Source organism: Liolophura sinensis, chromosome 8, assembly GCF_032854445.1.
Source record: "Liolophura sinensis isolate JHLJ2023 chromosome 8, CUHK_Ljap_v2, whole genome shotgun sequence".
NCBI classification, from domain to species: domain Eukaryota; kingdom Metazoa; phylum Mollusca; class Polyplacophora; order Chitonida; family Chitonidae; genus Liolophura; species Liolophura sinensis.
Window position 1 is genome coordinate 52,112,568 of NC_088302.1, and position 144,179 is coordinate 52,256,746.

Genomic DNA, 144,179 nt, shown 5'->3' on the forward strand with positions numbered 1-144,179 from the left:
TTTTCAACATGCAAGTCTTGCTGAAAACACAATGTATACCAGGACCTAGGTATATGTGCATTTTGGCAACATGTATAAAACTGTTACATTTGTAACGTTCTACAAACACAAATGCAACAAAGGCTAGGTTTCAAAACTTTTATACCCTTAGCACATGAATGCTATGAATGCATTTACTGACCATAATTTTCTGATGATGAAATGTAGGTCAGTCCAACCAATGAAAAGTTTTCAACAACATGAAGAGAGCTTGCTGCCGCGGCCAGAACTTTGAACAAGGTGAACTTTCGGACATGATAAGATGTGTGGAAGTTGTAATAGATCACTGCAAACATGAAGCGTGGAGCACAGTGCAAAGCTATACAAATCCTCCATATGTACACCTCTGGCCTAAAGTCCCCTATGGCAGCACTGATTGACGGCAGGTAATTTGGAACCTGGTAAGAGACAAATGCACCAATATTACAAATTTTATACAGATTCAAGTAAAAATGAATACAACATCTATAAAATTACATCAGAAAATAAATTCTGAACACCTTTAGTACACAGAGAAAGATTATGATAACACTGTTCTTTTTGTAAGTATTATGTTTAATTATCAAAAATTTAGCCCCAGAAAAGTGCAGTTTTGTTGGACAATAAATGCCATGAAATATCAGTTTTGCACTAGAGCTTACATTTTTTTCAGTAGGATATCGATCTACGTTCAAAATGAAGCTCAAAACATCTTTCCAAAATAACAGAACTCTCAAAATAAGGCATGAGCCAATCAGTCATGAGTAAAATTGATGTCATTTAGGTAAACTTAAGGCTTTTATGTCTCAAAACATAAAAGTATTCAGGGTATGCAGCACTTTATATTCGTAGCATTTATGCAGTCAGTGAAGTCTGCTAAAAAGAAGGAAATCATTTTGTGTTGATTCACAGATCTAGAAATGGCCAGAAATTTGTCAATCTTTCCAGGCAGATATTGACTTTTCTCACATTTATTCTTTAACAATGAATTTTGAAATATTAATTAAAATAAACCCAGGTGGAAAGTTAACTTAAGGTAACATAAAATATCTATTGTCAAAAATAAAATCAAGAAAATAAATGAATGTATGGTATGGCAGAGGTCTGACACTTACAGACCATTGAGGGTGAACAGTGAGCTGTATCACTGATGATAGACAGCAAATGACCTCATTTTCATATCGCATAAATATTTTCATGTCACTGTTATCATTTTATAATGTTTATTTACACCCTAAACATTTCAGTTAAGCCCTGACTACCCACTATGACTTAATGACCTAATATCTTGACCAAAGCAAGTAAGTAAAATACCACTTCCTGCAACAATTTTCCAATCGCATATCGTCATAGCCTGCTAAACGACCCTTATAACACCGTTCTTAGCTCACTAACAAATTCCAAAATCAAGGAAAAAAAACATAAGTCATCAACATTAAATCATTTATGGTAAATAAACACCAATGTTAATACTTCAGGCTTAAGTGAGTGAGTTCCATATATACTACAAGGATGTACTAGGGTGAATATACTGTACCTAACCTAAAATTTTGCCCAGGAATAAGTTTCTCATTTAGCTTGACTCGGAAAGTTCTGTTGATAATAGGAATGTGTTTCACAGTTTCCCTTCAAGGTAAGGTGATACCTTACCGAATAAAATGGAAGTTTCAGCTGCACTAGTAATATTCTCGGACCTTTATTGGACTTCATATCCATTTAGTAGGGCAATTTTTTAGGGCAAAATGCAGTACTATAATTCCCAGAATGAATTCATGATCCTCCTCAGTGTCACAAGGCAACTTGAGACATGATTTAGAAGTACTGGTATGGTCTACAAGAATTGGATATATTTATACTATTTTACAATGCAAACTTTCCAAAAATATATCTTGTATGATATATAGGCAAAGTAAACGTAAAGAATAAATGTAAGTTTACAGCAGCTTATAGATGTCACATAGAGCAGTTACCGCATTTACTGCCCAGATACGACGACATCAAACCAAACAGGAGAGTGGGGATAGTTAAAGGTTCGTGTGTGAAATTTATAGACTTCCCCGCTCTGACTACTTGAAGGTCTTGGGGACAATAAGCAGTGAAGGACACTCACATGGCCACTTGCTCAATCTAAAGGTCCATGACCACTTATATTTCATATGATGTACAAATCACATGTTGGACAGTTGTCAGTGACTTGCCAAAAATCGGTGGTTTTCTCCGGGCACTCCAGTTTTCACCATTCATAAAATTCACTGTTATCACGTAAGTGAAAAATTCTTGAGTATGGCGATTAAGTAGAGTATGGCACATATACCGATACTAAGATGGGAATATTTTTCCTCTCATATCGTCATGATTGACTGGCAAAGTGATGTCCCTAATACATTCACATCTGAGCTAGATTTATTGCTGAACTGAAAAAGATAGATAGGTGTACTTAAATTTCTGCTTAAATTTCAAAAATGCTGCATAAAGCTGGCTGGGCTTGTCGAGTGATACATATACGTGTCTACGATGGCAACAAATCAAGTTTTTGGCAATACCCAGCACACACCACCAATATCCCCAAAACCTTACAACCCCTCCCCCCAACCTGTGTAGAGGTTTTCCTACAAAGTCTACTCTATCCTTTCATGCAGAACTCACTGAATGAAAGCTTTTACATTGAAAGTAGGACAATGTTGTTAGCTTGGCCACTGGACCATATAGGCCTGCTACAATGAATTTAGATCTACTCCCACCCTCCTGTCCGCTGATATATTATTTTATGGATCATTGAAATTCTAAAGGTGCTTACATCGAGGTCTTGTCACAAAGCACTATCAGACAAACATCCGTATTATTAATGTTATATTGAGTAACCCTAGTTGTTGTTGTTGACTGTACTCCTACTCAGGTTCGGCGCGTGTCAATGAGTTATCACAACTCGCAGTATGTCCCCATAATGATCAACTGAGCGACAGCTACATATAGCTGTACATGTAATTCAAGTGTTCTCATAGTGTAGACGCGAGTTCAGGCAGGTTTTACAAGCTAAGCGGTTTTTCAGTGGAATTAGGCCTATCCTCATTTGTTTCGATAACATGCCGGATAACCCGAAAATCTGATACCATCCGTACCTTACAATGGGTTCGTGTGGTGCCCTCGAAATGAAACGCGAGCGACAACAATACACACAATAAAAATCCGCACAGTGGCAGTGATATGACAACAGCGAGGATATATTGCCATGGAATGTGAAAATAAACATTTTCCCGTTTTCTTATATCATTACAGCCCATATTTTCACCCAGATCGGCTGATGATTTCAGTACGGTTCAAGTGAGTGCGCAGGCGCGATCAATCATGAACCGTCTCCAAGCTTTCTGCCTCGCACAGCAGGTGACCAATACGACACGACGGAAGACGAAATGCGGGTTATTAGGATGTGTTATGTGGGCAAACACACGACAGATACCAAGATATGCACGATTCTGAACGATTTGTGCCATTTCTCTCCCGATTTTATAGCCTGGAAACATGAAGTCGTCTGCTTTTCGAAAACGAGACCTCCCGGCCTACGCCTGTATATCACACTAAATATATATATACACAATATTTCTAGTAAGTTAGGTTATCTTACGTAGTATAAAATCTGCATTTAAAAATAAATTTAACTAGGTTCACTTACAACAAAACACAAAAAGCATTATAGCTGCCAAAGCAGCCGTGGTGGAGTATAAGCCGAAATTTCTGATATATATGTATAGCCTATATATATATAAAACTGCTTGTGTAGGTCATATTGACGGTGATATATATATATATATATATATATATATATATATATATATATATATATATATATATATATATGGGGAGGTATGGGAGGTTGAAGACAACAGTCGAGGCTGACGAGAGGTGTGCTCGTTTAGAGACACTGCATGGACGCTCAGTCGATGTCACTGTTTCCCTCTCCAGATACTAATATTCACTGTACTGCAACCCATGAGATCCACGAGCTGCAAGCTTCAACATTTCTCGGTTCCTTAACTGCCTTGTGACAACAGGTAGAAACTATCCAGCAAAACACAAAAGGCCGGGAATCGGTTAGGGGGCATATATATACATAGGGGACACAGTTACTGCTTGTGTAGGTCATATTGAGGGTGATATTTCTTGGTTAGGGACTATCAATGTTCATTAGTGTCTGTTGCGGTAGACTTTCATGTTCATAGAACTGTCATTAGAATATTCATGCTAAATATATATATTGAATATTTATATATTGTATATTGAACTTGTCTGGTGCCAACCATTTCGCCGAAGAGTATGTGAGGGGTCACTATATGGTCGTATAAAATAGTCTTGCACAAATCTGGATAACATGTATGACCCCGTCCGACCTGACTGCAGCAACTGTTGTATGTATATTCATTATTTCCATGTTTGTGAATTCCTTTTATTCCTTGTATATATTCGTTCTGCGCAGTTTGTCCTGGAAATGGGATTCTTGTAATTCGCGGGCCCACCACACGTATAGGTAAATTCCTGTGTGGTTGTGGGGTATACTTGGTCCGACGGAGAAGGGACGGTTGGGTTGTGTGTGTGTGTGTGTGTGGGGGGGGGGGGGGGGGGGGGGGGGATGGGGGGTGGAGGTTGACTGGAGTGCAATTCTGCTACCTGCAGCCCTACAGCGGCATCATATAAACATACATGTGCCCTAAGCTAGTAACTGCTAGAATTTGTTTATTCTCTGGGTGCGCCGTATGATGAAATGGGATGTACCTTTCTTTGGGTGCGCCGTATGATGAAGTGGGATGTACCTTTCTCTGGGTGCGCCATATGATGAAGTTGGATGTACCTTCTCTGGGTGCGCCGTATGATGAAGTTGGACGTACCTTCTCTGGGTGCGCCGTATGATGAAGTGGGATGTTGGATGTACCTTCTCTGGGTGCGCCGTATGATGAAGTTGGATGTACCTTCTCTGGGTGCGCCGTATGATGAAGTGGGATGTACCTTCTCTGGGTGCGCCATATGATGAAGTGTTATGTACCTTTTCTGGATGCGCCGTATATCATGAACTGGGATGTACCTTCTCTGGTTGCGCCGTATATGATGAAGTTGGATGTACCTTCTAAGGGTGCGCCATATGATGAAGTGGGATGTACCTACTCTGGTTGCGCCGTATATGATGAAGTTGGATGTACCTTCTCTGGGTGCGCCGTATCATGAAGTGGGATGTATCTTCTCTGGGTGCGCCATATGATGAAGTGTGATGTACCTTCTCTCGGTGCGCCGTATGATGAAGTGTGATGTACCGTTTCTGGGTGCGCCGTATATGATGAAGTGGGATGTACACTTCTCTCGGTGCGCCGTATTTGATGAAATGTGATGTACCTTTTCTGGATGCGCCGTATGATGAAGTGGGAGGCTCCTTCTCTGGGACCTACATGCACCCTAAGGATTCCTTCGTCGTCATATGACTGAAAAATTGTTGAGTACGACGTTAAACCCCAAGCACTCACTCACTCACTCCTTCTCTGGGTGAGCCGTATGATGAAGTGTGATGTACCATTTCTGAATGCGCCGTATATGATGAAGTGGGATGTATATTCTCTGCGTGCGCCGTATGATGAAGTGGGATGTACCTTCTGTCGGTGCGCCGTATATGATGAAATGGGATGTACCTTCTCTGGGTGCGCCGTATGATGAAGTGTGATGTACCTTCTCTGGATGCGCCGTATGATGACGTGTGATGTACCTTCTCTGGATGCGCCGTATAATGAAGTGTGATGTACGTACTGCTCTATAGTTTCTTTGCTATGTGGAGTACGAGAAAGACTTTTTAACCATACGGTACCTTGAGAAATACTGATATTAAGATGCTGACAAAGTTCCAACTCCAACATACACGGATCAAAAGTTATCTATACCCGTCATATACATTCATGTATTTCATGATCTGACTTGTGTTTAATAATATATACAAACTTCATGCTCACGTGTATCCTCTTGAGGAAACAGGGTGTCGACCATTGCCAGTTGCCTGACAAACCATGTGACTTCAAGTCGCAGTCTGAATAGCACGTCCCTCAATGGCACATGAGTCGTCTCCTCAATAAATAATGATTTATTTATTTATTTATTTTCTTTGATTGGTGTTTTACACCGTACTCAAGAATATTTCACTTATACGACGGCGGCCAGGATTATGGTGGGAGGAAACCGGACAGAGCCCGGGGGAAACCCACCACCATCCGCAGGTTGCTAACAGACCTTCCCACTTACACTTTAATATAATGATCTAAGCCACTAAAGAACCATGTATGATTAACGCTTTTCTAATATCTTTTGGTACTGTGAAATACGGAGTTGAACTTGTGTATACAATGGACATTCTTAGTGTCTTCAATTCTTTGTTCTGATTGGCATACGAATGGGTAACATGTAATGAAAATATTTTCTGGAAAGGAATAAATCGATTATTTCACAATAACCCAGTCAGGTACATGGTTGCACGTTGTTTAATTGAAGAAAGCATGTCAATGCACTTTTATTTTTGAATTACTTTTGGACATCATTGTCTATGTATTTTCTGGAGAATGATTGCTTGACGTTACTCCTCGTGGGTTTATTTCTTTTACTTTCTCTAAATGTCTCTCATTCGTGCTCAAAGCCGTTTAAGAATGGATCAAGGTCAATATTTGAGTTGAATTACCTTAAAACTAGGGTATCGGTCATGATTGACTATATACGAAGATGAAATTTATTTTATATGTTTCCTATGACAACCTTATTATCACTAGACCTTGTATTATGTCGAAATGTAAGCGTGAAAACGATAGGATCGAGTAGCACATTCTGAAGTCATCTTTTGTTGCACAAATATCTTTAAGATCGAGGGCACGCTAAAAGCGAATAGTCTAACTGACTCTATGCACATTTTGTCGGTCATGGCTTAGGATGAAATGAACAATAACGCACCTGTACGACAATATCGAGCACAAATAAACTTAAGACCAAGAAATAGCTGGGGACGAACATATTGATTTTAGCCGACACAGAGCGTCCTAAATAGCTGGTATAGTAGACCACATCGAGAAAGTCTCCGTGAAACACAAATAACGCGTGTAAGAACGAGCAACAAGTATAGACACATTGATAGTTACATTGCAAAAGCATGAAGTTCGGTGGTGAGTGGGAACATAGGTAGTATACTTGAGGAGGGGAGTGTGAATGCATGGTTTTGTTCTTGGTAAAGAACGACATAAGATTTAACAGACCTTCCCACGTACGGCCGGAGAGGAAGCCAGCATGAGCTGGACTTGAACTCACATCGACCGCATTGGTGAGAGGCTCCTGCGTCATTACGCTGCGCTAGCGTGCTAACCAACTGAGCCAATCAAATAAATAAATAAATAAATAAATAAGCTATATAATTACCATCGGTGCTTTGCATGCATGTAACTTCGTTATACCATTTTAACAGAATTGTGTATTGTTATTGTAAGCTTAAGATGTTGAGATGAACAGTGTGTGTGGGCCCTATATGTGGCCATCATCATATTATCAAGTATAGGCCCTATGTGGCCATCATCTATCAGATCATCATGTATGGCCATAATAACACACGCTTAATTTTGTTGAACTCCTCAGGACTTGTTATAGATGTTGCATTTTAAACCATGCAATTTATTCGAGCTCTGATATAACTTAAGTCTTATATGGCCCATCAATCGGCAGATGGATTCAGTTTTCATAAGCACACATGTGCTTCCTTTTAAAAAAAACACTCTTAAAAATAATTTTACCTTTATCATACACCACCAAAATATGTATAAACATATCCGTTTTTAATAAACTTACGAGTAATATATGATATTTTCACTGAACACACAGGCTACATGTAGCCAGCTACCATATTCGATCTCTACAAATAATCTCACGAAGCCTTAAAAAATATGTCATTAGCTAACATTTTATTAATCCCTTCAAAGTGGTTTTTCAAAGCTTTAAACATAATTTGTTTGAAAATGATTTTTTAAATTTTTTGAAAATGTAAAGCTCATTAAAGAAGCTAAGACAATGTAGCACAGCATACGGTATCCCGTGCATGTATTTACATATATACGGCGTAAAACAGCAATCAAATAAATAAAATACATAGGCCTACATTGCTCTGATTAGAGACGATTTTCAGTGAGTTCGACGCAAGAAGCCTATTCTTTCAAAATCTCCAAAGTAAACATAGCAGTTTTCTCTTTCATTGATTCAGTTTATTTAATATGAAGAACACTGAAAATCCAAATACTGATTGGACCTCCCAAAACTTAACATTTCTTCAACGATATCACGTGCAAGCACCTGTATACATATATGACTGCAACTAAGGGGAGGCCACTCGTATGACGTTAACCGTTGCATTCTGGGAAAATATGTCTCATCCCAGTCTCTAGATCTCGACGGAGAAAAGAAAATGTGACAATGACAGATTTTTCAAAGCTAGATAAACTGACGAGACTATGAAAACAGACAGGGATAGATGACTGTCAACATGTAATATCAAACCGATTGACCCATTCGGCTACTGAGTTGTAATCTGTTGCTCATTCTTTTATTTTGACAAAACGTAAACAAACAAAATGGCAGCTGGGAAGCTTAGCGCTCAGGACAGAAAAGACTTGGATCGTTTCACCAAGTTTCTCATTTACAAAAGTTTACAAATCATTGTACAGTCAAGGCTTGGAGAAAAGGTGAAGACGACATCAAAGCCAATTTCCTCTGGAGCCGACTGGGTATGTCACTAGTTAAAACGTCAGCCATGATCATTTGTCCTGTAGATTTTTGTACTGGTTAGTAGTTATTATGAATTACTATCTCAATGGCAGAGACCACTGCGATACATCTATCAAATAAAGAAATCATTGACAGTCAGTCTTAGGAAACATATATGTGAATGACGCACAAATATGAGTAATAGCAGATACTGACAATAGCATAAACATTCAGAATGTCAACAGTTAAGGCTAACAAGATTAGTGCTCACAGTAGGGCCTATTGTTTACAATGCAAGATGTATACACTTGAAAGTGTGTGATTTTTGTTAACAACTGCGACCAGGGTTATGGGAGAAGGAGGACATCATCCTATCAGTTAGTCCCATGCATTGTATGTATTTTGTAGTCATAACTTTACAAGGAGTCTCCCAGTCTGTTGTAGTGAAAAGTACAAATCTCTCGACAACAAAAGCATGCACGCATAACATTGCTAAACTGTAATAAATAAGCCAAATAGCCAAGGCATCAATGCCATTTAGCCTCTTCTTTCATCATGAAGGAGTGCCGCTGCATGAATCAGATTGTTGTATGTCATTCACATACTTTCAAGTATAACAGACATATTATGTAGTCATATTGCACAGGACTACATGTCAGCATAGGTTTAGCCAGAGTGATGTCTCGGTGTCTTTGAGGTGCCCTGTACTGACAAGATTAACATGGAAGAAACAGGGAATGTAGGAGAAAATTGGAAATGAGATGTCCTGAATTTAAATTGTGGCTAAATCTCAGCTCTGTGGGGCTGTGATTATGTATACTATCGCAGCCCTGTCTTGATCCATGAGCTTACCTTGAACACCTCTGTACTTCTTGTGCTGGCTTCAATACACTACTGTTGGTTACCAAATAATGTGTCTGTCCATACTCATAGTTGTCTCAGCTGTCGATTCCAGATAGGTGTCCCCATGTATCATCTATAGTGATGTATGTGGAGGCCAACAGTAGTGTATTGAAGCCAGCACTAGAATTATAGATTTGTTCAAGGTAAGCTTATGGATCAAGACAGGGCTGTGATTACGTATATTATCACACCCCAGTCTTATAATATCAACTATACGGGTATGTTTAAGCAGGCTATAATGCACAATTAATACTAAAAACTAAGAACTGTAATATATAATAAAATGAAAACACATCTCATTTTAGGGCTTAAAATAATAGTTTTGTTTTGTTTCTTGACAAGAGTTCCAAAAATGAAAGAGGGCAAGACATAAAAATACAGCTTTAAAGCCAAACTTAAGATGATAAAGTTACTACACCTCCCTCCACACAAATCTTAAGTTCTTCAGAAGATTTATTTTGTTCATTACTTTGAAACTTTTGTGTGATTTTGTGTTTCAGTTCAATGTTGCCATTGTGGACATGGCAGAAGTTCAGGTGGAAGCCAAGAAGGCGTTGTCGGGTCAGGTGCTGAGCATGGGTCAGTATGTTTGTCTGGAGACCTCCCTGAAGACAGCAGAGGGTGACACTATGGTTCTGGAGACATGGTTTATTGAGATGTCAGACCAGAATGACCCAGGGGCGCGTATCTCCTACACAGTTTATAACCGAATGGGAATTGCCCTCAAATCTTTGTACACGGTGGCCAGAGCAACGCCAGCCTATAAACTCTCACGCAGACAAGGAGCAGATAACTATGTTATATGTTACCGAGTGTATTGCACAGAGCCTCAGTTCTTCCAACTGGGAGACGGTTATCAGACGGCAAAGGTTGGCTGTGTGCCTACTCCAGCCGGGACTATAACAATAAATGTTGCATATCGTGTAAAACTTTTAATATCTCCTCAGAAAAGTAGCAAAGAAGTTCCATTTGATGTGAAAGATGACCATTTTAAACCGGACACAAGCCCTAAAAGACCAACCACGCCCAAGCCTTGTCGATTGGGCTACAGAAGGTGAGCAAGATGATAACTATACCTACTGTGCTGTTCGGTGCCATGACTTGTGTTCTGTTGCAAATAACTCTTACGGGTGTGTGTAAATACCTTCAAAAGTGAGGAATATTAATGCCTTTTCACTGGCCATCTGGCCTCTATATTTTACACATGACATTCTGTGGGTCTTCGTTCCTGTGTGTAAATGTAATTTGAGCAGGCAGTGTTTCATACACACAGTGCTTTTGTTGTCATGATTAGTGGCCATGGTTACTAGATAGCTGATTTCTACAATTCCTCTTTTCCGGGCTATAACTCCCATGGATTTTGTGTGTACAGTGTTAATTTTGGTGGATGAATAGATATAGGGGGGACAACTTCTCACACCTCACATTTCTCCATACCTGTAGTTATATGGAGTTCACCTGAACTGTTAGTTGTTAATTTCCTAAACAAGGTATCGTTATCCAATATGTGAGTACATAAACTTTATTCCTCACTAAAAAGATAGTGTAAACTTAGCAGATCAGACTTCATTAGCCATTTATAAATCAGTTTTTATCCACAGAATGAGATGTCCCTTGAGTTTAACATGATGCTGAGTGAATAGGACATTCTCATAATTAGAACTGCAATATTGCCAAAGTGACGTTCAGCCATCGTCAGTCATTAATTTATCACAATTAGCAAAGGGTTTCCATCATTTCTGAAAAAAAGTTTGTTTGTTGATAAGCTGTGATAAATACAGGTGAGGTAGAAAAACAGTTTATGTTTAACTTGTATATTTCTTCTAGGGAATAAGAATTTTACGTCGGCACAATTTCAGTCTACTATTTAATAGTTAGTTGTTAGAGTATTGAAATCTTTTATGCCACACATTTGTGAACTATAGCACATGGACATGTGGTGCTTGGTTTTTATTTCTCAGGGAAAGCACTGCTGAGGAGGCATGTTGTCTTGATGGACAGGAAGTTTGTTCGACCACCTTTTCCACCAGCCCACCAGATTTTGCGAGGACAGCGTTCTTGGCCAATGGTAACATTCCTCAGTCTCAGCCTATCCAGATAAATAAGCGGCTTCCTAGTGACAGCAGACCAGACGAATTCAGACCTCAAAGGTATGACTCTCTCATGAATATCAAATGTCAGAGCAAAACTTCCACAACATAGCACTACATGATTAGCGCAGGGTGTTGAACAGACAGGCCCCCACACAGTACTTCATGGTACTTCTGTGCACCAACTCTATGGTACTGTGTGGTTGCCACTGAGTAGGCAGCATTGCTCTATTACAAGGTTCATGTCTACTTCACCATGCAGCAGTTGAGTGTGTGGTACTTCCATGAAACTTGCTTCACAGTACTGAGAAGCTGCCACACAGCACAGCTCTGGCTTAGGGCCTTTTTGAGCAGTATTGCATGATTTCAGCTTGTGAGGCACTCATCTGGAAGGTTACGGCTTTGTTGTAATTCTGTTTTTAATCTAACTAGATTGTGTTCATAGTTTTTAGGGAAAATGTAGTAGTTTTCTGGGATTTTGTCAAACAGAATACAATTTTTTTAGCTTTCTACAGTAAATCACATTAAGTTTAGCCGAAAAAATTTTAAAAGGTGCATCCCATGATTCCTTGTGCCTGGTTGTGATTCATGGTAGTTGAACACAGCCGGGGGTCAGTGGGGGTCTGAGCAGTGTGGTGACAGGATTGTACAGACCTGTGACAAGACCAACAAACACACTCACGCTTCACTGAACGTGCAACTGTTAACTCTAGTAGAATTGCTACACAGCTACCGCCAGAATGCACATCTCACACATGGTGTGCCAAGTGAGTTGTGCCAAAACGCTTTGGTGAAACAATGCATGGTCTGCAAAAGTATGTCATGCCAAAACAGGTGGATTGAGGTTAGACGTTGAACTGTTAACAAATAGGCCTACATTGATAAGCATGCAGGATTTTCAAAACATCACCGATACCCATATGCGTTTTAGAAGCTAATTTACAAATACAAATACAACACCTCACTGCTTCGAGTTAAGGCGATGATGACTGTTTTACACGTTTGTTGGAGTAAGAATCCATTTTCACGAAGTTTGCTTGAATCAGGACTCATGGTCACACCTTACCAGTGTAGGCCTTGATGACCTAACAATAACATTCCTTATGCTAATATCTCATATATCATCTCATATGACACCCCCAACTCAGACTGTGTGGAAGTAACCGACGGGGGAAATTTTCAATCATTTCCCGCAAGTTATTTCGCGGGTCAAAAACAAAACCTTTTCTTTCGATGACCGAGGGAACCAAAGGTCACTGGCTTGTTATGTGCAACCAACAACGTCTTAATGAGAGTCTAGATGAACTAGTGGGTGTATAATCACCCTTCTCTCTGTCCATGCCTTGGGAATCTACCCTATGTGGCAAGGACCAGCAGCCAGATCGTCACTGGAGATTAATGCACAGGTGGGGGCTGATCACTCTCCCGTCATCTCCTTCGGCAACTCAAATCGGCTTAACTCTATGGCTGGAAATTTTCGGCTAAACTCTACGTGCTTTACGGTATATATTATTTGTAGTGTTGTCCTGATGGGTGTAATGTAAGCATTTTGAAATCTCATAGTGTGTAAGGAAAGTGATTCTTGAATACAGTGTTAGATATCTAATTTACTATGTTCAGGTATTATTGATGTATACAATAAGTTGCCAGTAGTGTCCGTTAAAAAATGGAGACTAACTGACAACAAATGACACAGTTGAACAGTGTGATTGTATGTCAAATCTAACAGATTACCAGAGCACTGTGGTGACTGCCTGATCCCATTAAGTGTGTTTGGTTCCTCACTGGCTTAGAGGGTTAAAGCGTTGACTCGCTGTGACTATCCATAAACTGACCAATGAAGTAACATATTTACATCCACCTCTTGCTGTGTGCTGCATCTTAAAAAGTCTGGAGGTTTGTCAGTACTTAGCGAATGGAGGTGGTTTACTCTGGTCTGTTTGGTTTCCTCCACCCATAACAGTGAGTGCTGTCATGTAAGGGAATAAGTCTTGGGTTCAGTGTTAGACATGGGTAAAATAAATAAATAAAGTGCGCTCTACCTTTATGTTTCAGTACTCCAGAAAAGACCCATTCTTTCCCAAACCTACAAAGAGTGGGCGCATTTGCCCAGCAGAGGGCTACGCGGGACATCAGAACAGATTTAGAAGACGTGCCCTTCTGTAATCTACTGCAGCAGCAGCCTGGCCGTGTGGATACCCCACTACAGACATCAGGGGGCAAACTACAGACGAGCAAGAAGTCCCTGAGTGCAGACAACATGGACAACATTGGCACTTCCTCTGGGAGCGCAAGTGGCTCGAATAAGAGTGCAAGTAGTGTTAGCATGGCCTCAGCCCCTGAGGACTTTGTCATGGTGGAACTGGTAAGTGCAGCATGCAAAACCCTACCCTTAAAGTTCATCATTTACTTGCCAAAAGCTGGTGGTTTACTTCATGCAAGCACTCCAGTTTCTTTCACCCATTCAGCTGACTCCTGTTAGGATTAAATACACACTGGCCAAATAAATATTTATATTTATACTCAAGAATATTGCACTTACACCATGGCGGTCACCATTGTGGTGAAACTAGGCGAATCCTGGGGGAAACCCACGATCGCTTGCAGGTTACTGGCAGACCTTCCCATGTACGACTGGAGAGGATGAGCTGGACTTTAAACCCACAGCGACTGCATTGGTAGGAGGCTCTTAAGTCCCAAGTATCCTCTGCCATCACACTAATCACTTGACCCCGATCAAATTTTATTTATTTATTTGATTGGTGTTTTACGCCGTACCCAAGAATATTTCGTTTATATGACGGCGGCCAGCATTATGGAGGGTGGAAACCGGGCACAGCCCGGGGAAACCCACGAGCATCCGCAGGTTGCTGGCAGACCTTCCCACTTACGGCCGGAGAGGAAGCCAGCATGAGCTGGACTTGAACTCAAAGCGACCGCATTGGTGAGAGGCTCCTGAGTCATTACGCTGCGCTAGCACGCTAACGGACTGAGCCAAAGAGGACCCTCCCCCGACCAAATAAATAAGTAGTTAAATTTTTAAAAAGTGGTAAATAGGATCCATCATTTTTGTTGGAGCTATTTTTTTTTTTTTTTTTTATTATTTCATTGTTGCATTTTGTCAGGTATTGTGTGTATTGCAAAACAAGAAAAGAATCCCACTCAAAATTAATCTACTTGTACTCTTTCAGAAAACTCCATTTGCTGGGACAGACACGAACAGTGACTTGAACAAGTTTTACCGGGAGTGTCAGGGTGCTCCAACTCTGACGATGTTTGAAGAAGAAGGCGATGTGAATCAGACATTGAATGAGATAACAGACCAGCTGGCCAGGTTTGAATCCAGCATGAATGACTTTGACCTGTTTGTGTCATCTCTGCATGAATCGGAATGACAGAGAACATAAATATATAGTTCAATTAACTGTGAATATCAGCTGCTCCAGGCCTTTGTGTTTAACATGAGAAATCTCCAGTGTTATAGTCAAGGCTCTTTCCCCCGTCATTAATAGAGGACAGGTGTATTGAGGAGCCGATGCAAATTGTAATTAAACAGTAGAGGAAACTTTCCTATCATCTGCCAGAGGGAAGGTCTTCCTGTGTATATAGATCACATTGATGGTAATCTAATGTATTGTGTGATATTGCCCAAAAGGTGTATTTTGTGTGCAACATGTGAAATCTGAGCTCATCAGGGTACATGCCCTTTTACTGCCACACATTTTAGTTTGTTTGGAAAAATTGTTGGTGTGCCATATATCTTCCACGTATTTATCGTGAATTTTAAACTCTGTTAGAGGTGCCAGCTGAAGTTATCTTCAGCCGGTTGATGTTTGAACAGTCACAAATTTATGATCTGTGGCATGCAGGTTCTGTCCAGTGTCAAGAGTTAATACAAGGATAGTACATTCAGAGAAAATACTAAATGAATTCCTTGGTTGTCAGTGTGCTGTGAAGGACCAATGATCACTGTTAATCCTTTACCCATCCTAAAACTTTACCTGTTCTAGGTCAGATGAAATTTAGACATCTTCACGTGTAATTATGGAGATAAAATTAAAATTGTCTCCTTTGTCCAAATCTGGGCTTTTCAAAGATACTGTACTTTTATTGGCATAAATGTAACAAATTCCTGAAATGCGAATGACAAAAGCGCATGGTTGGAAATTACGCGTAAAGTATCTTAAACATCAATGGAATGAGTACATGTAAGTGCCGTCTGATCACATTTATGACCTCCTATGAGCCTTATTATTACTGAAATACTTTCTTGATGTAAGACTTTGTAAAAGTAGACTTTTTGATAGAGATACTTTGGTTTCTGTGGGTTTTTTTTTTCTTTCATGATAAAGATTGATAATCGATAGTTGGATGTCAGGTTGTCAGGGTTAATTTTCGAAAATGGTTGAAATTATATCAGATTTCTTGCTTTGTGAGTATATTTGTGGGAGTCATTTGAGTGGCCTTCAGTTTTCAAATTCTACTTTATCTTGAACTTTGACTGTAGAGAAAAACAAGAAAGTGTATTAAAGACAGTTTTGTTACATAGATATTGGTCATTATAATTAACCACTCTCTGTTTTTTTATCACATGTAGAATTCAAGGTCAGTTACACTAGAGCATGACTTCTGTCGATTTTTTCATGATTTTGTGTGTTTCCGACTTATCACAAATATTGCTGTCTATTTTGACCATAAATTGTGCATGTATTCTGAATGTACAAAATTAAAATTCAGAACACAAAAACTATTTTTGTATTGCTTGGTCAAAGCCTATACAATATCTCCGAGAATAAGTTGTACATATATTGATGTTGTAGAAATATATATGTACAGAAAATGAACTGTCCAGGTATAGTCAAGTGTTTTTGAAACGCCTCATTTTTGTTTTGCACAGCTGGAAATCATTTGTAATTGATAGTTATCTGGGCTGGAAATGAAATGTATGTCATATTACCTGAATGATTGGCATTCACAATGTACACAATGCATACTTGTGCATATACGTATTTCAGGTATATGTACTCAGCAACTGTGTAATACCTCTCGTGTATGCTTTCATCATTGTACTTGTGTAAAAATGTCTTCCTGCTACAAAATGCCTCTCACCAATGTGGTCACTTTGAGTTCAAGTCCAGCTCATGCTGGCTTCCTCTTCCTCTTGAGTACGGCGTAAAACACCAATCAAATAAATGAATATGATGCTGGCCAGCATTATGGTAGGAGCCTGGGGGAAACCCACAACCATCTGCAAGTTGCTGGAAGACCTTCCCACGTAAAAGCTTGGTATAGATTTGATCAACAATCAAATAATTGATTATAAATAAAGTATTGGGAATGTGTCATCTGGAATTTTTGATTTGCACAGAATGAAAATTCATGTTTATGTGAGTATGTAATGTTATTTTTCACCTGGTATGTATATATTTATATATATAAGTATGCAAGTGTCATATGTAAATTATTATTACAGTGTACATAATGGTATATATTTAAAATGTGTACCTGAGAATTCAATCAGTAAGATTGACAAATAAATGATACCTATAGAATTTTGTAGTTGCGCTCCAGCATATTGAGAATGGAGTCCCAGAAAAATCTGTTGTTTCTATTTTCAGTTTGTTAACAGCGTACAGTTTGTACACTTGTTGAATGAACACTACTTACAGGCCAAGTTTATGATACTGTATTTGACCTATAATTTGGCGTACAAAGTTTGCCTTTATTGTTCTGAGAGTTCTAGTGATATTAGAACTACAGTGTAGCACAGCACCAAAAATCATAGCTCATGACCCTTGCATGTGATTTAAAGGCAAAGAACACACTAGCATGAAATACATGTCAGATGATAGGCCATCAAATATTGTTTGGGAAATTAGCTTGATTTACTGTTTTTGTTTTTTTTCAGAATATTTTATTGACCTAGTGAAATACATTTAAAACGTTGGATTCTACTGTGGTCTTGTCTGACCACAATGGGATGAGTGATATCACTTTAGCTTTTTGCTACTTGACACACATAGATTGCATCATTCAGAATTTATGCTCATTTAGAGCTATGGATGCATTCAACAAATGGACCTTAAAACGACTCAAAAACGTTGCTGTGGCATAACTGATACCCTCTGGGTCCAACCAACCACCATGGAACCCTATGTTTTAAATGCATTTTTTGTTGGTTGGAAAAATTTTTTAAAAATGAATCAAGCTGTTTTCCTTGACATTGTTTAATGGTCTCTCGTCTGATAAATACTTTATGTTAGTGTTTTCTTTGTGCACTATTGGGGTGTACCCAGTTTCTTTGTGCCATTTGTGAGTCACTATTGTCCTCATCTGCTATTGGAGGGTTTGAACTCCTCCTACAACTAGTTACAGGAACTTGACTGTAGTGTCATTCTGGCAAAATTACTGATCAAAGATTTATATTTATAATGTTTTTATTCGTAACCAAAACACAGAAGCCAACTAAATGCATTATAAGTAAATTGTAGGTTTATTTCTGTGGTTTGCAACAAAATACAAGAGAAATGCAGGGATTGTTTTGTTTAATGTAAGGATATTTTGTAATATTTCTGTCCATGATCAGTTCATTATGAGTGCCAATATATGCATGAATGTGTTAAATACATGGTGATGAAATGTGGATATACTCATTAGCTACTGGTACATACATATAGCACAATATAAACAATATATACATGTAACACAGTGTCACATAGTGTTGTCATAGTATCAAGTACTACCCAGAAAATAAACATACTATTGAGCCAATTTTCCCGAGTTCATGCAGATTACAATTGCCTTATATTACATGCAGTTACATGGAGTTGTGGTCTGTTTATTAACAGGGCAAAATCAACATGTCTTTGGTAGAATATACTTGGACAAATGTGTTAAGTTTGCCAGCAATGCTACTAACAAGACCTGTCATGTTTAGTGTTTAGTAGTTGTTTTGCACATGACTGGTGCCAAAGTCACACATCACCTACTGGTTTCTTTATAAAATCAGCAAATGTTCTCATACATGTTTCAAATGTATGTTTAAGTTGAACAAACAGATACAGTGTTCACACCGTGAAAGATACATGTAAGAACACTTTCTGTATGCTGATGTCACCTTATGAAAAAGACCCATGTTTTATAAATACAAGTGCCACACAGCTAACAGGTTATTGTCAGCCAGGTAGCTTAATGTTATTGCTAATCCTGAAATACTGACATCAACATAATTATATGCACATGTTCAGGTATCAGCAGACTGACCATGCAGACTCAGCAAATGGAACAAGCTAATTATTATAAGTCCTGGGGCCAGTTTCAGGAAGCTTACTTAGTGTTAAGTTACCCTTAGCTAAACACACTATATCTCTGCAACATACATATACGTTGCCATGGTAATTAAGGGCTAACTTAGCTTAGTGAGCTTCATGAACCTGGGCAGGCTTATCCACCAATGATGTATTAAAAGGGCATGATTAATTAGGCATTAAAACTATTTAAGGCTGTGTATTTAATCATTTGAAAATTGTATTTGTTTTTGGTCTGTTTACCATTGCTTCAGCTGTTTGTACACAATAATTAAGCAATTTTGTGGCAATGTTGTGATTGTGCTGGCAATGTTGTGATCATGTTGGCAATGTTGTGATCATATTTATGTGGGTGGCTCTGAATGTCTCAAATGTGAACCCTCAGTGGCAGTCAATTCTGCCAGCATCATGTTTGAATTTTAATAAACAGTTGTATGATTACCCTATCGGAGTACCATAGTTTTCTGTAGGAGGGGAGAGGCTTTTCTAAGTGAAAAAAACGTTCCCAATATCACAGTTGGTAGAGGGTTCGCTTCGGGAATTGTATTTCACCCGAGACAGATGTACACACTCTGTACTAAAAACACCATCTAGATCAACTGCTGTTTTTTTGTTTAAGTCTCAAATAATGTTACTCAAACATTTTATCTATGTTTGCTTTAATTATATTGTTCCAGGAGTAGCAGCAAGCGACTTCAGACATAGCCTTGGACGTGAAATGCATAAATTCCTGTTCTCACTGTACAGATTAATGGAGATACACTTTTGTGACGCCCTGAAATTGGTCAACCACACAAACGTATCTTTGTCTCCAAAATCAAATTGAAAACCTGCATAAATTGCATTGAAAGATACTCTTTTATATGTGAGAAGGTTGAGGAATTAAGGTAAGCAGAATAGATGATATTCCTTGAATACACCATTCCATGAGTTCTGAAGCAACCACATAACATGACACAAGGATGCCAACTTGAAAAGACTGCACTGCAGCTTTTATTGACTAATTACACAGGACATCTATCACAATATGGTAACAAAAAGTCGCTTAAACCGTTTATGAATTGTATTATGTACAAAGTACTACTTTCTGTATTTACATACACATGAACTTTGTAACGACTGTAAAGTCAGGCCTAAACATCAGAAAACATCACTCCTATGACCAGAACCACAGATGTAGTATCATAGACTGTACATGTAAACCATAACTATTCCCATATATGTATATCTGACATATCTGAGTGACTGACCACTATGCTTATTGGATACTCACTGCTATATTATACTTCTTCATACACATCATCAATAATACATGCACATGTCTCATGGTATTTAATAAACTGAGATACAAACAGGTAACATTAACACTGAATTACAAAAATGTAAAATCTGAATGAACGTAGCTATACACCCCATTGGCAACATAGCAGCCATATAATGGTAACAAAGACTTTGACAACTATTCACTGACAAACTGTAACAAGACTGAATTTATGTAAATTATGGTTTACACAAATACTGCAATAACATGAGAATGTAGAACAAGGTCAGTTCCCTGATGAAATATAATGGCAAGACGAATATAACATAGGTGGGCTCAAGTTGATTTAATGAGAGAATTATTTAACACTAATTAAAAAAGCTGTAATTGTATTGACTGCAAGTAAGTTGTCCAAGGTCACCAAAAACTAAAAAACTTCAAAGTTTAAATTTTACGGTTGCAAATTGCAGTCTTTCTTCTGTACACGTAAAGCCTAAGGCTGTATTTCATGCTTATGTAAGCCTACAGGTTACATGAATACTGGTACAAGAAAATAAATGTAAATAAAGTATGCACTGGGGATACTCTCAGCACGTCACACATACACACTTGGCTTCTCAGTTAAAACCTCAAGACCTGAAAAGTGTTGTAATGCATGGAAAATGTTTTTGACAAATGGCTTAGAAAAATTGTTGAGATCAGTTAAAAGTTTTCATGAGACCTGTAATTTTTTCCAACTATTCCTTTACACTGGATGCATAAACCATTCCAATTTCTCACAACTGGTATCAACACATCAACATCATCCAGGTGAAGTACTTTTAATGAAATAACATTCCTTTACATCAGTTTTTTTTGCTTATCACACTAACATTACATGTACAGCTCTGACACTTAAAACTGCTTTGCTCAAAATATTGTTTTAAAAGCCCAAGGATTTGCATTGTCCAAAACATTTGTTTTGTCTCAATTCAGTAATAATTTGGTTAGGTTATTGAAGATGACTTTTTCTGAATCTGTTAACTAGAGTGTCCAACATGTTTTTGTGTCAATGATCCACATTGTTCGAAATGCTTTTTCCTGTTTCTACTTTTTTGTTGGTCCGCTCAATTTTTTTGTCTATAAACCTGGCATCCATCTCATCAGTCCATTATTCTTGAGTATTGGGTAAAACATCAATCAAATAAATAACAATTAGTGACAATAACTAATATGGATATGTAAACTACAAACTGAATGATCAATTTCATAAAATCTTTTCAATAGAATATTTTTCAGGTTAATTAATTAATGCTTCTATTAAGTTTACATGTGAACAATTGAACAAAAACCAATGATAACACTGAAAGGAATTGTTCACTTACTATCTACAGAAAGTATGCACATTTGTTTATCGTTAGCAAAGTATGTGAGACTTTAACATGTCTGAATACTTTTGTTCTATATTTGGAAATTAATTCGCAAAAAAAAAACTTCTGATTATTTGTATATACATATTGGTAACAAAAAGCTGTTTTAATGCCATCAAAATGCATGTTCAACACAGAAAAAGAACAGAAACCAATTCTAAAAAATCTGAAAGCTGTAAATGTCACTTGTATTAAAGCTTCCACATTGTAATAGTTGTATCTTTGAATATTTCTGAGACTTACTGAAAACCACCAGTACATCTTCCATTAAACACTTTTAGACTTTGCATGCGCCCGGTTTTTATTATACATGTTATTCACTATAGTATTTACAGCTGAAAATATAGATTACAAATTTACCTTTATACTATTGGCAAGGCTGAAATTATACTGATACTCTAAGATGCTTTCACTTGCATCGTTGATAAAAGCCTTTGATTAGGTTACACATGTTGCCATAACAACTAACAATACACAAATCAATAATATACTTATATAATATTGTCTGATAATTCCAGCCTGCTGAACTGCATTTGATCACACTGTTATTAAGGGGAAAACTTCAGACGAGTTTAGAGCTTTTTATCTTGATAAAACGATTGATCCAATCAACGTCTTGTAAAAGCACACAATAATTACTTGGAACTACACACTGCTCTCAATGTAGCCATATCTGCTGGCTGTTGTGGCAAAATTAGATATGAAAGTGTTCAATGTTGTGTAGAAGCCTGGCTAATTTGTTCTTCTACCTCAAGCTGGACATGTTATCAGTTATCAGTTGTACATGGGCTCTTCACATGAGGAATCTGTACACATGTATAAATGAACATCAAAATGTAACAAGCTTACAACTACGATCACAGAAACACCCTGAAAACACAGAACGACAGTCACAACACAATCATATTATCCCTGTAATAACCTGCCACAATTCCTTTCTGGTTTGTCAGAATCACTGGCATCAAAGTGACATACATAATGAGATACATGTGCTACCAACAATCAATATACCAGTACATCACATGAGAAATTAGCGAGTATTGACTGGAGCCATCAAATAGAACACCTGATAATGCTATGGTACAACATTAACATGCTCAACAGTCCCTACAGCTTGCTCACCACTCTCCACATTGCAAAATAGTTGACACCCAATCACTGCAAGCTCCAGTAACACCAGTTTTCCTGTAATCACAATACAGGCTATACTCAAAGCAAAATAACAGCCACTGACCTCACAACAGATTCACAATTACGATGCTTTGTAGATATTCCCAAAGTTTAACCACAACTGTTAGGTCACCTGGCATTAATAACATTTGAGCCACAAGTGTTAGGTCAAACATTGGTCACATTTGTCCAAGAACTGTAAGCTCACATGGTATTGTCTACAGTTCAGCTACAACTGAAAGCTCACCTGATATTGTCTACAGTTCAGCCACAACTGTAAGCTTACCTGATATTGTCCACAGTTCAGCCACAACTGTAAGCTCACCTGATATTGTCTACAGTTCAGCCACAACTATAAGCTTACCTGAAATTGTCTACAGTTCAGCCACAACTGTAAACTCACCTGATATTGTCTACAGTTCAGTCACAACTATAAGCTTACCTGGCATTGTCTACAGTTCAGCCGCAACTGTAAGCTCACCTGGCATTGTCTACAGTTCAGCCACAACTGTACGCTCACCTGATATTGTCTACAGTTCAGCCACAACTGTAAGCTCACCTGGCATTGTCTACAGTTCAGCCACAACTATAAGCTTACCTGAAATTGTCTACAGTTCAGCCACAACTGTTAACTCACCAAACATTGTCTACAGTTCAGCCACAACTGTAAGCTCACCTGGCATTGTCTACAGTTCAGCCACAACTATCAGCTTACCTGAAATTGTCTACAGTTCAGTCACAACTGTGAACTCCCCACACATTGTCTATAGTTCTGTCACAAATGTTAACTCACCAAACATTGTCTACAGTTCCGCCACCACTGTAAACTCACCTGGCACTGTCTACAGTGTGTCACCAGACACTGCTCACAGTTGAGCCACAATTTGTAGGCTCACCAGACACTGCTCACAGTTGAGCCACAACTGGGGGCTCACCAGCCACAAATGTATAAGCTCGCAATGTTTGGCCCAAGCACAGTATATTAGAAAATACATGTAATATCAGGCCAGATATACTGTGTAATGATTATAAATTGTAAAATGGAAATCTATGTACTCTATGGAACACACAACACATGTCTCTACCATGCAGAAATTTTAAAATATATAATGGTTGAGCATAAAGGTTCATGTACATGTTTAGAAAGAATCAACAGTTTTACACAAGTATACAGGTCATTAAAATATAGGCGTTACATAGGTATATATTGGATATTAAACTGTTGGAGGGGTTTTCCTACATATTCTACACAAACTGTAAATATCAAATGTATATGTACTTCAGGCTTACATTGAATCCTTCAGCTCACAACAACAACACATAAGGCAACAGACATGTTTCTAAATCAGTTGGATGGGTACACGTTAACGACTCCTCCTTCCACTGGAAGCTACTGAGTAACACAATGCATCATATCACCAAGACTTCACCCTCTATGGGTTAATGCCATCCAAGGCAAGAATATCTGGGCACTCAAGCTACTGAGAGATGCAGGAGATACAAATGTAACATGCACATGGTACAGTGTTTCTTACAGTATACATGTATGCAATCAGAAATCTTATCTGAATCAGTGGCCTGTTTCAGAATAATTGGCAGATTGAATTCAAATCATATACACGTACTTATCCTGGCCAAAACTTCTTGTTTTAGAATGGACTGACAGTGAGTATGGTGGCAATGCACTGGAGCATGAAGGCTTAGATTCTTAAATATATGAATTGTTAAAAATTTGTACCCACCAATATTAAAAATCTTTTTGAAAGTTTAAATTTGTGATAAAGATTGAATTTTGACAAAGTACTGATGAGGGTTGACATTTACTACAGACTTTCATTGTCTATCACCAAAGGTATTGCACAAGTTCTAAAACGTTTTGATTCAAATGCTTTGCATTCTATAGCGTACAATGACATTCTTCAGTTTCTTTAAAATGTAATATCAGAATAAGGGATGTATAAGAATACATATTTTCTTGACATCGAAGGACGTATTACCAATGCAAACACATATTCAGCAGATTCAAGGGTACATGTTATGCAGATTATTAAAGCAGAAAACATATACAAATATAAGCTTTAGTCAGTCATCATAAAGACATCAGAAAATGTGGGTTCGTTTCACATTTTGATACTGAAGCAGGATCACACACAATTTTCTGTTCGGGATTGAAATATCAGGTCTCATTTAAAACAAACTGCTTTTGCAAAATACCACAGATTTGAGAACATTCCTGATCCACAATATAAATGGTAAAACTTCAATAATAACACAATCATACTGGTCTAGGTATGCCATGTGTTTTATATACACAATGCACTTATATCATAATTATGTGAGGATCAATAGGTTAATAATTTTGGTCACATAAACTACACCTGAGGTGTAAGTTAAGGAAGTGTTGATGGAAAGGTGTCACATCATGTAGTCAATGCTTCACATGTGCATTTAGCTAGAAATGCCCAGCCCTCTTTCCAAATATCTGCATCTTAGTATTATTTTGCCAGATACATTGTCTGGGGCTTCTGAAAATTTGTTAACACTATAACTTATACTTATGCCTATTACAACTTAAAACAAAAGCTGGTTAGGGAAGAATTCTTGATAAGTACAGAATACTGTGCACAAATGTTATCAGATAGAGTAGTCTACCATTTTATGGTAACACTCGTCAAATTTTGATTATTCTTATATGTTAAAACAAAATCAACTGATATAAACAATCATATACACAAAAATTCAACAGGGTTATCATGCTACTTTTAAATCATAACAGCTTCAGTTTTTCAAAAAACGGTGCCCAGTAAATTTTAACCAACCTTTTAATACCAGCTCATTTAATGCAGCTGACCATTGCCATTAGGTGTCTGCTGAATAGATGAAAGAATGACTCCTTAAAGAGCTCTCAATGTCTAATACAGTAATACAAAACAACATATTTTAACTGATAAATAAATCTGATTAACCATGGGAGTGTGGAGCGAGTAACGATGTTGACCTACTGTTAGATGCAAAATGAGAACAGAGGGATTTGGCATTCCAGAGACAACTTGTAAGAGATGAGCTAAAACATAAATATACATCAATCTAAAAACCTAAGCCACATTCCTGTATCATGCTCTCTTCTTGTGGTCATTGTTGACGAGTTTCCCATTGGTGGTATGGCCCATATGACCACATCCAGCCACGATGCTCTTATCCTTGAACTCAAACGCTGCAGTAACATGGTAACCCATGTTGGTAAAGGCTATCCCATACTCACACAGTGAGAACCAGCTGAATGCTGTAACAGTAAAAATAATGCAGCTACATAAGCAACAGGGCAATATCTACAGCAGTTTTAGTTCTGGAAACCAAAACTGTTAGGCGCTCAAACTAACCAAGCTGTTTTGAAACTAACAAGTAATTTATTTGACATGGTGATCACTTACCAACCAAAAAAAACTTCTTACATTCACAGACATAAAAGCTCTGAGAGCATCATTGAGATTTGCACTTTACAAAATTAAATTTCTTTGAATGTGGGATCAGAACCTTCAATTTTTGTCCTAGATCTGGTCCTCAGTAACTAACAAAAATTAAGTGGGGAAAAGTTAAACATGGAGTAGGGTAACTGAATCCAGGTAAATCAGAATAAACACCTGTAACGGTCACTGATTGGCTATCAGTGGGGATACGTAACTCTAGGTTTAAGCTCTGGTTTTTATGTAAGCCATGCCTACAAATCATTTTAAAGCCTAGGTCTCACTCAGCGGCAAATCACTAACATTTCACAATAAGACATGTGGACCCGCATATAGCTCCGTTTTCATAAAATTTCATTAATTCACTTTTTTGCTGCTTTGAGGTACTGTAACCCAGAAAAGTCATGGGAAAAATGACAGACCTACAAGCGCAAAAGTGGCTCCTGATGCAAAATTACAATATGATTCTCAATAGCTTACCCCTTGGAAGACAGAGAACTCTGTGTTGGTAGAAAAAGATAAGCAGACCAACTGTTGACATCATGATAGCAATAAACAAGACCTTTTTCCACCAGTATGACCTTTGTTCCTGAAATAACAAGAAAACTATTGACTGCAGAATGTGACAGAATAAATATATGTATGTAACCATCGTAAAATATTTATTTATTTGATTGATATTTTACTCGATACTCAAGAATATTTCACTTATACGACTGAGGCCAGCATTATGGTGGCAGAAAACAAGGCAAAGCCTGTGGGAAACCCACGACCATCCGCAGGTTGCTGACAAACCTTCCATTTTATGACCATAGAGGAAGCCAGCATGAGCTGATATTGAACTCACATAGGCTGCATTGATGAGAGGTTAGAGAGTTATTATGTTGTGCTGGCATGCTAACCACTCAGCCACCATAAAATACCACAAAAGAATACTTCTTAAAAATCCACACTCATACACATGGAAGAGAATCTTTTCCATCAAAATCCATCAGATGAAATTTCTCCTACTATCTGATCTCCGTTCGTAAAATAATTAGTTTTGGCAATTTTGGTCAAGGATTAGATGCTTTGAAATTTCACATGAAATTAGCTGATAAGCTGAAAATTCTCATTCCTCTGTACAACAATCTGCTCTAATACAAATAATAAAATGTCTTTCTTCCCAGTGATTTTTGCTCCTGTTAAAGATAGTGTTAACGATAAGCTGATGAGATCTAAACTTACTATATCAGTCATCTGCCCTGGTCTGGACCATTTGAATAAGATTGTATTGAGTAGCATGTAACACAAAGAGGTCACCATGAAGACTACAAATATCTTCTCATGCACAGCTGAAACAAAAAAACAATACACATGAGGTTTACGTTGACAATGTGTCCCCTGTTAACATATATTTGGTGCAAATCTAGCACATCATCAAAAAAACAATGCAGAACAACATAGGTACATGCATATCAACTTATTCATTTATTTTCAGTTTTTCTCTCACCACAAACTGATTACAGATACCAGTATGGCTGAAATACTGAACAGTATTTAGTTTTGAGGTTTTGCCTGCTTCTTTCTATCTTTTGGTCAGAAATACATGTCAAATACACCATGTAAAAAACAAGGTTAACAATGACACAATACCACACTATTAATTCTTAAGAACAATCACAACTGCAGATTAAATGTAATTGTGGTTTTATACTTACGATAATTATCTCTGTTAGAAATATATGTCACAGCAACCAAACAGCTATTTTCCACAAGATTCAACCAGAAGTTCAGTCGCATCAATTTCAGATACAGCGGTTGGTTCTTTTCAGAGATGTAATGAATGTTCGTTTTATACATGTTGTAGTACATGACAGCTACAGCAAATCTGGGAGTGCAGTGAAGAGCAATACAGATTCTCCAAACATAACACTGTGGCTGCACACCAGTAACAGCACTGACAGATGGAATGAAGTTATCAACCTGCAAAGTGTAAGCAAAATAGCATAGATTAACAACTGTCATCACCGAATGGTTTTGTTTTATTTATTTATGTATTTGATTGGTGTTTAACGCCATAATCAAGACTATTTCACTTATATGACGGCGGCCAGCATTATGGTGGGAGGGGTTTCGTTTGAGTGTGGGGCGATGAACATTGAGACCAGCAAGCTATGCAGGAATGAATGCGAGGCCACCAAAATTGTAGTGAGCATATTTGTGGTGTCTATACATTCACAAAAGACACATAATAAGTGCCTGAGGTGTGAGGTAGCTGAGCTGGAGCTACTCCAAGAAAATTAAATGTAGGGATGTATGACTCCACTGTAGTGACAACAAAATATCGGAGCGGAGGTAGTGTCAAGTAGTGCTAGTTGCAAAGATGGCCAATGACAAAATCTTCAAAATCGCCATCACAAGAACGGCCACCAATTAAGAGATGTGACAAGATGCTGAAGTTACCAAACTTCTCGATCTGCAAATTAAGCCAGCACTGCCAGCAAGGTAGAACAGGCATATTGGGGAATGTCTACACAACAGAGTTATCACGAGTAAGTCTTCTGGAGGCAAAGCCCAAGACCCAACGTAGCTTGTAGGCTTACTTATATACTGCACATCTATTAGGCAAATTAATAACTACATGTAGTATAGTACCTACTATCTATGTTTAGGCTATTTACATAGAAGCTCAAAGAGTAAACAAAGAATTTGTCATGTATATATTTGTGTTGTTGCATGTGGTGAATTTCTCCATTACACGTACTGTCTTTTTGCGTATAATCTTGTAATTGGCTGTTCCATCAGTTCGATGCCCTCTTACAAAGAGGATAATTAACACGGGGCAAACTAAAAAAAATGTTAGTTTGACAACAAAAACAAATCACTGATCAGTATGAGATTTGTAGTACATGTATGACATGAATGAATTAAACCCAGTGAGCATATTCGTCTTATCGTAATTCAAAATCAGAATTTCTTGCAGGCTGTGAACCCATGTTAACTACATGTAACTGTAAACCACCTCTAATAAATCTACAATGTACCTATAGCCTTAATATGTCTTAAACTAATACTGGCTGATACTAAATTCATAAACTAAACCAAACAAAATGTAAAATGATGCTTAACTCCATCAGTGACTACTGTCCAAGTTTGTAGCTACTGGAAATATGTGACATTATTTGCATGTTAATATTCGTTTTATGATACAAAAGTTTTACATGTTGAATTAGTCCAATTAACCCCATCTCGGTTTCCTCCCATCATAATGGTGGACGCCGTCTAGTTGGTGAAATATTCTTCAGAGCAGCATAAAGCACCAATCAAATAAATAAATAATAAATCAAATACGGTAGTTCCATTAAATTAAACGTTTAGGTTTGTTTTCCTCAGCATTTAACTTACTTTAACATAACTTAATGTTCAATGTGCTGTGAATAAAATTGACGAACATGCTGCATATAGCCTCTAAAATAGTTTTTTGAGAGACTTGACTGATGGATAACACTAAACTATAAATCACAGTACAAATTTCAGGTAAGCCAGCTGGGGAGGTATGAAGCATGGTTTTCTCCAGGTTCTATCCGGTTTCCTTTACCCATAAAATTGACTGACAGCATATAAGTGAAAAATGTTCGTGTATGGCATATGAAACAACTGAATAAGTTATAAAAGAACTTAACAAGAGGTACCATACAAATTAGCTTTATGTGCATAATATATGGGTTAAACAGAAGTCTGAAGAGTTTGTAGTGAGGGTGCTGCATCTCTGACCATGTTGACAAAGTGGCATATACATCAGATACATAGATATATTCATCAGAAACATTTTATGATTTAAGGTATCCCCTGTACTATAACAATTATTTGCTTTTTCACTTCAAAATAAGTCATGTATATGGCTAATAACATTGAATTTAAAGAAAAAAACAAGTTTGTAAGAAAATAAAATACATGTATAAATAATGATTAGATAGTGAATTTAGAGATTAAAATGTCTTTCCTGAACCGCCATTCACCTCCTGCCTGAAATATATTTTCAGATGTCATTTACACTTGACAAAGTGCATGGCACCTTAACTGTATTATTTGTTGTAGGTCTACATGGACAAAGTCTTTGTATTTCTTTCCAATAACTGTTTTCTTACATATATATTTAAATTGTGTGTGACATACTTAAAAAAAGATTTGCTAATGAAATACAAGCTAGGTTCTTGAAAACACTTCACAGTAAAAGTGAAAAAACACCCAGTTCGGGTTTTGTATCTTTCTACCTCATACAATCACTGTACATACTGCTGTTTTTACCTCAGTGCAAAATAAAAACAGTATGAAAAGAGCAATGCGTGTGAATAATAAGTATTGAGTAAAGTATCTGACAAGTGTCAAGAGAACCCTTTTCATTCGAAAAAAATTACTTCCCACTGAGTCATGTGAAAAATCTGTTGAAGCTAGCACTACAGCATGTGTCAATCACTGATTTACGTGTGACTGCTAAAATACCTCAAGGCTGAACTTCATCGAGTATTTGTCTTCAGGCTCTTACGCCAACTACTGCAGGGAGTCACAGAGAAAGACTCTCTTAAGAGTAATGGTGATAATGGTAAATGAATGGTAATGAATAAAACTTGCACAATATCTATTGGCCTCCCTCCGCTCAGCTCGGCCTTAGGCCTCGCCTCATTACATTCAGTATTTACTGATATATGCACAGTAGGCTATCCATTTTGACTATGATACCAGTAAAGCATTAAACCTAAATAAACTGATATCAATGAAAACCTTCACAGTTCAATGAAAAAATTAAGTATATGGCCTTATGCCATTTTTGTGAAAGCCTGCAGTGGCACACATCATAATTTATTATCATGCACAACTCATTACCATACTTACGCTACACATAGTTTCATTTACTTCATCGGGCTTAAAGATGACAGACGTGATGAGACAATATAACAGTGAAAATAATGGTAACGACACTGTGACTACTGCCATCCGTACGAAAGGAATTCGCAACACGATTTCGTCAAAACTTTCATTTTTTGTCTTCCCCATGGTTACGGCTGCAGTAGAGTCCAGTCTTTGGCACATAAATTTTTGACGGTAAACCGTATAATTCCAGCGATTCGTTCACACACAGCACAGAAAATCAACAGCTAAATGACTGGTACATCAGTCATGAATTCACTTAAAGTCAGCGGATGAAAGATTTGTTGTTCTGCTTTAGAGAAAGTAAAATATTCAGGATACAAGTGTCAACAATATTCTACTTTCTCTCCGCCGGTATAAACAGGAAGTGAGCTAATGCGCGAAGATAAAGAAAAGTTAAACTTCACCATAAAACGAAGACAAGAATTTCTCACACTATTTTATCAGGATGTTCCTATTCAGAATATTGTTTGTAAAATAACGTTACATTTGTTTTATGCTTTAAAAAAATCAGAAAATAACAAATACATGAAAGTATGACTAATGTATTCATGTTCTCCAGTTTTATTGCAGATCCTGAAATTGAGTACAAATGGACAAAATGGCGACTGTAAGCAACCACACGTGCATTTGTTTTTTTAATATTTGGCGTCTATTCCCCATTTTGTTTAACGTTTATATGTGTTGTATTATTCAAAGTATGAAGTTTAATATTAATGTTTTTGGTTTGTTCATGTCAAAATAGTATGTTGATAACTGTCTTTGTCTGTTGGTTGGGCAATTCCTGGCTTCCATTCTGACAGGGAGCGGAGGGACTGACAGTCACCTATGAGCGCTACATCTTCTTGACTAGTACCAGTACTTGTAGATGTATTCTTATGGGCTATAACGTAGACTACCTATCGAATGTAGAATGAAAATGTCCAATCAAACGATCAGCTGCCTTTGGAAATGACTGTGTGTTTTATGACTGACCTGTTGGCCCATAGATATCCTTACGTGTATGTGTAGCTCAGGGTGGTTTTGAATTCGAGACCGCTGGCATCCAAGCACTTCACCTGCATGAGTCAGTGGTCGGCAGACAATGAGGCGAAAGGTGACATGGGAAGGAACAGTATTGGTCCATATTTGTTGAAAAACTTTAGATAATAACTGGAAATTATAGTGTGTTACTGTTAGATAACAGACAAATCTGTGAAGAGATTTAACTTAAATGGAAATAGATGAGAGCTCCATAAGTATACCTTCTTGCTGGTGATTTTCTCCATAAAACTGCTGTTGTCTTTAACACTGACCTAGAAATGAACAGAAAATTTCTTAAGGACTGGAATAACAGACTAAACAGGAATAAAGATCAGATTTGAGAGAGGTCAGGATAACGCAAACAACTGGGTAAATATTTATCAAGTCAGTTTTAGTCAAAAAGAGCACAAGAGGAGGAAGGACAGTAGTTTCTGTGTTATCGTCATATGTGTAGCTGTAGTGGCAATAATGTACCTATCACTCCTGCGAGTGGCGCGTAAGCGCCGGGAGAGTTACGATGTGTTACATGCTCTAAAATGTGGATCTTCTGTTTGATGAGAATTATCAATAAATATCTTAAAAAATAAGCCGTGTAGCGATCCCAAAGTAGCACAGAATATCCCTGGCTTAACATGAACTTACCGACACCAAAAAATTCCGCTGACTAGCTCTCCTTTTTGCTGCATGGCTTATTTTTGGAGATATTTACTGATGAATGTCCTCAATCAGTAGATCAACATTTTAGAGGTCATAACACATTCTTGCGGTGGTTACATGCCAGTCGGAAGAGAAGAGAGGTACATTATTGTAACTAGTGTAGTTGACCCTTCTCAAATGTGATCTATTTTTTCCATGGGATATATTGTTCTTATTTTTAGGTTGTCCCAAACATTACAGATTTTGTGGGCAGAGTTCAGTAGCCTTTCATCTGACATGCACTTCACATCAGTGCTTTCTTGGCCTTAAATGAAATTAAAAAATAAGTAGTGAACTGTAGAAGGGAGATAACTCTTCTTACCTACAAGGACCCATGGTGCTCTGTATAGGTTGTTTACATCTTAAATATGTAGGACATTAGGCTCTTGTAAGTTAATAATGTTCCAGAAAGGTCAAAATGCTTAGTGTAAACCCTTGCTGGCTCAGTCAGATCCTTGACCACTGAGGTTGCGTGTCCAAATCCAGCTCTAGCTACTTTGGCTGGGGTTTACGAGGTGATGTGCCTGGTGATGTACAGTAGTTTACACCAGACAGATTTGTGTGCTCCACACATAAACATGATGGCTGTCATTTACCTGAAAAGACCGGCCCTGATGGTTCGGTAAGGTGTCTGCATCGTGGGTGATGGATCCAGGGATAATCTTGGGTCTGGTCATATCTAAGGCTTTAAAAGAGGAAGTTGTTGCTTTCCTCGCTTGGCGTTCAGCATTAAAGGGATAGTGCAGTGACCCATATCAGTATAACGGCTTGGGGGGCTTACTTGCCTTCGGTAAGTCTCAGTGAAGCAGCACTAGATAAAACAGCTGTGGAAATCCGTCTTGCAACAAGGAGGTACGTTACACATACACATTACACATTGCACTCTAAGGACTTCTTCATCGTCATATGACTGAAAATTATTAAGTACGACGTTAAACCCCAAGCACTCGCTCACTCACTCTGACTGAAAAGTTCTTCAAAAAGGCGTTAAAAGCTGATCAAAGAAATGAATAAACGGTGTTTTATCTTGGGTACTTATGATAAATTTAAATCATACTTTGTATTTTTACAGAGCAGCATGAGAGATAAGCCAAAAGAAATAAATTTTGAGAGCATGGTTGTTGATGTGTGTTTCCATCCTATGAAAGATGTATTAGCAGCAGGCGGAATAGATGGCTATGTCACAATGTAAGTTGATGTCTTTGGGAAGTGAACTGTTCTGTTGAAGATGTTTTGTTTCTTATTTAAAATTATTTTATGACAAACCATCTAATAACAATCATTTTCAAAAATCAAAAAGCATTTTTATTGTTCCCTTTGCATCTCAGAATTGTGGAACATGAAATTTTTTTGTTTTGTAATGTTGAATGTTACGCAAATCAGGGAATGACTATCTACAAGTATGTGCTCAAATAACAGTTAACTGATGGTTAATACTCCTTCCCCATTCACTCTATTGCCATTGTGATACTGCACTTCAGGGAGCATGTTGTGGTTGTTATTACACTTCTCAGTTGCAGTTTCAATTTGCTGGGACACAAGAGGTCAGGGTTCAATCCTTAGATAAGGAATTTGTGTAAAGATGCGTGGTGTACCTTTATCTCTCCCCAGACATTCCTACTCCACATCAGACAACAACCGCACACTGATGACTCTACCTCATCACAAGAAAGCCTGCAGATGTGTGCGCTTTTCTCCAGATGGGGGCAAACTTTTCACTGCCTCAAAAGACAGATCCATAAAAACACTGGACCTCAATGCATGTTCAACAGAAAGGAATTTCACAAAAGCCCATGAGTAAGTAGCTAATGAATTGTGCAGTTCTAGTTAACATTGTGACAGAGCTTGTGTGATCTTACACCAAGTTTATACCAAATGACTCATGCCTATTCATAACACTAACCTGCTCAAGGTTTTCTCTTTGAGACATATCACTGAGACTAAGGACAGAATTGGGATATGGGTCAGTGCAGAGGACTTGTTTAGATTCCTCAGATCTTTGTGTCCTATGCCAGCTATGTTATAATGGATAAACTACAAGTCAACAGAAATTCAGTAAAATTTGTGTGCACCATTTTTTTTCTTCAATTTCACGTGTATTCTTAACTGTGGTGTCAAGATGCATGTCTGTGCACCTGAGTTGTATTTTTATCTTCTTTTGAAGTTAATAATGACATACTATCTGGAATCCTTCAGATCTGCCATATACTCTATGCTCATCATGGATGAAAACTTTTTTGCCACTGGAGATGATGATGGCACATTGAAGGTAACTTCTCACAAACTTCACCACTGTACTTTTTTACTGATTTACAATATATTTCTTTCTGTCTTGAATTCAGAGCTGTACATGTATAGGTTGCCATGAAAAACCCGAAAACACATGGGTGAATTTTCACATCCCAAATCTGCGTGCTGTAAGTAAGGATAATCGGGGTAATACCCAGTCATTTTCACTCAAATTGAGAGAGTCGGAATGTCATTAATCATCAAATAAGGGAGAGAAGCTCGTGCAACATGTGTTTCTGTTTGGGAGATTATGTACTGTATTGTGATAGAGTTGTTAGGAAAGGCCATTGTATAATCCAGTGTTCTAAACACACTTTACCTTAATAGGGAAAAAATAGTGAAAAGGTAAATGGGGCTATTTTCCTGAACAGTGTTTGAAGTTCTTTCATGTGACATATACAGCACTTAATTTTGTTGTCTTTGCTTTTAAAGATATAAAGGGGCCTCCGTGGCTCAGCTGGTTAACGCGCTAGCACAGCATAATGACCCAGAAGCCTCTCACCAATGCGGGTCGCTATGAGTTCAAATCCAGCTCTTGTAGGCTTCCTCAATGGCCTTACGTGGGAAGGTCTGCAGCAACCTGCAGGTGGCTGTGCCCGAATTCCTCCCACCATAATGCTGGCTGCCGTCGTATTAGTTAAATATTCTTGAGTACAGCGTAAAACATCAATCAGGTAAATGAATAAATAAATGAATAAATAAATCTGTCTAGAATGCAGGGTGTATGAAATTTTTTTATGTATGAAAGCTTGGACATCAGTAAACCTGCTGGTATGGTTTTGTTTTATTTTTTTATGTTAAAAATATAGAAGGCAAATATTTGTATTTTCGAAGCTGTATAAAAGTTATTTTTAAAAATTCTAAATTTTTAGATCTAATTTTTATTCCATTTTTTGATTTTTCAGTGTCGTCTTGCTTGTAAAACAAAAGATAAACAGTGTTGCCTGAAATGAATCTTGCCTGTAAAACAAAAGATAATCATTGTTGCCTGAAATGAATCTTGCCTGTAAAACACGAGATAATCAGTGTTGCCTGAAATGAATCTTGCCTGTAAAACAAAAGATAATCGGTGTTGCCTGAAATGAATCTTGCCTGTAAAACAAAAGACAATCGGTGTTGCCTGAAATGAATCTTGCCTGTAAAACAAAAGACAATCAGTGTTGCCTGAAATGAATCTTGCCTGTAAAACAAAAGACAATCGGTGTTGCCTGAAATGAATCTTGCCTGTAAAACAAAAGATAATCAGGGTTGCCTGAAATGAATCTGCTGTTTATGCAGTTTTATTTATGTTTCTCCTTGGGTCAGATATGGGATTTACGACAAGCAAACGCGGTTATGACAATGAGGGAGAACGAGGAATTCATCAGTGACATGGTTGTTGACAAAGACAGAAAGATTCTAGCGGTGACCAGGTAAGAGTTGTGAGTGTGTAATGATGAGTGATTTCACCCATGAACACGTATTAAATTTTTTCACCACAATAAGCTAAACATCGTTCTTGTTCTTGATTTCAGTGGTGATGGAACGCTAACAGCATTTAACGTCAGGAGAAGAAGAATGGAGCTTCAGTCGGAATTGTTTGACTCAGAAATGTTATCAATCACAAAGGTCAAGGTCAGTCAGTGTCATATTGCACAACACTTTTAGCTCGTCTTACGAAGTAAGGAGAGATATTGTGAGAGGGGGATCAGATGCTGCTGGTGTCGGTGGTTAAAGTTTTTGGCCAGTCTTGGGTCTTGCAATGGTCACCCATAGTACACAGATAGCCAGTCATCGGTATCAATTTGCACATCAAATACCAAGGAAGTCTTTTACCTCATAGCTTAAGATTTTGCTCAGCTATTTACAGGGTTGCAGTTGCCTCCAATAGAACATTAAGTTGTGTACTAACTCCCCACAGTGTCTTTTACCACCTGTCACATGTTAAAAGAAAAGTGACGTCACAAACCAAAACTAATGAGTCGAATCCCAGTTCAATATATTTACCTCCTACTTATTGCATCAGGCCAGTCACTAATAAGCTCATAAAAAATGTGGTCACCACTTACCTGGGGATAGATGACCCACCACCATCAAGTGGCCGCCTGGCTTTGAGTACCAGACCCAGCCCAGGCCGCTGCACAGAGTATAGATGATGATCCACACCTGTATACAAGAGTGGTCGGTTGATGTCCACTATTCAACAATATTCCACTATATTCCATGTCCACTATTCAACAATACAAACAGGGCTGAAATATGGTCATTGCAAATGCCCTATATATACCACAAAAAAACATGCGTCCCACCTCAAAGTTCTCAGGTGGCGCCCCCTGGTTACATAGGGAAGTGAGTAACGAGCGACGCAGGCCGTCAAGTTCATACAAGCCTGAAATCCTCAAACATGCAAAGGCCAGTTCATATTCAAATAAAATGGTGGGCTTGTGCCCTTGGTGAGACGGGCGGTTACGAACCCAATCTCATAGCAGGGATTATTTATAACATAAACTCTGCTGTACAAGTCTACAGTAGGAAAAATCACACTCGTGACCCCACCACAATGATTTCCATGTCCATTATATATGCAGTCACTGCTCTGCAATCCTTACTCATACGATGAACAGTCGTAGTTGTGACAGTATAATAATTTTGGTCCATCTTGTTGATTTAATGGTAAGATATTTGCATTATGTAAAAAAGAGGATAATATCTGTGCATGACAGTGTCAGTCATTATGCTCTTTTTTGGGGGGGGGGGGGGGGGGGGGGGTTAAATATTTGAATGTATCACTTGACTTGAACCTTATGCAGTTTTACAAACTGCTCGATCAGCCGATCTACCGATATTCTCCAATTGTCTTATTATTATTCTTTGCAATATTATCTAATTCTCTTGACGTGTTTTGGAAATTGTTTCCATCTTTGATTTTGCAAACCAAAATCAGAAATTGAGTTTTTGGGGGGGGAGCTAAATTGATTTTGAAAATATTTTACTAATTTTTTTCCCCACAATGAAATCCGCAGAGGGCAGAGTGAGGAAACAAGATTCATATTCGCCTTGTATAATGTGGCTGGGTGGAGTGTCATGTCTAGTGTCTTGGGCATGATACATTAGATGCGGCATTGACTCACCCTGCCACAGGAAGACACAGTACAGTGGACTCTCTCAACACCAACACTTTAATTAACCGACATCACGTCAAAACCCACAACATTTTGTGGTCCGTTTTCTGCTCCATTTGACAGTAATGTTAATTGCCTTCAGTAAACCGACTCTTGTCTATTCTGAACACCGACAGTGGTTTGTAGTACAAACATTTCCAGTGAGTGTTAATCTGTCTTGTCTAATCCGACGCAGTGTGTTGCACGACATCCGACAGAGTCCGAGTTTGGCTACATCTTGCCTGTTTGCCAGGTGACTGAAGATCAGTCATGTGAACTCTTGCCTACTTCAGCAGGTGGTGATCTCCTGATACCCCGTACTTTACCTCCTGCGAAGATCAGAGTTTAGTCACTCTGTGAGTGAAAGATGAGTCTTACACTTAGTAGATCAGTGACTGAATAAAAATGCCTCAAACAACAGTTGCCATCACAATTTTCCCTGCCATTGCCGTAACAACATTTGACCATGACCAGTAGACCAGTAAAGCATTGCCATGTGAAAATGAACTTGAGTGATAGAGATCAATTTTTTGTAATTATGCATATGTACTAAAGTAAAGATCAGCTTCTTTCCATAGTTTGTTGCTATGCATCACTGGGCTCTTTAACAAGTTTAATTAAACATATATGTATGTACAGTACACATGTTGTTGTTGTTGTAGACTACTTGCCCATATTTAATACACCGACATCTACTGTATATATACATAGACCTAATGACTCATCATTGACCTGTCATAACCAATAAATTGTTATTATGATGTAAAATCAATCAATCAATCAATGTACCCAGATTATTGGTTAGTGTATCATCATCATGTTCAATTTCAGGACGACTCAAAAGTAGTATGCGGGACTGGAGATGGAATCCTCAATATCTTCAACTGGGGGGAGTGGGGGAATATTTCTGACCGTTTCCCAGGACACCCCATGTCTGTGGACTGTTTGGTGACTGTGGGGAGGGATCTCATCTGTTCTGGCTCTATGGATGGAGTGATAAGGTAAGTCATCAGCCATGAGATTATAATTCTGGTCCCCATGTCTGTGGACTGTTTGGTGATGGTGGGGAGGGATCTCATCTGTTCTGGCTCTATGGATGGAGTGATAAGGTAAGTCATCAGCCATGAGATTATAATTCTGGTCCCCATGTCTGTGGACTGTTTGGTGACTGTGGGAAGGGATCTCATCTGTTCTGGCTCTATGGATGGAGTGATAAGGTAAGTCATCAGCCATGAGATTATAATTCTGGTCCCCATGTCTGTGGACTGTTTGGTGACTGTGGGAAGGGATCTCATCTGTTCTGGCTCTATGGATGGAGTGATAAGGTAAGTCATCAGCCATGAGATTATAATTCTGGTCCCCATGTCTGTGGACTGTTTGGTGACTGTGGGGAGGGATCTGATCTGTTCTGGCTCTATGGATGGAGTGATAAGGTAAGTCATCAGCCATGAGATTATAATTCTGGTCCCCATGTCTGTGGACTGTTTGGTGACTGTGGGGAGGGATCTGATCTGTTCTGGCTCTATGGATGGAGTGATAAGGTAAGTCATCAGCCATGAGATTATAATTCTGGTCCCCATGTCTGTGGACTGTTTGGTGACTGTGGGAAGGGATCTCATCTGTTCTGGCTCTATGGATGGAGTGATAAGGTAAGTCATCAGCCATGAGATTATAATTCTGGTCCCCATGTCTGTGGACTGTTTGGTGACTGTGGGAAGGGATCTGATCTGTTCTGGCTCTATGGATGGAGTGATAAGGTAAGTCATCAGCCATGAGATTATAATTCTGGTCCCCATGTCTGTGGACTGTTTGGTGACTGTGGGAAGGGATCTCATCTGTTCTGGCTCTATGGATGGAGTGATAAGGTAAGTCATCAGCCATGAGATTATAATTCTGGCCCCCATGTCTGTGGACTGTTTGGTGATGGTGGGGAGGGATCTGATCTGTTCTGGCTCCATGGATGGAGTGATAAGGTAAGTCATCAGCCATGAGGTTGTAATTCTGGTCCCCATGTCTGTGGACTGTTTGGTGATGGTGGGGAGGGATCTCATCTGTTCTGGCTCTATGGATGGAGTGATAAGGTAGGTCATCAGCCATGAGATAATAATTCTGGTCCCCATGTCTGTGGACTGTTTGGTGATGGTGGGACAGGATCTGATCTGTTCTGGCTCCATGGATGGAGTGATAAGGCAGGTCATCAGCCATGAGATTATAATTCTGGTCCCCATGTCTGTGGACTGTTTGGTGATGGTGGGACAGGATCTGATCTGTTCTGGCTCCATGGATGGAGTGATAAGGTAAGTCATCAGCCATGAGATTATCTGGTCCCCATGTCTGTTTGGTGATGGCAGGGCAGGATTTTTCATTATTTTCCTGGAGTCACTGAAGGTGATGGACCATAAGGTCTTCAACCTTTTCATCCACTAAAGGACTGTTTTCAGTGGAACTAATGCATCCAATTATTATGAAAATGATGGTAAAAATTATTTCTTTGTGTCATTATAGATGTAAGCTTCATAAATCTGTGCAAATTATTTCTCATCAGCCTGTAATTTTCTCATAATGTTTCAATTAGTGGTTGCAGAAGCGGTTGAAAACGTTTCAGAACTAGGGTATATACATGTATATGATATACTGCTGACGTTCTGTTTTAGAGAGGAGGCCTAGAAATATTTGCCATTAATTTCAAATCAGATGAAATTACTTTCTTTGTTCGTGGATGCTCTATTCATGGAACAGATTGCTGCATGGAGAGGTGGTTTTCATTATCACATTAACACATTAACAATGAAACATGTTGGTAATTTATATACATGTTGTACACAATTGTTCACATGTGTTCAATTTTAACATACATGTGTATGATGTACATGAATACATCCTTGGCTCCCTCATCCTTGATTTATAGTTTAATTTAAAGTACTAATATAATATAAGACATTTATAATATAATATATATTTATGATATAAGACAGACATCAGACAATGATATAAGACAATGAATAATGCTTAGCTCAGCTTTATTTCTTCCACTCTCTCCACTAGGGCAGTGAACATTGTACCAAACAGATTTGTTGGAGTTGTGGGAAAGCATGAAGAGTTTCCCATCGAAGGGTTGAGCGTCTCCCGTGACAACAAGCTCTTAGCCAGCTGTTCCCATGACAACACTATCAAATTCTGGAACATTGAGAACTTGGGCAAAGAGAAATTTGACAGCTCAAAGAAACCCAAGAAGGCAAGCAAGACAAAACTGTTGGGCTCTGAAGCTAAGAGTGACTTCTTTGCTGATCTGGCGGGGGAAGAGGCTAAGGCAGCTGACAAGCAGGATGTGGGAGGTCAGGATAATGAAGACTCAGGCAGTGACAGTTCAGATGATGAAGATGACGATGATGAAGACTCTGGTGGAGATGATGATGATGGAGATGATGGTGATGATGATAAATAAAAACTTGCCCTGCAGACTAATATGTATTTTTTCTGTACATGATGCATCAGTCAGTTTGATTCATAATTTGATAAATTCGTACAGCATTTCATGTCCAGCTGATGGTGGATTTACCTTCAAGATGTGAGGAATACCGCTGTATAGATTAACACTTGATGGATCAGAAAAATTTGTGTTTATTTATTTGTTTGGGGTTTTACACTGAAGACTTTTTCAGTCAGGTTTATGTGAAGGAAATGAAGTACAGTAGATAGAAACCACTGCCCTTGCCAATAACATTGTGTCTATGCCAGCGAGAGTTTGTTTAAACACATAACCTCATTGGTCAGGGATCAGTCTCGTCTGCAGAGTGGACGCGAGATGATGAGGAAAAATGCAAGCATTGATGTGAAGATAATACACAAAACATCACACCAATCCACAGTGAAAAAACACTGGGCAAATCATTCATTTGAAGGTTGTACAAAGATTGATGAACCAAACAATATTCGGGAGACCCAGGAAAAAACCCAGGTCGGGTCATGCCGAAGACTTGCTGCTGCCTCGCTTGCCGCTCAGCACCGAGACATAGAGCAAGGAAACATAACTGGTTGGCCCGGTGTCTGTATAATGTGACTGGGTGGGGTGTCATGTCTGGTGTCTTCGGCATGATACTTCAGTGGTGACAGCACTTTGAAGGCATGGACTCACCCTGCCACAAGAAGACGTGTAAGCATACCTAATGACTCCAGTCATCATATGGGTGATTCTTTCATTCCGTATTAAACATTGCGGCCAAGCCAGCGAGTGTGGGTTTAAACACATAACCTCATTGCTCAAGAATCAGGGAGGAAAAATATGAGCATAATTGTGAAGCATCACACCCAGCCACAGTACAAACTCTGGGCAAACCATTCATGTTAAGGTGGTGCAACGATTGGTCAGCCAAATAATATTGTTTCTTTGCTTAGGGGTTTAAAGCATTTATAAAGTAATGACATCTTGTGAACAGTTACCAACATGTTAGATGATGGAACGACACCTTTCTGACTGGTCTGTTTTCGCATGATGATCGAATATAACAGTAAATGGGAGTAAGCTGCCAAATACTTTATTTCTCCTGAAGTTTATCATTTTTCAAGGGGCACTTTTTACCTGATTCTGATTGATGAATCTGTCCTAGAGGGAGAGGGGCCTCCACTGTCAAGGTGGTTAGCTTGCAGGCTTGGCACAATGACCCTGGAGCCTCTTACAAATGCAGTCACTGTGAGTTCAAGTCCAACTCATGCTGTACGTGGGAAGCATGTTCGTGGGAAGATCTGCCAACAACCTGCAGATGGTCATGAGTTACTTGTCTCCACTGGCATTGAGGACAGATGGCTGTTTTCAAAATGCAACTGTCTTTTACAATGCTATTTTAATCATGCCATTGTAAGATTTATTTATTTGATTATTTTTATTATCTCAAAAGTATTTCGCTTGTACAACGACAAACATTACAGTGGCAGAAAAACTGGGCTCAAACCCACGGCTCTCCGCAGGTTGCTGCCATACCTTCCCACATACAACCTGAGAGGCAGACAGCATGAGCTGGGCACGAAATTAATACAGCGATGGCATCGAGTCAGGTGACAAGTCACATATCAGCACAAGACAAGTGGTCGCCAACGATCACACGGGCATCGCTGGCCGCGTATTGTTATCAAGGCTTCACAAGCAGCGAGTGCACTGGGATCTACAAATTCCCTTTCCGAGGCTGGGTTTGAACCTGCACCTCTTAAAATGTATATGTACATCGTTGGCTGGTTTCCTGCACCAGACATCAGATCGCGCTAATCGCTTCAGGCTTCAGGCACAGTATAAGTTACCGCACCAGATGACGTCACTATCCTCGGGTCATTGTGTCCGATATACAATCATTACTGTTCTATTTGTACGCATCTTTGTGACACCACGGTGGTGTACATTGTCACGTCACATTCTAGCGTTAACGCATGACAGCCCTTTTATACACCATACTTTGTTTATAGGTTTCCCCCGCTATGAATGTGTTACTATATATTATAACCAATCGCAGGACAGATAGCGCTGTAATGTGTTTGACGTCTCAAGCATGGCACGCAAAATACATCGGGGAACCTCACTAATGTACATCCACCCTCTGACAAAATGGATAAATTCTACTCGTGTTGTTTTTGAAGTAAGTGCCAACGACAAAGGCAAATAAGACATACTCCTTTCTTGTCGGATTGATAGTTTAATATAAAATTGTTGAAATGTTTCTGATAATTTCTAAAATAAATCATGACACTAACGAAAAAGTACAAAAAAAGATGTAAATCAGGAAGGTAGTAGCATGCAGAAATGGAAAAAATGACCAAAATTGGCTGCGAATTTCATAATATTGCACAAACTTCTAAACCGCAAGCTATAATATTGTACTTAAAAACCAACATCTAACAAAGAACAATTTTCACCCCAAAAACCATGCAAGCACACAATGCTAAAGCAGAGCTAACCATGAATAACTCCACAATTTCACTTCTACAAATCTGCATGCACCAATCAGTAAACTACCTTCCACGTGAAATTCAGCCAGGTTTTACACATTTCACAAGACTTATCACCACGCTTTTGGTCATGATGGTTATATAACTTTATCGAAGATTGATTTAAGTCACTTTGTTGGTGCTGTCATTAAGATCTTCATTCAAAAAATGTTAACACGTTTGTACATGAAAAATCTATACTTGTCCAGATAAGTGTCCCACATAACCTAGCTTTCACAGAATTAAATTTCTGTTAGCACAACATAAAATCAAGGACACAGAGAGATAATCAGGCGACATTTTCCTTGACTATGTAATGCACAATCAACAATTAAACACAGTATTCACCTATCAATCTTTGAAAGCATGAATGTACATCTGAGAGACAACATAATCACGCGTGTAACAACATACTCGTAGATACATGAACAGGTTTTCATATGAAAGCAAATCCTCTTTATCAATAATGTTAAGCATCTATATACACTGTAAAAAAAAAATTCTATTCTACAAGTATAACTTAATACACGTTTGCGTAAAATCAGAATGTACAAAAAAAATTGGCTGCCCCTTTGCACTAGCATTTAAGATGTTTAGGTTCTTCCGAGCACATGGCATAACTGTGCATTTTAGCTTTATGTATATGTAATGATATTATAACAAATTTTGAATGTAATTTTGCCATTATGATTTTAGCAACATGTCCATATACAATGTAGTAACGAAACTTTCTGAATAATCTTGTACATGCAAGTGGAAGCACTTCATCAGCTACCTGTTTGTGCAAAAATAACAGATATTTCCTGGGTTTATGCAATGTTACATGAATGTCTATAGTTCTTTGCTGTGACAACGTCTGATTTTGTACTACTGGTAATTAACATGAATACAGCGTAAACATATGTTACATCACAGGATGGCCAAGTAGCTTTGTCCATGCTGTATACAGGTACATCAAATAGGGATTGTCAAGTCTGCTTTTATACTATTAATGAATAGCCAGGAGTTTGCTCAGAGATTATCATTCAACTTTATAAATGGTACACCTAAAGGACAGATAGAGATGGTTCTGTAAACAACTTGAATACTAGGTGATACACGTATGATGAAGAAACATCAAGTACAGAACAAATCAGAATGAGGAAAAAATGTAATCTGGAAGATGAATTATTATTCACTGAATATTAGGGTCATATTTGTTAGGGCACTACTCTTAAAATGTACATGTGGGCTTCAGTTATAAAGCAAAACATACTACATGTGTCTGCCACTGCAAACACTTTCAGTACCAGGAGTTCATAAATGTAGTCGTTGCTCTGAGCAAAAAGTCAATATAATGACCAGCGAGTGCTTTATATATAGCCCAGTTGAATAACACACAGCGATTGGCCAGTTAAATTATTAGGTTTGAGGATGTCAAAGGAGAAACTGATTGGTTGGTCCAATCGCACAGCTGATGCCATTGATTGGTTAATGAGATTCCAACCAAGTTGCAGATCCTATTTGATTGGTGTACTAGTTAAATCATATGGTGGTTGCCAGTGATTGGTGGATAGGAGGCTGGAAACAGCGCACATGTTCCACTGGAAGGTTATCTGAGTCGCTAGACTTCAGGTACTTGTTGAGGACAGAGAAAATCTGGTTGTTGAGAATCTGGAACTTTCTGACTCTGTCCACCATTCTCTTCAGTTGCTATATCAAAATAAAAATATTTAATTCAGAAAAATCACTTTGGTTGTTTGACATAAAACTTGATCCCTAAACATGAAATGAAAATACGAATCAATGATTTTAGAAGAAATTAAAAAAATAAAAAAATGCATGGGTACACTTCAGATGAACTTGTTCTAATCAATGACACATAGTTCATTTATTTATTTCATAGGTGCTTGACATGGTACTCAGAAAATTTTCACTAGTACGACAGAAATCAGCTTTACTGGTTGAGGAAACTAGAGTATACGTTACGATGTAAATCGTGATTTCATTACAGTGAAATGTTAGGAATTTAGAATGTGTGAAAATTATTTGATTTATATATCTGATTGTTTTTTAATACCATACTCAATAAATTTTCACTGATATGATGGTGACCATTTTTCTTTCTAGCCAATTTTAGCAGAACATGTCATATTGGTGGAAGTCCAGCGAATTTCATGTCGCCAAGACAATTCAGAACACATCAAAAGTTTTTTCTTTTGGTCTTAATGATTAATGATTTTGTTATTAATGATTAACGAGTCTGTAAACAACTCACAATGCCCTTGACATTCTCGTCCTTCATGTCCACCCTGTTCACTCTGAGGATGTGGTAACAGAAGTCCTGCGTCTCAAAGCGTCTCTGTTGTCCCAACAGGATAATGAGGGCACACCCAGCCCAGTTCAGTCCTTCTCCATACAACTCCCTGAAGTAACAACAACACTGTATAATCAGATTCTGAACCGTTTTCCTCAGTTTCCATCAGGAATAAATACTTATCAACACAAAGCTTGTCAGCCCAATGTATGCATACACATGACTTAATTTTGCAACTGAGGACTGTCAGAAGTCAACTTGAATGCATAACTAAGTGACCATCATACACCAGGGCCCAGTTTCACAAAGATGTCGTACATGTATGATAATCACACATATAGGACAGTGGTATGGTATATACTGACGTGCAAAACATCATACAACAAATGTACTATAACAAAATTGTGAAAACTGGGCCCAGTAATGTTCCGTTGAAATATGAAATCTTCATTTTGACTCACTATTTTATGTTAGAAGAGAAAAAAAATCATATTTTCCCCCTTCTCTAACAAGCATATCTCTATGAAGTCAGGTAGTCTTCACAGAAGCTTGTGTGTAGCGAGGTAACATTTGCCTCATGTATTCACAGTTCTGGATATTATGATATAAGTGACAAACTGTGAGAAGATGATAAGAGATACTCTACAAATCTAGGCTTGATGTTCATTATAATGGATACAGTAAATTTCGAAATATTATCGAGGGGTGTTTTATGCATCTTCCCTAACAATGATCTCAAAAACTGAGGTCAAAATCAGCCATAAATCAGCCATCTGTCCATGTGAAACCAATAAGTTTGTTTATTAATTGTTTTTAAGCTTACTATTTACAACACATCACAGGACAGGGATAGAAGATAAAAAGGTCTGCTGTATGTATATGGTAGACATCTCATTTTTGGTTTTTGAAACACTTTAGCTATTTAGTTTACAGTTAAGAAATCTATGAAACATCCGGTATACATACTCTACAGTGAACTCATTTTCTCCCACAGGCATACAGTAAACAAACTGTACGGCACTCCACAGGCGATGGAACTCGGTACACTCATCAATATTCATGACACCGTTGGCAGGGGGTGTTCCCTGCCAGATACCGTCACCAAGGAACTCTTTTATCTTGGTGAGGACAATCTCAAACATGGACAGGCCACAGCACAGCCTTTCTCTGGTCAGCAAATCTCCCTCTCCAGCGATGTTGGCTTGCTGAAAAAAACAAAACATACAAAATACAATGTGACTGATCACACAGTAGCAAAAGAGAACCATTTGATTTCAAACAAGATCCAAAGCTGAACACTCTTTTCATCTTTCCTACTAAGTGTGTTGTGTGAGGAAAGAACAATTTACATCATACGGGCAGAATGAATAACAGTAGCAAAAACAGAACAGAAAAACCATCTAATTTTTTGGCAAAAACAGGAAAACTTTGGATGCCAGGGGCCTGTTCTACAAAGCAGTCACAAACTGCGCCTGGCGTAACTCCCATGCAAAGATGAGGGCATACATCATCATAGATATGCTTGATGCCACTCGGTAGTATTTCCCTGATCATCTGATGATATTTTGGACAAAAGTTTACCTTCTGTGTTCCCAGTTTAGTAATCATTGGGACGACCTGTAAAGCTGCATACTTGTTCTCTAGTCTCTTCATCATCACCTTCAGCTCCTGTTCCTTCTCTTTACGGTTATCTCCCTCTGCACAATAAACACATTGCATTACAATGGGGATATTTTCATCTCACAAATCGACAGTGTTTACTATAGCAATATGCCCAGGTTATCCTGACAAATATTAACAGATATACCCTTATGTTTACTACTGAGAGAGGTCCACCTCAGAGTTACCCAACACCAGTGTTCACTATAATTAGCCCACTACTCGTACACTTGCAGCAGGCTTCTAGCATTCCATTACAATTCTCCAACATTTAGCACTGTTGAATGGGTGTGGAATTAATACTACCTTCTGTGTGGCTATGGTGCTCAGTCTGAACTTAAGCATACTTTCAGCATTTTACAAACCACTTGCAGGCTAGGTTACCAATACAGAATGCCTAGTTTTTGCGTAAGACATTATAATGTACATGTATAACCTTCCTCTTTGAGATAAAGCATCAGAACACGGAATGTCCACTCTCTTCTACGGTGACCAATAACTACTCTTGTGCTCAATGATGAGGACAGTAATGACAAGAGAGCACGTTGTAGTGCAGCAGCTCACCTTTGATGTGTATAAAGGGTTTGGGGATGATGTTCTGGAATGGAGCTGCATGTTTCAGGTCACACACCTCTTCCTGACTCTGTAATTATAAGAGTAACAAGACTACCTCAGGTGCGTTTACAATTTCATGCATACACCATATCCTTCCAAACAACTTCAAGGTTTAAACAATGTCACGTTGTTTGAAGTAATACTCTATTTCCTCAACCTTTTCGCATATGAAAGAGCAACTTTCAGTGCAATTTATCTGCATTTTTAATTTGATTTTGGAGACAAAACTACATTGGTTAATTTGGCCAATTCCAGGGCTTTACAAAAAGTATTATCAGCCTGCACAGAATAATGTGCTCAGAATAGCTTGAGTAAGCACCTTGCAAATGTGACAAGGTTAAAGAATTACAGTAAAGTGTTGAGAATTTAATCAACTTGCTTTAGACATGTTGCCCTGAGACATTAGTAGTGGCTGGATGCTTCATAGTCAGAGGCAATATAGACTATCTGGAGACAGGAAGTGCAGTCTTTATCATGTAAACACTTCCTGAATTTCCACAAAGAACTATAAATTATCTTCTCCAGATCTCCAGACTTATCTATGCCAGACACATGTGCCAACATATTGTAGCGATTTGTTTTTATATATATATCTTCTTAACGATACAGATATCCCAGTTCCAAATCACACCATTTACTACAGGGGAAATCACAATATTGGTAGCGTGAAGCACCCAGTGTCGAACTCTGGAACAATATCTGTATACTGCTGGAGACGTTCGCTACTATGGATTCTTTTGAATGTCAGCTCGGTCAGTCCGTGTCATTCAGTAGTATGTTTGGGAAAATCACTAGTTAGCTCTGAACTTTGAATAACCAAGAAAAGTCCGAATTTTAAGTTTCAACAAACAGCAGCAACAGTTTTATTAAAATAGAGTGACAGGAGTATGTTGATATATATATAGGTAAAAGTGCCAGTACTGTGTACAAGCACAACATCTGTACTTCGGATGGTTCAGATAACTGTGTTAGGGATATCTCAGGGAGGTATTAAACCTAGTACTGCTGTGATAGTGGTATGTCCTACTGGTGTCATATAGACAATATGTCAGCCATGTGTGGGGACATTATCCGTAAATAATACTTTCAGGTCTTCTCTGGGAGTAACAGTTCCAGAATTGGTCCAGTAATAACTTGGGAAAACGAGTTTCAAATTCTGGGACTCGGTGTCTCACTGTGCCGAAACTGGGAATCCCAGTCCCACGATTGCTCAGGGGCACTTATGCACAAATTCTCCCAGTATAAATGTTTCAGCTCATACTTGGGAATTATAAAATTTTGGTCCAGAAAATCCCAGTGACAAACTATTGAGATATACTGTCTCAATCATGGTTGGGAATATCAGTCTCACAGCCTGGGAAAGTCAGTCCCACAGCCTGGGAACACTTGTGTCACAATTTGGAACTAGCAGTCCCACTGTCTCTAGGTATGCTCTAAAGCTGAAATCCCACTTCAGTGCTGACAACTTATCTAGCTACCACTTTACACTGCTTATATACATGTAAAATACCTGCCTTAGAAAGCTAACTAGGTGGAAATTTAGATGTTAACACGACGGTGGTCCGAGATCATCTGGGACTAAAAGTGGGAATTTGCCCAGTATTTATAGTCTACGCTCATAAATATTCATGAGTACCAAGGATGGTACTCAGAGCACTGATTGGCTAATACCAAAGTAACAACATCTGTGTATAGAAATACTATACATGTACATGCGTATCTAATGTCTTTCTTTTTCTTAATAATGGAAAGATGAACAATAACTTGTAGGTAGAAAGGAGATGAGCTTGTGGAGTGAAACTATTTACTTTCGCCCCTTTTGAAACTCTTCACTATGAGTTTAACACTAAAGGATGTCGTAAAGTAGACAACCTCGTCTAGCGGCAGTTCACCGTGAACGACGATCGTGCGCGGCGAAGCAACAACAACAACCACAAAAAATGATTTAGTGTCTTAAACTTGGTATAAAGGATGTTTTATGCCAAAATCATGCCACAGTCAGTGAGTACTAATGTTGTTTTAACTGGAAAGATGCCGTACGTGGTTTGTTACAGCAAAAATATGTCCAAAAGTAATGGAAACTCTACTCGAAGTTGTCACTTCAAAATATTAACAATGGCGGATGTTTCGCCAAACTTAAGGTCGCTAAAAAAAAACTGTTGTTTGCAACCTAGTCAAACAATATCTGATCACCAAGCTTGGAGAGAAACTCCTTCAACATGTCAGTGTATTATACGTGAAATATGGTGTTCTAATTAAGTCATCAAGTGTTAAAATTCTTCCGTTGGAAGGGACAGGGGTCCAGGGAAACTGTGTCCTTCAAAAGTTATATTAAGGCGCCAAAAACAACTTGCTCTCATGAGTCCCCAAAATATCCTGTCTCTATATGTTACAAAAAAAAAATATATATATTTCAAAATATTCCACAAAAATTCTAATTTAATTTAAGGACATGTCTAACCCATAAAAATTTACATTCTACCGGTAAAACCTGTGTCTACGTTATGGACAAGGCAGAAAATTAACCCCTAACCTACCATGCAATTATATGAAATAATATACTGTCTCTAGCAAAATCGCCACATCACCCCCTCCTACAAATAATGCTCGTCCCGAGCACTGCAGTGCTAGAGACAAAATATATCATGGAAAGGACATCGCACATGGTAACAGGTGAGTTATTATCACCTGTCAAAAATAATGTACCAGTATCATAATCATAAACCATATGTATATAATTGTGGAACAAGATACATTAGTACTGAAACTCACAATTATCAGTTCTAGATAACTGTATCTCAACAGTCCTTGGTAACCTGAAATGTTCAGATAATGTTCATAGTTCATGTATCTGTCCTGACTAGACCCTTGTCTCTATATACAAGCATGGGTATGGATTATGTAACTACAATTCTAAACTTTAATATGAATAGGGTAAGAACTAATAATGAAATTTCGATTTTGTGTCCTAAAATGTTCACTCTTCAAGGATTCTTCTGTTCCCACACAGCACACAGCAGAATGCCACCGGCGACTTGATAATCTCCTCCTTGACTGTGGTCACCTTACCTCCCTCATAGGTGGTGGTTTTCAGATGGTGTACATGGGCGTAATGCGGTTCTCCCTCCTCCCTTGGGGTGGTGATCGATGATATTGGTGTTCCCGCTGGCTCATTTGTGAGGGCACACTTAATCTGTCTCAACAGTCCACGGTTTATAAGTGGTTCCCTCATACAGTTTCAGTCGATCATAGTGGACTAGTTTCTTCTTAGCTCTGGGATGTTGTTGGACCCGGTATACTGTATCATCAAGTTTACCAATAAACTGATATGGCCCAGTCCAACGACATGCCAACTTTGGAGATAGCTTTTTGTGACGTGCACTATCGTACAGCCAAACAGCATCGCCTATTTTAAATGTCTTCCCTTTATTGCCGACGTTATAATTCCGCTTCTGACGCTCAACACTTCTCCATTGAACCTGTCGAGTCCTTTCATGTGCGATTTCCATGCGCTCACGCAGTTCAACAGCATAGTCTGTTCCCTCTGTTGCTGGCATCTGTGTTGGTCTGCCTGTGATCAAATCTAGAGGTAAATTTATTTCTCGTCCTAACATCATCATAGTTGGAGATTGCTGTGTTACGTCATGAAGTGATGATCTGTAAGACATCAGTGCAAAAGGCAGTTGCTTGTCCCAGTTACGTTGGTCCTTGTCTATCATCATATCCAGTCGATCTTCTAAGGTTCGATTAAAGCGTTCAACCATTCCGTTGGATTGAGGATGGTATGGTGTAGTACTGGTCTTCTGTATTCCAAGTAGATGACATACCTCTTGAATTATACTGGATTGAAAATTTGTCCCTAAGTCTGTATGTATTTGTTCAGGTACACCAAATCTACAAATAAATTCCTTCACTAGTTTATCTGCAATAGTTTCAGCTTCCTGGTTTCTAATTGCATAGGCCTCTACCCATTTGGTGAAGTAATCCTGTATGACTAGTATATACTGATTTCCCTTCTTGGTCTTTGGTAATGGACCCAGTACATCCATTGCTACTCGCTCCATTGGAACTCCAACTATATACTGTCTCAAGTTTGCCTTTGATTTCCCTCCTGAAGATTTCCTCGAATTACATTTGTCGCATTGTTTGCACCACAGTCGAATATCTTTACTCCAGCCATACCAATGATATCGTTGTCTTACTTTAGGGATAGTTTTTCCACAGCCTAAATGACCTGCTGTTTTAGAAGCATGTAATTCATGGAAAACTTCTTTTCTCAGTTCTGCTGGAAGAACTATCTGGTAGTGCCAGTCTAGTCCATCTTCTGTTTCCCACCTGCGATGTAGAACTCCACTGATTAGTACTAGCCTGTCCCACTGTGCCCAATAATACTTGGTTGTTCTACTTTGATCAGAAACTGTTGTCCAATTAGGTTGTTCTTGATTTTCTTCTTTCGCTTTTATTATCCATTTCAGATTACTGTCGCTTCGCTGCAGAATAGCAAGATTTTCATTCGACCACCTGTTCTCTGCTGATGTCTGATTCGTTGTCTGCAAAGATGTGGGTAATTCTACCTCGTTGGGTTCTCTGTTGGATTTCAGTTTACTTTGTTTTCGTGTTATTACTGCTGTGACATGGGTGCGCTTTGGACGGGTCTTATACCGCCTTTGTTTCTGCTGCTTGTACGTCCAATTCTTTGGAATCCATTTAATCTTTGTTACCACAGTTCCAACTGCCCCGGAATGCTCTGTTTGAACTTCAACATCTACTGGAGTAGCTGCTGACCCTGAAACTTGTTCAACAACATTCACAGATGCAACTGGGTATCCATGCTTATCACACCAGTTACATGGAATTCTGGATAAAGCATCAGCATTACCATGACGGTTACCAGGACGATGAACGATTTCAAAGTCATAGGTGCTGAGTAACCCCAACCATCTAGCCAACTGTCCTTCTGGTTCCTTGAAATTCATCATCCAACGTAATGCACTGTGATCTGTTCTGACTGTAAAATGACGACCATACAAGTAGTGTTGGAAATATTTCACAAAAGTAACAACAGCTAATAATTCTCGACGGGTGACACAATAATTCCTCTCTGACTTGCTTAGCGCTCTGCTGGCATATGCAATAACTTTTTCTTGGTCATCTTGTATTTGGGATATCACTGCACCTATCCCAAAATTACTAGCGTCTGTATCAAGTATAAAGTCTCCGTGAGAACTGGGAAATGCGAGTATGGGTGCACTGCACAACTTTTGTTGTAAAACCCAAAATGAAGTTTCACAGCCTTCAGACCAAATAAATTCTTTATTATTTTCTGTTAATTTGTGGAGTGGTTTGGAAATGGTCGCAAAATTTTGGATGAAACGTCTGTAGTAGGAGGCTAGACCCAAGAAACTCCTGACTTCAGTAACTGTAGTTGGTGTGGGCCAGTCCTTAATTGCTTGAACTTTCTGTGGTTCTGTGGAAACACTCTTAGCAGAAATGATATGACCCAAATAATTTACTTCATCTTGAAACAGGTGACACTTCTTTGGTTTAAGTTTGAGTCCCGCCTCTTTGAGACGTTGGAATACCTTCCGTAGATTGGTGATAGCTTCATCAAAAGTTTTACCAAATACAATGATGTCATCAATATAGATCAGACATATTTCCCATTGATACCCTGCCAGTACCAGTTCCATCAGACGTTCGAACGTGGATGGTCAATTGCATAAACCAAACGGCATAACTTTAAACTGCCATAACCCACTTCTAGTTATAAATGCTGTTTTCAGTTTAGCCTCATCGTCTAACTCAACCTGCCAGTATCCACTTGCAAGATCAAGCGTAGAGAAACATGTGGCTCCGTGTAATGAATCTAATGAATCATCAATTCTGGGTAAAGGATAAGCATCCTTCACTGTTACTTGGTTAAGGCGTCGAAAGTCAATACAGAAACGCAAAGTCCCATCTTTCTTGGTGACAAGAACAATTGGTGATGCCCAAGGACTGGAAGATCTTTCAATTATTCCTCTTTCCAGCATGTCCTGTATCTGTTTATCTGCTTCATCTTGTTTCTGCATTGGCAGTCTACGAGCTGGTTGACGTAAAGGTAATGCAGCTCCTGTATTAATACTGTGTTTGATTCCCTTTGCTCTACCCAAATCTGCATCAGACTTAGCAAAGATGTCTGCATAGGCCAGGAGTAGTGACTTCACTTTCATCTTGTCTTCAAGCTTCATATGTTTTGTACTTTCCTCGAACAAGTTGGTCACATGTTCAGGAATGTCTTCAGTGCTATTATCGTTTACATGTATGGTGTGTACAGTGTGTATTTCTTCATCACTCTGTTGCTTAAAGTTCTCTTGAGTTAATACCTGGTTAATGTTTATCACTGGACTCAGTTCGGCTATTGTTGTACCTTTGTATATAGTTTCCATTTCCACGCCCAAATTTATAATTGACACTGGAATTTTCTCTGTCTCAGTGTCCACTAATGTCCTCCCAACTAATAAATTTGTTTTCTTGGAAATTTTCTGTAGCGGTTCACATATTGCCCATTTTCCCACTAACTTCTGATCCTTGAATGGTTTTGTGGAAATGACAATCTGTTGACCAGGAGAAACAGTAACAGTTTTATCAATAACCAGCCAACAACAACTAGTTACATCTGACAACCTAGAGCATAAAAGCTGCTGTCCTTCACAGGTAATGCACCTCCTTCTCGGGTGAATTTCACAATCAAATTTAGTCAAGAAGTTCATCCCTATTATTCCCTCACACATAACATCAGCAATGATAACATCTATGTATGTGGGACTGGATAAAATCCTAATATCTAGTTGACACATCCCGAGCACCTTCAGTGGCTTATGATCTGCACCTTGTAATCTCAGGTTAGTGGGTACCAATTTCGGTCGTTCTATCTCCGGAATACTGCTATAGACTTGACTCGAAATTATTGTGACACAAGAACCGGTGTCCACAAGAAATGAAACCATGTTACTCCCTATAGATCCAGTAACAAACATCCCACTACCTAGATTCTCCATCCCTATCTCAAGTACCAGTTCTGAACTTGAAGACTTCGGATGATCCACAGATTTCATAGTGATGTTCAACCCTGATGACTTCTCTCTGCAAGTACTAAAATTTGTATTGTTTAACTTCTGTGAAGTTGATATCTGTTGTTGGGGCAGCCTGGAATTTACAACCGGTCCTCGCCCCTCTGGGTCGGTTGTCCCCCTTTTCCCGAGAAGTGTTGACGTTTCCCTTTGTTCAGAGGACATTCACGTCGGTAATGTCCATATCGGTGACACTGGAAGCATTCAACATCTCTCTTTGGCGATGACGGTTTTTCCCAAGACCGGTCATTATTGACAGACTTCTGTTTACATGACATCTCCTTGATTAATTTCTCCAAGGCTGAAATTCTCTTTCCCAAATCGGTATTATCTGCACTTGGTACCGCTGTAATTTCTCTCACATGTCGTCTACGTGGAATCTCGTCTCTGCGCTGAGCTTCTATCTTCCAGTATCCTTCAATCTCCAGAGCCAAAGTAATCGCTTGCTGTAAGGTACTGGGCTTTCCTTGCTGTACTAGCATCCTCATTTCGTAATCTTCAATGGCGTCAATAAAGTGGATCTTGGCAAGCCTTTCCTGGTGACAAGACGACATCCCTGGGTAAGCTAACGTTGACAGCTTCAAAATGGCTTGACCTAATTCTCGAAGGCCCTCTTTGTCTCTGCGACGTCTGCCCCTCAGTTCAGCCAGATACAGTTCAGCTTGATCTCGTCGACCAAAACGGTTTCCCAGAACTTCTACAAGATAATCAAAGTTCATTTGTTCATCATCAGTAAGTGTGCAGGCCAGTTGTCGAGCAGACCCTTTTAAATGTGTAAAGAGATAATCTGCTTGTTCTCTCTTCGTCCAACAGTTGACTCGGGAAATGGTATTAAATATTTTCAGGTACTCTTCCCAAGACGTTTCCCCGTTGTAAATTTCTGGTCTTAGTTGACGACGACTTGTATTTCTAGGCACATAAGCAGCGTCGCCAGATGCATACTCATGTGGAGATGATCTCGGAGCCTCATCATGGTCTCTGGTGTCCTCTCTCTGTGGTACTCGAAACGAAACTTCTTCATCGCTCCCGTCTGTTTCAACTGTCCTGTCTTCCTCCATTGTGAATAAGTTGCAGGTCCCTGACAACTGAACTTCAAATGAATCCCACCGCTGCCACCAAGTTGTAGCGATTTGTTTTTATATATATATCTTCTTAACGATACAGATATCCCAGTTCCAAATCACACCATTTACTACAGGGGAAATCACAATATTGGTAGCGTGAAGCACCCAGTGTCGAACTCTGGAACAATATCAGTATACTGCTGGAGACGTTCGCTACTATGGATTCTTTTGAATGTCAGCTCGGTCAGTCCGTGTCATTCAGTAGTATGTTTGGGAAAATCACTAGTTAGCTCTGAACTTTGAATAACCAAGAAAAGTCCGAATTTTAAGTTTCAACAAACAGCAGCAACAGTTTTATTAAAATAGAGTGACAGGAGTATGTTGATATATATATAGGTAAAAGTGCCAGTACTGTGTACACGCACAACATCTGTACTTCGGATGGTTCAGATAACTGTGTTAGGGATATCTCAGGGAGGTATTAAACCTAGTACTGCTGTGATAGTGGTATGTCCTACTGGTGTCATATAGACAATATGTCAGCCATGTGTGGGGACATTATCCGTAAATAATACTTTCAGGTCTTCTCTGGGAGTAACAGTTCCAGAATTGGTCCAGTAACAACTTGGGAAAACGAGTTTCAAATTCTGGGACTCGGTGTCTCACTGTGCCGAAACTGGGAATCCCAGTCCCACGATTGCTCAGGGGCACTTATGCACAAATTCTCCCAGTATAAATGTTTCAGCTCATACTTGGGAATTATAAAATTTTGGTCCAGAAAATCCCAGTGACAAACTATTGAGATATACTGTCTCAATCATGGTTGGGAATATCAGTCTCACAGCCTGGGAAAGTCAGTCCCACAGCCTGGGAACACTTGTGTCACAATTTGGAACTAGCAGTCCCACTGTCTCTAGGTATGCTCTAAAGCTGAAATCCCACTTCAGTGCTGACAACTTATCTAGCTACCACTTTACACTGCTTATATACATGTAAAATACCTGCCTTAGAAAGCTAACTAGGTGGAAATTTAGATGTTAACACGACGGTGGTCCGAGATCATCTGGGACTAAAAGTGGGAATTTGCCCAGTATTTATAGTCTACGCTCATAAATATTCATGAGTACCAAGGATGGTACTCAGAGCACTGATTGGCTAATACCAAAGTAACAACATCTGTGTATAGAAATACTATACATGTACATGCGTATCTAATGTCTTTCTTTTTCTTAATAATGGAAAGATGAACAATAACTTGTAGGTAGAAAGGAGATGAGCCTGTGGAGTGAAACTATTTACTTTCGCAAATACAAGTTAATGCCCCTTTTGAAACTCTTCACTATGAGTTTAACACTAAAGGATGTCGTAAAGTAGACAACCTCGTCTAGCGGCAGTTCACCGTGAACGACGATCGTGCGCGGCGAAGCAACAACAACAACCACAAAAAATGATTTAGTGTCTTAAACTTGGTATAAAGGATGTTTTATGCCAAAATCATGCCACAGTCAGTGAGTACTAATGTTGTTTTAACTGGAAAGATGCCGTACGTGGTTTGTTACAGCAAAAATATGTCCAAAAGTAATGGAAACTCTACTCGAAGTTGTCACTTCAAAATATTAACAATGGCGGATGTTTCGCCAAACTTAAGGTCGCTAAAAAAAAACTGTTGTTTGCAACCTAGTCAAACAATATCTGATCACCAAGCTTGGAGAGAAACTCCTTCAACATGTCAGTGTATTATACGTGAAATATGGTGTTCTAATTAAGTCATCAAGTGTTAAAATTCTTCCGTTGGAAGGGACAGGGGTCCAGGGAAACTGTGTCCTTCAAAAGTTATATTAAGGCGCCAAAATCAACTTGCTCTCATGAGTCCCCAAAATATCCTGTCTCTATATGTTACAAAAAAAAAATATATATATTTCAAAATATTCCACAAAAATTCTAATTTAATTTAAGGACATGTCTAACCCATAAAAATTTACATTCTACCGGTAAAACCTGTGTCTACGTTATGGACAAGGCAGAAAATTAACCCCTAACCTACCATGCAATTATATGAAATAATATACTGTCTCTAGCAAAATCGCCACAATATGCACAAGGGATCTTTCTCGATTTTATTCCTGATACAGGTATAATTCATCAATATCAAATCTAAAACACACAACAGTAATACCAGGTGTGAACCATGAACCTGATACAGATATAATTCATCAATATCAAATCTAAAACACACAACAGTAATATCAGGTGTGAACCATGAACCTGATGTTTCTGATTTCATCTGCACTGAGAACACAATGTTGCCTTCAGACGTATTGGTCCACCGCATTCTATATAGACCATCAGAGATTTGGCTGGCTTTTTCCTGTGTCAATATTGACTAAAATATCTGGATCTTGCTGGGCAGTAAGGAAATCTTGAGGTGTTATCTTTAGAAGATAACTGCAGATACGTTCTGCTGGCCATGTTTAGTTGTTAAGAACACACCCCCTTCCTGACGCATGCCCACCAGAACTGACATCCACCTTGAACAGACTACCAGTATTACTGTAATTCAACCTTTTCGCATGTTTGCAACATGTTTCTAAAGGCATTATTCTGTGTTGACTGATAAAATTATACTTTTAGTGAAGCTCTGACACTGGGCACTCCAACCGATGCAGTTTTGTCTCCAAAATCAATTTAGAAATGTCCATAAATTGCAAATGAAAGTTGCTCTTTCATGTGCATGAAGGTTGAGGAATTCAGGTTCTGTATTTACACATCACCACTTGTGTAGATAAGTTTGAAGGATCTCTGGTGATAGTCTACACCACAGTAGAATTGAGTCACCAACGTGGCTCCTCAAGTGTAAAGACAGCTGATCAATACAAGTGTAAACATCTTTCTGTAGTTACTGATGAAGTGCTTTATCCCTCTGCCAATGAGGGTATATTTTTGCTGGCAATTTTCTGTCTGTCTCTCCATCTCTCTGCAATTTTACAGAAAAAGTTATGCAGGGATTTGGATGAAATTTTGCGAACAGGCTGTCTTTGGTGAAGGGCCAATCCAGCAAGTTTTGGTGGTGATCTGAATCAGTGATTCTTCGTTACTGACAGACAGGACATAAATGCAGAGTATTGTCCTTTTGTCTGTCAAGCGAGACATTATACATTTACCTTTGGCAGAGGTCTGTGGTCTCAAATGAAAATGTTTTTACCAGATGTGCGCCTGTTTTGGCTACAGGTATCATAAAGATGACTAACAGGTTTACATGTCTGCATAAATTAAAGGTCCTTCCAAAACTTTAAAGTTCACTTAAATCATCTCTATGACAAGACCATAATAAGATAGGTCTGGCACTATTTGTCAACCATCTAATGGCGGTGCTAGGAATAGTAGCATATTACTAGTGATTTCCATTCCATTCCACCAAGAGCTTAGAGAGGCACTGGACATGAACATACACTGTATAATAAATGTGAAGCCGGTGTGCGGGGCTTGCCACATTAACCACTTTTCTGAGCTGGGAGTTGTCAGGCATACCTGTGAGTGTAGGAGTTACCTGTAATCAGTGAGTGGCATTATTCCCCACTCAGCCTTTTATCTGAGCACAGGTACACAAGCAATGTTTGGTGGTTGATAAGGCTAAGATACAAAGAGGGTCTACCCCCAGAGAGCCTAACAGTACTGTGAAGTGTGAAGTACCTGTTATCATCAAACCCCAATCACCTGTCTGCTACCCACATATGGGGCTTTCACAGGAAAACTGTTTGAACACTGGGCAACGCAAACCCCCTCAGACAGGTCAGCCCACCACTAGGGTATCAATCACGCTGATTCCTTCACACACCTGATATTTAATGGCACCGGACCTGAAGCCAACATCACTTAGACACAAAGACTGCATCTGTAAACCGTCTGACCAGTGTTCAGGTAACGTCAATTCTTTTCCTTTCTGTCTAGGTTACACTTACCTACAGAGCTACAATTGTTATTTAAATATGATAGTAAGAGGAATGTCCTGTACACTGGAGTCTGAATTTGTCTGTTTGCAGGGAAGAAGAAGAAGACCTCTGTGCAGTACTCCATCACTAACACCTGAGTTCTGATAGTTGGAGAAGTATACACAGGAGAAAAAGCACACTGGCAGAAACAGGTGATCATCATGTGACACGAAAAAGAGAAGCACTAATGAAGTGAATGTTTAGAGTAATTCTTCAGAGGAAGAGGATATGCGGAAAAACTCTGAAGACCTGTGTTTTCATGACGTCTAACTGATGTATTGGGTAAGAATTAATGGTGTGTGACTTTAAATTCTTTCTCATCACAACAATCCACATTAATACCTTAATGCATTAATGAATATGTGCCATGGTAGAACATCCATAGCTACAGTTGACATTAGTAATAAGATACCACACAGGACATCCTCCTAACCATGTGTGACATAAACTCCAGTGATATAGACTTCAGCCAGGCCGACAAGGCCTCAGTAGAATCTGCTATTAAATGGCTACACTTCTGCAAGACAGTGCACGTGAAGAGGTGTGACCTGACCCAACTGACACCGCCCCTGTCTAACCTGTCCTTACTGCTGAGCCAGGCCACATACGAGGACTGTATGTCGCCGCATGAGCTCACCATCTACTGTGTGTCTGTCATTCTCAGTGTGCTTATCCTGGCTGCTAACTCTGTCATCTTACTGGTGATCCGACTTAACCAGAAGCTCCATACCATCACAAACATCGCCATGGTCAGCCTCGCCATGTCCGACCTCCTCACAGGCCTCACCTTCATGTACTCCGCTATCTGGAATCTCCTTACCATGTCGGCTGGGTATCAGTTTGACTTCTACAAGATCCAGTACTACATCAGCATGCGTAGTAACTACTATCTCGTCCTCATGTTTGACGGACCAGGACTACTTTTTACCTGCCTGTTGTCCTCTGTGCTCAGTCTTGTTACCATAGCAACTGAAAGGTACGTGGCAATATTCTATCCTTACAAGTACCCACATCTTTTGACCAAACAGAGGATGTTTTTTGTGGTGGGTGTTGTCTGGGTTATCTCCCTAACAGTAGGCATTCTCCCTCTATGTGGCTGGAACAACTACAGTGGAGGTTACATGCTCGTGGATGTCATGTCTTATGATTACTTGGTCCTCTGGAGCACTATCTGTTTCCTCAGTGCTTTTGTCATCTTGTGCATTTATATTCGCATCTTCTTCGTCGCCCGGAAACACACACGTCAAATTGAGGCTGGCATTGGTACGATAAGTGCCACGTTTAGCACCAGCCACAGTGGGAACTCTCCAGCTGACAGCAGGGGGGATTCCGTCACAAGGCAGATTGCCACGACGATTAATGCCGTCAATGTGCGCCCACGCCACTCGTCCATCAAAGCTGTGAAAACCATCGCTATAATCCTGGGAAGTTTCTACATCTGCTGGATTCCGTTCCTCATCTACCTGTTGGTTGTACGTCACCTGGAGGACAATGTCATCATTTTCTGCTTGGCCGTAGTGACAGAGTTTAACTCACTGTTCAATCCTTTGGTTTATGGACTTAGAAACAAAGACATGAGGACAGGTATTGCAGCACTGCTAACCTGCTCCCATTGTGTCAAGAGATGAACAGTGAAATGAATGTCACCAAAAAAATGAAAGTGTCTGCTCTTAAAATATCCCAGCAATTCACTACATATGCAGACTACAAAACTGTGAAACTGGAAAAGTCGCTATAATGACTTTTTCATGATGTATGTGCTCCTATTATGACGCATATGATTCTACGTATTCCTCTTGTTAAGTAACATAATTCTAGCATAATTCCCCAGATATGTCGGTCTTTGTGCACATATTTGCTGAAAATTGTTGTCTACAACCACGGAGAATTTTGTACGGCATTAGCCAGGATTTAACATAACCACACCTGAACACTACTTGTACTTAAATCCTGTATATCTTAAAAGAAACAAATGAAGTAGTGCTAGCTGGATTTCTGAGGGCATAACATCACAATACTACTGTGATACAGTGCTGATGAGGAGATGCACCAGGCCCTGTTGCAACATTACTGTAATACAGAGTGCTGATGAGGAGACTGGCTTGGCCCTGTTACAGTACTACTGTAATACAGAGTCCTGATGAGGAAACTCACCTGGCCCTGTTACAGTACCACTGTAATACAGAGTGCTGATGAGGAAACTCACCAGGGCCTGTTACCGTACTACTGTAATACAGAGTGCTGATGAGGAGACTGGCTTGGCCCTGTTACAGTACTACTGTAATACAGAGTGCTGATGAGGAAACTCACCTGGTCCTGTTACAGTACCACTGTAATACAGAGTGCTGATGAGGAAACTCACCAGGGCCTGTTACAGTACTACTGTAATAGAGAAAGCTGGCCTGGAGACTTACCAGTGCCTGTTCCATCTGCAGACAGAAGAGAATGCCATTGCCGACCTCTTGGAAACACTGGAACACCTCAGTCCTCAGATCTGGGTACTGGATCATGTCATTGAGCTGAGCGTGGTAATACCCCAGTACCCCTAAGACACACAACAAAGTCATTAGGTGAAAGAAAACAAATGGGCTGTATAGGGAGCCAGCATGCTGTATGTCAGCCATATGACAAACTTCTTCATGCAAAGGTCTGATGAATTAGATACAAAATAAGGCAAATAAAAGTGTAGTGTAAGTCTGCTAGTGGTTAACAGGGCACTGTTAAAAAATTTGTAAATAATTTTATTACTTCACTGGTGTCTATAATGAAATATTCAAAAATGTTTTACTTTAATGTACAGCAGTTACAGTTGCAGGAAACCAACAAATCACAAAATATATGTAAAAACTGTATGGATTTTATTGTGCATTACTGGATAAAAGTCAAAAACAAGAGAAAAAAAATATACAAATAAATTTACTTAGGTAAACTTGACAGACTTATGCGTGCAAGAGACCAGACAATTTACATGTAAGAAAGAGAATGACTAAAAAGGTTTATCAAACTGTTCGTTGACTAGCACGGCACATTTTGGCTAGTATAATCTTCATAAGAGATACACGGTCTTCTCACCTGGTGAGCCGTAGTCAAACCTGAGCAGTTTACTCTTTGATGGCATCACCTTCATCAGTGTCTTCACATACTGTAATGTGGTCCCTTGTACCTGAGGGGTAATAAAGTGCTAAGTAAGAGCAACACCTTACCACATTTCACACAGCATTGTTACCATAATCTGTTGACCTTTCCAACCAGTTAAGCAGCACTCATGATCGAAATGCTTAAGGGAAAGTTGACAGGGTCAGAGGCTGTAGGGGAATCTGATCAGATCAGTTTAATAGCGCACCGTGGGTGGTTGATGGTTCTCACCCACATGACTAAAGACAATATAGAACTTTGGCACGTGTGAACTGGCCAGCAATATGCAAGCATACACCCTTGCCAGTGAAGGGGCAGCGTAGGCTTTGAGTGGTCAGTCTGTGTCAACACGCAATGCAAAAATGTAGGCCCCTTCGCTCAGGTGATTTCCTGAGCCACACTGTCTTTTGTGTACTATCATTTGTTTACCACAGGCAATGACAGACGCCAAACTGTTTAATAGCCTATTATACAACTTACTTCATGATATAAGCTCACGTGTAAGAGTTTGTGCAACACACATGCAGGTACCTTGATTGTTCTCAATAACATGTGAGCTGATGCAAGGTGAGGTGAAATTAGTTGTCTGTTGCATGTAATCCGATCTACCCTTCATAATCAGTCCAACTTAAGCATTTTTTTTTTCAGTAGGTAGAACACAACATTGTTAAAAATGAGCCACTGCCATGATTCGCCTTTAAAAACAGAAATTAGAAACGTCTGGAGATTGCTCTCGTCTACCAGCTCAATATAAGTTTACTGCTGCAAAGACATGGCAATTGGCTGTCACAATAATGTGAGAACGAGGTCTGAATATGTGTTAGTTTAGGAAACCATGAGTATGGTCAGGGTTTCGGACATGAAATGGCTGGAACATAGAAAACCTCTAAAATGCGATAACAAAACACCACGTTCGTGAGGAAAACTCCTCCTTGTATTTTACGGGAGGTTAACGACAGTTACTTGTCAGTCAGGCCTTTATTGCTGAAATACTGCTGAAATACATTTGCATGCTGATTTTTTACATAAATTTATGGGACTGTGAACACATAACTCTGATCCCCACATAATGCATTCACCCATGCAGTATAGATGACAGCTGGAGAAGCAGTCGTCAACTTGCCAGTTTGACAAGAACATGCTATGAAACAGTTTCGGAATTTACAGATTCATGAATTAAAAATAAAGGTGTTTTCTGGAATTCTTCACCCCTGTATCCACCGGATTACTTTCATCTTGACCAAGTACGTGCACCGCACTCCCGTGGCGATGTTTGTCTAGTCGTGGAGGCAAAAAAACAATCACCCACCCCACCATTGCAGCACCATTTTAAGCTTTGATCATTTGCAGTAAATGTGGCAAATTTCACGGCCTGACACACAGCAGTGGCTTGATGACTGCTGGTCAAAAAGGTCAACAGATTATGGTATGCTACATTTCTGTGGTCTATTAACCAATGAGAAGACAGAGTTCTGAGAAATGTCCTTAAGCCACAGCCACTGAAGTTATCCAATATTACCTCCAAACAATGAAGAACCAAGAGACCAACTTGCCAAACATGGCCGCTCTCAAGTATTTGTATCTTGAGTGTGCTCAGTGTACTATTACTTGCTTACAAGAAATCATATAAAGTCATAACTATGATCAACATAAACCTTAAAAATTTCGATTTGAGAGTCAACATGTATTGAGAGTTTCTTTTCCTTTAATGCCATAATCAAGGAGCTTTTTCACTTACAGAACTGTGGTCACATTAATGGGTGGAGGAAACCAGTGTTTACATTGTAAATCACTGTAAAACCCATCAACCAGTATACCTGACAAATCCTGCTTCCACACATTTCTTTGATCTGTCAGTTTTTGTATTGCTTCAGTCAACGTAGACATTATGATCTCAAGAGCACTTCACAAATGTGTTCTTGTCAAATCTGAGGGATTGTGCTGCAGATTTGCCAGGCTTTTCAAAATGTTCAAAAACAATCTCAAGCACCTTACCTAGCTCACAGCAGTGCTCTTGCTCAACCAAGGAATTGTGTGGCTCGGCTTACCAGGTTTTTGAAAATCTTAAAAAGATCTCGAACACTTTACACAGCTCACATCAGTGTGCTTGTCCAATCATGAGTATTGTGTGGCTAGACTTACCTAGCCTAACTCACACCTGTGTTCTTGTTCAATCATGAGTATTGTGTGGCTAGACTTACCTAACCCCACTCACACCTGTGTTCTTGTCCAATCATGAGTATTGTGCGGCTAGACTTACCTAACCCCACTCACACCAGTGTTGCTGCTCGACCATGATGGGTACTGTGTGGCCAAACTTACCAGGCTTTTGACTATCTTGAGAAGCTCCTCAATGACAACGGCTATGCCCTGATAGCCCAGAAGTCTGCAGATAGCTCTGAAGTGAGGCTGGCCCACAAAACCACTGTACAGAGAGTAGATGTTTCCATACGAGTATGTCAGGGCCTGGGGGGCAAAAACAAACAGGTTCTATACATCCATTTTCTAACTGAAGACAGAAAATAAATTTTCAATAAATCTGTTTTTTTATTTGATTTCTGTTTTACGCTGTTCTCAAGAATATTTCACTTATATGACGGCAAAATGTCTTAAATGTTCACCTCACAGTATCAATTCAAGGACTTCATGTGCTTCTGAATGTGAATTTTTCCATACCAAACTTTATGTGAAATACAGAATATGTAAGTCAGGAAGAAAGTCTTGTATACCTTTGTCCCCCACAGGTAATGGTATGACACCCCAGGGATTTTGTCCCTCTGTATGGGCTGAGCAAATGACATCCTCGTTTTCACAAACCTACAAACAAATTTCATTTATGTCATTAATATTAAGAGGTTTTATCACTGAGACAACAGTTTCATTTTAATCCGGGTAACTTTACACCCAACAAAAATTTTAGAATATTATTCTGACAAATTCATAACTGTGCAAAACATGGATAAATTTAGCATTTGAGTGAAGTATTAGAAATATAAGCTCATGTAAGTCTACATATTGTCTTTGTATTGCCCTAAGACTTACAGGAAGGTTTTTTCTCTTTTGAGCCATATGCCTGTCCTTACATCTACATAGTTATACTAAGAGCTATCAACCTTATCAACATAAGCCTGAACATGATAAACGCTGATTGTATACAACTCTCCTACACATAGCAGAACTGTGAGGGTAACACCAGACACACAAAATTTCTTCTTCTAGAATACAGACCTGTTAGTGGCAGCATTGTAGCAGTAGTTTGGTAAGAAGTCGTAGTTGACCTCCCAGAAGACATGCAGAGTTATCCGCCCATAGGGAGCAGACACATTGTGATTTGCCTCCTTGAACATGGCATCAAAGTCATTGAGGGTGAGGTACTGACTCAGCAGTTTGTGAGCCAGACGACAACACTCAATCAGACCTTCCAGTTCCTGAAACAGAATCAATCAATAGCATACACAAACAACTAATAACTATGTACTCTGATTGGTGCTTCAGGCAATACTAAAGATATTTCACCTACACAACTTAGGATAGGTTCATGGTCTGTGTGAAGAATACTTTGACAGGCCTTCTGACATACATGAATTTATTTATTTATTTATTTGATTGGTGTTTTACGCCGTACTCAAGAATATTTCACTTATACGACGGCGGCCAGTGTTATGGTGGGTGGAAACTGGGCAGAGCCCGGGGGAAACCCAAGACCGGAGGGGAAGCCAGCATGAGCTGGACTTGAACTCACAAAGACTGCATTGGTGAGAGACTGCTGGGTCATTGCGCTGCGCTAGTGCGCTAACCAACTGAGCCACAGAGGCCACGACATACATGTAAATCATCAACCAAAGCAGCTGGGTCTGAATTTGAACACACAACATCCGATATGTACTTTACCACTGAACCAACCAAGTTCATTAACATTAGACATTAAAAGGAGCAACATATGGACAACTTGAATCCAGTCCCATAGTTATCATAAAACACACTAACTACAGAATCCCAAAACTGCGGGTGTATACAACCAAAAGCCACATTACCACAATGCCAGTAAGATCTCCCCCCTCAAACCGGGCGATGGCCACATCCAGGGATCTCTGCAGGGCCGCATTGATTCTCTGACCCAGGAGACGGTTCAGATCAATGGAACGACCAAGTATCTGTAACACATGTGGTGTATTCATAGTAAATACATTTACAAAGGCTGAAGTCAATAAAATGTTAAAGTATCTGTAAGATTGATTCACATTACACACTGTACTCCAGGATATTTCACTGAAACAGTAGTCTGTTGGCTGAGCAGGGGAAACCATAGTGCCTGAACTTTGGCAACTACACAATGTAAGTGATAATCTTCCCCACCTGCATGCAAGAGTTTAACACACTTACCTGTACATGGCGTTGTTTGAGCAGTGTCTGGTAGCGGTTTGTATTTGGGTACGTTATCACCATTCCAAAGTTGGCACACTCTGCTCGGAATCTCTTGTCCAACATTATGCTGAGGAAAGAAAAGACAAATGACTGATTACAATGCTGTCCCTGCCTTTTCTCAACCTTTCAGTTCATTAAATTGCAACTTAAGATGCCATTTCTGCAATTTTGCATGTGTACGGGGGTACAATTTCTGCTTTGTCTAAATTAAGTACTGTGATCTTGTTGTATATTCAGATCATGTATGTGTGTATGAGCAACTGTTTAAAATCATGTCATTAACCGATGTGTGAGATGGATAAGACAGTATCTCCAAAGGTTGTTAGCTCACCTTAGCAAAACCAGTTAACATATTTTTATTATTCATTTAATTAACTGGTGTGAAAAAATCTTCCCCAAAGGTTAAAGACTAAACCTCATGACCTGGCCATTGCTACCCGCAACATGCAGTCTTATGAAAGGTAAGCTACCTCAGCTATATAACAGTTTAAATGTTTTAGACCATATAAGCCACAACAGGACACTAATCTATCCATTAATCTATTCATTTCAAAAAATGTCCTCTCAACAGAACAATGTGAAAATTCTTACCTTCCTGCCAGGTGTTTGTAATAAGCAAAGATCTGGTCACTGAGTTTGTAGACAAATTGGTCAAAACACAGGTTGACCTCAGCCTCTACCTCATCATACAGGAACTGTTTACGGAATTTGGTGAGGGCAAAATGGGCACTGTCATTGTACAAGTCCAGAGGGTAGAGGATGTACCTGACACGTACAAACAGTTGGCGAACAATTTTAAATTGTGGAAAATCAACATTACCAGACAGTATTAAGTTAGAATATGATCAGCTGGTTCCCTGTAGTACAACTTTGGACTGATGATGAAATAGTGTGGAAGGTACCAAAACTTGTGTTGCTGTGACCTATGGAGATGTGAGTGAATTATCTCCATTGATGACACAGAATTAAATTAAGCAAAAAAAATAACCACCTTTTCAAAACCCTTCACAACGTGAATGTCTTTATCTGATTTTAGAGTGGTGAATTCAAGATACATTTAATTATCTTCAAGTAAAAAATTATGTAAGACACTATAAAAGTCTGAAATGCTCTGCCTATGCTCTGCCTGGTACTTTATTTATTTATTTAATTGATGTTTTACACCATATTCAAGAATATTTCCACTCGTACGATGAGGCCAGCATTATGATGGAAGGAAACTGGACGCAGCCTGGGGGAAACCCACGACCATCTGTATGCTGACCTTCCCACATGACTGGAGAAGAAGCCAGCATGAGTTGGACTTGAACTCATAGGGACAGCATTTATGAGTTGCTGCTGTGCTGGCATGCTAACCCCAAGTCCTTGGAGGACCCAACTGGTACTCATAGTTCTATCAAAATAAAATAGAGCTGAGAAGACTCACTCCATCATTGAAGGCTCTCTAGTCTCCAGTATATGATCAGTTAGGATCCAAGGCATTGACATCTCAATAGGAAACTGCAAAGTGAAAGTAAAAGCAGAATGGTTGAATGTCTGATCTATCTCTAACATCTGATTTCCCAACATCAAGCCACAATTGAAGACATGAGAACCTGGGTTTCAATCAAACCACTTCACTCAAACTATGAAATCAAAGAGTACCTGTCCTGAACTTCACTTGAAGAGCCTGATTAATGATTTGAGACAAGAGTGAACTGCTTTTTACCTCATGCAGTCTATAAGGGTTCATCATGGCTTGGAAGCTACATATCTTATATATGTGAGCACCTCATGCATAACTCATTTATTATTTCACATTTTCAAGCATGTCAAGAAATAAATCTATAACCAATGTAAATGAACAGATGAGTTGTTTAACTTAGAAGCACTGTACCTGAATCCTACTGCCCATGCTCATCTCCAGGAAGAACTCTCTGTACCACAGCTGAGAGAGGTCACAACATCGCTGAAGGGCCTCTGAAATAACATAAACATCACCACATTACAAACAACATAAACATCACCACATTATCAACAACATAAACATCACCACATCACAAACAACACAAACATCTCCACATTACCACAACACAAACATCGCCACATTACAAACAACATAAACATCACCACATCACAAACGACATAAACATCAACACATTACAAATGACATAAACATCACCACATTACAAATGATATAAACATCACCACATTACAAACAACATAAACATCACCAAATTACAAACAGCATAAATATCACCTCATTACAAACAACATAAACATCACCACATAACAGACAACATAAACATCACCAAATTACAAACAGCATAAATATCACCTCATTACAAACACCATAAACACCACCGCATAACAGACAACATAAACATCACCAAATTACAAACAGCATAAATATCACCTCATTACAAACAACATAACCATCACCGCATAACAGACAACATAAACATCACCAAATTACAAACAGCATAAATATCACCTCATCACAAACAACATAAACATCACCACATAACAGACAACATAAACATCACCAAATTACAAACAGCATAAATATCACCTCATTACAAACAGCATAAACATCACCGCATAACATAAACATCAATTCATTATCACTACATAGGCATCACCATACTACCACGACACAAACAACAGTTACATATTAAAGCGAAAAGCCAAATAATACTTTATGTTGTCCTTTTTTTTTTTTTTTGCAAAAATGAATTGCATTTAGCAACCCTTAGCAGTTATATGTATGCTTCAAATTATAAAAACTCTCAAATATTTCATATTTATGTTTGTCAGGTTATACATGGAAGAAGACTATATGCCTGATCTTCCATGTACCTGACAAACAAAACCAGAGCCACACCTCAGATAGTGGGATAGAATGAATGCAAAAATCCATATAGAAGTTTCTGAAATTTAATTGGCTCAAGGACTAAGGATATTAGATATTTATAAATGCAAAATAATTTGTGACATAGGTATAAAGAGACATATATGGTGGTTACATACCATTCAGGTTGAGCATGTATGACCAGAAGAATGACATTTTGTGGAAGTTGTCAATGGCTGAGAGATGATGCAGATCTATGTCCTTCCTCATTGTCTTTTTCCTCGCACCTCCGTCATGTATCAGGGATTCCAACATCGTCCTCACCATGTACAGCTGGTGAAACAGACAACACTCTTACACAGTAAGCAGTAAATTCTCAATCTAGTCAGGCAGTCTAGTAAGTCTAGTACTTAGGGTCCAACTGTTCAAAGTAGTATCATTACCCGGTTTACAAGGTTAATCCTTTGAGCACAAGACATTTACCGGAAACTTGTCAACTGCTCCTTTAATAACAAGTAGAATTAAATATGGTATACTTGGGACCTAGATCATGCCTGTTCACAGACTTCTGTTTAGTGAACTTAGACCTACATTAAACAGTCATGTTCATTACATAACACAGTTTTGAAAAGATGGCTCAAAGTGCAGTTACTGGCTTCTTACAGCAAGCAAAAAAATTTGTCCTGACAGCATTGAAGAAAAGGACATTTGTACCTGGGTGCTTGATGGCCCTACATTCCTGCGAGGGACCTTGATGAAGAACCCATCATCTGGGTCTTTCTTGCCCTTCAGAACTGGGTCGTCCTGTGGCTCAACTCCCCGCAGCCAATCAGCACATGTGTCTCTTACTGACATGATGATCCTGATACAAAATACCCCACAAAATGGTTTAGTCCAGGTACACCATTAAAACTGTTTTACACACACAATTCAGGTGCAATGTAACTACATGTGTGATTTTATTCATCCGTGACAAGACATGAAACATTTATTCGTCATTTAGTTTCAACTGAGAATAATGTCAGTGGAGTCAGTTGAATCTACTACAGAGTGAATCATAATTAGCACCACAATAAAGCTAGAGTCAAATCAATAAATGGAACAGTGAGTGTGCACTACTATACATGATTTAAGAGAGAAATCCTAAAAAAACATGCTCTGGATGTTGCTTTAACAAAGAGTAAAATACAAGAGGACTACTTGTGAAACAGTCCAACCAACTCACAGCACTGCAAAGATTGCATACTGTCTAAACTTACCGAACTAAATTGTTTATCTACCTTAAGAGTTTCCACATTTGTTTGTTTGGAGTTTAATGAGTTCCTCTGAGTACACACTGCTGAACTTACACTTTCATGACATCACTTCTCTTCTTGATCGACTTTCTCAGAGGGTCCCTTAACGCCAGCTGAACAAAGTCCTGTAACTCTGCATAGATGTGGCGCCGAATAGCATCCATAAACACAGATTCCATGCAAGATATCAGGAGTTGTAGCCCTTTAATCATGGCAATCACCTCGATTATAGCGAACTTTTCCTCACTGTTGTAATTGTACCTTGTAGACTAAAGAAAGAAAAGATAACAGAATCATCAATTTGTGTTATGTACGTATTTTCGATCCATATATCATCATCAAACTAGCCAAATTGGCTAACAAAGGAGAACTTGGGTGAAAATTATTTGACTTCATCTGTGTGACAAATCATTCAGATAAATAAATAAGAAATTTCAGATATTTATTATTTATTCATCCCAAACATTTAAAAAAGTAAAGTAGCATGTCAAATTTTAAGAATTCCCAAAAGACATGATTGACATTATTATCTACTGAATACTGAAGCCAAAAAAAAAACAATCACAAACCAAAACCAACAAAAAAACAATAAAACATGAGCTTCAGTTACCCGTTCATACTCCTCTGCGTCCGCTGGACAGTTCTGATTCTGATGAGGGTCCGTAGGGTGAAGCAGTTTCCAGGAATACTGAAATAGTTGTATAATGGTTTTACTGAGCTGGGATCCATATACTTGCACTTATTTACATACCATGCACATGACCACCTAATCAAGATTTACCATAAAATGTGTCCCACTTATCAGTTACATAAATGATACTCTTCTAATTTCAAAAGTCATAGAAACTTTCTAAACTTCTTTTGCCAACTATGGGCTACATTTTCTATTAAATAATGGAATACATACACTCAAACATAAATCAATGCCTATTTTAAAATTTTAAGTCTAACCTGTAGCTTTATCATGAATTCAGTTGCAGCATATAAACCAGAAAAAAAGAACTGATACCTTGTCGTTCATTTCCTGACATACCACCACTGTGGCCATAACTACATTGCTTATGTTGTGACATGCATCATACAAGAGACCGCATGAAACATCTAACAAACATAACATAGCTTACCAGCTCCATGACTTGTTGTGTCCAGGCAGACAGAAGCTGCATACCTCGCAGGGCTAAATCATACAGCTCTTTGTTCTCCGCATCTGATCTCAGACTCTCTCGGTTTGTTGTAATAGCCTGTCAATACAAAGGACAATCCATGTCTCGGAGGATGCACCATGTCAACGTACCACCCGAACTCAAGTGAAGAGGATGACAGGTAAAACATCAACGAGGATTAAAACTAAGGTCTGACTGGAGGGTGTATTATCTAGATGACAGATATATTATCAGTTATACGATAATTTAGGATGAAAACAAAAAACACACAGCCATGCAAAACATCGGCTCATAAATCACTCTAGTCGACTTGACTTCTTCCAATGTTTTGTAACTGAGAAAGCCACTTTAATTATTCACCCATGTCTGTACAATGATACCCACTCATCTGTCAATGGGGTATGCCAAATTCACTCTGGACACATGTCCTTCATGGATTCGTTGCCTTTTTCTTTTGCGCAGAGCTGGCCGCATGCAATGACTGTCTATTCTTTACTGACTATTACCATCTTTACATCTTACACTCCATTTTACCATGAATTGCTATATTAATGAATAATTACATCAAGCGATGTAGACCAACCATAAAATCAACCAATCATGACTGCTGGGCAATACCTTCAATTCTTCAACAAATATTGCCACTGAAACAACAGCTTCTCACCCAATGTCTGCCACAGTCAGTGATGGATAAGCAAAGATGACGTAAGTGTGTCGCCTCATAGAGGCTTGTATCTAGCCAACATCTTGTGGTTCCAAAATTACACATGGTAGGAAGTGCAACCGCTAAGTAGTACAGTCATTTTACCTCATTGCTGTGCCTGGCTAGCTGACTGATGTATCTGACATGGTCTTCTCGTATCCTCACCAGGTCCTGTAGGAGATTAGACTGGGGACTGGGCACATGTGAGGTACAGCACTGCCATTTAGAGGCGTCAAAGTTAGCCCCATTACGTATATACTGGAACGGGGCAATCTGCATATCCCCATAAAGGGGGACAACCTCTAATTGCTGAAAAATTGAAGAATATAAATATTTGTTTAGGTTTGTTTGCCCACAACAATGTTATTGTTCATCTTTTTACAACAAAATCAACACATACATATAGCTTGCAATTTTGTAAATTTGTTCTTATACTGACCATCAATATTTATACATTTCAGTTCAAGCAACCATATCCGACTTTCTGTCTACATCCAACACCAAATGTTTTCAAAGATTCTTTTCACTGATTCTTCATTAGAGTTACTATGAACCGTAACACGTTTAATCAAAACTAAGAAGGACATTAAGAGAACTCTCTTTAAGAGAACCTGGAGATATGGACGAACAGTAAGAAACCTGCCAATGCTAATGAGTAAGTGCGTGCTTGGGATTTAATGTCATACTCAAAATTTTTCTGTTACATGACGACGAAGGAGTGCATGTAATGCGCCTCCTTCTTACAGGACGTATTTCCAACGCTCTTTTATCCAGTACTGCTTCACTGAGGTGACTTACTAAATGCAAGCAAGCCGCCCCCCTCCCCCCTCCCAACCCCAAAGCTATTATACTGATATGGGTCAACCAGTCGTTGCACTATCTCCTTACTGCAGGTTTCCTTGACGTTACAACTTCCTCTTTCAAGGTCTTAAGCATGACCTGACCCAGGACTGACCCTGGATCTACCATCCCCGAAGCAGACGCTCTACAAAGCTATCTGGGATGGTGCTAATACCAATGATGCACACGTACCTATATGCAGGAACATGTATTTATGTCATGGTTAATGGCTGATACATGTATACATGTATTCATAAACAGAAATGTCCACTTACCTTCAAGATTTTATCTATTCTGGAGATATTGACTTTCTTCCTGGCATCCATCTTGTAGATGCTGGTGTCCTTGTTATCCATCAGGAACAGACCAAATGCTATCACCTGAAACACACATACACATAGACTCCAGTTCTTCCTTCTCTTCACTCAACTGGTACTCTCTTACACTGACACGGGCTGAAACGGGGTTTTGTAATTTACAGAACCATGCCAATCTCCCAAATATAAAGCATCAGGGGCTGCTTGCACAAAGGAATCGTAAGCCTAAGATAACTGTAAATCTCGATCAACACTGACACCTGACACCCTCTTGCACGAAGGGATTGTAAGCTATGATACATGTAGTTGTAAGTTACCATCAAAAATTACAATCGGGTTGACCCTGTTGTAAATGCTTACAATCGTCCCAAAATTAATGTTAAGTACACATACCTGCCTTAGATAGACTGTTAGTCAGTACTTTTCCTCTTGGTTTGTTAAAATGTGCAATGAAATTGTCTTAAAAAGATGTTACGAACATCTTTTCACATGTTGTTGTTGCCAACTGCTGAATCATTATGATGTAGAACTCTTTTGAAAATGAAGGCAAGAAAAATTTTTGACCTGTACATTGTCCATTTACTCAGGCCACCTTTATGTGCAAGTCAAATCTGGTATATGACCGCAATTGTAACTTCTAAAAATTACAATCCCCTTACAATTTCTTTGTGTAAGGGGCGTAAATTATTTTTACAATCAACTGTAAACTCAACTGTAGGGTCTACAATTGATTGTAGCGAGCGGGCTCTAATCATCTTTAGAAAAAAGAATTAGCTTGATATAATAAATCTACTATCTTTGGTTCTTTGTGCAGGGCTTTTTGGAAATGAATATGTACAGAAAGTATGTATTTCTCTGTAGGGTACATGAAGGTCCTGTTACAGTATCATATACATGTAGGTTTCCCCCTCACCTTGACCAGCATGTATTTCTCTGTAGGGTACAAGAAGGTCCTGTTCTCATACATGTTGACACAGGTGTGGATGACCTCAGCCAGCAGATCTTCAAACTGTGGGATCTGCATCAGTGTGCTCTTCAGCTCATCTCGTATCTTGTTGTGAGTGGCCAGGAACATGGAGAGGTTTTGAGACTCCTGCAGAGCCTGGGGGTCTGTCATCACCTTCAGGAACTGGGCAGCCCTGAGGACATACAGTCACAGGTGGATAACAACGAATAAACACAGGTTTATATCTAGGGTAAAAAGAGTGGTCCAGATTTATACTGATGCTGAAGACATTTTCACTTTCATTGGATATGATGGCGGTGTAAGTTTATGATTGGGGGAGAAAATGAATGAAACTGTTTAGCTTATCTCTTGCAGTTAATTAGATTTCTATTAAATTACTTTTTTTTCACTGATACAGGTCAACCAGTTGTTGCACTATTCCCTTAACACTGAACGCCAAGCAAAGGAAGCTGCAACTTCCTCTTTTAAGGTCTTAGGTGTGACCCAACCCAGTTTTGACCCTGGATCTACCGCCTCCCAGGGTGGATGCTCTCTTCTTAGGTGAACTTCATCTACTAACAATTTCACAGGGTACTATTAGGAGATCAACATGTTGTTAAACCCAAGGGTTGATTCTCTTAACACCAGTTATTATTCTAAAGTGTCCAGACCTGATGATTGATAGTAGGCCTATGCCAGGTTCCTTATGTATACTAATGCTAGATCGTACTGGTCAGTGTACTTGACTGGACTTTTAACATGTTGTAGCGGATATCTTTTGAGCCGATTGTTTTCAATTTGTTTGTCACAGGCATTGTGCTTACTTGGGAATTGATTTACCAGCATCCTGGGCCTACAGCCATGCCATACCTTCTGTATGCAGCGTAGTCATTCCTCACACTTGACCTCATGTTCTTCAATTCGTCCAGCTCAGCAAACATGTTGATAAATTTTCCCAGGGTGAGGAGGTAGGCCTCTGACACAAAGTCATTCCTGCGTTCTCTATGACACAGGCGCCGTACTTCATCACAAAATCTGTCTGTCGCTCTTCTCTAGATAACATAAAAAGCTCAGTGTTAGACACAAAACCTGCATTCCCAGCATACACATAGAACAGTTACTACAGACTTTGGTCTTAACTGCCTTCAATGAAACAGAATAGATTTTTCTCAAGTACAGTGAACAGTATTGATTTTTTGTTCTGGTAATGTTCAATAAAAATTGAGAAAAAAAGGTCATTCTTAGTAAAAGGTAATCATGTTGAAATAATGTGATCTTCACAAGTTACCAAAAAAAAAAATAAAGAAAAGCTACTATATTTCCAACTTCGTTATCCAAAGGAGAAAAACACACTGCAGAAAAGAACCAGATGTATTAATACTCTTCCAAAGGATGTATTTTGACAAGGAAAGTGAATATTTTCGCTCCTGTGACTAAAATGCTCATAGCCAAGTTTTTTCCTGCCCAAAACCTATGTAACAGCTGACAACTGATCATACTTTCTAATGCCATGTGTGCAGCAGATAGGCAAGACTACAAAAACTATCATTATATCATTGAAATGGGTATTCAAACTGAAATACATGTACCTGTTTCAGCTTAAGCACATGTAGTGTTTCACCTTTCAAAGTAACACTGTACAGGAGCATGTTTACGAACCTGTTGTAAAGCTACTTAAAGCACAAATACCGTGGTAACACATATGTTCATTATATAAACTGCCACTGACTTTAAAAATGTAAAACAATCATCAGATAACCATTGACGACTTACATGGAAATACATGAAGCTCTTGAGCTTGGACACAGAGGGGTTAAGCACCTCCACTATCTTCTGATAAATCTCTGCCCTGTTGGGCTGCTCGTTACTTTTCACCTGCAAACAAAAAAATTGATGACATTCCAGATGTGTTACAAAGCATTATCACATATACATATACAAGAACACTTATACATGCAAGTATATACTTCAACATACCAAGGCGATATAAGTCATAATCTTTCATTCCTTCCAACATACAATATATTGTAATTTAACCCACATGTATCATGACTCAGTTATAACATGAAGTACAAAATTAAAATTATAGTCAGAAAAGCAGAACATATGACATCAATCAAATACATAACTGTTTGTACTTCCACATAAACTGGCCATCAATTTGCATGCTAGTACTGGAGATCATCATACGAAGAGTTGATTGGGACAAGTAACATCAGACTAGAATCTTAGACATGACACTGGACACCTACCTGAGGCAAGGCTCTGGAGCAGCATCTCCAGGTATACAGCATGACTGCGTACTCTTGGCCTTCCTCCAGCAGCAAATTCTACACAAACCAGAAACGTTTCTAGTTTACTACACATGCACTGACAGCTCCCACATTCCCTCTTCATGAGGATACATACAATGTATGTTGTATACAGAATTCAAATAAATGAACTCATTATAACAGTTTTGCTATGAAGAAAAAAAAATTGCTCTGATGTCAGCAATTGGTTTAATATGAGTAAATCCAGGGCTTAATATTAACATAATGGTGAAGACCAATTAAACTGTTATAAACACCACCAGAAGGGCCTCTGACAACTTTATCTTGAAATAGCTCTCCACACCTTCACACATCTGTCTTTATTTTTCATTACATAGAATCAAGTCAAATCCATGGACAATATATTTGCATTCATGAACTGTATGTTGATACTTTAAAGCACAATGATACTGTTGCAACCGTCAACAGTTTCAACTTTTCCTCACCACAAATTTCGAAGAAAAATGATTCTATGTGGTCAAATCTGAGAGTGTATACCATACTTCACATGTAGTTTAGCTGATTTTTTTTTTGCAAAGTGTGTCCCATGATTCCTTGTGTCTGGTTGTGATGCCTTGGTAATGGGACACAGCAGGCAGCAGTGGCGTAGGGCAGTGTGCCCACAGGATTGTGCATACATGTGGCAAAACCAATAAACACGCTCATGCTTCGGTGAGCAACAAAATGTTAGCAATGGTACCATCTCTACATATCCTCTACCAGAATGCATGTTTCACATATGGTCTGCGAGAGTATATCGTGCCAACACAAGCGAAATGAGGTTAGACGGCAGAACAAAAATAAAAAGGCCTACACTGACAAGTGTACAGGTCTTTCGAAACATCACCGAACAACAAATATGTATCAAGCCTAAAGATAATAAATATCCATATTTGTTTTAAATGCTAATTTATAATATAAATAAAACACTTCACTCCTCCGACTTACTGCGATTAGGTTCTGCTTTACAGGTTTGTTCGTTGGAGTAAAAAAATTCATTTTCACGTAATTTGCTTTTATCACAGCTTGTGATCACATCTTAGAGGTGTAGGCCTTGATGATTTAACAATAGCATTCGTTATATGGAAATTTGGGGGGAGGGGGTGCCAAGCTATAACATACTGAGTATTCAGATAAAAATGGCTGAGTTTGTATTGACATCATGGCTAATCCCAACCTCTGGAACAGCTTTAGGTATAGTCTTTGAAGTCTCAACATAGTTTAGGAGACCTGTCAATTTTAGATCACTTACTGCAAGTTATTTCACAGGGCAAAAAAAAAAAAGTTTTTTTCCGATGACCGGTGGACCCCACCTTGAGAGCAATGGCTTTTTACTTGCAACAAATAACCTTTTAATGAAGGTCTAGATAGGCTTGTGGGTGAATAATCACCCTTCTCTCAGTCCATGCCAGAGGGGTTTACCTCATGTTGCAAGGGCCAGCAGCCAGACCGTCACTGGGGGCTGATCACTCTTCCCTGTCATCTCCTCCAACAACTCAAATCGGCAAAATTTTACGCCCTAAAATTTTTAGCTATACTCTATGTCATATAAGGTAATTGGTTTTAATTTTATGAATTATGTTGATATAAATGAACCGCTATCCCTAAACTAAATCCATAGTTGTGAGGTGTGAGTATTTGTATGATTGTATTATATATATATTATGTACAGTTCCCAGATTTGACAACCTAGAAGGCAAAGTAAATTTAAAATTGGAAGTACAAAGAGAATTTAAAAAGAGATGTAAATGTATTAAAGGCCATTCAGAGACACCAGATTTCAAAATCAGATCAATGAGGAATGTTTGAATTAAATGGTCTCACCAAACTTCATGCAGTAATTTTTTTTTGTGGTATTAGAACAACATTTTAATACCAGATCAGCGTGGGTGGTGGCCTCTTCATTGTACTTGGCCACACCAGAGACAAAAGCTTTTCTGTCCTCAAAGTTGGTGTTGAAATCTGCATGGTAGTGTATTGAGGGTGATAGGGCATCTATACACGGCTGCTGGTCAGGAAGAGGCAGTTCTCCCAGCACATCCACATTCTGCAGGGCATCAGTCAGTGTTATCTTCTCACCACTGGCCATTTTGTCCTGAAGCAGAAGAATAAATTCCTTTCAATGCTCACAGAAATTCATTTCTAAGCATACAATACTTGAATAACATAAACAAGCACATTATATGGTTATTTATTTGTTTTTGTTTTTTAATTTTACTTTGCATAATGTGTGCATTACTTCTGCATCATTTTGCAACAAATTTTATTTATTGTGTGTAGTGTGATTAAATTTAAATGCATGGGCCAGCTAATGCTTCAATTGTTTACTGGTCAACCACAGCTCAAAATACTTGTTAAAACTACAGCACACTGTGCACCCATTTCTCTTCAGTACATGCACCTGCTGAAACTTTTGTGCACAAATTATATGTGTAGGACTCTGAAAGTAAAAGTACCTTGCTTTACATGTATATGTTTTCTTTACAGAGTCCACAGCGTGCATTACTGATTAATCAGACAAGTTTTTATCAGACAGAGATTCCTCCTGACTAGCAGAAGAGGAATCATAACTACAATTGAACGTCACTCGCTGACCATTCTCAGGGCTCATATGGTGTAGTACTAGGCCTCCGTCTTTTTTCCACCTGCCTACCACAGTTCTTACTGCTCTGTCTGCATTGTAATCAGTCACTGAAGCTTTGGAATTCATGATAAATTAATACAATATGAACGGCTATCCGTAGATAGAGAGGCTCTCCCAACATGTTTCGTTTTTTGTTTTGATCAAAGAAAAGCCACGCTCAGGCTCTGATGAATTTGTGGGATGGAGAAATACTGTCTGAACAAGTAGAATAATGTCACCACCATGATATGTTACTATCACTTGAAGTTGACTGAGCGTCGGCTTGTGTCATCGATTGGCCTTCACTATCGACGTGATGTTGCTCTTGTTGTACATATGAGGTTTTCATCACACTTTCTCGTGTGATGGGTGGTATGTCAGCGTTGGATCAACACCTTCTTCCTCAGTTACACCCAATGGCCTTTTTGACGAAAAGTTTGTTGTCGTTTCATTGTATTTAAATGTGAACAGCATGTGCTTTACAATTCAAGGGCTCTATGGATCAAACAGTCTTTCTTCAAACAGGTATGTTTACTCCGCAACCAACGCTGGTATAAACACGTATGTTTAACGAAGGCTGACCGCACTGGAAAACTGGTAGCCATAAATGTTTGGTGATATGATCTAAGCATAAATGATATGCAAACTTACCAAGCTTCAAGGCTACAAGAGATAAACCAGACAGGTGCAACTATCATCACATTGTGAGAGATTGGAATCAGAATGGTACAGTGGGAAAACTAGCAAAAATCTTATTAGCAATGTCATAAAGTGCGAAAAAAATCGTGTAGACTGTCATTAATTTTGTGAAAATTTACATACTGAAATCACTGCATGTGCGATAATAAAAAGCAGGGTTATAGTAGGGTATATAGTATATGTTTATAACATAAACCAGAGAACCTTCTGCTCTACCACAACAGAGTGTATAGCTGCCCGGTGTGATAGCATCAATACAATCTGCAAGTACTTCGTTTGTCGGCTGCAGCTAGTTGTAAACAGGTAAACTGCTGAAGCTACTGAGGTTCAGGTGACTAGTCTTTATTTCAGATACATCTGCAATCTGACCCGTGAGAGCTGTGGCATCTTTACTATGTCATAACCGTAATACCCTGGTTTGGAAATTCGAAGCTGGTAATAATTTGCAGTTTGGCAGATATGGTGTCATTTTTTGTTTGACAATTAGCGTTGTTGTTGTTGTTGTAAGTGTTACCTCTCGGAAGATAAATCGAATAAGCTGTTGACCGCTCTGCGTTCACTTACCTGGTGCACGTCTTGACAAACCCTATTCCGATTTAAATCATACCTATATAGAACATAACACGTTAAATTTCGGATTGATATAACTTCAGCAAATATAAAAACTTCACCAGTCAAAGATGGCGTTATCGTTTTCTCTTCCGGTAAAATTTCAAGGGAGACAACTTGAATGACTTCAAGCCAAGTGCAGGTGCTCTCCCATTATTTTCAAAATTCCTATCTTACTTCCATCCGTTTATAACATTCATATAACAAACTTAATTTCCCAAGAAATAGCTTAGAAAGCACACTTCTTTCGAAGTTATCAGCAAACGTTTAGGCAGTTGTTATTCTTTTAAGGAAGTCATAGCCTGATCATTTTCATTAGATTTTCTTTGATCCTCCGAATATGTTAAAGACATATACTATATATATATATATATATATACTATATATATATACTGAACTATTCTTTATGATACTCAGTGTTTAAGGCCATACGGAACTATTCAAAACGTGCTTAATGTACGGCCCGCAGTAAGAAAGGGGGGTCTGGGTGGGGATCATAATAAATAAAACTGAAAAAATGTCTACCGTTCATAACTTAAAGCCTTGTTTGTGTGACTTGTTTGTAGGGTAGGCCTGGGACTCTGGCGATTCGTGCTGATACAGTACCTAAATGAAGACAGCACAAACTTATGTCTTCACGAATAGATAAGTTATTATGTAATTCCCTTGAGCAAATATATATATATAGGCCCTAGTATGTCTATATACTGTATCTCAAAATTGTACTTATTCTACACTTATGACACTAAATTACGTACCGGTTTATATAGGCGTTAACAAACACGCAAAGTACTAATTACCTGTATATTGTGTCGCCAAAGACAAACATACGCACATACATGCACTTTGCGGTATTTATAATTCATTATCACATGTATACCAGCACTGGTACTTAACTTACAATACTTATAATGGCGCACATTGTTCAGTGCCGAGACGATGCTGATGTTGTAGTGTGGAGATGAAAATAGCAACCTCATTGTCAAAGGTATTTACTTGTGAAGCTAGGTAGGCCTATTTACTGGACATTATATTCTGATTAAGGACTTACTACGCCTGCAGAAATAAATCTTAAGGCCGTGCAACTCAAAATGAAGATGTATTATTTAAGTAGTTAGTTTGCTAGTTATTTCATTGTTGCTTAACGCCTTCCTTGATGGTCAGTTAGTCCATTGTTGTTAAAGGCCATGCTGAAGATTTTTTTCACAATTGAGGGTGATTTCATGAATGGTTTGCCTGGCAGCATTAACCACGGATCTTTAACAAGTTGCTAACGAACTTTCTTACATGTGCCGTATACATAGATACGCACACCATGAAGACAAATGGTCGTAAACGAAGGTTAGACCGCGCATATGGCCGCATAAAGTTTCTGATTGCTTATTTTCACCAAAGCCCTGTCACAAGCAGTGAGAGTGAGGGAAGATGTCCTTGTGATTGAAAGACTTGAACGCCTTTAAACTCTAGACCATCCAGGCCAAAATTGAAAATTTTCACACCATATAGCATTATTCACTAAACCTATCTGAAGTTGCCTTGTACAATAATTTAGGAAACTAAGTCTGAGAGAGAATATAGCATATGCTTGACTAATATATTATGTATTTCTACGGTCACGGGTATACATGATATACGGATATGTGTAATTATGCGGCAAAGTATACTGGAGATGTTGAGTGTAACATATAGACTACACTGATGTTCATACAGTCACCTGTCATACAGTCACCTGTACATGACTACATGAAAATGTACAGCGCTATATGTATGTGGGACGTAACGCTTCACAGATGTTTATACAGTTACGTTTGTGTAATGCATATGCGTTATGACTAAATTCTTTTAGATTTATAATCCACTGATTACATTTACGTGATTAGTTTATTTAACTGTTAATTTATTTAGTTGGACTTTCATGCGGAACTCAAGAATATTTCATTTATACAACGGCAGCCAGCATTGTGGGGGAAGAAAACCAGGCAGGGGGTAATTAGCTCGCCAGAACGGCGCAATGACCCAGGGCCTCCCACCAATGCTGTCGCTGTGAGTTCAAGACCAGCTCATGCTGACTTCCTCTCCGTTCTTACGTGGGAAGGTCTGTCAGCAGCCTGCGGATGGTCGTGGGTTCCCCCAGGCTCTACCCTGTTTCCTCCCAGTATAACACTGGCCACCCTCGTATAAATGAAATATTTTCGTGTACGGCGTAAAAGACCAATGAAATAAATAAATCAACAGAAAACCAGACAGAGCCCGGCAAAATCCACGACCATCCACAGGTTCCAGACAGACTTTAATACGTACGACTGCAGAGGAAGCCAGCGTGAACTGGTCTTGAACCCACAGCAATCGCTTTGGTAAGATGCTCCTAAGTAATTGTGCTCCGCTATAGCACGCTTAATACCAGGCCACGGAGGTCCCCTGGCTGCATATACACAGGAATCAATATGTGTACATAGCACATGCAGATATACATGTAACTGGATATTTAGACGGTCACATATATGACTGTGCATGTTGTGTAGAGCACATGACAATGTGTGTATATGCTATACCTGAGAAGAGCATTGCCACCACACTTGACCAGACAATACAGCTTCCATTCCCTTCAATGCTCGTCCCAAAGTATAGAAGTTTAGGATGTTTATACGAGCATATGCACGTGCATGTATGAGAAGTATTAGACTCAATGGGTGTTTCTTAGGATACATATGTGCGTGCGGTCACGCGCATGAAAAGTGGGTTCAATACCATTTGGTGCCAAAAGAGGTCGATAAAAGAGAAAATATCTCTCTTTTTTTGCATTACGTATCCATATAGCTACAGATTTTTACAAAATGCACTTAAATCATACACTGTCGATTTGTTACCTATTGTAGTGTAACAGCTGGCATCACCTGAACATGGCGTGCAATACGAACAAAATCTTCTTTATAAATACAATATCCCAGACCTGACTAACTATAGGCTAATCTTGTATATAAACAAATAGAACCAATGAATATTAATCAGGTGATTTACAGCATATTTCACAGAGACTGGGGAATAAAATACATGACCAAAACATGTAAAACAATTAGGCGTGATTTATAGCCTTGTGATAAAAGGCAAATCTGCAGCGGATACGGGTATATGTAATGGCCACTTATCCGCAGATATCAGCAGTACTACCCGTGTAAATGTGTAAATGTACATGTATGTACTGACCGGGAGTAGACAATATCCAGGTGTACATATACTTATACTTACCGGGTTAAGGGCTGGGGGTGACGTTGGTGAAGCCATGGCCCCGGAGTGGTAACTGTCAGGCTCAACACTTCAACAACTGTCACAGTTCAACTCAAGAAAAGTTATGCAGACCAGAGAAAAACGTTCCGTCGCTCAGATCATTTTGATGTTGGCCTAAATAATCCAACTGCCGGGTTTTCATGTCCTGAAAGAAGGAGTCATTGTTTCAGTGAGCTGGAGATCAGCCCAGGTTATACATCCTGCGCGTGTATGTATATAGTGTAGCCCGACCACGACACCCGCCCAAGCCTACACAACCTATAAAGCGTTACACAGGGCCATAAACGTCAAAAGTGCGAGTTAACAAGCGGAAGGACCTGCTGGCCCACATGACTCTAGGGTTGCCCGTATGGTCCATTGCAGGCTTACATATGCGGTATATATTTGTATAGAGATGTGTGCAGAGAATATTGTACTGCCACTCCGCACGTATGGTTATATGAAATATGAATGCGTATTTCAAAGACGATTAAGTTTTCGTTAACAAGCCGTTTGTTGCTCGTCAGATTGGATGACGTGTAACACATGGTTGTGTATGATAAAAGTCGCCTGCATGCATTAACTAGATTCAAGAATATACATGCCTATACAATGTTTATTCTTTTTTTTTCTTTTTTTTTCCAAATTAATTTCAACAACATGCTATTAAAGTGAAAATGCTCCGCTCCGTTACGCACAGCTGATCATGGCAGTTTCGTGTAGGTTGTTTCTATAGACAATGCTGGCAAACCCTGCTAGTTGACTGTCAGTAATGATGATGTATCGGATGTATACGATAATGAAGTTTCCGTTACTCGCATAACAGGGTTAAGAGGTGGGGAATAACACCACACAGCTTGCTCATTGTACGATTCCTATGTAATACCGTGAATGTATATACCCTAAATCTCCAATCTAAACAAAATACCAACCCAATAATTTATATTTTTCCACCTTGGAAGCTTTCTGAAAACAGAACTTTTTACGAGTTCTGAGCTTTGATGTAACCATTATGTAACGATGTACATGCCCATGAAACGAGCATCCTAAGCATCAGGACTGCGTGAGCCAGGCATATAGTACTCTACTGTACAACAATACACGGACGAATCCCCGCCTTATACAGGACAGTCTCTCTGGTATGCTTACGCCCTGGGCTAAACGGTGAAATATATTTTGTGTCCAAAACCTATTTCGTCGAGGCTAAACATGAAGATATTTGTTAAAACCCGGAAGGTGTCATGGTCATGTGGCTGCTGACAGGTAGAGTAAAGCACAGTACCAGGTCTGTATTTGATGTACATTCAAACTCTCTCAAGCATATCGGCCTGGATGAAAAAACCATTTTGTGAAAGATGTTCATTGTGCCTACGATAGGGTTATTAGTATATGCAGGCCGATGAGCATTTATCTATCGTAGACGGCTTTGTATGCACGATGATCTGATCAATGGGGTATGCGTTACTGAGTACTTAGTATACCGTACAGAAAACAGGTTGTTGATCTGGCACACTCTAACAGGCGGAGCTTTGCTGAGTGCCGTATATACGCAATTTTACTATATAGAAAACAGGTTGTTGATCTGACACACACAAACAGACGAGCTTTGCTGAGTGCCGTGTATACATACGGTCTTCCTGACAACGCTACTGCCTCAGAGAAGAATTTCTACTACAGCCGTTTCCGCTTGCGGGTAAAGATAAAATAAATTCCTCGGTCGACCTTACCAGGGCCCAGTTGTTCCAAAGTGTAATAGGACTTAAGCCTGGTATTAACTGTAGTCCAGACTAAAGTGTCATTTACATTGTATCAGGGTAGGACTGGTATCAAGATGTAAGCCTCTCTTAACTTTAATACACTTTTGAACAACTGGTCCCAGAGGTATTGTGCACGAATATCAGATACACAATTGGATGTGACGTCACATAGATGATTCGATGCCTGCATGTGATGCGTTTTGCAGTCAATGGTTTCCTCTTATACGGCACTGTGATATAGGGCGAGGATAAGCTGATTTTATTACAAGGTTATTATTTTTGATCGCTGTATTTGGTTCAATGGCTGACAAACAGCCCAAAAGATACTATGTATACAGGCATGCTTACGTATCTTGGGGCTAGGGGCAGTTCACCGTGTTGACTGAGATCGCCACGTTGGATACATGAACAGTTGCAATCAAAGCGCAAATGAGATACATATTTTGTTATCAACAACTGATATTCTAGCATGGTACACGATTTAAGCACTGGTTTTACCCAGTCGCCTAGAACACCCCTTGCGTCTTTCAAACAGCATTGAAAACTGTCCATTGCTTCTCTTTGGATGATTCCGTCCTATTGTCGTACTTTATATACTTCTCAGTTCTTTGGTGGTTTGTGTTATACGTGGTTTTGCGAATTGGCCTTTCCATACATCATACTGAAGCTGAACGACCAAATTAGCATGCAACCTAATCATTTTAATACAGTCACGGTCATTTTGTATAAAAAGTACTACTGCTCTATTACAAAAATGCAGGCGTCATTAACAGTGCAAGTGCATTCTTAGCAACTCGTGCAGGCTGACTGAAGAGTCATAGGCGCTGAAATACATATGTCGTATAACGACATCTTCACATGAATGGGTTTCTGTGCTTTCTATACTGGTCTTATTTACAGAGATTTAATTGAAGGAGTTACATCATCTATTGTTTCCATGTTTACTAAAACACCGCTAATTTACCGTTTCTAAGGCAACAGGGCACTGTTCCATTCTGCAGAATACAAGGGTTACCATGAACTTTGATTGCACCTGTTCACATGTCCAATGTGGCGATCTAATTCAGAACGAAGATTACAAAGGTCCTAGCCTGCCCTTAGCAGAGTGGCAGAGATTCTAGAGTGAGTGAGTGAGTGAGTGCTTGGGGTTTAACGTCGTACTCAACAATTTTTCAGTCATATGACGACGAAAGGAATCATTAGGGTGCATGTACGTGTAATGTGCCTCCTTGTTGCAGGACGGATTTCCACCACTCATTTATTTAGTGCTGCTTCACCAAAACGACTTACCGAAGGCAAGTAAGCTGCCCCGCCCGAGCCATTATACTGATACGGGTCAACCAGTCGTTGCACTATCCCCTTCATGCTGAACGCCAAGCGAGGAAGTTACAACTTCCTCTTTTAAAGTCTTAGGTGTGACTCGATCAAGGATTGATCCTGGATCTACCGGTCCCGAAGCGGACGCTCTGTCCATATTTACTTCAAGAGACTTATATTTCATTGCCAAACGTAAGCAATTTGAAGACATGAAGCACTTTATACTGACGTGGTGACCGAAGCAGGTCAAATATGCGGACTTATTAGTTGACACAGAAACGAAAACAAACAAGACATGATTTAAAAATATAACTTTATAAATGCAGTGTTTAATTTGTATCTGGTTTCAAACTGCACTACTCTACACAACGAGACTTATAAAAGTAAATAGCAGCAGTTTTGACCGAAATACCAATTGAAGATGTACGCCACTGTTCAAAGACTACACAAATGCGTGACAATAATACTTTGCCTTCAAAGCTGTCATCATTTGCATGCTTTTGTTTCATTGGTTCATAAATATGGCGTACTGAAACACACAGGTCTCTTCAGCAAAGCCAGCGTAAGGTCACCTATGGGGTCATTATTAATCCTTGTAAGATTAATCCATGCACAGGTCACAAAAAACACAGATGCTACAATGGTTGGTCTTCACGGAAGTTCCGTCCAGCAAAGGCAAGTTTAATATAACACGCCGAGTGGTAGCTCTGAGATCCGTTGGTCATGTTCCCAGCTTGTTTCCTCATTAGCACTCGAGAAAAGCAAGTTCCAGGTTAACGAATGGAAGAGTACATGTCCGAAAAGCTAACAGTGAAACAGATTTCAGATCTAATCAGGAAACCTTATAACCTGTTTAAATTGTACAACATGCGCATTTAGGACGGAGTTCCACACACAGCTGCAAAGTAGATCAGGATTCAACAGACACATTTTATGTTATCTTCCCAGTTATTTGAGCGGCCAAACTTGGGCATTTACTTGGAGGCGGACGGGTAGATATATACAGTGCTTGTTTCTAAATGCCCTATAGCACCCCATTGCACACTGACTGTATGCACCAGAGAGAAGCTATCTAGACAGAATGTAGTGTTCCTTGCATCACGACTGAGTATTCATAACGGCAATAATACTGAGCTTCTAAAAAAGCCAACGTGGACAGTGGATCTAGCTAAAACACACCTGCCATATACATGTACAATCATCAGTTCTGTTACGTGTCCTCAGAGGACAATTCGATCAGCTGTATACGAGAAATAGTTTTTGATCAAAAAACATACAGATCATTATTTTGAATCTGGATTTCACGAAGCCGTCTCTCTCAGCGCGGTCAAACCTTTATGAATATCATCCCCACCCTCACCCCATCACCAAATAAAAAAATCGACCTTGCATACCAGAGTTGAACCTATGTACTGTACAAGTTCAGATGTGTTATTAAGTAACTTAGACATTTTATACATTCATAGAACGTACAAATTCTGTCCAGTAAACGGATATATTCCATGGACTTTGCTTCAGCGATCATGTGGAGAGCACGCAAGCCACTGTAGCGATACCTGGTTGCCGTTTCGAGAAACGAACTTTCATTCTTGGTAATATATTTACCACCATACCTTTACGGGCACAATCGATTTTATTACCACCATCGTGGTAACTGACCATTTGAAACATCAAGAGATCAAGCGCAGGTCTCGTAATGATACTACTGACAAAGCACGGGTCTCAAAGTCATACAACTGACACAGGCTGAGGAATGTGATCGTAGCCGTCATCAACCGGTTCTGAACTCGGATTTGTAGGTAGATGAGAATACAGTCCGTTTGGCAGTAAAGTCTGACTAACATTAGCGTACTCTGGGGGGCTGCTGGACTTCTCTGCCTCTAGTTTCACGGATCCAGCTAATCCGTCAGGACTCTCGTAGATATTCTCAGTAGCGGTTTCTTCCCAAGCACCGAGATTCGACAGATTTACCTTCTCCTTCATGTAACGTGGCATGGAGTAATGAAGGTTGATGTCCTCGCCAGCGTGAGTCGGCGAGGTGCAGTAGCCGTCATCATCAAACGCCGAATCTCCACTCTCTTGGCGCCTCATCAAACTGTATGTGGGAGATGATACCAGCGTCGGACCCCCATCCTCTAAGTAATAGTGTGAGCTGTCTGATTCCTGCCGCATTGTACCAGATGATGGCATGTTAGCGTAGGCCAATGATATTCTCCCTGAGTCTACTTCCTGTTCCAGTGCCTTGTGGGCCAAACTGGAGGTCGTGCTTGTCACGTCCTGGTTGTCGGATGCCCCACTCAAGGTCGGCCTGGCTCCGCTTGCGCTACGCATCTCCACGTAATCGTACGGTTTCTCCTGCTCCTCCGGCTCCTCCGGCTCCTCCGTTCTTAAAGCTTCGCGCTCTTTTTTCCGTCTCCGAACCTCTTCCGGGGTGACGTAATGGGCTGTTTGTTGGGTCGGGTTCAGAGTTACCACAAAATCATCTGTTCACAGAAAATATGTCAACAACATGAATACTTAACAGAGGTTTGATTCATGGTCAAACTCAACACCATTTGAAGAAAGGTGTAAATATATGCATCGTCGCTGATCAGTTTAAAAAGGTATGGCATCATCATATAATCGAGATGTGAGCACAGGTGCATTGAACTAGGGCGACGATGCATTCGTCTTGTATCGCCTACAGAAACTAAATAAGGCGATACTATAGTGCTTTGCTGAACGAAGTACTTACCCGAAACACTGCACCCATCCGATGATGGCTTCCTCCTTCAAAGGATAAATAAAATAAAATTAGAATGAATATTTAGGCCACTTTGACAAATACCGCAATGGCGTGATGAAAGGTTAACACTTGTCTTTACGTTATATCCGACGAACTGACATCGGAATACATCAGTAGCTCTATAAATGATGACCTAGAAAAAAATTGTTGTTTGGGCCAGAATTTGGCTTGTTGAGCTCAATGCGAAAAAGAATGTTTCAAGACGCAGACGACAACCATCACAGTTAATATTTAATTTTTCAGGTGAAAGTATAACCCATTCTACATCACATGAACATTTAGGACTAGTTTTTAGTAATAATGGAAACTGGACCTATCACATAGGCAAACTCATAGAAGCTGCAAATAAAAAACTATCCATGTTAGGAGCGCTTAAATATCGTCTGAATCGAAAGTACCTAAAAATTATGTAAAAAAAGTTTTATAAGACCATCAATGGAATATGCAGATATAGTTTGGGACAATATCACTGAAGGTCAAATAAATACCATAGAAAACATGCAAAAGGACCCACCACGCGTTTACTGGTTTACTGGTTTAACTAAAAGTGTTGCCTCTAACCTGCTCTACGAAGAATCAGGATTTAAGAGACGCTACATGCATCGCCCGCTATTCTTCCAACGTAACCCCCAGGAGGCATCTAGCAATGTATTTGAAAACAAGCTTCCACTACCAACACACCAGGGTAATCCGTACCAAATTAGATCAACAGACCAATTAACAACTTTTCGATGTAGAACAGCCACCTTTAGTAAATCTGTTTTTCCACAAAATGTGCGTGACTGGAACAGCTTGCGATATTCGATTAGAGGAATTAAAAATTATCAAGAATTCAAAATAGCTCTAGCAAAAATGTTATATCCGCCAGTTCCACCAGCATGGTACTATACTGGAAACCGATGTTTAAATATTATCTTGTGTAGATTAAGAAATGGATGTAGCTCGCTAAATGTCGATTTGTATATCAACTATATTACTGACTGTCCCAAATGTATCTGTGGCAAGCTGCTAGAAATTTCAGCTTATTTCATTTTAGAGTGTAGCAGATATGTTGTCCAGAGGGAGAACATGCTTAAAAATATCAGACAATCTGGTTATTTGGACAACATTTCTGCTACCACTATCCTTTATGGCTGTAGCCTTCTATCCACTGAGCTGAATATAATGATTTGTTTAGAAGTCAGCTTCTACATCAGCAATACCAAAAGGTTCTAAGGTCTATTTTTCACCCTGTTTCTTCTGTTTGTTTATGCGTGTTACGTATATATCTTTCGATTAGACCTTGTAGCACGTCAAGACGGGCACCAAGCTACGGTTGTGTATATAGGTTCGTGCATACACGTGGCTGCGCGCGCATATACGTGCTTTCATATGTATATGTGCCGATTTGTGAGTATATACACACAGGCACGTGCGAACGCGCACGTGCGTGTATGTACGGGTTTATTTATAAATGTTCATATATGCGTATGAGTTTATGATTTGTGCGCATGTTTACACAGATCAGTATACATGTCTCTGTGTGTATATATAAATACAATGTTTATCCACGATCTTGTAAACAAATCCTGTCAACTTTCATAGAAATAACAAAATGCAATTTTGCCTTTTTACAAAACTTGTATGTATACAATGTATATATTATTACGAATAGTACACGATATAAGCATTTCACTGGCATTTTCTCCAGAGTAAGACCTAGCAGTCACAACCTTTATGTTTGACACATACAGTGTTTATGCGTGTTACGTTTTATAAGCTACAGCCACGAAAGTTTAACTTGTGCCTTGTTTAAGTGTGCCTAAAAAAGTTCCACCACCAATACATGCATGTAAAAGGAACATGTTTTCTAATATGAAGTAGGTACAATATTGCTAAAAACTTACAGCATAGAGAAAAGCCAGGGCAGAGACGGCAGTGTGATAGCCGGCAAATACGGTCTCTTGTCAATTTACGGTGATTGGAGTCTAACTGTATCATAACTGTTCATGTATAGGAGTAAATAGTAGCAAATAACACGCCCCCTAGCACCATGGCTTAAGCAGAATCAGGTAAAACTAAAAATGCAGTGATGTTAATTACAATTTATTAGACGTCACTGGTCCAGAATTACTCAAAATGCTGTGTTGTCTTCACATTTAATATATACAATATCATTAAAATAATGCAAAGGGACCAGGCCTCGGGGATGCTTAATTCACCAGCGGAATCATGGTTTATGCAGGATTACCAGTGCTATTGATGTTAAGGCACAATGACGCAGAGGCCTCTCGCCATTGCGGTCGCTATGAGATCAAGTTCAGCTCATCCTGGCTTCCTCCCCAGTTGTATGTGGTGGGCAAGCAACATGCGGATGGACATGGCCTTTTCTCCCAGACACGGTTCATTTTCCTCCCACCATAATGCTGGCCGCCGTCGTATAAGTGAAACATTCTTGAACACGGCGTAAAACTCCAAACATATAAAATAAATAAATTCATTAACTTTTAACTGTCTGTCCCTCACCTGACCCGACGTCTCCAGCAACAGAAGACAATTACTACAACGATGAAGATAACGACGATGACAATGACAGCGATGATGGCCCGATTGACGATGTCCCCACCTCCAGCAACCTGAGATGTGCTAACGTTAGGCGGCAGGGGTTCCGTAACGTTCACAACCGCATCGAACTCAGGGACGTCAGTTTGGTTCAAATCTGCAAAATTGGAGAGAATTAATTATAGCACCATAAAGCCAGAATGTGTCGGTTTTGTGCCACAGCTATGCCCAACGAAAGTCAAAGATGTGAATGAGATGAAGGACATGTTTAAAATAGTTACACAGGAGTTGAATAACGCGAAAGGGGAACATCATAGTGGTTGTCACCGATTACACATGATGCCTACTACGCACATACTTCTCCACTGACTCCATGGACGTATCTTTGATCATAAGATGGTACATGTTTAGAAGTAAATTAATAAAAATCCATCTAGAGGATTCTACACCAAGCCTACATACAGTAACAGTAGATGGATCTATGATCGTTCTATACGAATAAAAATGAACCCACTTAACCTGTGTATATTTGTATCTCTACAGAGATTAATAAATTGTCAAAATATAGTCGGCCTAATGCAGATTCAGAATTTACATTTATGTAATACTCCTTGTCACATGCGTCGTGGAATTTGTGTTACACCGCTTCCGTCTTAGAAAAACAAAGTTTGAACGAAGCTGACAGATGCAGTTTCAATATTACCTGGTGACCATATAGGAGGTGAAGTACAGATACCAACGAACCAGGTAAGCATCAAGCTTAAACTATCTGTCTGAAAGTTTGGTATTTACAAGGATCGCTTCGTTACCTTGGCTACATGCCTCACCGCCGAACCCCTCAATACAGAAACAGTACCCCGTCACTTTGTCACAGACAGCAGGTAACGTGTGGTTCCGGTCACAGTTACAAACCAGGCCACATGCGGGACCATACCGCCCTGGGGTGCTACAGACTGTCTTGTCTGCTGCGAGAAAAAAACAAAGCACGATAATATGGAAGGCAAAATAAAAAAATAAAATAAAACCCCAAACTCACGAAATAGGTACCGTTTTTCTTTTTCTTACTTTGGAGTGTATTTACTCATTAAGCTGACAAATAATCTCTCTGGGCAGAACTTGTTTTATTTATTACATTTGAGCTGAATTCCTTCAGCCGACGGAATTCCTGGTGTTTAATCAACACCACTCATACGATGACAGCTAAAGATTAACTAATGAAGCTTCCCTGCGATACATTGATACTGAGTTCATTTTACGTCCAAGATATTGTACATGCCTTCAGAAATGCGAGAAAGAAAATGTGAGCGAATTCATATTCGCATAACACGCTAGAGACAGTTTTGGTCGTATGCATGTGGGTACAAAGCTTTAAAAAGAAAGGACACGGAAGCGTTCGGAACAGTAGTCTAGAGTCTAGCTAATAACATTGATCAATAGGAAAACTTTACAGTATAGACTACATATACATATAGGTGTTAAGTTAAAACACTACAGGGACACTGGGGTGTCTGTCAGTTCATAGGCGACACTAATTAACCTTACCTGTAGTGCAGTTACCACTAACGTCGGTCCCGTTGCAACATACTATCTTTGTATACGACTTTACAACAAACTTTTTTTTGGTAACAGTTTGGAAGTCAATGCTGCAAAAAAAATTATTTACATTTTCAACAGGTACAAGTAGACCTAAACATACAGGCATTTCTAACGAATCTTTCATTTTATTTGAAAAATGATTAAACAAATATTTATCAGGCTTTTTTTTTTATAACCATTCAAATCCACACTTGTCAAATATGTTATTCGGGTATAGGTTAATGACACCAGGGATTATGACATTGTTTATTTTCGTTGTGTCATGACAAAAATTTCACTGTCGCCATTAAATGTTCCTGGGATGGATTCATTGTGAGAGTATTGTGGATAACTATCCAGGACCTATGAAACTGCCAGCTCAAAGTTTGCCTTGCATACCCACCTAGCCAGCTTAAACCCCCACTCTTCTCACACGACTCAACAATGAATGAATATAAAAAACAGACGTTGCTTACCTGTAAGAGGAACATGTCTTTAGCCACAAAAACCCACACTTCTTCCTGCTCCTTCTGAGTACGGAAATGGTTTCACGGACAACTTTAGGAACCAGCTCGCTGAAATCCAATCAGCATCAAACTACAGGTAACCATAACATACATACACACATGATCTACAAAGTGCTTCTTTGTTCTGTAAAATGTGCCGATGATCCTCTACTCTTAGTATGCAGCGCAAGCTTTGTAACGTTAAAAACATTCCTCATTACATTGTTTGCACCCTTTATCTATATTTACTGATTCAGTACAAGCACAACGAATATTGTAGTTTGTCTCCAAAATCTAACTGTAAATGTGCATAAATTGCACTGCAAATTACTCTTTCTATGCGAAAGGTTGAGGAATTAGAATAGGCCTACATATGTTTACGGGACTTAAACGAAATCGTCAATCACGGGAAGCAACCAATGCAAGCGTTATTTGTCCAACATTGTGGGCTAACCGCTGCGGAGTTCGTTCACAACAGAGTTCGTTCTGACAGAAAGCAAGTCTAGCGAGATAACAACGTGTACCTGACAGTCTTCTCACACATGTCCCCAGCACGTGGGGTGGTGGAGTCCTCCTGAGTCACAGCCAGGGTGACCTTTGACACAGAGGCCACAACCATCAGTGTTAACAATACAGGCCTCATGTTGATTCTGTAATCTGCAAACAAAAAAAGAAAACATGACGGGCATCAGCATTGTATCCACAAGCTGGAAATGTGTTACATTAAAAATGCAAAAGCTATTCGAAACTTACAGCGCTTGTCAAACTGATATTATTAACCATATTATCGTTAACAGGGATTACACTATATTCAGAAAGTGTAATCCCTGTTAACGATAATACTGTTACTTAATCCACTTTCTAAATGACATCTATACCTGTCTAATATATTCACCTAAAGGAGTGACGTCGTTTGTGATCATCAGAGGGGTAATGCATGTTCGCTGTAAAGTCTACCGGTCTATTTCTGTGGAATGCCTGTTGGTCGAGGGGTCTAGACGGTTGACATGTATTGCTGGCGGTTTGGTGCCTGACTCTGAGGTCGCTGGTTCGAACCCCGCAGTGGTCTTAGCCAAATTTCAGCACTAGAATCTGTGCTATTCAGAAAGTGTAATCCCTGCTAACGATAATACTGTTACTTACATGACATCTATACCCCAACTGATATTATTGTCTGCCAAGGTGCAATAGTCATACGGTAATCCGTTTTTCTGAAAAATGAGTATCAGATAACGTTTGCATGGTTTCTATCCCCTCCTCAATGACGTCATATCCTCAGCAATCACAGGTAACAATCTATGAAAATCTGCGCACTGTAACACCCGAACAAATGTCGTTTTTGGACCTCATAGAGAACAGGCATTAAAGGAGAAGAAAACTTAAAAACATGACATTATGGGCCGAAAAGAGCACAGGTGGTGTCTGCTGCATAATTTTGCGTTTTTTCCTCGCCATACACGTAAAGTCTGAAAACGGCGAAGCAGGGGTAAATCGCTGAGTTCATCTCGTCCTCCATCTTTAACGCCCTGTAATTTATGCAGGGGATGTGTTGCTTCTCAGCCAATCAGAGTCGTTAAAACTGCCGGTTTGTTCGTGTAAACTCGGGACCTACGTCCAACATTCCGGTTTCCCGATCGTCAAGCGGAAAACGAACTGTACTGTTCGCTACATTCTGAGGAGAACAGTTCTACCGGAAATGCACGAACTGCACCTCAAAGGTTTCCGACAGAAATTCTCCTCCTAACACAGAAGACTTCAGGACTAGTTATTAGGCAAAATGTAGTCGCCCACAGCGGATTTTGGCGTTGACTTCATTTATAATTCATCATCTTAAGGTACATATTTATTTATTTATTTATTTGATTGGTGTTTTACGCCGTACTCAAGAATATTTCACTTATACGACGGCGGCCAGCATTATGGTGGGAGGAAACCGGGCAGAGCCCGGGGGAAACCCACGACCATCCGCAGGTTGTTGACAGGCCTTCCCACGCCGGAAGGCAGCATGAGCTGGACTTGAACTGACAGCGAGCGCATTGGTGAGAGGCTCCTGGGTCATTACGCTGCGCTAGCGCGCTAACCAACTGAGCCACGGAGGCCCCCTTAAGGTACATATTAGAATTTTTTATGGCATGCACCTGCGAGGAAATGCATAGTCTTTTCAATGGTATTTGTTTGTAATTTAAGTTTTTTTCTCCTTTAAAAGAAAAGGTTTTTTTTTTTTACAAATAAGGTTTGTCGCCGTTTTACAACCGCCTTCCTGTTTAACTTTATACTGTATCCATTGTATCTAGTGTTTTATCCATGTATGGTATTGTGGATCTGTTGAGCAATGAATAAATAATTAAATGAAAATTTTCAAAAACGCTATGCAATAGTCATTTATCCTCGACGCGGCTGCACATTGTCTTTATGCGGTCAGACATCAGGAAAACACTCTAGTGATGCGGATGTTACCAATAACTTGTATTGAGAATGAGGAAAAATTCCATGCTTCCTTGAAAACAATTCTTGACATATTTGTTTCTGGGTTAGTTCGCGAATTGGATCTTGTGACTCGATGGAGCATGTGGTAAAAATTTCTTCAGTCAGACCAACGCGCGGATTAGTCATACTCTGAGGGCAATACCCATGGGTTCTACACAGGTCTTCAGCAAGTTGTGCGAGGTTTACACCGGCTTCCCCTTGACTGCATGAATTTGTGGTAAACCACACAATCATTGTTGTCTCTAATCAGTTTGTCAAATGTGAAATAACTGACCTTTGGTCTTTAGGATTTGACCAGTGTCAAAGATTTGCAGTCACACTATATGACATCTTGCTATGACTCACTGCGTGCCGGGTTAAGCTGGTAAACAGGCCAAAGTGCTCAGCGCAGGGTGACTTTTGACATGTCACATGCACAGCTGATTACCGACGTGAATGTTTCCTTCACAGTTAAATTAAACCACTCAAAACTACCACAGGCATACTCTGAAAGACAGTGACTATTGGAGCTCAATAACATACATGTATATATACTCATGTAATAACCATGTTACCATGACGAACACCGTTTAATCTGCATGAATATTCAAATATCACCATGTAACTTCATATATGTCATATCCTGGATCAGACTGTTTTCGCTTATGTGAACAGACTGCCTAATCGTGATGATGCTTTTTATTTTTTTTTTTTTATAGTTTAATAGTTTAATAAATTCCACATATTTCCGCAATTTAAATATGATGACATAACAGCATTTAAGTAATTCTATCTAATAGAATTACTATTATTAGAAAATGACATTTAATGAACTGTGCTCATATAACATGCTACATTTTTTTGTTCCTAATTCTGCCTAAGCTATATATACTGCCTACGTATATATGATTCATGCACTGAAAAACATGATATAGCCTATACATATCCAAAAATAAAAGTGAAAATATATGTATAATATAAAGGAAAGATGGTTATTACGTTTAAATATAAATGAGTGCGGTACATGACCACTCCCGTATGTAGGTGATAAGACCTTCAATGTAATGTCATCAGTGGGTTTGTGCTGAGACAGCCGGAACATTCTTTATCCCGTAGTGATAACATACAGTCTAATGACAAGGGCAGAAAAAAGCATCTTTTGTTACACATAAATTAGGCGCAGCATTTGACACAGTTGTTAAGAATGTGTGAGGAGAAAGCTAAAGCCATTACATTACATGGAAAGTGGTTTTACAAAAACATAAAAAAATATCCTGAGAAAGATGAATCATATAAGATGACCTATATATTTTCTATGCCATATGGGAGTGAGCTGTTTACGCTAACATATGCGTATAGCCGACCACAAATGGAGTTGCAGTGTATATGCTTGTATACACGGTAAAGGAACATGGATTAAGACAGGGGTCCAACCACGCTTTACATGTGTGAATGGAACAAGTATATAACCTCAGCTGCACAATGTTAACTGACTGACATGTATATATAAATATACGACTAAAGCCATAGCCATATTAAATATATATCCAGACGAGGTAAACACTTCAACAATAAGCTGACCAACGTGTTTGTGTTAGCGACAGAAGATATGTACAACCTGATAACAGGATGCCAGTACCGGTACAGGTTAAACTGATAGAATCCATCTGTTTCCAGAAAATCATATCAGTATATGAAGATCTACCATGATAAGTAAATGAATACATGTCCCGAGGGAATTTATTTATTAAAAGCGCAATGTATGATGGCATTTTATTTGCCCCCAAACACACACATCTGACATCTTGGTTTATGGCAAAAGAAAACTTTGTATACTTTTAATGTATTTGACCCTATACATGTAGGCCTACATACACACACGTTATGAAAAAGTGGATGGTTAAAGACCGTCACACATCAAGATAATACGGTAAGTTTAGTTAACAGCCGGTAATTCGAGGTGCGATGGAACAAGATATGCTTTGGGATTAACATGTCGATGTAGACCAGTTGTATCAACACTTAAGAGCCGAGTACAAATAAAGAAACATTCATATAACAATATACTATCGGTTATACCATTAAGGTCTTTTCCGCATAATCGTAGGTTGAAGAGTGTTTAATGTGGTTAAGACAGTGTCAACATAGACAAACCTACCTCTAGGAAAGCAGCTCCTTCTCGTCCAGCCTGACGACTGTCGCCAAGATGACTGTCCCGCCTGTGCGTACTCCTACAGCGTTGGCAATGGAAGTGATGCACTAGTGACTACCTCCGTAGCAAGCAAAGCACTCGAGCGGAGAAGCACACAATGCTGTCAGCTGACGAGGCACATGCGGGACAACCAGGCCTCTTTCGCCTTAGAGACCTATATCCTGGTTGACCCTTCGTACACACGAGGTACCCGCGGACTATTCCAAGACAAAAAAGTGAAAGAAAAAAAAAAGAAAGCATTAGTCAGCCGACATGCGATCAAATCTGGAAAAACGGAGGTCGCTAAAGGAGTGTGATTAAAAAGTTACCTACATCAACAAAAAACAGTGAGTGCTTAACAATCGAAGTGAAATATTCGATTGTTAAGCACTCACTCATTCTTTTTTTTGTTGTTATTGTTGATGTAGATGTGTATGTAAATGTGTATGATATAAATATTTATTGCAGACTATTAATCCTACATTCAATTATTTCAGATGCATATGCATTGAGCAAATCGTCTTTAACGAGCAGTGGAAATAATACCATTATGGTAGACCCTGAGACTAAGACAAACATGACACAGCTCCATTCTTCGATGAATCAAGTGAATCCTAGTTCCCTGGCCATGCCCCGTACTGCGCATGGCACAGTGACGTAACACTACACTTTACCTAGTCCTACGTGTATGATGTCATTTATAACTAACCTTTATTTGACCGCTAGGCCTTGAAATTCTGGGTGGGCAAATTTCCAACGTTCTCAGCAAAACTGACTTTCTGGAATTCTTTGAATTTATGTACTCTTGTTGGTTACATACTATGTCCCTAATGTTGTTATCACGCTGTACTGATAAGGAATATTAATATAGTCATCACATCATCTAAGAGCCAAGCAAATGAATTTTCAAAACAGCTTTCAGAATGAAAATCAGTTCCGTAGTTTTCAAAAAATTCTATTGTATGACCCAACAAATTTTTCATTTTTAGAAAAATATGTATTATGCAAAGGGCAAGAATTGAGTCGGACATGATTACACAAATCAAAATTGGGACATTTTTCCAGCCCATGATTCACTCAGCACTACCCACATTTAATATTTTACTTCGTTATAATGTCAAATTTGACAGTTCTTCCATGAGAAATATATGTTACAAAACTTAATGCGTTACTTATACAAACTGGAATTTTTGTCCAAGTTGCACATTGTATACTCAGCAAAGTGCTAAACAATGAAAATGCAATTTTAATGATTATATCCTCCAGACAAAACTCATACAGTTTGAATGTTTATGTCCTCCAGACATAGCTCATACAATTTGAATGTTTATATCCTCCAGACATAGCTCATACAATTTGAATGTTTATATCCTCCAGACATAGCTCATACAATTTGAATGTTTATATCCTCCAGACATAGCTCATACAATTTGAATGTTTATATCCTCCAGACATAGCTCATACAATTTGAATGTTTATATCCTCCAGACATAGCTCATACAATTTGAATGTTTATATCCTCCAGACATAGCTCATACAATTTGAATGTTTATATCCTCCAGACATAGCTCATACAATTTGAATGTTTATATCCTCCAGACATAGCTCATACAATTTGAATGTTTATATCCTCCAGAGAAAGCTCATACAGTTTGAATGTTTATATCCTCCAGACATAGCTCATACAATTTGAATGTTTATATCCTCCAGAGAAAGCTCCTACAGTTTGAATGTTTATATCCCCCACACAAAACTCATACAATTTGAATGTTTATATCCTCCAGACATAGCTCATACAATTTGAATGTTTATATCCTCCAGACATAGCTCATACAATTTGAATGTTTATATCCTCCAGACATAGCTCATACAATTTGAATGTTTATATCCTCCAGAGAAAGCTCATACAGTTTGAATACTTATATCCTCCAGACATAGCTCATACAGTTTGAATGTTAATATCATCCAGACATAGCTCATACAGTTTGAATGTTTATATCCCCCACACAAAACTCATACAGTTTGAATGTTTATATCCTCCAGAGAAAGCTCCTACGGTTTGAATGTTTATATCCTCCACACAAAAGTCATACAGTTTGAATGTTTATATCCTCCAGACATAGCTCATACAATTTGAATGTTTATATCATCCAGACATAGCTCATATAGTTTGAATGTTTATATCCCCCACACAAAACTCATACAGTTTGAATGTTTATATCCTCCAGACATAGCTTATACAATTTGAATGTTAATATCATCCAGACATAGCTCATACAGTTTGAATGTTTATATCCTACAAACAAAATTCATACAGTTTAAATGTTCATATCCCCAGACAAAACTCAAACAGTTAGAATGTTTATATCCTCCAGAGAAAGCTCATACAGTTTGAATGTTTATATCCCCCACACAAAACTCATATAGTTTAAATGTTCATATCCCCAGACAAAACTCAAACAGTTTGAATGTTTATATCCTCCAGACAAAACTCATACAGTTTAAATGTTTATATCCTCCACACAAAACTCATATAGTTTGAATACTTATATCCTCCAGAGAAAGCTCCTACAGTTTGAATGTTTATATCCTCCAGACAAAGCTCCTACGGTTTGAATGTCTATATCCTCCAGACAAAACTCATACAGTTTGAATGTTTATATCCTCCAGACAAAAGTCATACAGTTTGAATGTTTATATCCTCCAGAGAAATGTTTATATCCCCCACACAAAACTCATACAGTTTGAATACTTATATCCTCCAGAGAAAGCTCCTACAGTTTGAATGTTTATATCCTCCAGACAAAGCTCCTACGGTTTGAATGTCTATATCCTCCAGACAAAAACTCATACAGTTTGAATGTTTATATCCTCCAGACAAAACTCATACAGATTGAATGTTTATATCCTCCAGGCAAAACTCATACAATTTGAATGTTTATACCCTCAAGACAAAACTCATACAGATTGAATGTTTATATCCTCCAGACAAAGCTCCTACAGTTTGAATGTTTATATCCTCCAGACAAAACTCATACAGTTTGAATGTTTATATCCTCCAGACAAAGCTCCTACAGTTTGAATGTTTATATCCTCCACACAAAACTCATACAGTTTGAATGTTTATATCCTCCACACAAAACTCAAACAGTTTGAATACTTATATCCTCCTGACAAAGCTCACAGTAGAGATAATGACTATACAAAGTGGTGAAACAGGCTAGGAATATAACGTGAGTACAATATGCTAACATATATGGATAACGCAAAACGTAAAGTACAAGACTGTGAAATTGCTTATGTATAATATATACAGACAATAAAAATACCAAGACGAGCAATACTCGTCATTAACATCCATGTAGATAGGAAATGCGGGCAGAGCAATATATGACTATGTAACACAGCGGTATTTATCCTGGTGGGCCTATATGTACAACGTTCGATTTTATTGCCAGACTACAAAGCAGTTCATGTTCACTTGTATGAAGGCGATTATATATACTGACGCATAAACTAAAAACCAATTTCATTAAAACCCATTTCATTACTTCCAAAAATTAAAACTTTATATGTGTGTGATCCTTTCTAAGAACAGAATCCTAACAATAAGATAAAGTGATGGGAATATGCCCCGAATCACCCTAACCAAAGACAACAACGGAATTCCTAGACGTGACATGTATCTTGTCTGCATGGTTGTGCATGTTCACTTAGACTTACATATATCCGGTACATCCGCGATTTCCCTGTATTCTGTTTGTCATCGCCCTTTCAAATACAGGTCATTATGACTTGCAATCTACAACCAAAGATCCTCTGAGACAATTAAGTCTGAACCTATAGTCAAAATAAAATATTATATACTTGGTTGCTATATGGCACGTGGAGGAATACCGAATTAAGTGTTTAGTCCTTGACAATGTGTAAACATACGAGCTGATATATGGAAGCCCGAATTTACAGTGGGTATTACACATATTTTTAGCAACGTCAGTCGGAATCTAAGTGTCAAATTCCGACATTCGTGTACTACTTGAAAGTCACTAAGGGGCATCCCAAGTCGATAATCACAAGACAAGATAGCTATGTCCATAGTATATGTCTTAGCGAGTCGCCAATATTTAGCTCTCAGCCATACTCGTAACCAAAATTGCCTATATAGTCAGCGACACATATCAACTCAAGCTATGGATATGCTGGCAGATTATATTATTGCAAGGAAAATGATGTTAAAACACTTTTTCTCATTCATAATGTTGAAGTCCATAGGCTTAGTTTCCAAGGTAAGAATCCATTGCCTCGGGTGACGTCATAATTATTCATATTAACCAGCATGCTGGACACTGGGCGGAGTTCAACGTCTTTTGACGGAGGGCGATTAATTGTAAACCCTGTTACTGACACAGCCATATTTGAATTTTTTACACGTTTAGTATAATATAACCTTAATAAATGGATTTTATTTTATCTCTTGTAGTCTATGACCTCATAGTGGTGTGGATTTAGAGATGGGTGTTTGGAATTAAAACCATGTAGTTTAATCGCAGACACAGTAGTGTAGGCTGTGTTACTGCGTGAAGTTTGTTCTAACCGCTTGTTGCTGGAGCCATCGTAAAACAAATTACTCTTCACGCCCATTGTCCAGCATGCAACTTGCTTTTGAATCATTGGGATGCCATCCCAAGAAGTGAGTTCGTGGTGTCGAAACTAAGCTTATGGAGCTTAACATTATGGATTCTAACTGCATTATCCTTGTAATAATATTGACGTTTAACATGTAAATGTGTAGAGCTTGGCTTGTTACGTGTTACTGCCTTAAGGCAATTTTGGAAGCGAATATGACTGATTTTACAGACAGGTGAATACAGGCGATTATCTAAAAGAAATAGACTCTAATTATAATTATAATTGGATAGGTCCTGTATGAACAGGTGCAAGTGGGATACATACTTTGACTGACGACAACGGTTAAGCTACGTTTGTGCACGATTTGGATACTGATTAATATACTTTCGTGGTTTATGCTTAACATTCTTTTCGACATTTCTTGCGAATGTTGACCTGAAACGTCCATTATGATTGAATTATGGTTGAGTATACGAATGTCTCATTCGACGCCTGTAGATGTAATCTTTTCATCATAGACGCACACATGTCTGCATATCCATGTCTACATATACCTATATTGCTATTGTAACTTAACTTATGCGGAAGCACCTATATAGACGCAACAGTATCTGATGAGAGGAGCCTGACGGCATACCTATGCGGAACAATTACTAAGCATTTCTTGGACAGGAAGATGACTTGTTTACATGAAAGTTTCTATATATACATACTAAAAATAGATATGAATACATTTTGCCATTGTTGAAGAAAATAATTTGTTTTGATATATCTGTCATATCAGAATGACTTTTGAGGTAACTATGATAACTACAAACCTGTTAGTTTGCCTCTTTGTTTTTTTTTTTGTTTTTTTTTTTTTTGCAATTTGCAATCACAGCAAGCAATTAAATATGCCAGGCATTCAGTTATGTACAATCTGCAAAACTGTTGAACAATACACATATGAACATCCAGTACAGTCTGCTACTTGACATAACGTTACTCATTATATACACATATCTATGGGGCCCGACATTCGCATGTGTGTGGTTAAGTAATGCATATATACAGGTATATATACAGGTATACATATACAGGTATTAAAGTGCAACGATTATATGGGGGCGAACATGCAACCGCCGTTGGACAGGCCCTGTGTAAACAATTGCAGTTGGGGTTCATATTTTGATTAACGACAACTTATAGACTAACTTGACGCACGATTTGGATACTGGTTAAGTTAGGTGTCCAAATCCTTAATTACATCAGTTTCCGCCATTACTGAAAACTCTTTACATTTCCATCCTAATTTCTTACTTGATATACTTTCTTAGTTCTTTCGTGGTTTCTGCTGAACGTTCTTTTGGTAATTTTTTATCTGGCTATTATTGACCTGAAACGCCCCTTATGGATGAAGAGTTGTATACGAATGTTTGTTACCACACCTGCAGATTTCACCTTTTCATCATGGATGCACATTTGTTTGCATCACCATGTCTACATATACTTTTGCTCTGTCACCTATATATAAATTATCCTGTGAAGAGGATGAGAGACGGAAGTACCTTTTCATACACAAAAGTATCTGATTAAGGGAGCCTGACGGCATACCTGGGCGGAACAGTTACTGTTACAGGAACAGAAGCATTTCTTGGAGCGGAAGATGAACTGTTTACAGAAAATTTCCTATACATACGTGCTAAAAATAGGTATGAATACACTTTGCTATTGTTGAAGAAAATAATACGTTTGTCAAGTTTTTAGTTAGCTATAAAACTACAAGTGTGTTTGTTTTCTTATTTTTCTTTCTTTTTAAACAGAGCATACAACTAAAAATGTCAGATAATCAGTTATGAACAATCTGCGAAGATGTACACCATGTATATCCAGTACGGTCAGCTGCTTGGCATAGCATCATATACATCATGCATCAGTCAGCATTATTAATTGCATATGTCATCCAGGCATCGTCTATCGCCTCACGGTATATGTCATTATACACATATGTACATTGCTTGACATTCGTATGTTTGCGGTGACGTATAATGCATATGTACAGGTATACATATAACGGAATTCAAATGCAGCGATTACTCACCATCTTACACAGAATTCAGATCTCTGCATTATACACCTTTACGAAATGGACCCCTCCGACATACCTGGGACAAATATAACATATAGCCTATTACAGTCCCAGGATATTCAGGTATGATGAACTAGCGCCATGCAGATGACAAATGCATGGTCTGTCATAGGCGTACAATGGCGAGCATCATGGCGTGACAATTCCCATTTACAGTATACATGAAGACCAAATGGTAATTGGCACAAAAGGAGCAATTTGGTCATGTATATGTACGCAACATCTGTATATATACATTATATATGTATATATAATTGCTATATATGCGGCGCAGGAGCGGGGATTCCTAATGCATGAAGTTACTTTTCGCGCTGAAGGATAAACTTTGCCCTAAAGACAAACTCATGGTAAATGAAGCTCAACTTTTTTCTACACACCGCGGTACATGATATATAGGCCTATAACCCTTCCCGGGGACTATAGGGCTACAATCTGTTTCTTTTAGCCAACCGATATAGGCCTACATCATTCTGTAAAATCAGTCATACTCGCTTCCAAACTTGATTTAGTCAGACATAACAACACTAAAGCTCTGCACATGGATATGTTGGAAGTTCATATTATTGCAAAAAGGTTGCCTTTCGATAGTGAAACGGGGCACCACGATCACGGCGCAAGATGGTTGATATCACACAACATCTCATACCTACCATGTACATCATTTACCAAAACGTAGAATCTGATGTTTTAAAAGCATTTGGCTGGCTTGGAAAAAATATGAACAAATACATCAAATTAATTTCCTGGACAGTGTTTAATGGTCTTTCATCTGATATATACTTCATTTTAGTGTTTTCTTCGCCTTTCAGTATTTTATCAAAGGCGGTATTTTAAGGCTTTTGAACTAATCGATCTAGTATTTGTTTGCTTATAATTGGAGAACATTGTCACTTTCAACAACATGGCTGTAAGATCACCATAGTGACCGTTGTAGGTGGCTCCCAATGCCGACAGGCTACCTCACTAAAATGCTATGCGGAAGACACTTAACACGACACCCCTCCCAGTCGCAGTATACCAACACGGTGCCAACCAGTACCAGAATACCTGGCCAGGATCTACCTTGGCATCTTCCAGCCGTCTCTTCTGGTGTTAACCCTTTGATCACTATTCCTGTAAAGTTATACTTAAGCCTACAATAAACACCGATCAAGCAGTTAATACGAAACCTCACTTAGCAAGACTTCACAGTATATGGGTACACCTATGCTTGCACGTTAACATAAGAAACTCTTGACCATTTCCGGATAACAGTTCACAAACAAGCACATGGTGTCCATCTCTTCACTTGTATGGGAGTCTTAAAAAATGTAATGTCTGCACCCACTGTCATGTATAAATGAATTTAGTTAGAATAAATCCTGATTGAGGTAAACTGACTAGAGGCCGTATTTCACCGGTTACCTTGTGACCATTTGCCAACTATCATACTGTCGATGCTGCTCTGGGTTTTCTCTCCATGCTGTACGTCTATAATGTCTATGTGAACATATAACTGGGAGAGTGATGCGCTCATCGATGTTGGTAATGGCATATATTTGCCTCAAGACAGTAATATATATAGGCGATGATTTATACCACAGCTTCACATGCAATAACCATCCTCATCTGCATGACTTCACTGTGTATGTCCAAGGAATACTACCGATGCAAAATCCTTGTAATCTTTTCTGTAATAAACTTCATCTTTTCGCATCTGACAGTCATTGCGTATAGCGAATCGATAGTTTGCGTATCTGCTAATGGAAATCTTACGTAACGATTGAAATAAAATTCTTATCTACATAAACAGTGAAGACACACGACGGGTTGTATGGTACAGAGGAGTACAGCAATATACTTGCATAGAGACAACATGGAGGTTAGATGCTTTCAATTTTGGAAATGCAATGTGGATGATTTATTTGATTGGTGTTTTACGCCGTACTCAAGAATATTTCACTTACACGACGGCGGCCATCATTATGGTGGGAGGGAACCGGGCAGAACCCGGAGAAAACCCACGACCATCCGCAGGCTGCTGCAAGACCTTCCCTCTTATATACGGTCGGACAGGAGGCCAGCGTGAGCTTGACTTGAACTCACAGCGACCACATTGGTGAGAGGCCCCGGTGTCATTACGCTGCGCCAGAGCGCTAATTAACTAAGCCACGGAGGCCCCGATCAGGGTTAAAAATCACTTTGTGAGTCACCCTCCATGGTAACAAAGAATGTCAATAAAGTTCCTATCGTATAGATTTATAGAGCGATTCAGATAACATTGGCCCAAGTTAGATGGGCTCTGCGATAGGAATATTCGTCACCTCTCTATTTGTTGTCACCCCGATCGTGCTTGTGTTTTTGTCACATTTTTTAGTTTTAATCATAATATCATAATTCGGTATTCTTTTATTAATATAAGTATCTGATTGGTGTTACTCACGAATTGTTCACCAATATATATACGTCGGCGTTCAGGTTTACGTGTTGAAGAAATCGGCTTGACTGCGGAATAATCTATTGCCCATCGTCAACTGAACCTTAATCCAGCCACAGCCGGATTCTTACTTGCAACCTCGTTGGTCAGTTTGTGACAGGTAAAGACACCAAACAAACTAAACAAAAACAAAAAAAAAAAACAAAAAAAACAGCTTCACTCTCTAAAAACGAATGTGTACAAATCTGCACATCCACTTTATTCGGTATTTATTTATTAATATATGTATCCGATTGGTGTTACTCACGAATTGTTCACCAATACGTCGGCGTTCACGTTTACTTGTTGAGGAAATCGGGTTGACTGCGGAACAATCTATTGTCCACAGTGAACTCGTTTATCGGGGTATCTGTCTATATAACCAACAAGTCAAAGCCTGAAGCCTGCCATATTCAGTTTGTTAGCAAAGCGCGGAGCTTTCTCTTGCAAGGTTACCAGTCCAGATACTGGTATGCCCTTTGTTCTGGCCTTCTCAAACCACCACAGTGCACAACGCACTTTTTTTTTTTTTTAACACATTTTAGAGTTTATTACAATGTCCCGGAAGAGCTGAAATGCCACCAATTTTGTCTTACCACGTGCTAGGTGTACCCAATTTCATCTCCTAACAGTTAACTTTGAGCCTCAAAATCACATTTCTTCGGTGGCCCATTAGTGCCATTCTAACTTTTTAACATTTTCTACCGATTTACAATAATTCAAATGACTTTCTAACGTAATTTGTCATTATGAATAAAGAATTTGAAGTATATGCAAAGGAAAGTAACGCAGAAACGAAAACATTTTACACAAAAATTGATACATTCAACTAAAAACTTGAAAAAAAAAAACAGTGAAAAGATGTTTTCAACGCTTCAACCCATTAAAATCAGAAGAAAGTACACCGAAATCGCAACTATTTTATTTACAAAGAAGAATATCGTTAACCAAGCATCAAAGGCAATGTTTAACACTTCATAGCTGTCCACAAGTTGTTGCAAATGCTTATGTAAATCATAATGAACTAAGATCTACAAAGGCATCAAGACCTTTTTCACATACTGACAAGCTTTTCCTTTTTTTTTTTCTATCAGCACTGATAATTGTGATGGTTCCTGTAAGCTAACAATAAAGATGAAGCACTGATCAGCCAAGCTATAGTGGTTTCAAAATCTCCAGGCGTATTGTTTGAACAGTTGTTCCCTTATAGGTACCAGACTGAAGACAGTATATTAGTAAATAGATGTATAATAAGCAATATACATATTAAGAGATCATGCACCGATTTACCAAGTTAGCATGTCATTTACTCTTTAGACTTGGTCCATTTTTGTATATATTTATCCTCGTTTTTAACCTATCAACACAGTGAGAAATAAACTGTTCAGCTTTATTCAATTCGTGTCAAAAATTGTCATTGGAAATACCAGATCGCAATGATTTGATATGCTCACATGCTGAGGTCACTGCAGGCAAAATCCAAATTTGAGTCACTTCTGCATGATTAATCCTCTTACATGTGAAATCTAACATTTAATCCAACTCAAATACAAGTAACACTACATCATGACATGTTCAAATGATTTAATTTCTACTTGTGCTCGGTGTCAAAGATAGATAAAAACACAGGTGAATGAGTGCACTGCCACACTGGTCTAAAATCTGTAGAGTGAGCTCTACCTCAAATGACAACTGAGGAGAGAAGACACATGTACATCTGTCGACCGTAATACTGCAGGCCATTAGTTTGGATAGGTTTAGATTCAAGAGAGTAGAAATATAGAATGATAAACATTTAGATTCACAAAGAGTGAACTTACACATGCATCTGTGTTTAGATACTTGACGAGAAGAAATGCAACTATCACATCACAGCATTGACACCTTCAGTAATGTTTGCGCTAGTTACAAGATTACATATATAACTTACTGTGGTGTTAAATAGATAATAAAACAGGTTATGGGGTTACTATATTTACAAAGACATTTCATGTACACGTACACCCTGCGGGAATAGTTGTTGTGTGATTTCATGTACATGTACACCCTGCGGGAATAGTTGTTGTGTGATTTCATGTACATGTACACCCTGCGGGAATAGTTGTTTTGTGATTTCATGTACATGTACACCCTGCGGGAATAGTTGTTGTGTGATTCCATGTACATGTACACCCTGCGGGAATAGTTGTTGTGTGATTTCATGTACATGTACGCCCTGCGGGAATAGTTGTTGTGTGATTTCATGTACATGTACGCCCTGCGGGAATAGTTGTGTGATTTCATGTACATGTACACCCTGCGGGAATAGTTGTTGTGTGATTTCATGTACATGTACACCCTGTGGGAATAGTTGTGTGATTTCATGTACATGTACACCCTGCGGGAATAGTTGTTGTGTGATTTCATGTACATGTACGCCCTGTGAGAATAGTTGTGTGATTTCATGTACATGTACACCCTGCGGGAATAGTTGTTGTGTGATTTCATGTACATGTACGCCCTGCGGGAATAGTTGTTGTGTGATTTCATGTACATGTACGCCCTGTGGGAATTGTTGTGTGATTTCATGTTCATGTACGCCCTACGGGAATAGTTGTGTGATTTCATGGATTATATCTATCCGTGTATACAGAAATGAATTGAGGGTTTGTGTGAGCATAGCACCCAAGTCCTTGAGCACACACCTTAAGTGTGCGATCCCACAGTGTGAACGGATGGGTAATGATCGGTCAACCCTGCCCCATCAGTACAGATACCAGGCTACTTCAGTATCTTGGGCGTTTACCATCCCCACTTCCACCTTCCCCATACTTCCGCTTCTCGATGATTTTCTGGATTTTCTGCCACTGTCTGTCTAGTTCAGCTTTCTCGTCTTTTGGACCTGTTCTCCTTGTTTTCCGCCCATCTGCCATCTTAACACCATACTGGAAGGCGGCTCTAAGGAACAAAGAATGCTACAGTTGATCAGGGCAAATAAATTCACAGACATAGCTCAGTGTTCACTACTCTAACAGACACTGGCTATAATGAATGAGAACAGCTTCAACATTACCTTATGAATACATGAACAAATGTTGGTAATCAATCTATGTGAGCAGAGGAATATACATTGTGTACGTCTATGAAGAAGTCTATGTTCCAATATCAAAAAGGAAAGAAATACCCACCAAAAAGAATACGGGTATTTAAGTTTAAATGAGTCTGTCACTTGGTTTCAACCACAAAAAAGGTTGTAAACTTAATACCAAATGTCACAATCCACTACCAATTTACTAGGATTTTTCACCACAATCCTATACTATTTTATACAACAATGTAGAAGAAAATGCATCTACTCGTTATGTAGCACATACTGTCTTTCTTTTCGTCACACTCAACCAATCAACAGTTGGTATTTCCTTCAAGTACAACTTTGCCTATAGTACTTGGACAACACATGATTATCTTGATGCACTGTTCTATACTCCTTGATAATCATAGTCTAATCTTTACTCTTCATATAAATACAGCACTTACAGGATCAGTGGCCAGATTTAATATTTATTCATAATTACCTACCTCTGTTTATATTGTTAAATTGAGTGTAAAAAAAAACATCCCTGTTTCACTCACTTGGGCAGTGCCTCTTTGTTGGCCATATAGTCACTGTACTCCTCTTGGGTGTCAAAGTCCCATCGTCCAATGGGACCCTTCTTGTTGCCCTGGTCCATCTTTGTGTAGTCTACTTCATCATCTGAGTCATCGATCGCATCAGCAGACTCCATCATACTGCAAATAGTTCAAGTATAACAAATCCAAAATCCTCTCAATAAAGGTAACAAAGTGCACAGTTACAGTACTTTCCCTAAACAATATTTCCACAAAAAGCTACATTTTTTAGGCAAATATAGGTAATTAAACAGTATACTCTGTGTTAAAACAAGATTTCCTCAGTACATCATTGTACCTTTCAAACACACATCGAAATACCTTTCTAACATCAATAGAACTCTGGGAATCAGGCAAAATGAGTAACAGGCAAAGACAAAATGAGTAACAGACAAAGACAAAATGAGTAACAGTCAAAGACAAACTTTATGTCAAAAACAATTACATAAACCGCACGCTTTACAGTCAAAACTGGGAAGTTCTTTCCAAAACTTTCCAAAAGAAACAAAATTACCATTACAATTATGTCCAAATTCCTTATAATATGTTACTGAAATTAAGCTTCAAACTATAGCATAATATTTAATTTTTCAATAATTTTTCACAACTACTTAGCTATGTGAAAGAATGCTTACCCAGGGTAGCACTCAGCATAGCTGTCAATCTCAGTCCTCGCCTTCAGCTTCTTCAATCTCTCCTCTTCTTTCTTTGCATTTTGTCTAAACATAGACATTATTAATCTTATTTATTGATGTTCCACTCATCAATATTAATTAACTTGCCACTTACCATTACATACATGTATGAAGTTATTTGGGAAATTTTCTAGCTAGACTCATCTGTCAAATATGTTATAGCATGATTTTAGGTCTAGCATTTATGCTCAGTTTATAAAGGATTATATCAAATCCGAAAATTCATACTATTAGCTTTCCTCTTACCTCACTTTTTCTTCCTCCATTTCTGCATATCCCTACAAGAAATTACAATATGATGGTTATATTAATCTCCTTGTTTCAATTCTTCTTCCATTCAAGAATATAAATCTGAATACAACAGCATAAATGCATTTCATTGTAGGTTAAAGGCATAAAATGTCTGATGGATTTCAAAAATGTCATCATTTCATGATATCCATTCCATATTACACACGGAGTAACCTTCATACAGACAGATTTACAATGACAGAACAGTAAAATGATGGACATACTAAAGGTTTAATAGCTGTAGTACATTATCATCAAGTAACTATGGTGTTCACTCATTGTGGTTTTACTCCAGCCTAACAGGTCTCTCCTACATTAATTAACTTATTTATAGCATACTGTTGCTATAAATGAGTTGTACGAAAAATGAAAATACTGTTTACACGCTTACCCTAAATCTGTCATTGATGTTTTTCACCATGTCCTTAGCTGACACAGGTATTTTGTCTTTGTCTTCATCCTGTATTGAAAAAAAAACAAAAAAAAAAACAATATGACACATCAGCATGGGAGATAACTGCATGTAGTAACTCAGTGGAATAGAACATTACTGTTATAGGAGGCATCCTCGAGTGCAGCTTGCTCATCGAATTTTGCTAATAATGCTTCCTGTTGTAAAAACAAAAAACAAAAGAATGTACTACCTTATTCATCATGGGACTAGTGATTTCTCTTTCAACTGAACCCAAGATTTTAAGTCCTGATAATTCTATAACAACTGATGTTTACCAGATTGATGAACAGAGAGTACCCACCTCTTCTACTGGTTTCTCAAAGTACGATTTGCGTTTCTCTCTCTCCATCTCCCTGTCTCCTCGCTCTGCCCTATCCCTGTCACGACCCCTGTCTCTCCCGCGGTCACGTCCCCTCTCTCGCTCCCTCTCGTACTCCCGATCTCGCCTATCCCTGTCCCGCCCGTGGCCTCGATCTCGGTGAGAATCCCGCTCCCTACCTCGCTCACGGTCGTGGTCTCTGTCACGCTCTCTCTCTCGCTCTCTTCGGTCTTTCCGGTCTCCTGACTTAGATGCGGATGGCACATAGTCCCCAATCTCGCCATAGATGCTGAAAGACAATCGCATGTATTATGTCAACAAATATCAAAATATATTTTATTCAATATCTAATAACAACTAAGAGATACATGCACCATTTACTATTTAAACTGGTTGATGCTTAAGTTGCACATATAAGAATATATATATTCTTTTAAAACAACCAGGCATACAGTTAATCCACTATGTTTTCATGAAAATTTTCAGTTACAAATCATACAGGGTACCTCAGTACAAAATGCAGTACACAAGGGTAATTAGTTGGTGAAAAACAATGCAAAATTACATGTGAACTACGTGTGCTATAAATCACTCATAATTTCTTGTAATTTCTCACCCATTTTGTACTGCAGGAAAAAAAATCCATGAAATGGTGGCCCATTAACCTGACCATCAATATCATGATGAGAAAGTAAAATAAATGTGAAAAGAATGCATGCTGTGATCGTGAAACAAATTGTTGGTGCAAGCTGCAATCTTTAAACACCATTAAATGTAAAAGTATTTAGAGGATAAAGGAACACCTATATATCACATAATTGAAAAATGAGAATGTAAGCATGGCAAACAATGTTCTTGGTTCCCCAGGTCAGAGCAGCAGCCTGGTAACTCACCTGTCATCAGCACCTTGTAGCTTTCCTCTGGGCTTTCCTTCCTCTTTCACTTTACCTTCAACACAACACTCACAATCATCAGCTTAACAATGACTTGAAGAAAATTATTGTAACAAAAGATCAAGTTATAATGAGTGTAATTCTTCAACGTTTTCACATGTTTGCAAGGTGTTTATCCACAAATACTCTGAAGACAATATTCTGAGTTGACTGATGAAACTATTCTTTTCGTGAAGCCCTGAAACTGGCCAATCCAACCAATGTTGTTCTGTACCCCCAAAATGTGCATCAATTGCTTTGAAAGTGGCTCTTTCATATACAAAAAAATTCAGGAAATAGGGTATGAGGACATTTTTTTTGCATCAAACTGGAATTGGAATACAGTTGGTATAATAACTTTGAACAAAGATTCTTAATTTGTTTGAACTGCTGATGTCATTTCCATGCACTTCTTTGTGCTACAGGAGAATCAGTGTCAATTTGTGGCTTGTATATTTTTATATTTCAAAACTCATATGGATGAAAATATAAACAAACCTTTTTCTTTTTTCTTTAGTTTCTTGTTTTCTCTGCGGCCTTGGCGTAGGTAGGACAGAATCTGTGTTAGTTTGTTGATCACAATGTCATTTGTTGTTAAGGTTGTTGTTGCCTGAAAAATAAATGTAATGGAAAAAAATTTAATGCGAATAGAGGTATACAAGAGAAATAGTACCCCTGTTGATGTAAAAAGGAAATATTTTAGGATCTAATTTTGCAAAATTTGCACTTCACTATGAACAAGACTTTATACCTAACAAAGTCACACAATTAATATTTCTTACCACATGCATAAGTATACAGAACATTTCAATCTTAATCTAATGTACCTCTATACACTTCACAAAAAGTAAGGCACTCATCTGTAGATGGGCACACTTACAGACATAAAGGAACTAAATTTTAATTTAACTGTAACTGAAATGCTGTATTCCTCTACCCACCTCCAGACTAGGGCAGTCAGCTTTACTACGGATCGTTGTTGTTGGGACATCTGAGTCTGCAAACTCATCCTCCAGATCCACAACATAGGCCATCCTGCCTGGCAGAAACAGCTCATTCCTTTCAGGGTGCTGTGATTTAAACACAGTCCTGTAGATGTTCTTACCTGTGGGAGGAATAAAACAATTAGTCATCTTAATTTCCTAGGGAAAACATGAACAACAAGGTATGCTAACAAGGTAGTCAGACGACACTGGTAGCTCACCTGATTGGGACGTTCATAAAACTGCATAGTGTTCAAGCGAGGTGATACATTCAAATACGAGAGGAGATGTGTTTACAACAGAAAAAGAAGTGCAGTTCATAAAAACATTCTCAAAGCCAATAAAACCAAATCCAATAAACAAAAATAAACCTTCTATCAGTAGACTCCATGTAGGGGCGTACACACCATCTGTTATCCTTTTAATCATGAGAGCAACAAAAATCTAAAACAACAACATAACTTTCTCACACTGTATGTTGGAGCTAAAAATAAAAAGCTTAACCTTCCATTTGAGTATAGCAACACATAGTGCACCCTACACTGGAGAACTACAAAAAAAGAAGCCTAATGTTCAATCCAGTTAAAAAAAAAAAGTTTAACCGGACACCAAACTCGACATTGACACTTTACCTCCTCTCACAATACGTCTCCTTACTCTGTGCAGCCGAGCTAAAAAGGTGAGCAGCTTTCATCATTATCTAACAGAATACCACAACTTATTCAGCTTTACTCTTTAACTGCAGTGTACATTAATACTTAAGGCAGGACACTGACTGACCTGAGGCACTGTTTTTAATAAGCAAAACTCACCCAGTCTGGTTTTGAACACCATCTGTGGCTCCTGTTCTTCTTCCTTTTCTCTGTACACAGACAAAAAAAAATCAGTTGTCAGAAATATATATAGAGATTATCAAAACAGTGTGTGATCTGCGATGACGTATCAGCTAGAGTTGTCTGAGGTCATCATGTTGTATTAGCCGCTCTCGAAGTGTGAGGTTGATGCGACCGGCCAACACACAATGAGAGGTGATACAACATGGCGAAACATGCACTTTTATGATAATCTATTTACCATATACCTTTATTTCTGTGTAATAAGTGGTCAAAATGCACATGGTTTTTCATCAATCAGTCAACCGATTTGCTACAACTAGAGGCCCTGCCTCATGAAAATGTAGTTCATCTATCAATGAGCACAATTTCTTCAGCTCGAATGTTATGTTCTTAAAATTTCTACTTCATTCCTTTCAATGGCAAACTATTTAAAATAGTGAACATTCACGAGCTTAGACTATTACAAGGTCGACACTTCATGAAACGCCGTCAAACCCCTGTGTCACGAGAATGCCGTGAGGTGAGAAAGACGTGGGTAATACTAGTTTCAACGTGCAATATGGTTTAAAATCAGATCTTGTTCGAAAGGAAGGGCTAGAGTACATGATGATTACTGGACTAAAAGTTTGGCTCTACAACAGTGATGCAAAGCCTGCATTTATTGAAAATATCATCTTCATGGGGCCGTGTAGCCACTGATCATGTTTGGCAGTAGCTCCTGTGACTCCACTAGAAATTTTCAAAATGAGCAGTGAACAGTGATCATGGCGTACCAGTAGAAATTAATGATGAAACTACTGACAACTGTCCTGAGCATGTGAGCGCAGAATATATTTGCTATTTTTACTGTTTACATTCAGAAGATGGGAAGATGCAAGATGTCGGGTTCATGGTAATGGTAGGCCTAAATTTCGGATTTATGTGACAAATTTATTCGACCCTGAGTGAAATGAGATGATATCACCGACTGTATGGGGTTGATCAACATGTGAATATTTATCTGCGTGACCTTGTGTTTAGGTTGCTTAGGAAACAAAATTAGGGATTTTCATCAAGAAGGTCAGTCATGTTTTCACTGAAGTTTAATAAATGCTGCGACGTTGCAGCGTTAATCATGCTGGATGCATAGAACAATTGGGGAGACTCGATCAAAGTTTGGGCAGTCATGGTCTTGAAAGTTACATAATTTCCCCCAGGCTGTAGGGAACATGCTTGTCGTTTCCTTGTGTGTTAAAAAGAAAACCATTCAATGTGTTTCCCAATTTAATGTCGTTGTTGTAGTTACAACAAAATCAATACCAACATTCTGCAGATCTGCACAGCCAAATGAACACTTATTCTTAAGTAATCAAGCCTTTGGCATCTCTATCTGTTTACAGGTTTAAAGTCCCAAGCAATGAGTAGGGTAAACTTAAAGTGGCAAATGAGTAAAGAAATACTTCCACAGAGTTTGCTTCTGCTCATACATTTCAAGAGATAAATGCAGAAGCATAAAATCAGGTTCAAATGACTTGAGTAAAAGGCATCCATACTTTTTGTTGCTGGTGTTTGCAGAATGTATGACTTTCTCCATTTCCTCTTCCTCTTGTTCTTTGCTTGTGATTTCAGCTCGAACCTTAAACGCAAAATTGCATGAATAAATACCGGTGGATGTTTTAGAGTGGCGTCTTACACCACACCTCAGAATATATCACTTATGTAACAGATGTTTATGTGTCTAAGTGAAATGTTTGTGATGAAACTTCATCCTTTAAACTGAATACTGATGGCACATGCACCTTTTGCAAAATTTAATAAGGTTTCTAAATTTATGGCATTCTCTACTTTCCACATTTTTTTACTCCTATGAGTTGTAATGATATTTCTTGATGGGTTATGTAAAATAAAAAAGGTCGGTAATCTTACCTTTTCAAGGAGAGCATAATCCAATCCTTTCACCAAATGGGTGTGCTCCATGTCACCTCCTAAATACTTGGATTCCTGAATCAGCTGTTTTCGTCTCTCTGCATAGTTCTCACCCCTGCAAAGAGTGTGGTTCAGCTTAGTGATGTTAAATGTATTGCATGATTGCTGAGTATGATTACACAAACACTGAATGACTTTAACAGCCAGATAAGGGCCTACACTAAAGTAAACGCAGGAACACTTTGAGACTTACACTTTCACTACATATTACCGTATGACAGCAGCATGTTAACAATAGAGATACCTACGCCTTAGCATCAGGTGCTACTGCTCTGTAGTCAGCAGTTGTGCTGATTATCTCGGTTTCCTCGTAATCCTTATTGCTACCTTCACGTCTCTCCTTGGCCTATCAAAAAACAATTATGCGTGGTTCAAAATTAGGAAATGTAGTTATCTCTCCTTTACAGAATTTTTTTTTGTTGTACAAATGAATATTTATGCAAAATAAAACTGCTAATATCCATTGCATTTCCTATTCCTTTCCTTTTCCGTGTGTCAGGTATTATTACTAACAAATGAGAGAATTTTCACAGTGATTTTCCTTATCTTTGAGAGTTTCCATCTATGTGACACACAACACCATCATAGGATAATAAATTTGTACCTGCAGCACACTTGACAATACGACATCAGGGGAGATAGGAAGCTGCTCAGAAAAGTTTATAGCAAGACTGACATACCCGATCTCTGTATCTCTGGGCCAGCTCCTGAGCTTCCTGCTCCTTGATTTTCATTAGTTTGGCATAGTAGCTGTCAACAGAAACATCAAACAGATTGATGAGTTTGAATTACAGTGCCTAAAATCTAACAGTTGGCTTAGGATTGACAAGAGATAAGAGGTCTATTTGTCAAAAGCAGATTGCAAAGACAGTGTCTAAACATTTGTGCTATTCATGTGTGTTGATTCACTGGCACACGAAACATAAACAAGCCTCCTGCGCCTTTCAAGGGACGGTGTTTGGTTTTTATAATAATAATATCTTCATTTTTGTAAGCTAACTCAGTCAATTTACAATGAAATTGTTCTTCCCCAAGGCCGTCATACACAAAACAGTGAATGAGAAAATGCGTACTTCAGTGTCATATCAAAATACAGTAGAACTAGAACAAACCTTCTGGATGAAGAATGTGCCTTTAAAGGTTAACTTAAATCATACGGCATAGGACATCTCTCTGCAGAATGTAATGTTAACAAACTGACGTGGACTTTAACAGTAACTGGGAATTACAAAACTTATAGCTAGACCTTAACTGACCTCTTTTTCTTCTTCCTCCTCATGGCTGGGTCATCCTCAGCCTCTTCTTCTTCCTCCTCCATGATATGAGGCCTGAAAACAACAGCATAACAAGATAAAGGTTATTTCTGCTAGTCGTTTCTGATTCTTTCAGTGTTATACCAAGGCACAGTTCCAGCCACCCAAGCAACATTACTCATGCATCTATAGTTATGACCAAGTAGGTGTGTTTAGCACATGAAACACAAATTACAGCTCACAATCTACGACTCTCAGACTGATTGAGGTAACTCAATACAACAGCATCATCCAAAGTATGGACTTATATAAGCTGCAATACACGCTGTTTACTTTTTATGCTGATTGTCTGGTTTGTGTTTTGAAATAAACATGAACTGATGTTTACCCAATATTTTAAGGCTAAGGTTGAGAGATTTATTTATCAAGGAGATAATGTGCAATCATTCTTCAGACAGTGGCTGACATTAATGACTCCAGTTCCTGGTGCCAAAGCTCTTCCGTCGTGTTACTTCATTTACTACCTTTTCTTGGACATCATCAATGGTGATGACAGCCCCACCCGCCTTATTTCATGAGATCCCAAAGTTCACAGTAAAATGTAAAATTTCTCTGATAACTGATAATCCGTACGTTTGCATTCCGTTAAGTTACGTGCATTAATGTCTAGATTGGCTTACTTCTGCAGGGTCTTGGTGGCTGTTGGTTTGCTGAGAGAACTCGGCACTCTGGGAGTCATGAGAAGCTTTCTGAAGTCCTCATTGGTAAGATGATGGCTGTCAACAGAACAATAATTCAAATGTGTACAGTTTACAATGTTACAATGGTAACGTATACTACTGAAGACTCACACAAAAAGTAATATATGCACTGTAGTCTTCATTAACAGATACAAAAACCTATGAATTTGTGATGGGCAGAATAAGGAACACAATTGAAAATTTTTGTAAATATCATCCAGGTTCTACATTTAATGATTTCGGTACTCCTGAGCCAAACATGTAAATGTTTATTAAACTGTTTGACTACAGGTCACATTCCAATAATTAAAGTAAACATAAAGTCAGTCACTAAATCTGAATTAAAATCAAAAGCTAATAGGTTATTTGATGTGACAGCCAATATTATCATGACGCTTTCAGCGCTAGTGATTAGCTAAGTTCATGAGGGCTCCTACAACATGGCTACTTGGAGTGAATTGTTCATCAGTACCATATCCCCAATCTTCTCAGCTTTCAAAACTTTGTAGAGCTTTTTACATATTCTTCTATGATAACTGTTTCCTATATCATTCTTTCTACGAATATCGAAGACTTTATGTTCACTACAAGGTTTATACTTCATAACATAGGTGCAGATAGACGTTTAAAGTGAAGCCCAGCACCTGGCTAATGTTTATGTTGACTGAAAGACTACCTTTCAAAACATCTCAAACCGGCATTAAATATTTTTTTAGATTTTTTTAAACCCAGTAAAAGTTTAGGGAAACTTTGTCTTGACACAGCGGCCGCATGTCTCCATTATCGAGAGCAAAGGTCACGTAACGTTTACTCTGGCTCTCTATGGTTGAGGGTATTTTCCATATAATAGTTTAAGCAGTAACCTATGACAGATAAAGTTGTGGACTTTAGCAATGAGGGCCCAACTGATAAATATGGTTTTCTCGGAAACTGGATGTACTGGAAGAACATTTCTGCCACTGCTTGAACTGTTGATACAGCAGGCCTACTATATCATTTACAAGGAACTCCAGCGACCCACTTTCAATGGCCGAACTGCAGATCTAGATGCAGATGCATGGCCGCGGTAGTCCTGCTTCAGGTTGTAGACTCCGGTGGGGGTGGGGGGGGCTGTAACCTTTGACCCCAATTAAATGTTTACAAAACTACAACTAGATTCATGATCAATTCTGAAACAAATGGAAATAAATCTAAGTGCCACTCTACGCATTCGAATGTGGTTAGATTTTATGCATCAATTTTGTAGCGATGCCTTCTAAGATGAAAGCAGTGCTGACCTAAGTATTGCGGATGTCAGAAGAAGCACCTCAGCTTGAACAAGGCGTTTCAATAATTTTACTGTATTTCATAAATGAAAACAGAAGAAAAAAAAAAACGTCCCTTTTATGCAAGGAAGACAAAGGAGCAAAATTTAAATTCTTCAGTTGTAATAAATTTAGAGAGAAAAAGTATTATATCATAAGATTTTAATTAATTTTAAGCCTTGTTTGGTGAGATGCTGTCTTCTCATTCCCATAAACCCAGCTTCAGCATCCCTCATTAATTTTGCAGACTTGAATATTTGTTATTTAGAAACTGCTGACTAAATGCTTAAATAAACGACAAAAAATGTATTTGGGGACATGAATGCGGTTTGGGCCGAGATGGTACGCTACTGTCTGACATAATTTGTGGTACCATTGTTGAATATTACACGGCTTGTAAATCAACTGATATTATATCTGTGGTGGTTTGTAAATGATACAGACCTGGCCTGCAACACTTTGTGAAATGCTTCGGCTATACAGGAAACATCTCAAAATGATGTCTTATGCTGTAGTTTTGTGTTATCATACGTCACTTCATGGAGTGAATGGGTAATGGTTACATCACAGTTTAGGCCGCGCAATCTGAGAGCAACATGTTTGATTGGATAAAATTCTCAAGATGGATGCCTTGACACCAGCCATTTGTGCAGTATTGCCCTTTGTTTGACACATTATTTGGTGAAATCTATGATACTTTTTAGAAAGCTTGAGTATCCTGCTTTCGATTGAAATATGTTTTAGCAAGGTGCTGTCATGTACTTTAACTTTATGCACAAGGAAAGTAGTGTGTATTTCCACCAATATCTGGAAAAGGGACGATGACAAGAGAAAATATTGAGCATGAATATTAGAATGAGCAAATAAAAAAAACATGCTGTGATGCTTAAAAAAGCTATTATCACCATCACAGGGTAGTAATCCTTAAGTCCAAAAAAGTAGAATAGGCAGAGGGACATTTTTCTCAATTTTACTTGAAGGTTGAAAAACTTTTGAAAAAATTTTCGGTGGCACGAACTTATTTTCCTTTACGGAACACTGACAATGATTTGCTGGTTTATTTAACAAACCTGTCATCTTCCTCATAGCTGTCATCCATGTGTGATGCATGTTCTGGAGGAAGGGGGTTGGAGTAGGCCTCCGCCTCGCGCTCTCGATCTTCTGGGGGGAAAAAAGGCATGGAATACAACACTTATTTGAACAATAAAATTTTAATATGGGTTATGAGCACCAACGATATACGATTTAAGCATACCACACAAGTTCATTGGGTGTAATCCGACGAACCAAATAGGGCCATTTTTTAAAAAGAAGTCTGTCTTTCTCTGTCTTAATTTCTCTAAATTCACTATCTTTTTCTTCAGATAGAAAAAAAAAATTATCCACCAACCTACATGTAGGCTGTCATTTCTGATAGGTTCTGCTTATGCCCTATGGAACATTTTGAACTATGACCTAAACTAGTCTCAAGATGAGGGTTGGAAGACTATGTTAAGTTCATGTAGGAACAACATGTAGCCTAAAGTTAACAGTGACATCATGATATATATGTCAGTTTAGAATATCCCATGTATGGATGTACAGTTAGTGTTATTCCCACTCACTGGAAGCCGTAAAGTTTTGGCTGCTGTTTTGGAGACATGATGTGAGTTCACCCCAGCATTTTCATAATGAACGATCGGGTATAATAAAGTTTAGCATCTTTAAGTGATATTTAGAAGGGCATCTTTAAGTGGAATTTACTGAACTCAGGAAGCTAATTACTTATGGATAACAACTTCTTCTTTATTATACACAATATTTCGATACTAACATCGCTGCTAACGTTGTGTATAATAAATAAGAAGTTATGATCCATAAGTGATTATCCCACAAGTCCAACAGCAGGCTCATTAAATGTGGACAGAAAAAAAAAGGAAGTTTGGACTTAATCGATGGAGATGTAGAGAGCCTTGTTGGTTACCTGATGTGAACAATTCATCCTATGACCACTAGACTTTTATTATCCCGCAAATGGGTCAACAACAAGTAATGGCAACACCCTGAACTTCAGAATTCCTGGTCCATTTTACTGAGCCATCTGACACTACTACTTTGACAGAAAAGCAAGAAAAACAAGGTACCATTTCCCACTGAAGCAAACTTCAAAATTGGCTACATGAAAAATACCATTTTCAGTGTTTTCTTATGTGGAAAGACTAAATGAATGTTGAAATATTACATTGCAGTGCCTAACTAAAACAAGGCTTCAAACGACAGGGTAGCGAAAACTGCACAAACCATAATGCACACTGTGTTTTCACTGAGAATAAATGTTTACAATATTTGTCCTTTAATAAAACAACGTGCTCACTTCGACCTAAGTTCTTAGCAATTTAGTGATACTTTCTTAAAGTAGGTACACAGTTACACGTTCAAACTTACTTTCCGGCATTTTAAAGCAGATATTTAGCGTTGCTAAACTTTCTCGGTATCTTTCTGTAAGGTGAAACGACGATTTCTCGCAAGCTCACGAAGAATCCCGTCTTGAGCGATGTGCGTGTTATTGGGAATTGATTGGCTGAGAGATCGAGAAGCTTGAACTGTCGGCGGGACATTTGGTGCCTTCGCAGGGCAAACGTCTGAGGTTTTGTTTGGCTTGTAATTTACGCACGGCCTGCAGATTTCCACCCAATTATGTCTTTCTCAAGGGCTGGAATTAAACGTTTCAATGATATCAAAGGTTTGTGTAAATAACTTCAAGGGAAAAGTAGCATCAGTAAAGCATGCACAGCTTAAATATTTCTACAACAACCTCAAATGGCTGATGGAAACGTCTGCTTTATTGTTGTACTTATTTAAACTTCCAACCAGTAGTTTATTTCTTTTTGTGTCCAAAATACACTGGATCCATTTCACACTAGTTATATTCAGAAAATCTGATATAGTGTTGACTTTTGTCTCTTCCAAATTGCAGTGTGCACGAGACGCACCAAGTGCATGCAAAATTCGGATTGTATCTGAGGCCACGGGCAGAAAACATGGATAACGACGCAGATGTGTACATGACAGCTGCAAACCTTGACTGGAACCTTTAGAATGAATTTTTCTCGCTTTACTGACTGGACAAACTGTTCTTTCTATTCTGCATCCATGATGATTGATCAAATCATCTCAAAAGTTGTCATTTAAGACTGGCTGGGTGGTCTTGTTAGGTTAATTTTGGTATTTTTTGGCGTTCAGCTGCTTCACACATCTGGTACTTATTTTGTGTCTCTTGCAAAATTATAAACCTGCACAAACTATGCTACAGTGTTGGCGGTCTCACCTTTATTTCTTAGCAGCCTCGAAGTTAATCGCCTCATGCTAAAGTGAAGATAAAGTCAGCCATTAAAGCTGAATTAATACATAAAGTAGTATACCAGAAATCTTCTAATAACATTTATATCTTTAAATATATTTTACTCCATTTATCAACAAAATAAAATGCAAATGATCATCAGTACCTAGCCACTCATTTGGTGATGGCATTTTGCTGTGTTATAGGTAGAGTGATGTCAGAAACCTAAGAGCTCTCCCATACCATCAGTATTAAACATTGAGACAATGAGAAAATACAAACAGAAATGCCTGATACCCAACCAAAGAGTAACTTCTCTGCTTCGTCCTGCATGGGTGTAGGCATTTGGCCTCGCTTGCTGTATGGACTTAAGGGATTGTATTGACTCTTTCATTCAGATTTTAGGAAGATGTTTTCGTAATAAATCTGACTTTACCAAGGAAAAATGATGCAAAGTGACAATATTTTCCTTCAAGCAATGACTCTCTCGAGGCAGTTTTCTTGCCAGCTCACCCTGAAAAGTACATGTGCCCAGCATGCACGCATTGTGACACGGGCAGTCATTCTCAGTTCCCTGCTCATAAGTGTGTGGTCTAAAATGCACCCGTTTAACACTTAAACTAACAGCAAAATTCACTTTATTGCATCAATGTCTGTCTATCCCCTATAAGAAACCACACTGACAATCGAGAGCTAATAGGTTTCTTGACTTGACAGCCAATTATCACGTGATGCTTTCAGTGCTAGTGATTGGCTAAGTTCATAAGGGCATTGGGTGAGGGCTTTGGGGGCAAACTTATGCGACTAATAGGTGTGATTTGAGGGTATTTGCTAAAATGTATAAATCTCACATAAGTCTGTTGGTTCAACTGAGCCATTTGCAGCTGCTGTAAAATCACATCTTTTCGCTACATTAGTTTGCGAGAACCCCTGCGCATTTCACCTAAACTTAAAACTTAATTCAGCTTATTAATTCAAGACTGGAGACAGTAGTGGCAGTAGTGTTAAGCTAGTCCAAGATTGCTCTGATGTTAGATTTGGCAAAATTTAGTTTGGTCAAGGATGACTTGATGCATTTGCCATTTGTCACAACATCTGATACAAGACTTACCCATCAAGAACGTCACCCTGAGTTTGCAGACTCTAATGTTCCTTACCTTTTCATCTCTCAATTTATGATATTATTTCCTAGGCCACGTGGACCCGAAATTCCTTGTTGATGCTCAAAGCGACTTGCTGTACTGACAGCCGTGACATTTCTGGCAAGGGCATGTAACTGTGTCAGGTTTTTAAATTTAGTGCACTCTGATGCTGGATTTTTGGCCATCCTTTTCAGAAATTTTTTTTTTTTTTTTTGCCAGCCTTAACGTCAGAGCAGTTTTAGACTAGAGCAGAGCAAGAACTACCATAGTCTGAAATTCAGACACCAAGATGATTTCCTTGGCTGTCTGTTGGCTGTCGTCTAGCAAGCCGGTACTACACTATTACACATAATAGTTTTCTGGAGGATTTCAATTCCAAAATTCTGTGACATGTCATTTCAAAACCACAAGTAGGTCACATGACATCTCAGAATGGCGATGGATGGTGATGCACTGAGTACTGTGGAAGATCAGTGGGGTGTGGGGAGAAGAAACTGTTACATATTGTCTAGCAGTAATGCAAACCTGCCAAGCTACTGCCATAAAAGAGCTGGAGGGATGTGATTCAAGCATGCCACTATCTTCACCGGGTTGTAGTCGTTTTGACTGAAGCACAGTTCAGCTGTTGGAATGAAACTAAATCTGTTTTTTTTTTGTCATTTCAGGATGTGCACCCCCAGTAGGTGCCTATGACCCAAGGGAAGTAGATGCACACGGGGCAGCTATCGCATTTGACAAATCCGATAGGTTTAAAACACCCAAAGGTAATAATTTTAAAGGTTAATTGAGTGTGTGAAAACATCGTCTCTCACAAGTAAATAGCCAAAAGATGTGACTATGTTCTATGTATGTGTACGTGCATCAAAATGTACAGAACTGATTATTTTCTGATTACAGATGTTGGATCATGTCATGGAACCTCCATCAACATGAGTCAGTTGAGCAATCTGAGCGCCATCAGCTGTGATGGAGTCACACCCACCAAGAAACTCTTCACCACAAGCACACCTAATGTGAGAAGATTTTCCTGGGGATTTCATCTCTTCACTCTGTCATTAACTCTTTGTATCCAGTACTCTATGTTTGGCCGGGAATGTTGGGGAGTTTATTAGTTCCTGCAGGGTGGTTTGATTATTATTCTAATTTTTCCATTTGTTTTACTCCATTGTTTTATATCTGAGTGAATGATCTATATTTTGGTGTAATGCTCTTATAGAATAATCTGGAGTCAAAGTGCCCTGCTTATTACTTGAGATATCATAGAATTAAGCTAGTAACTGTAGGAGTTGATCTTTATTTAAATGCACACCTCAGTTGAAGTTTACATGTATATTCCTAAGCTGTTGAATTTTAAGGACGAATGAAGATATCCTCCAAATGATGAGACAATTACTCTGTTCTCTGATTTCTGTATTTACCAGGAATAGCTCAAATTATTGCCTTTCAGTAAATATCAGACTAATACCTGTACTATTTGGTGTTAAAATTGTTGTAAAGTGTGAGAAAGTTATAATGCAACCTACATTATAAATTTTAGGAACTTTATAGCATTTAGGTTTTGAATGATAACATATACACAGATAAGGCTGATATTTTGTAAAAGGTAGTTACTTCGGCCAATGTACAATAACAACAGAAATTTGTTTGTTTTTGTGCTGATTATTATTTTTTCTATTATTCTCCTGTATAGCCTCTTCAGATGTCATGAATCTGCATTTTAACATTGATTTCAATAATTATCAGTTTGTAAAACTGTTGATATGTTTGGTCTTAACTTTTTCAGCTTTTTGCTGTTGAGAAAAAAGGAAAGCATTTCGAAAAGCCAGTAATGCCAGTAGATCCAGCCAAACTGAAACAACTTGAAAAAGAGGTTTGACTTTTTAGTTGTTTTTACATGGTTGATAGCGCCTCAAAGCAGATGTGGTAGTCTTTTAGGGGATATTTTTTATGTTACATTTGAGGCCCAATTATCATTTGTTCTCTTTTACCATAGGAGTACTTCATTACCAGTCAGCCAACAAAACGTCAGCACAGGAAGAAATAGACAATAGAGTCCATATCATGGGCCCAAGTTTGCTTTAGGTGGGAACGATTAATGTGTGGTCAAATATATGTGTTTAAACTAACATTGTAATATGTTCATGAGGTGGTTATGTAACCAACACATTCTCCTCTGTCCACCTCGAAATTGGGAGACCCTGGAATCAAACTCAGGTCGGGTCATATCAAACACTTTAAAAATGGTACTTGCTGCTGCCTCGCTTGGTGCTCTGCACTAGAACAAGAAAACATGATGGTTGGCCTGGTATCAGTATAATGTGACTGGGTGGGGTGTCATGTCTGGTGTCTTTGGCATGATACTTCAGTGGAGGCAGCACTGTGGTGGCATGGACTCACCTTGCAACAAGAAGATACAGTATATGTACACACATCCAATGACTCCTCATCGTCATATGAGTTAAAATTGTTAAGTACGACCTTAAACCTCAAGCATACGTACATACATATTCTCCTATGTACAGTAGATTAAAACACTGTTACAGAAGAGCTCTTCTCATGTTAATGAAATGAACATACTAGTTTCTAATATATTCTCCTGTAGATTAAAAAACTGTTACAAGAGAGGGCAGAGCAAGACAGAATTCTAGTCAAGAGAGAAGAGGAATGGAAGAAACTAGATGCAAAGTACAAAAATACTTTACAAGAGAAGAACTCGCTTCAGACGAAAACTGCAGCGCTGGAAAAACAGTTGACCGATGTACAGAAGGGAAATGATGTACTCAAAAACAAGGTAATGGGAGTTTGAGTTAGTCTCATTTGTGCTCTAGAAGAGACTAACATGACTGCATTGTGATAAGAAAGCCTAGCGGGTGAGCTAAATTTATTTACCTAAGTAAAGTCTTATTTTTTGCAACTTGTGTCAGTGAAAGCACCTACTGAAAAAGTAAATACTTTGCGTTTTATAGTCAGATTGAATGCTGTGATGGAAGCCTGCCTAAACCATGTAGATATAGGTGACGTCTTGTCTTTAAAATATATGTCTTAGACAAGTACAGCTTAGTAATGAATTGTTTGAATATTAACAGTTTTAAATCTTATTTGATTGGCATGAAATTTTGGTCAAAAAGTTTGTTTTCTTAGATTTCAGCTGCAGAAGGATCACTAAAAAAGCAGGAGAACCTGCAAGCAGAGGTTAACTCTCTGAAGTTGCAGATAGCTGTCAAGGAAGGAGAGGCAATAAGGCTGAGGCAGGAGCTAGAGACTTCAGTCAACGAGCTCCTGGACTGTCTGTATTTATCATTAGAGACGGCTAATGTGCTCAAAGACAGGGAGGACCTTGCAGGTAAAACCTGGAAAACAGCGTTCGTTGTTTGTGTTATGATAGTTACCCTTGCGCCACAATTAGGCCATAATACTGTGGATGTGGGGCTCTTTTTATTTAAAGCCATAGTGATTCAAGTTTTGAAAATACTGTTCATTGATTGTAACCAGATTGACCCTCCAGGACAGGTTCTGTCTAAAGTTAATGCCTGTGAATGATGCTTTTGTTGTGACATCAGGCAAAAGTGGAAGTTTCCTTCTTAGTCTTGGTTTTACTTGGATCCTCAGGGTATTGGTTCAGTAATGCTAAACTTTATACAGTTAAGTGCTCTATACTGAATCTGCTGTCAACTTTCCTCATTCTCTGTACAGGTGACTTGGCTGATTTGAGAGCAAACAATCTTGGAATACTGGAAAAACTGAAACTGGCCAATTTGAAAGTGAAGGTTTGTCATTGTGAAACGCCGTGTTTTATGTTAGGTTTAAATGAGTTTTTGAAAAAAGCTTTAGCAATGAACCATGAAATCCTTGTTGATTTGCATTGACTGTGACCTAACATAATAATCAAGAATTTTTCACTAGGGGTGGTAGACAAATGGTCATCAGTTAAGATAAGACTGTACAGGGGTGCACAAACATCATCAACTGTTTATTGCCACCAAGGTGCCTACAAGTAGTGGTGCCTGGGCCATTTACAAATTCTCGTCAGGGCCGGTTTTGAACCCACACCCTGAGTGGTTTGAATGCTAGCACCTTTATCCAATCCTGAGTCGCTCTTGAATCAGAGACAGTACTTCCAAGAAGTGCATGCACTTAGGAAGCGAGTATTTCAGGCACTTCCATGTTACCTTCCCTTCGTGATATTGTAAAGCACAGATCTGCAAGTTTGAAGCAATATCGACGTAGGTGTGAAAGGCAAACCAGACAAAGTCATTGTTTGCTTTTTAGTCACATTCTTCATGTTAACCCCACTTTCTCTTTCCCAAACTATTGGTCTATTTGTGATAGATACTGAAGGAGGAAGTGGAAAGAGTGATTGAGGATGCCAGTCTTAAGACATTGGAAACCGCACAGAAATGGGAGACCAAATACTTGGCACTGACAGAGGAGAAACGCTTGCTGCAACTGGCCATGGATTCGCTGGAGGAAAACCTCAAGTCGTCTGATACCTGTAGGAAGAGCCTACAGGAGAACAGGTAGGGATTTATAATGGAGTCTTCCTCTAGACCTCTTTTATGGACTTGGTACAGTCCATTATTTATGATATATATTTTCTACACCTCATCACAATTTGGAAGAGTTTTATAATGAACAGCATTTGAATTAGATGACAGATCTCCGATTTCAGATGAAGCCTCTCGTATCTTTTCATGGTCAGTGGCATGTATTGGTTTTGGTCGTCAAGCTTTCACGTGAAGACTTTTCTACAACAACAAATCCTTTGGAATCAAACTCTGTGATTGACACAATCCATAACCAATCTATCATCTAAGATGGAAATAATCTTTGATACAAAATAAAAGCATCAATAAAATGAAGAAACAATTTGTAAAGCCACCAAAAAATCCCATTAAAACAAGCAGTTGGTTGAGCTTGAGCCTACAGTCTTTCCTCTTGAAAACTAACCTTGCGTTATTGGATGTCTTTTGTTTGGCTTTATGTCTTTATTGGTTGAAAATTTATTTAAAAAATTGCATAAATCGGGCTGAAAATGATCTTTCAATTAAGGAATTAGGCTAATATCTTTAGTTTTACACCATTTTATAAATGAGTAGAAAAAATTTGGAAAAACATTTTTTCATCTGTCAGTTTAGATGCACCATCATCTGACAACAAAGCTCTGGTTAATCTAAAAATCCTTTAAGGATAGTTTAGGTCATATAAATCAATCCCTCATATTTCCCATGTGTGAATGCCTTTGGAAACTACATACCATCCAGATCTTGGTTTGACTTAAGTTGTTGGGGGATTGGTAGAGTTTAAAGCAATGTTAAATTATTCTTTAAGAGTTTAAAATATATTTATATAATGTGTTTATCTGTTTGAGAAAGAAATTGTAAATTATTAATATTTCCTGTACCTGTAAAGAATGTTAGCTAGCTGTTTGATTGATTATTTCAGAGATGCATTACTGACTGAAGTGGCAAGCCTAGAAGAAACAATTCAGGAAATGAAATCTGAAAAATGGGATAATGATGAAGAAATCAGGTACTAAAGTCCTGAAGAGGAACAGTGTTAACTACAAGCTTTGCATGGGGAGAAATTTCAATGGAAAATTAATGTACTGAGTAATATTTTTAGTTATTAGTATTTAAACATTTTAATATCCGCCATTTGGGAGATTTAACCTTGATTTCATAAAGAAGAGGTGACTGAGAAATTAATCGTCGAACACAAGATGATGGATGTGGAAATGCAATAATGGTTTTTGGTCTGTTTTCAGACACCTGAAAGGGCTGCTGTTTGCTGAAGAAGACGGACGAAAAGTAGAATCACAATCAGCATTTGAAAGCAGTGCTGAAAAAGCAGAATTACAGGAAAAAATAGATCATTTGGTGGAGTAAGAAGGCCGTCCATATTCAGTTTGTGCCATAGCTTTTGACAAGAAACTGTATGTCATTGATGAAGTCAGTAGATGTAGTGTATTAGGGTACTTAAACGACGGCAACCTGCATTATGGTGGGAGGAAACAATGACCATCCACAGGTTGCTTGCAAACCTTCCCAATAACGATCGGAGAGGAAAACCAGCATGAGCTGGACTTGAACTTTGGTGAGAGGTTGCCGAGTCATTGCGTCGTGCTGGCACTCTAATCACTCAGCCACAGGGGCCTTGACTTATTAATAACCCTATTTCTGTGTGGAATATAGATTCAGTTTGCTACTACATGCATGTGTATTTCACCTGAAATGATGAGCCTTGTAATGATAGTGAAAGTCACACTTGTGCATGAGCTTTAATCAAAGATGAGTTGTCAGTCTGTGTGTCTTCTTCTCTGTTTTTAGATGCAATGACGAAATGAATAAGAACATCCGTCTGATGACAGAGAAATATCAAACCCTGGAAGTTGCACTGTGTATGTTTTATGAAATTTGTCTTAGATGGTCGGATTTGGTTTATATCTCTGTGGATGTATAAATTTCCTTTTGTTTTAAACATTCTGTAAATTTTCTTTTCTTAACTAAGGTTATACATTGTTTCTGCTGGGTCCGTTATGCGTCCGGTAAATAGACTCATTCCACCGGAAAAGCTTCCAAAAATTCCTCCACAGACCTGCCGAAAAGAGAAATGAAGAAAAGTCTATTTAATCGCCAGTGGAATATTTGAATCCTTTTACAGATATGTTGACATTAATAAACAGTAAAAGCACTAAACATGATATGTTGACATTAATAAACAGTAAAAGCACTTAACAACCCTATTACTCGCCAAACTCTGAAAATTGTCCACAGGACTGCAAAGACATTGATGAGTGTAATTCACATGGCTTTTGCCCTCGACATGTATGTTTTGTCTCGTATTTTTGTTCTGCTGACTTGCTTGTTGGAAGGCTCTGATACAACACAACACTCTCCCCACCCTTCCACCAACCCTTGGCCTCAAATGGACTGAAAATGTATTTTCTGGCGGAAACCCTGGCATACTCGCTTCAAATTACACTACCAGCACAAATTATTTTGTATTTACTTTCTAAATGTATTGTAGACATTTTATTTTATCTTGTGTCCTTTATTGATACCGGTAACTATAATCATGTTTATCATAGTAATTGTGCAGTGTTCATTGTAAACTGTTTTGGTGTTGCAGTAGATGAGCAGAATGTCTATGAAAACCACATTCAGAAACTGGAAGCCCAGTTAAATTTATCCAAAGGGGATGTGGACAGATTAAACATAGAAGTTGTGGAATTGCAGCAGAAAAATAAGGAGTATATAACTACCATGGGAGAAGAAAAGGTAAGTTTGTGTCAGGTCCTGTACCACTGTTGCTCGATTTGGGGTAGAAATATGTACAGATTTACACAACTCATCAACATTGTCCACATGGTATCTCTCTACATGTATACATTTAGACACTTCTGGACATATGGGCACAATTTTGTCTTCTGACCACATTTTTTTTTCAATTTTGATTGGGGCATGGGGTACAGGTCTCAAAATTTCAAAAAATTTCTGAACTTGAAAATAGGTTTCCTAAAAATGACTCGAGGCAACCCATAGTTCCTTCAGTACCAATTATTTGCTTAACCCATAGGTTATGCCAAAATGGTTCAGCCAGAAAGGTAAAAGCTGCGTTTCTGCCGGGTTGTGGGGTTTCCAAGTCATTCAGTCATTTTGTGAACATACAATAAAGAAATTCTGTTAGTACATTTGTGAATTGAAATGAGAAGAGCACCTTTCAGCAAATGCCATCATTTGCCTGTAATCTCAGTCAGATGTTTGGAGCATACTCAACAGTGCTTTTGTATTCTGTGATATCAATATTGCTGTCCATGTGCATCTATGTTGTAAAAGTGCATTTATATTTATACTCATTCATTCACTCAAAACACAACAGACATTTCACCTACTTGTCTACTCACTCAGAATACAACAGACATTTCACCTACTTGTGTACTCACTCAGAATACAACAGACATTTCACCTACTTGTGTACTCATTCAGAATACAACAGACATTTCACCTACTTGTGTACTCACTCAGAATACAACAGACATTTCACCTACTTGTGTACTCACTCAGAATACAACAGACATTTCACATACTTGTGTATTCATTCAGAATACAACAGACATTTCACCTACTTGTGTACTCATTCAGAATACAACAGACATTTCACCTACTTGTGTACTCACTCAGAATACAACAGACATTTCACCTACTTGTGTACTCACTCAGAATACAACAGACATTTCACCTACATGTGTACTCATTCAGAATACAACAGACATTTCACCTACTTGTGTACTCACTCAGAATACAACAGACATTTCACCTACTTGTGTACTCACTCAGAATACAACAGACATTTCACCTACTTGTGTACTCATTCAGAATACAACAGACATTTCACCTACTTGTGTACTCATTCAGAATACAACAGACATTTCACCTACTTGTGTACTCACTCAGAATACAACAGACATTTCACCTACATGTGTACTCATTCAGAATACAACAGACATTTCACCTACTTGTGTACTCACTCAGAATACAACAGACATTTCACCTACTTGTGTACTCACTCAGAATACAACAGACATTTCACCTACTTGTGTACTCATTCAGAATACAACAGACATTTCACCTACTTGTGTACTCACTCAGAATACAACAGACATTTCACCTACTTGTGTACTCACTCAGAATACAACAGACATTTCACCTACTTGTGTACTCATTCAGAATACAACAGACATTTCACCTACTTGTGTACTCACTCAGAATGCAACAGACATTTCACCCACTTGTGTACTCAGAATGCAACAGACATTTCACCCACTTGTGTAGTCACTCAGAATACAACAGACATTTCACCTATTTGTGTGGATGTATTTATGCATCCGGTCAGTTGTAATGACAGATACAAATAGTGATTTAAGTAAACCTGATTTGGTAATGTATTTTATACGTACATATAACACAGATGTAAACAACAGGTGATGTGCAAAACAAAACATTAAGGCGTAACATTTCTGAGATAAAAGTAGGTATTTCCACTGTTTGATACAATACCTGATAGATGTACTAAATTGGTTGGTCATCAGGCATTGACTGATAAAAAATTACTTGGTCTGGAGGAGAAACTAGCCACAAGCTGTGAAGCAGAGGCCGTCAAACTAGCTGAGATTCAGGAGTTAAAGGAAAACTTGAGGCAGCTTTCATCCGATATATGTGCTTACAAGGAACAGATCGAGGATGGCAACATGTAAGTTTTACAACCTTAAAAAGCCAGAGTTATAATTCCTGCACATTGTTGAAAAAAGGTTTAAATGAAATATCATGAGTCTTTCTGTAAGCCATGTATAAGAGATCAAATTTGTTTTTGTGTCTCGTGTTCATGTACATGTATAAAGCTCAAAAAAAATTGGGTAAATCTCCAGTTCTGATATATACTGGAATGAACTAACAAGTGAGTTTAGGATAAGAATTCACAGTACAGTGTACCTGGTACTTTTAACACTGACAAAAGGGCTCAAGCCAAAGTTATTGTTCCGTGTTAAGTTAAAACTACTGCTGTAATGGACATTATTCATCTATGGTTATTACAGTAGGGAAAAAGAGGCACATGAAAAAGTTCAGGAGTTGGAGGAGAAGGTTTCCAGGCTGCAGACAGAACTTACTGAGATTCAGGGCACTGTTCTGGCGCAGAAAGAATTGGAGGAGAAGATAAATGAGACGAAAAGGCAGTACGCCGATCTACAAGAACAGCACGCCAGGTTAGTTTAACAAGGCTGATCAATAGATCACACACCAACTGTAAGATCAGGAATCAGTGCTGAGTGAGATAGTATCAAACAGTGTAAAATTTAGCATACTTGATACCTTTCTCAGCAGGAAGGACAGGCCAACCACTAGTCACACAAGAAGGATATCAAGTTACTGAAAATTTTCAACGTTTTCTACATCTTTAGCACTTTTTTTAAGTGGAATTTATGCATACAGTCATTATGTAAAAATTATTTGTTTTTGTCACCTAATATGCCAGCTGCATAAAACTGCAAATTATTTCTCCCTCAGAATGTTTCACAATATTGTTTGCAGAGGCTTTTGGAAAGGTTGTAGAATTAGGGTAATTGTGGTGAACATTCTTCTGTCAACATCAGTGAATAAATTTGGAAGCACTGGGGGATTACTTATCAGGGCTATTTAATCTAAATATTGGAGGTGTTACCCGATTGCAGATATGTGGATGAAACGTCTGGTAACATTGCTGATCTTCAGTCAAGGCTAGTTGACCACCAGGAGGAGAAAGCCAGTCTCACAGAGGAAATACACACACTCAAGTCACAGATTGATCAGCTTACATTAGATGTACATGATTATGAACAGGCTCTCAAAGACTTTGACTGGTGAGTTTTTGTTGTTTTTACATGTCATATTCCTGTAAAATATCATTATTTTTTTATTTAGCAATCTATTTTTTACTTCCATTTCTAAAATTTCTAAAACTGCCCATCCTTTATATTGTACATTGATGAATACATTGTCTCTTGTTTTTTGGTTGTTCAGTTTTAAGTCAGAGGCCAATCAGAAGCAGGGAGAGTTACAAAAGAGTCTGGACGAAGCTTTTTCTGTGAAGGCCTCACTAGAGGAAAAGTGTGAGGCTCTTGAAGGAAAACTGAAGGAGTTAAGTGTGCAGGAGGCGATCTTGTCCAGGGAAAAGGTGGAGCTGTCCTCTGAAGTAGATAAGGTGAAGGGGGAGAGGAACACACTGTGTCAGGCTAACCTAGAGCTCCACACCAAACTGGCCGTTAGCGAGGAGGCACGAGATGAGCTACACCAAGGTAACCAAGAGCTGGAGAAAGACTATGAACAGGTGCGCCGCCAGCGAGTAAGGCTGGAGGAGAGCTGTGCTGAGCTGGAGGACAAGCTAAGCTGTGCAGAGGCCAGGTGTGCTGAGCAGGCAGACTTAGCTCACCAGGTGAGCAAACTGACAGGTGAGCTGGAGACTGTGGAGAACAATTGCGAGCAGCTCGAGGCCAGGTTATCTGACATGACCTGTGAGCAAGAGGAGCTGACACGGGCCAACACCAGGCTTCAGGAAGAACTGGTGAGGAGCATTGAGGTGAAACAAGCCATCAGTGACAAGTTTGTGGCCACAGATGCCAAGCTGATGAAGACAGAGAAACAAGTAGTGGAGCTACAGGCTGCTAAGGAGGCTCTGCAGGAGCAGATGTATGCAGCTCAAGAGGAAGACCTGACAAAGATGATGACAAAGATTGAAGACTTGACTACCCAGCTTGAAACACTAGAGAAGGCTAAAGATTCCTTTCAACAAGCAGTCCAAGAGCTTCAGCAGCAGAAGTTGGAGAGCTGCAAGCAGATACGGGAACTGGAATCTGAAATTTCAGAGAGAAACAGCAAAGTAGAAACTATAACTACAGAGAAAGACAAACTAAGAGAGGACTTTGAAATTTTGTCTGAGAGGAAGAAGACTGTTGATTTGAAATGTACAGAAATGGAAGAAAAAGTGAATATGGCACAAAAGGAAAAAGTCAATCTGGAGACTGAAAAAAGAATCCTAGAGGCAGAGCTTGCAACAGTTCAAGAAGAAGTGGAAAAACTAAGGCTGAATTTCTCTGAAATTGAGAAGAAGAGCAGTTGTTCTGTAGAAGAAAGGGAGAGATTGATAGGCGAGAAAGAAGACTTACAGGAACAACTTGCACAAGCTCTGAAGAAGTGTGATGAATTAGTCAAGAGTCAAGAGAGTCTAGAACTGACATTGATGGAGAACGTAAAGATGCAGGAGGAAATGAGTCAAACAATTGACCAGTAAGTTGTCAGCTTTTACACTAGGTTTTATTACATGTGCTTCTTATTAATATTAGTAGACCTTGAAAATCAACGATGTTGAGTTTACGGGCCTGGTAAATCACAGAACACGATATACAATCCAGAAATATATGCAGTGCTGTGGATGAGGAAAAAAGTCACCCTGAGTAACTAAATTATGGTTCAATGCCAGCAACTGTGAGACACTAAAACTGAGCTAATAATTTATTTTGTTATCAGATTTCAGGCTTGGTCTTGACCAGGTCATAATCTATTACTAAAGGTACCTGTTTATAACAAGGTAAAATGTGGAAGATCTTGATGTGAAAGATGTGAAATAACGTATAAACAAGAAGTATGAAATATCATGTTATGGAATGTTTACCACCAAATCATTTCTGAACTCTGGGAAGAATTACATAAACCAGAAAAGTCCTATACCTGGTTGAATTGGGTGAGAGGTTGTGTGGTGTGTGTGTTTTGTAGCCTTGAGGACAGTTGTGAGCTCCGTGTGAAGGGAGAGCAGGAGAAGTTTAAACAGATGGAGGAGCAGTACGAGGAGCAGGTGACCGTGCTGCGTGAACAGCTGGCCGATTGTGTACCCCGAGAGGAGGTGGAGCCACTCCTAGACGACGCCTATGGGTAAGCAGCAAGGCTTAACATCTCCACAAGACACGCCAGTGTGGGTTTCAATTCATATGTCGGGTCAGGGGTTTACATTTTTTGAGTATTTTTGGATGTGATTTTATTTTTTTCTTTACCAGTAAACTGGGACCTTTGTTGTATTGAATATATACTCTTGATGATCTTGAGATTGAGTTAGAGATTAAGATGGACTTTTAAATTTTTATGCTCCTCAGCTGGAAGGCAAAGTATGAGGACCTGTTAGCCAAGGTGGAGCCCTTCATGGAGCAAATTGATGCATATGAGGTGGAAAAACAAGCCCTTTTAGGTGAGAAATCTGCTCAAGTATTATTTGAATGAATTTTATATATTTGATGGCAAAATTTAATCAAAAAAAATAAAAAATAAAAAACGGAAGCAGTTTTATCATTTCCATGGGACGCAACATGATTGTAATTCCAGTTAAAAAAGATTAGCTAAAGTCAAGTTTCACAAACTGATTTTTTCACTATATCCCCAGGAATGAAGAAAGATGCACAGAAGGAAGTTGAGAAACTAAGTCGAGATTACGCCAAATTGTTAGGACATCAGAACCAGAAACAGAAGATCAAGCACATTTTGAAGTTAAAGGACGAAAATAATTCATTGAAAATTGTGAGTGTAAACCAAAATTGTGTAGAATTGGGGAAATTATGAGTGTAAAGAAGTTGTGTAGGGTCGGAAAAACTTTGGACCTCCTGGTATCTTTGGACACTATAAATTACATCTTTGGGAAAGTAATATGTATAGCCTAGTTTCCCTGCTGAAGTCCTCAAGAAAGAGACAGGCCCTATATTATTGTGTAAAAAATCAATTTATTTTAATTGTTTACAATAAAATCTTTCATTTCTGAAAAAATAAAAAGTGTCTGCATCTGACGTATGTCCAAAATTTGCCGACTGTTATAGCATTGATTATTCTCAACCAATAAATGAGTAGTATGTGTAAGCTGCTTATCGCACAAGCTTGAGTCTGTGTTCAAATTCTGCACTATTAGAGTAGATTTTGACTAATAACTGTATATGGAGAGAATATGTAGTAATTTTCAGCCATTGGCCAAGAGTCTAGGATGTTTCCTGACTTTACCCTTTATGCACGCGTAGAAAAGTGTCTCATGGGGAAAAAGGAAAAAGCAGCATAAAGCTGGTACAGACTTCAGACGAATGGTCACAGCTAGGTTATATATATTAGCAATGTCAAACCTGTATACCCAGGCAACCTGCTGACTAAATGCCACAGATAAATCAGCAGAGCTATATTTGATCTTGCAACCTCCTAAATTACAGTATGATCACTTGTGTTGAGGATAATAAGTTTGCTGAGCACCCTCTCAATGAATTATGGCTTTAGATGCTTCACAAGGTGTTTATGGTTGGCTGTGGGTTGCATGCTGTAGTTTCTTTTATCCTTGTAATGGAAGATACAGGCTGACACTGCTTTCGACCTGAGGATATTTGATGGTTTATAAAGTCTGTGGGCCAGCACACATGTAAATTATGCATTTCTTGTAGTATATAATAAGAGTTATTTTCTGTAACCAGGAACTGAACAAGACAAGAGAGCAGGTCAGCAAATCAAGACGTACAATTCAGAGGCTCGAGGACAAAGTTCGTTCGCTGGAAGGAAAACGTGGAAAGTTCGATCCATCTAAGGCATTCCAACACAGCAAGGAGAATGACCCTAAAACTCCCCCGCAGAAACTTGCACTGGACTCTGCAGGAAGAAGCCTGGCCTCCCCACTTGCTAACAGGAATGGCAAATTTATCTCCCCAGTCCAGAATGGGTTTGGTAAGTCTGGTTTCTAATTATATGTTGAGTGGGTGAGTGTTTAGATTATCCATTGCCTGAATAGGAGAACATGTCTGGTGTGATCAGCATGATGAACCAGTGAGGCAGCACTACATCAGCAATGAGACCAGGCTGCTGCAGGGAGACCCCATTATCATATGGCTGAAACATGCAGGTTTAACTTCAAGCCAACAGATGTAAAGCAGAAACAATTTTTATATCATGGCACACATAATTTGTGTAAAACGTAGACAAGGACAAAAGAGTCATCTGGTTAAAATATAGCCATTCAGGTATATGAATTCAGTATGAGGTGTGCTTGAGGGCAGTATGAGGTGTGTTTGAAGTCTGTAGGAGGTGTGTTTGAAGTAAATATGATGTGTGAAGTCAGTAAGAGGTTTGTTTGAAGAATGTGTTTGAAGTCTGTATGAGGTGTGTTTAATGTCTGTATGAGATGCATTGGGAGTCTGTAAGAGGTGAGTTTGAAGTTGGTGTGAGATGAGTTAAGTTGGTATGAGGTGAGTTTGAAATCGGTATGAGGTGAATTTTAAATCGGTATGTGGTGAGTTTGAAGTCTGTAAGAGAATAGTTTAAAGTATGCTTTCAAACAGTTGATCGTTTTAATTCACTGGCGTGTGCTTTCTATGTGTTTGATATTTTCTTTCAAAACTTTTTAACAGGAAACAAACTGTGACTGCTTTGAAGAGATATCAACTCACGTCTGGAGACTTCTGGAAATTGGAAAGGTTGTCTTGCCTGTGTGTCCTAGCAGAGATCACAGTTTAGCCATGCAGCATTTAGTTTTCAAAGTGGTCAAAAGTTTCCATCATATGTGTATACATATACATACATACATGTAAATATTCCGTCACATATGGAGATAATATGTTTAACAAAACGTCATACTGGTACTTGACTAGAATTTGAGTGTGTAAACATCGCCTGTGTACAAAAACAAAATGAACTGGTATATTGTATAGGTTGAGACTGTGTTTATATTGATTATGCGGTCTGTGGACTTGTAATACATCTTGTGGTGCTGGGCAAGGGGAATCTTTTATGTTTTACCTTCTCTGTTGTTTTTCTATTTCGGCTACTCTAGGCTATTCTGCATTTGGTCTTCTTGGTTTAATATATTTGACAGATGCATGTGTATTTTTAAGTGTTTTATAAAATGTATTTAGAAATTCATGCCTTTATGAAAAATAGTTTTACCAGTATATGTTGTGTCTTAGTGGGTTTTCTTTTAGCGCATTTGTTAACTCTCAGCTACTAGTACTGAGGTGTGAGTTCAATCCCCGGCCTTGGACAGAGTGTTTTTAGAGTTGCAGCTCTCATTGTCTGCTATGACAATATGAGGTCAACTTTTGCTGA

General features: G+C 38.7%; 9 protein-coding genes across 13 annotated transcripts in view; 4 read left to right on the forward strand and 5 right to left on the reverse strand.

Moving 5' to 3' along the window:
* The window catches only part of LOC135472540 (post-GPI attachment to proteins factor 2-like), a 6,934-nt gene extending 3,620 nt beyond the window's left edge, over nucleotides 1-3,314 (reverse strand). Inside the window, exons 1-2 of the mRNA XM_064752090.1 lie at nucleotides 3,138-3,314; nucleotides 182-437 (exon numbers count right to left, since the gene is read on the reverse strand). Of these exons, the coding sequence (XP_064608160.1) occupies nucleotides 182-437; nucleotides 3,138-3,299 (418 nt within the window). The 5' untranslated portion in view covers nucleotides 3,300-3,314. The remainder of the gene's footprint in view (nucleotides 1-181; nucleotides 438-3,137) is intronic.
* A 5,126-nt stretch (nucleotides 3,315-8,440) lies between these two features.
* LOC135472536 (autophagy-related protein 13-like) lies at nucleotides 8,441-19,521 on the forward strand. Its single transcript, XM_064752083.1, has 5 exons — nucleotides 8,441-8,795; nucleotides 10,179-10,732; nucleotides 11,640-11,828; nucleotides 13,824-14,133; nucleotides 14,960-19,521. Exons 1-5 carry the CDS (start codon nucleotides 8,643-8,645, stop codon nucleotides 15,161-15,163), a joined length of 1,410 nt encoding a protein of 469 aa, XP_064608153.1. The 5' UTR covers nucleotides 8,441-8,642; the 3' UTR covers nucleotides 15,164-19,521.
* Nucleotides 19,522-19,665: 144 nt separating this feature from the next.
* On the reverse strand, nucleotides 19,666-31,631 carry LOC135472539 (post-GPI attachment to proteins factor 2-like). The gene is made up of 5 exons (XM_064752089.1): nucleotides 31,255-31,631; nucleotides 28,080-28,344; nucleotides 27,607-27,713; nucleotides 26,860-26,968; nucleotides 19,666-26,198 (listed from the first exon to the last, which is right to left on the reverse strand). The coding sequence occupies exons 1-5, from the start codon at nucleotides 31,450-31,452 to the stop codon at nucleotides 26,029-26,031; spliced, it is 849 nt and encodes a 282-aa protein (XP_064608159.1). The 5' UTR covers nucleotides 31,453-31,631; the 3' UTR covers nucleotides 19,666-26,028.
* Nucleotides 31,632-31,887: 256 nt separating this feature from the next.
* Nucleotides 31,888-42,068, forward strand: LOC135472537 (WD repeat-containing protein 55-like). Of its 3 annotated transcripts, none has more exons than XM_064752085.1 (8): nucleotides 31,888-31,900; nucleotides 34,082-34,197; nucleotides 34,621-34,806; nucleotides 35,206-35,278; nucleotides 36,604-36,710; nucleotides 36,813-36,912; nucleotides 39,270-39,439; nucleotides 41,484-42,068. In XM_064752085.1, exons 1-8 carry the CDS (start codon nucleotides 31,892-31,894, stop codon nucleotides 41,881-41,883), a joined length of 1,161 nt encoding a protein of 386 aa, XP_064608155.1. In that variant the 5' UTR covers nucleotides 31,888-31,891; the 3' UTR covers nucleotides 41,884-42,068. The 3 variants fall into 3 exon arrangements, with proteins under 3 accessions (XP_064608155.1, XP_064608156.1, XP_064608157.1); XM_064752086.1 differs by lacking the exon at nucleotides 31,888-31,900 and adding an exon at nucleotides 32,624-32,682; XM_064752087.1 differs by lacking the exon at nucleotides 31,888-31,900 and adding an exon at nucleotides 33,502-33,524.
* A 3,021-nt stretch (nucleotides 42,069-45,089) lies between these two features.
* Nucleotides 45,090-86,486, reverse strand: LOC135472532 (cytoplasmic FMR1-interacting protein 2-like). 2 transcript variants are annotated; one of them, XM_064752077.1, is made up of 28 exons: nucleotides 86,290-86,486; nucleotides 80,989-81,207; nucleotides 79,053-79,130; nucleotides 78,574-78,675; nucleotides 77,671-77,852; nucleotides 76,768-76,993; nucleotides 75,813-75,917; nucleotides 74,803-75,006; nucleotides 73,956-74,072; nucleotides 73,442-73,519; nucleotides 72,886-73,100; nucleotides 72,251-72,398; nucleotides 71,716-71,869; nucleotides 70,583-70,665; nucleotides 70,133-70,206; nucleotides 69,298-69,471; nucleotides 68,665-68,773; nucleotides 68,316-68,435; nucleotides 67,510-67,709; nucleotides 67,011-67,098; nucleotides 66,604-66,747; nucleotides 64,219-64,309; nucleotides 63,561-63,691; nucleotides 48,931-49,009; nucleotides 48,289-48,404; nucleotides 47,674-47,912; nucleotides 46,669-46,816; nucleotides 45,090-46,103 (listed from the first exon to the last, which is right to left on the reverse strand). In XM_064752077.1, the coding sequence occupies exons 1-28, from the start codon at nucleotides 86,323-86,325 to the stop codon at nucleotides 45,936-45,938; spliced, it is 3,828 nt and encodes a 1,275-aa protein (XP_064608147.1). In that variant the 5' UTR covers nucleotides 86,326-86,486; the 3' UTR covers nucleotides 45,090-45,935. The 2 variants fall into 2 exon arrangements, with proteins under 2 accessions (XP_064608147.1, XP_064608148.1); XM_064752078.1 differs by lacking the exon at nucleotides 86,290-86,486 and adding an exon at nucleotides 82,999-83,125.
* LOC135472327 (adenosine receptor A2b-like) lies at nucleotides 60,889-62,774 on the forward strand. The gene is made up of 2 exons (XM_064751788.1): nucleotides 60,889-60,963; nucleotides 61,566-62,774. The coding sequence occupies exons 1-2, from the start codon at nucleotides 60,889-60,891 to the stop codon at nucleotides 62,772-62,774; spliced, it is 1,284 nt and encodes a 427-aa protein (XP_064607858.1).
* A 3,193-nt stretch (nucleotides 86,487-89,679) lies between the features above and the next one.
* On the reverse strand, nucleotides 89,680-101,522 carry LOC135472535 (uncharacterized). 2 transcript variants are annotated; one of them, XM_064752082.1, is made up of 8 exons: nucleotides 101,413-101,522; nucleotides 97,313-97,445; nucleotides 96,759-96,857; nucleotides 96,250-96,350; nucleotides 95,517-95,669; nucleotides 94,672-94,864; nucleotides 92,116-92,150; nucleotides 89,680-91,864 (listed from the first exon to the last, which is right to left on the reverse strand). In XM_064752082.1, the coding sequence occupies exons 2-8, from the start codon at nucleotides 97,429-97,431 to the stop codon at nucleotides 91,110-91,112; spliced, it is 1,455 nt and encodes a 484-aa protein (XP_064608152.1). In that variant the 5' UTR covers nucleotides 97,432-97,445; nucleotides 101,413-101,522; the 3' UTR covers nucleotides 89,680-91,109. The 2 variants fall into 2 exon arrangements, with proteins under 2 accessions (XP_064608152.1, XP_064608151.1); XM_064752081.1 differs by having other exon boundaries at nucleotides 95,517-95,672.
* Nucleotides 101,523-111,574: 10,052 nt separating this feature from the next.
* Nucleotides 111,575-126,568, reverse strand: LOC135472534 (protein Red-like). Its single transcript, XM_064752080.1, has 18 exons — nucleotides 126,502-126,568; nucleotides 125,148-125,238; nucleotides 122,714-122,809; nucleotides 122,037-122,108; nucleotides 121,461-121,530; nucleotides 121,029-121,126; nucleotides 120,721-120,835; nucleotides 120,348-120,430; nucleotides 118,792-118,841; nucleotides 117,938-118,101; nucleotides 117,495-117,606; nucleotides 116,958-117,012; nucleotides 116,047-116,353; nucleotides 115,683-115,751; nucleotides 115,247-115,278; nucleotides 114,941-115,024; nucleotides 114,270-114,425; nucleotides 111,575-113,594 (listed from the first exon to the last, which is right to left on the reverse strand). Exons 1-18 carry the CDS (start codon nucleotides 126,509-126,511, stop codon nucleotides 113,423-113,425), a joined length of 1,836 nt encoding a protein of 611 aa, XP_064608150.1. The 5' UTR covers nucleotides 126,512-126,568; the 3' UTR covers nucleotides 111,575-113,422.
* Nucleotides 126,569-126,668: 100 nt separating this feature from the next.
* LOC135472533 (hyaluronan mediated motility receptor-like) lies at nucleotides 126,669-143,621 on the forward strand. Its single transcript, XM_064752079.1, has 21 exons — nucleotides 126,669-126,799; nucleotides 129,204-129,302; nucleotides 129,436-129,551; nucleotides 130,322-130,408; nucleotides 131,141-131,329; nucleotides 131,680-131,881; nucleotides 132,232-132,305; nucleotides 132,868-133,055; nucleotides 133,981-134,067; nucleotides 134,303-134,419; nucleotides 134,865-134,935; nucleotides 135,667-135,815; nucleotides 137,627-137,787; nucleotides 138,131-138,298; nucleotides 138,764-138,931; nucleotides 139,092-140,354; nucleotides 140,841-140,996; nucleotides 141,215-141,306; nucleotides 141,499-141,632; nucleotides 142,559-142,805; nucleotides 143,486-143,621. Exons 1-21 carry the CDS (start codon nucleotides 126,754-126,756, stop codon nucleotides 143,497-143,499), a joined length of 3,828 nt encoding a protein of 1,275 aa, XP_064608149.1. The 5' UTR covers nucleotides 126,669-126,753; the 3' UTR covers nucleotides 143,500-143,621.
* The last annotated feature ends 558 nt before the right edge of the window (nucleotides 143,622-144,179 follow it).

Bases quoted from the DNA above. Each gene is read 5' to 3' on its own strand.
- LOC135472536 (XM_064752083.1), top strand. From the start codon at position 8,643: ATGGCAGCTGGGAAGCTTAGCGCTCAGGACAGAAAAGACTTGGATCGT. The intron at 8,796-10,178 runs GTATGTCACTAG...TTTGTGTTTCAG, and splicing joins TTTCCTCTGGAGCCGACTGG to TTCAATGTTGCCATTGTGGA. The intron at 14,134-14,959 runs GTAAGTGCAGCA...GTACTCTTTCAG, and splicing joins ACTTTGTCATGGTGGAACTG to AAAACTCCATTTGCTGGGAC.
- LOC135472539 (XM_064752089.1), bottom strand. From the start codon at position 31,452: ATGTGCCAAAGACTGGACTCTACTGCAGCCGTAACCATGGGGAAGACA. The intron at 28,345-31,254 runs GTAAGTATGGTA...TACACTTTGCAG, and splicing joins TAAATGAAACTATGTGTAGC to GTTGATAACTTCATTCCATC. The intron at 26,969-27,606 runs GTAAGTTTAGAT...TTGTTATTTCAG, and splicing joins CAGGGCAGATGACTGATATA to GAACAAAGGTCATACTGGTG.
- LOC135472537 (XM_064752085.1), top strand. The intron at 34,198-34,620 runs GTAAGTTGATGT...ATCTCTCCCCAG, and splicing joins ATAGATGGCTATGTCACAAT to ACATTCCTACTCCACATCAG. The intron at 35,279-36,603 runs GTAACTTCTCAC...TCCTTGGGTCAG, and splicing joins ATGATGATGGCACATTGAAG to ATATGGGATTTACGACAAGC.
- LOC135472327 (XM_064751788.1), top strand. From the start codon at position 60,889: ATGGGGCTTTCACAGGAAAACTGTTTGAACACTGGGCAACGCAAACCC. The intron at 60,964-61,565 runs GTATCAATCACG...GATACCACACAG, and splicing joins CAGGTCAGCCCACCACTAGG to GACATCCTCCTAACCATGTG.
- LOC135472532 (XM_064752077.1), bottom strand. From the start codon at position 86,325: ATGGCTTCACCAACGTCACCCCCAGCCCTTAACCCG. The intron at 66,748-67,010 runs GTATACAAGACT...TTTGCCCCCCAG, and splicing joins ATTACCTGTGGGGGACAAAG to GCCCTGACATACTCGTATGG. The intron at 46,817-47,673 runs GTATGTATACCG...TTGTTACTTCAG, and splicing joins GAAAATGAGTTCACTGTAGA to GGAGTTGTATGGAGAAGGAC.
- LOC135472535 (XM_064752081.1), bottom strand. From the start codon at position 97,431: ATGAGGCCTGTATTGTTAACACTGATGGTTGTGGCCTCTGTGTCAAAG. The intron at 96,351-96,758 runs GTAAGCAACGTC...TTTTTTTTGCAG, and splicing joins AAGACATGTTCCTCTTACAG to CATTGACTTCCAAACTGTTA. The intron at 95,673-96,249 runs GTAAGGTTAATT...TTTTTCTCGCAG, and splicing joins TAGTGGTAACTGCACTACAG to CAGACAAGACAGTCTGTAGC.
- LOC135472534 (XM_064752080.1), bottom strand. The intron at 121,531-122,036 runs GTCAGTTAAGGT...TTCTGTTGACAG, and splicing joins AGGAGGAAGAAGAAAAAGAG to CTACTATGCCAAACTAATGA. The intron at 115,279-115,682 runs GTAAGCGTGTAA...AATTTCTTGTAG, and splicing joins ACATCAATGACAGATTTAGG to GGATATGCAGAAATGGAGGA.
- LOC135472533 (XM_064752079.1), top strand. From the start codon at position 126,754: ATGTCTTTCTCAAGGGCTGGAATTAAACGTTTCAATGATATCAAAG. The intron at 137,788-138,130 runs GTAAGTTTTACA...TGGTTATTACAG, and splicing joins CAGATCGAGGATGGCAACAT to TAGGGAAAAAGAGGCACATG. The intron at 141,307-141,498 runs GTGAGAAATCTG...CTATATCCCCAG, and splicing joins GGAAAAACAAGCCCTTTTAG to GAATGAAGAAAGATGCACAG.